Source organism: Pteronotus mesoamericanus, unplaced genomic scaffold, assembly GCF_021234165.1.
Source record: "Pteronotus mesoamericanus isolate MK-2021 breed Mesoamerican mustached bat unplaced genomic scaffold, CSHL_Meso_final contig_947, whole genome shotgun sequence".
NCBI lineage: Eukaryota > Metazoa > Chordata > Mammalia > Chiroptera > Mormoopidae > Pteronotus > Pteronotus mesoamericanus.
In genome coordinates this window covers 61,188-182,146 of record NW_026555287.1, presented here as the reverse complement: position 1 = coordinate 182,146, position 120,959 = coordinate 61,188, and the positions used below count along the sequence as shown (strand labels likewise).

At 55.9% G+C, this 120,959-nt stretch overlaps 12 protein-coding genes and 1 non-coding gene across 21 annotated transcripts; 8 read left to right on the top strand and 5 right to left on the bottom strand.

Moving 5' to 3' along the window:
- The first annotated feature begins 4,491 nt into the window (after window positions 1–4,491).
- RAB40C (RAB40C, member RAS oncogene family) lies at window positions 4,492–40,457 on the top strand. Of its 2 annotated transcripts, XM_054586725.1 has the most exons (7): window positions 5,235–5,295; window positions 5,429–5,654; window positions 30,011–30,071; window positions 30,606–30,666; window positions 37,180–37,257; window positions 37,552–37,774; window positions 38,609–40,457. In XM_054586725.1, the coding sequence occupies exons 2-7, from the start codon at window positions 5,513–5,515 to the stop codon at window positions 38,887–38,889; spliced, it is 846 nt and encodes a 281-aa protein (XP_054442700.1). In that variant the 5' UTR covers window positions 5,235–5,295; window positions 5,429–5,512; the 3' UTR covers window positions 38,890–40,457. The 2 variants fall into 2 exon arrangements, with proteins under 2 accessions (XP_054442701.1, XP_054442700.1); XM_054586726.1 differs by lacking the exons at window positions 5,235–5,295; window positions 5,429–5,654 and adding an exon at window positions 4,492–4,680.
- A 1,112-nt stretch (window positions 40,458–41,569) lies between these two features.
- Window positions 41,570–44,067, top strand: WFIKKN1 (WAP, follistatin/kazal, immunoglobulin, kunitz and netrin domain containing 1). The gene is made up of 2 exons (XM_054586785.1): window positions 41,570–41,896; window positions 42,595–44,067. Exons 1-2 carry the CDS (start codon window positions 41,726–41,728, stop codon window positions 44,065–44,067), a joined length of 1,644 nt encoding a protein of 547 aa, XP_054442760.1. The 5' UTR covers window positions 41,570–41,725.
- A 488-nt stretch (window positions 44,068–44,555) lies between these two features.
- Window positions 44,556–46,394, bottom strand: METTL26 (methyltransferase like 26). 3 transcript variants are annotated; one of them, XM_054586782.1, is made up of 6 exons: window positions 46,150–46,394; window positions 45,834–45,996; window positions 45,559–45,618; window positions 45,010–45,077; window positions 44,845–44,923; window positions 44,556–44,775 (listed from the first exon to the last, which is right to left on the bottom strand). In XM_054586782.1, the coding sequence occupies exons 1-6, from the start codon at window positions 46,344–46,346 to the stop codon at window positions 44,728–44,730; spliced, it is 615 nt and encodes a 204-aa protein (XP_054442757.1). In that variant the 5' UTR covers window positions 46,347–46,394; the 3' UTR covers window positions 44,556–44,727. The 3 variants fall into 3 exon arrangements, with proteins under 3 accessions (XP_054442757.1, XP_054442758.1, XP_054442759.1); XM_054586783.1 differs by lacking the exon at window positions 45,010–45,077; XM_054586784.1 differs by lacking the exons at window positions 45,010–45,077; window positions 45,834–45,996.
- A 366-nt stretch (window positions 46,395–46,760) lies between these two features.
- On the bottom strand, window positions 46,761–46,831 carry TRNAG-CCC (transfer RNA glycine (anticodon CCC)). The gene has a single exon. It is a non-coding gene; the product is annotated as a tRNA-Gly (tRNA).
- A 6,945-nt stretch (window positions 46,832–53,776) lies between these two features.
- On the top strand, window positions 53,777–59,019 carry MCRIP2 (MAPK regulated corepressor interacting protein 2). Of its 2 annotated transcripts, XM_054586780.1 has the most exons (5): window positions 53,777–53,961; window positions 54,067–54,184; window positions 57,956–58,083; window positions 58,307–58,408; window positions 58,634–59,019. In XM_054586780.1, the coding sequence occupies exons 1-5, from the start codon at window positions 53,910–53,912 to the stop codon at window positions 58,702–58,704; spliced, it is 471 nt and encodes a 156-aa protein (XP_054442755.1). In that variant the 5' UTR covers window positions 53,777–53,909; the 3' UTR covers window positions 58,705–59,019. The 2 variants fall into 2 exon arrangements, with proteins under 2 accessions (XP_054442755.1, XP_054442756.1); XM_054586781.1 differs by lacking the exon at window positions 58,307–58,408.
- Window positions 59,020–59,872: 853 nt separating this feature from the next.
- WDR90 (WD repeat domain 90) lies at window positions 59,873–76,904 on the top strand. The gene is made up of 41 exons (XM_054586799.1): window positions 59,873–59,954; window positions 60,209–60,300; window positions 60,410–60,586; window positions 60,677–60,785; window positions 61,002–61,172; window positions 61,446–61,560; window positions 61,644–61,711; window positions 61,986–62,092; window positions 62,168–62,371; window positions 62,858–62,926; window positions 63,544–63,654; window positions 63,729–63,874; window positions 63,946–64,003; window positions 64,434–64,552; window positions 64,728–64,871; window positions 64,953–65,083; window positions 65,150–65,266; window positions 65,578–65,813; window positions 66,043–66,182; window positions 66,372–66,502; window positions 66,966–67,096; window positions 67,473–67,634; window positions 67,822–67,950; window positions 68,145–68,279; window positions 68,571–68,718; window positions 68,867–69,052; window positions 69,356–69,453; window positions 70,098–70,200; window positions 70,489–70,610; window positions 70,767–70,926; window positions 71,030–71,220; window positions 71,307–71,475; window positions 71,608–71,719; window positions 71,915–72,080; window positions 74,857–74,979; window positions 75,153–75,327; window positions 75,435–75,565; window positions 75,678–75,821; window positions 75,897–76,016; window positions 76,104–76,188; window positions 76,604–76,904. The coding sequence occupies exons 1-41, from the start codon at window positions 59,945–59,947 to the stop codon at window positions 76,759–76,761; spliced, it is 5,403 nt and encodes a 1,800-aa protein (XP_054442774.1). The 5' UTR covers window positions 59,873–59,944; the 3' UTR covers window positions 76,762–76,904.
- Window positions 76,905–77,363: 459 nt separating this feature from the next.
- Window positions 77,364–83,299, top strand: RHOT2 (ras homolog family member T2). Of its 2 annotated transcripts, none has more exons than XM_054586724.1 (19): window positions 77,364–77,481; window positions 77,595–77,653; window positions 77,745–77,826; window positions 77,943–77,983; window positions 78,960–79,013; window positions 79,537–79,589; window positions 79,667–79,775; window positions 79,979–80,080; window positions 80,156–80,254; window positions 80,383–80,491; window positions 80,581–80,701; window positions 80,980–81,064; window positions 81,153–81,295; window positions 81,376–81,476; window positions 81,561–81,691; window positions 81,807–81,893; window positions 82,015–82,137; window positions 82,254–82,456; window positions 82,784–83,299. In XM_054586724.1, exons 1-19 carry the CDS (start codon window positions 77,445–77,447, stop codon window positions 82,908–82,910), a joined length of 1,866 nt encoding a protein of 621 aa, XP_054442699.1. In that variant the 5' UTR covers window positions 77,364–77,444; the 3' UTR covers window positions 82,911–83,299. The 2 variants fall into 2 exon arrangements, with proteins under 2 accessions (XP_054442699.1, XP_054442698.1); XM_054586723.1 differs by having other exon boundaries at window positions 77,940–77,983.
- A 1,579-nt stretch (window positions 83,300–84,878) lies between these two features.
- On the top strand, window positions 84,879–87,157 carry RHBDL1 (rhomboid like 1). Its single transcript, XM_054586778.1, has 8 exons — window positions 84,879–84,993; window positions 85,455–85,616; window positions 85,816–86,040; window positions 86,110–86,258; window positions 86,362–86,474; window positions 86,550–86,650; window positions 86,725–86,785; window positions 86,886–87,157. Exons 1-8 carry the CDS (start codon window positions 84,955–84,957, stop codon window positions 87,155–87,157), a joined length of 1,122 nt encoding a protein of 373 aa, XP_054442753.1. The 5' UTR covers window positions 84,879–84,954.
- A 1,847-nt stretch (window positions 87,158–89,004) lies between these two features.
- On the top strand, window positions 89,005–91,147 carry STUB1 (STIP1 homology and U-box containing protein 1). The gene is made up of 7 exons (XM_054586720.1): window positions 89,005–89,312; window positions 89,794–89,992; window positions 90,082–90,247; window positions 90,451–90,538; window positions 90,679–90,735; window positions 90,825–90,941; window positions 91,013–91,147. Exons 1-7 carry the CDS (start codon window positions 89,154–89,156, stop codon window positions 91,136–91,138), a joined length of 912 nt encoding a protein of 303 aa, XP_054442695.1. The 5' UTR covers window positions 89,005–89,153; the 3' UTR covers window positions 91,139–91,147.
- A 260-nt stretch (window positions 91,148–91,407) lies between these two features.
- On the bottom strand, window positions 91,408–93,090 carry JMJD8 (jumonji domain containing 8). Of its 2 annotated transcripts, none has more exons than XM_054586722.1 (9): window positions 92,947–93,090; window positions 92,774–92,872; window positions 92,535–92,583; window positions 92,356–92,452; window positions 92,201–92,269; window positions 92,017–92,103; window positions 91,831–91,898; window positions 91,618–91,752; window positions 91,408–91,540 (listed from the first exon to the last, which is right to left on the bottom strand). In XM_054586722.1, exons 1-9 carry the CDS (start codon window positions 93,039–93,041, stop codon window positions 91,460–91,462), a joined length of 780 nt encoding a protein of 259 aa, XP_054442697.1. In that variant the 5' UTR covers window positions 93,042–93,090; the 3' UTR covers window positions 91,408–91,459. The 2 variants fall into 2 exon arrangements, with proteins under 2 accessions (XP_054442697.1, XP_054442696.1); XM_054586721.1 differs by having other exon boundaries at window positions 91,984–92,103; window positions 92,947–93,089.
- Window positions 93,091–93,237: 147 nt separating this feature from the next.
- On the bottom strand, window positions 93,238–98,813 carry WDR24 (WD repeat domain 24). Its single transcript, XM_054586718.1, has 9 exons — window positions 98,524–98,813; window positions 97,699–98,181; window positions 96,114–96,291; window positions 95,289–95,961; window positions 94,669–94,787; window positions 94,472–94,593; window positions 94,275–94,379; window positions 93,854–94,194; window positions 93,238–93,719 (listed from the first exon to the last, which is right to left on the bottom strand). Exons 2-9 carry the CDS (start codon window positions 98,177–98,179, stop codon window positions 93,366–93,368), a joined length of 2,373 nt encoding a protein of 790 aa, XP_054442693.1. The 5' UTR covers window positions 98,180–98,181; window positions 98,524–98,813; the 3' UTR covers window positions 93,238–93,365.
- A 2,753-nt stretch (window positions 98,814–101,566) lies between these two features.
- On the bottom strand, window positions 101,567–111,999 carry FBXL16 (F-box and leucine rich repeat protein 16). Of its 3 annotated transcripts, none has more exons than XM_054586776.1 (7): window positions 111,687–111,999; window positions 110,301–110,436; window positions 104,279–104,937; window positions 103,061–103,569; window positions 102,654–102,738; window positions 102,241–102,304; window positions 101,567–101,964 (listed from the first exon to the last, which is right to left on the bottom strand). In XM_054586776.1, exons 3-7 carry the CDS (start codon window positions 104,921–104,923, stop codon window positions 101,816–101,818), a joined length of 1,452 nt encoding a protein of 483 aa, XP_054442751.1. In that variant the 5' UTR covers window positions 104,924–104,937; window positions 110,301–110,436; window positions 111,687–111,999; the 3' UTR covers window positions 101,567–101,815. The 3 variants fall into 3 exon arrangements, with proteins under 3 accessions (XP_054442751.1, XP_054442750.1, XP_054442752.1); XM_054586775.1 differs by having other exon boundaries at window positions 111,692–111,999; XM_054586777.1 differs by lacking the exon at window positions 110,301–110,436 and having other exon boundaries at window positions 111,692–111,999.
- A 6,204-nt stretch (window positions 112,000–118,203) lies between these two features.
- METRN (meteorin, glial cell differentiation regulator) lies at window positions 118,204–119,604 on the top strand. Its single transcript, XM_054586798.1, is given in 5 exon segments — window positions 118,204–118,301; window positions 118,574–118,653; window positions 118,656–118,747; window positions 118,749–118,975; window positions 119,547–119,604. Coding segments are annotated over 5 exon segments (555 nt in total).
- Window positions 119,605–120,959: the final 1,355 nt, after the last annotated feature.

The following is a 120,959-nucleotide window of genomic DNA, read 5'->3' as shown; positions in this document are numbered from 1 at the left end:
CAGGCTCCCAACCTACAAAGCAGGGATGGTTGCGCCTGCTCCACAGGCCATGCTGGGAAAAGCCCAGTCAGAAAACGTGCATGCTGCCCTGGCCGGTGTGGCTCCATTGGTTGGAGCTTCCTCCCAAGGACCAAAGGGTCACGGGTTTGATTCCCAGTCATGCCACATGACTGGGGTTGGACGTGTGAAAGGGGCAGTCAATGGATGTTTCTCACATTGATGTTTCTTGCATCAATGTTTCTCTCCCTTTCTCCCTTCCCCTCTAAGAGCAATGGGAGAAAAAGAAGTCCTTGTGTGAGAATAAAAAGAAAAAAAAAGTTAACCCCACAGTGCTTCCCCTGGAGAGGGGACTGGGTGACTTTAGAACAGGGAGTGAGCAGGACCATGACAGAGGCAGGCTCGAGACTGGGCATAGAGACCCCTGACCTCATGACCCCAAAGAACCTCCCTGACCTGCCAGGTGGAGATTCAAGGGTGAGCAAGCACAAGCTGCTGGCTCCCCTGTGCTGCACCAGTCACCACTCAGTCAGCCTCTCTGGGGACTCAGTCCCCCACCCCTGACTAGCTGAGGGCCAGCAAGACTGCCTGCTGGCTGTTTCTGTAAACATTGTGTGTTGTGGGTGGGCGGGTGTACCTCTTCTGTAAACATGTCTGCTGTAATCCAGCCTCCAGGGAACAGCCATTCCTGGGGGAGGGGACATGGCCTGAGGAAATGCACAAGCAGGACCACTGAGATTCCTAGTGGAATCCCTGGCTAGCCCTCGTGTCCCAGCGTGCTGCTTCCCCAGAGCGCCTGTAGGACAACTGGATCGGCTCTCTCCGAAGGCAGGTGAGGAAGGCCCAGGAACTCATCAGGTTCTGTCCATCTAACAAAGGGATTTACTCCTTAAGAAGTCTCCCCAGGCATGCCAAAATGAAAAGGTAGTATCCGTGTGGCTCGCTGTCCCGTAAACGCGGTCTTCAGCTTTAGGAGGGGAGGTCACTCTGTGATGCTGCCCATGAAGGGGTTTGCTCTCTGTGAAGACCACCTTCTACTGAAGGCATGGTACGGATGCAGTGACCCCTAGGAAGGAAAGTTCTTACTGCCCATTCCTCATCTGCTGGAAGGACATGCCAGCCAGGCTGCCCTCGATGCAGCACACGGGGGGCCTGGTTGCTGTATTGTTCCTTTTGTACAGATCTGATTTTTAGGAAGCCCTAACTATTATGTGGCTTCTTCCTAGCACACACCTCTCTGTGCCTGGTCTAGTAAGGGCTGCATTTGGCTCCATTTTGACAACTTTTTTTTTTTTTTAAAACAGCTATATTGAGGGCATATTTTACATATCATAAAATTCACCCGTTTTGAGTGCACAATTGAATAATTTGTAGTAACTTTACCAAGTAGTATGACCATCACCAATTTTAGAACATTTTTATCACCCCAGAAAGAAACCCATACTCCTTAAGCGGTCAGTCACCATTTCTCCCTACCCCAGGCCCTGGGAACCATTGATCTACTCTCTGTCTCTGGATTTGCCCATTCTGGAAGTTTCATATAAGTGGAATGTAGCACTTAACAGTATTTCATTCCTTTTTATGGATGAATATAGTCATTGTGTGGATATACCACATTTTGTTTATCCATTGATCTATTTTCTTCTCATGTAGGTGCTGTCTGTACCTTATGTTGCTCACCACTTTAATAGCTCCCTGTCCGTTTCCTGACTTTCACCATCACTACAATGCTGCAATGAAATTCTTTGAGCTCCTTTCCGAGGACTCCTCCATGCTAAATTAGATGTGGGATTATTAGCCAGTCCAACCTACCTCCCTGAGAGCTGTTCCCCACATCCTGGCCCATAAGAGATTGTGCCAATCTGGTGGGTGGAAAGAGTAATATTTTGCTTTAATTTCCATTTCGCAGGGTGAAACTTATCTTCACACATGTTCACAGGCTTTTCATACTTCTTTGTCCATTAAGAAAAGTAACCCTGGCTTCCAGTCAAGATGGAGGCGCAGGTAGACATGCTTTGCCTCTTTGCAAAGTCATAAGAAGGATCACAACTAACCTCAAAACAAAAAAATACTCAGAACTGCCAGAAAATCAAACTGTATGGAAGTCTGACAACCAAGGATTTAAAGAAGCCATATTCATCCAGAAGAGTAGGAGGGAGATGGGTAGCCAGGGTGGAGAGGAAGTGGTGTGGTGGCGGTGGTGAGGTGGCAGCCGGTGGTGGATGAGGTGGTCCCACATTCACATGTGGTCGGTAAAAACTGGAAGGGACACGTTGGGAGTGAGTGATCCCAGCCCAGCTCCAGGCCAGACTGCATAACCCAGGATTCCAGCACTGGAAAACAAAGCCTCATAACTTCTGGCTATAACAACTAGAGACGGTTAGGGCAGTGGAAGGAACTGCCAGTCTCTCAGGAAAGTTCATTTAAAGGGCCCATGTGATCCTAGAATTTACACAAACCCACCCACTCTGGGAACCACCACTGGGATAGCAGCTAGAAGGGTGACAGTCACATACGGAAAGAGGGTGAAGTGACTGGAAACAGAGTGAGTGCCAAGCAAGCCTCCAGCAGCCAGACAATGGCATTGTCCCTTCTCCAACTCCTCCCCCACATAGTGGTGAAGCGGGTTGCCAGGCCCTAGTGAATACCTAAGGCTCTGCCCCATGCAATTTAACAGGTGGACTAAGACAGGAGTCAAAGCAGCTCTACCTAATAACACAGAAACACAGAGGCTGCCAAATTGAGGAGACAAAGAAATATGACCCAAATGAAAGAATAGAACAAAACCCCAGAAAAAGAACTAAGCGAAACGGAGGTAGCCCACATATCAGAAACAGAGTTCAAAACACTGGTGATAAGGATGCTCAGAGAACTCACTGAGTACGGCAAAAACATAAGAGAAGAAATGAAGACTACACTAAGTGCAATAAAGAAAATTCCACAGGGAACCAACAGTGAAGGGAAGGAAGCCAGGATTCAAGTCAATGATTTGGAACATAAGGAAGAAATAAACAAGCAACCAGAAGAACAGAACGAAGAAACAAGAATTCAAAAAAATGAGAGAATAAGCAGCCTCTGGGACATTTCCAAACATACCAACATCTAAATCATAGGGATGCCAGAAGGAGAAGAGGAAGAGCAAGAAATGAAACTTTCTTGAAGAAATAATGGAAAACTTCCCTAACTTGGTGGAGGAAATAGACATACAAGTCCAGGAAGCACAGAGAATCCCAAACAAGCTGAACTCAAAAAAGGACCACATTAAGAGACACCATAATTAAAATGTCAAAGGTTAAAGATAAAGAGAGTATCTTAAAAGCAGCAAGAGAAAAGCAGAGAGTTACCTACAAAGCCCATAAGACTTGTCAGTTGATTTCTCAAAAGAAACTTTTACAGGCAAGAAGGGACTGGAAAGAAGTATTCAAAGTGATGAAAAGCAAGGATCTACAGCTAAGATTATTCTATCCAGCAAAGCTACCACTTAGAATCGAAGGGCAGATAAAGTGCTTCCGAGACAAAGTAAATCTAAAGGAGTTCATCATCAAGCCATTATTACATGAAATGTTAAAGGGACTTATTTAAGAAAGGAAAGATCAAAACTATGGACATTAAAATGACAATAAACTCACAACTATCAACAACTGAATCTAAAAAACTAAGCAAATAACTAGAATAGGAACAGAATCATAGGTATGGAGATCATTTGGAGGGTTATCAGTGCGGGGGGGAAGTGGAAGAATGGGGGAAAAGGTACAGGAAATGAGGCATAATTGATAGGTACAAATAAACGGGGGGAGGTTAAGAACAGTATAGGAAATGGAAAAGCCAAAGAACTTATAAGCACGACCCATGGACATTAACTAATAGGGAGCATTGCTGGAGGAAAGAGGGCTACCAGGCGGAAGGGGGCAAAGGGGGAAAAATTGGGACAATTGTAATAGCATAATTAATAAAATATACCAAAGAAGAAAAGAAAAATAACCCATGCATCCTGTAAACAACCCCAAGTTACTTCCTCCTGGAGGCCTCCGTGGTCAAGCCTCAGAGCCCCACGTCCTGACCCGAGTAGTGGGCCCGTCTGAATCCCCTCACCTAGCCTGACTCAGACTCGGCTGGGCATCTAGACTCTGCCGGGGGCACTTAGGGGCAGAGCCCTATCACTCCGCCGCTGGAAGCCTCTGCTGCCATCATCTCATCACCCGTCCGCGGAACTGCCGTGGTTCTAGAACGTTAGGACTTCACAGCCACGCGCTGTGACCTACGGCCTTCCCCAGGGCGAAGGGCATAAGCCCCGGTCTGCACCCCGCGGGATGCTCGCTTAACTAGCTCGGAGAGACCGCGGCTACAGCCGCGACCCAGCCACAGCCCCCTCAGCCCCGCCTCCTTCTGCAAGCGAAAGTCCCGTCTCTCCCGGAACCCCAGCGCCGATTGGCCGCCTTTGCCCCGCCACTCCCGGGTCACGCCCCCGTCGTGGGAGGGCGGCTTCCGCAAGCGCAGTTCCAGGAGGGCCACCCTGCGCTCTCTGGGATCTCTGCGGAAGCAGCGGGCCGCAGCTTACGAGGGGGTTTAGTCCTCCCGGACCTAGCTGTGTCGCAGCACCACGGGGAGAGCCACCATCCAGCTCCCCTCCACGGGAAGGAAAGGGGCGTATGCAAACAACCTGGAGTTACAAGCTCCTGATTGGTAAGCGTATAGGGAAGGCGGTGGGAAGCCAGAGATGGGCTTAGAGGGCTGTGATCGACGTGCTGATGACCCAATGGCTCTGGGAGGGTCGGCGGCGGTGGCCAATGGCGACGGGGAGGGGTGGGACGGGCTAGGACTCAAGATTTGTGGGGGCAGTGGGCGGGGCTGTGGGTGGCTCCGGGACGTTCCGAGGCTCTAGTGGTGCTGACTGACGTGCAGGCGGACCAATGGTTCTGGGAAAGCGAGGGGCGAGTGGCCAACAGAGACGGCGACAGGGCTAGGCGGCTGGAATCTCCGCAAAGCTGTGTGGAGAACAGTGTGGGGGCGGGCAGTCATGACGGACGTGCGGAGCGGCCAGTGATCTCAAGAAAGGGGCGGTGGGCGACTAATTGCGATCCCAGAGAGGCGGAATGGGGCGGTGATGGGGCGGGGCTATCGGAGGCTTTGCGGCGCTGTGTGGGAAACGGTGGGGGCGGGCCGACGCGAAGGACGTGCTCGCTCGCCAATGGGTGGGGGCAGGTAGGCGGTGGACAGCCAATGGCGGCGAGTGTTCTGGGGGCGAGGCAGGGCTGCGCGGCGCGGTGCGGGAAGCGGCGGGGCGGTGGCAGCGCTTAGGTGAGGCGGGAGGCGGAGCAGGTGCGGGCGGCGGGCGCTTGGCCCCGGGCAGTCGGTGCGGCAGTCGGGGGCAATCGGGCCCTCGCGGAGCGGGCCTCGACGGCCCCCGCTCACTCACGCCTGGTCCCCTCAGGTCGGTCAGAGGCCTCCTCCGCGCCGTGCTCCCGCGGCTGGCGCCGTGGGCATGCGGGTGCGGCCTGCGCGCGCGTGAGCGAGGATGGGGACGCAGGGCAGCCCGGTCAAGAGCTATGACTACCTGCTCAAGTTCCTGCTGGTGGGCGACAGCGATGTGGGCAAGGGCGAGATCCTGGAGAGCCTACAGGACGGCGCGGCCGAATCCCCATACGCCTACAGCAACGGTAAGGAGGCCCCGTCGCTGGCCTGTCCTCGGGGAGCCGCTCCCCGTCCCCTCCCGGGAAGGGCGCAGGGCGCTTGCTGGCAGGGAGAGCCCTGCTGGGCCCAGGGCTACTCGGAAGCGCCTTGAGCACTACGCAGTCCTCACAGTTAGCTGGTCTGGGAGGCGCCTCTCCCGGTGGACCTGAGCTGCCACCTCCTGTCACATCGGGTCTGTAATGAGAGCTGCGCCAACCAGCCATTCGCCCTACCCGGTTAGACTGCAATTAGGAGCCAAGGATCAGCGCCTTGCCTTTCTTCATCTATTCACTGTGGTTAAAGCCTAACACTGCATGGCAGGGAGCAGGCCTGTGGCAATTTGCAATCTGTTTTCTTTCTCACTATTTTCAACTCTAATGCAGGCCTGAGGCTGGGAAAAAGCAGCTGGATTCTGTATAATCAGCTTGGCACTTTGAATTATCAGCTCGAAGGCTACAGGCCTTTTTAGAGGCTAATGGCTTAATGGGAGGTAGAGATTCTGCTGCGAGTTTTCTGGAAACGGGTTTTCATCGCAGAGTAGCTTGGTGGCTGCTGGGTGACCACCAACCTAAGAAGTGTATTAAGAAAATGTTGTTCAGGAGCTGGAGGAAGGATGTACCTGAGAGGGAGCATCCAGTAGTCTCATGGCAGCCATGGTTCTTTGGGGTCCAGGTAGAGAACCTATGACAGGGTGTCCCAGGTATGGCCAGGGTTTTCCCACGACCCTGTGGCAGGTGTGCACAGATGGGGGTGTCGGACTCAGGCAGGCTTTTCCCCTGAAATGTTTACTTAGTGCTTGGGGAATCAACACCTTGTGCCGGAAGAAAACACCTCATTCATGGTGTTATTAAAATTTAAAAAAAAAAATTTCTTGTTGTGCCCTAGCCAGGTGGCTTAGCTGGTTGGAGCATCATCCTGCACACCCAAAAGGTTGAGGGTTCGATTCCCGGTCAGGGCACATACCTAGGTTGTGGGTTTGATCCCTTGTCGGAATCAAACAGGAGACAGCTGATCTGTTTTCTCACATCAGTGTTTCTCTCTCTCTCTCTGGGAAAAAAAATCAATAAAAAACATATCCTTCGGTGAGGATTAAAATTTCTTGTTGCATGGCTAAAAGTACACATCACCAGCACTTGTCTGAGCTACCCTTAATGTACATATTTAATGTGAAAATAATAGTTACGTTGGTCAAGAAGCTATCCCCACTCTGTGATGGGGCACTTTTTGCAGGCCACACAGGATGTTTTCCTCAGGAGACCCAGGGACTCTGCCTATAGTATGTCAGTGTCTAGTATCTCCAAGGATCTTTTGTGCTTCTGGAAGTTCTGTCTTGTCTCACTGATTTTACTTCAAATGCTTGCTCTCCACGCTCTTTGTTGCTTTGTTTCTTGGGCTCTTGTCAGTCCTGTCTGACTGCTCTGAGCATTTGCTCTTTGCTAAATTGCTTGCCTTTGGGCAGCTGAGAGTGTGGACGCAGCTTTTCTGACCCTTTCGATTTAGGACTTGTCAAGGTTGTTGGATTACCTGGACTGGCTGTATGCCCTTCCTGCTGTAACAGCTTCAGTGTTGGGCAACTGTGTCAGATTCATGCTGTGCCACCTCCCAGAGTAAGTGCTTTCAACCCTAGCTGAGAGAAGACGTCTGGAAGGGCAAGAAAGGAGGAACTCTGGGTTTGTTTTTAGGTGAGGGGGGGAAAGTGTGAGGCCAACCAAGGGTGTGAGAGGGAGGGCTTTTCTGGGGGCTTTAGCAGGCCCTTCTACCAGCCACTGCCACCTTAAAGGACACTTGGCAGCTACTGGCCAAAGTGCCCCTCCTGACTCAGACAGTGGGTGGTTGAGTTGCTTTTCCAGTGGTAGTGTTGCTTCCTGGAGTCTTGCTTCTGGGCTGCTGGTGGTGTGTGAGAAGAGTGTGAGAGAGGTTGAGCTCTTCAGGGGCGTATTTTCCTGGGACAAAGATTTGCCCTTCTGAGGGTCAGCTTAGCCTCACCATCAGGTACTCCAGCTGGGGGCATTGAGCATTCAGGGAACACAGAGCCTAGCTGGAGAGATAGGAACCACTTTCTGTCTCCTCTGTCAAATTGCAGTGCATTGCCACACTTCCCATGACATGCTGACTGAGTAAAACATAGAGACCTGCCTGAGATAGTGGAGATGTTTGGTCCTACTGAGGAACATCTGCCAGAAATGGAGAAGAAGCCACTCTTAGAAAGGTTCCATGTACTGTTAGGGCCAGGGCACACTCACAGATTACTGCACGTTCCCCATGGCATTAAGCAGAGAAGGCAGAGTACCTGGCCCCTGTGTCTAGGGCCCTTGATGTTGAGATGTGTGCGATATGAGGAGTGGGTCTTTGTGGTCAGGGCATCAGCTCACTGATCTCAGGGCCAACTGTTTTTTATCAGAGTGGAGTTAGTGGACATCAGTGTACTTTCTGCTCCTCCAAAGGCTTCCTAAGGGAAACTGTTGGGGTTTTCGAAGCTCTGGAGCAGCTGGTTCTCAGGATTCAGCAGTATGGGAATTTTTCCTTTAAAAAAATTGTAATATTCATGCCCTGGCTGATGTGGCTCAGTGGATTTATTGCTAGCATGTAACTGAAGGGCCACTGGTTCGATTCCTAGTCAGGGCACATGTGTGGGTTATGGGCCAAATCCCCAGTTGGAGGTGTGTGAGAGGCAACTGATCGATGTTTCTCTCTCTCTTTCTCTTCCCTTCTCCTCTGTCTAAAAGTAAAAAAATAAAATGCTTTTTTAAAAAGTTGTAATATTCAGGGTTTTTTTGTTACATTTCTGATCCTCTTACAAAGGATATACATGCTATTCCCCCCCCCCCCCAGTGTTGTTAAAATCCCTTAGCATGTTTTTAGTCTTATTATTTTCAGCCTAAAGTTTCATGGTTCTTCTGACTAGGAGCAGCTGACCTAAGGCAAGGAGGTCCCCACTAGTGACAGGTGTGTAACCAAACCCCTTTCCTTGGGCCACTCAGATGACTAACCCACACTGAAGTCTTGTCTAGCTTGTTCCTCAGACATGTACGTGAGTGCATGTTGCTCTCCCTAGCTTCATAAACATGTGAGTCATCAAAACGGCCTTTTCCAGTGCTGGCACCTAAAGTAGTGATGAGCCACATGTGACAAGGTGCTGATCCCTGCGGGAGCCCAGAGTGGCTCTTGAAGTCTGGTGATGCTAATGTGCATTGTGCTTATCAGTTTCCGTAGATTTGGAGACCTTCCTCTCAGGAGGTTTGCTTTCCCTTTTCTTAATACACAGCAGTGATTTTAGAGGAGTGTCTATGCTCTCCTCGACAGAGCAGAACACTTTGTGTAGAGGTTCCACTGGGCCATCTGCTGGGGAAATATGCTCCAGAACATAAGCAATAAGGAGCCTGGGTTGTGGGAGCTGGCAGGAAGAAGGCAGAGCGTTCCATGAGCAGCTTCTGCTCCCAAGTGCACTGCCAGGTGTGACTCTGCTCCAAGGCTGTTCCCTGAGGCAATGAGCTGGGGAAACCCTGGTGCACAGCCCGTCCTGTTTTTCCAAGGGTGGCGAAGGTCCTCATTAAGACTGTTGTGCCCACTACACCTTGGCTCTCACAGATCTTCACAACAAGGGTCAACAGGAAGTTTCGGTGTAGTGGATATGCCCACGCCTTGGAAGACTCGAGAATAGGCTTAACTCCATCTCTCTCCGTCTGCTCCTTTGGGGATCAGTGTTGGTGGGAGCTGCTGTGTGTACAGGACGATCATGTCCTTTGAGCCCAGGACATGCAGACGGAGGAAGGAGGTCCGGTGGACAGGAGGAGTGGGGCAATTGTGGCAGGTGTGGACAAAGCTGGGCAAGTGTTGAGGTCTGCCACAACGTTTGGTCCTAGTGGTTATTTCTGTGTTAGTGCCGTGCCTGTTGGGGGAAGACGCTGTGTGCCTGCACCCCCAGGGTACCAGAGTGTGGGCTGTGGCCCACATCAGCAACCTAGCAGCAAAGCCAGAGCTCATCATGTTCCCCAGCTCCATGGCTTTTTCGCTGGGCAGTTCCAAATGTCTATTCTCACCTGGCCGGAAATGGGTTTCCATCCTCAGTTCAAACCTCAGAGTACACAGTGTCTTCTGACGCTCCTCTGGCCTGTACACCCCGGTGTCTTGTCAGTCACGTTGTCCCCAACACCAGCATGAAACCTGCGCACAGGACACACTAACTAAATGTCTGTTCTAAATGAAGGTGCAGCTTGTGTGCAGCATCCCCATTTGGACAGTCACCACACAACCCTTCCCAGTCCCTCTCTCTTTCTGTACTTGGTTGGGCGCTCATGTCTGGCTTTCGGCTATTTGCTGGGCACTTTACTGGGGTTTGCCTTCTCTTTGTCAGATGCTGGGTTCTGAGGTGGGTCTTGGCCTGAGCATGGTAAGTGCTAGGCCCAGGGCCACGCTTCTTGGCACTGTCCCTCACCCAGTCCTCACTGCCACCCTGTGACAGAGCTATCATCATCATCCCATTTCATGGATGAGGAACAAAGACCCAGACAGGCTGAGAGCCTGCAGCTGTGTCAGGCAGCATGGGGCCTGGCACCCCTGTCTTCCTATGTGTGGACTGTCTGACCCCCTTCGTCAGGAGCCCTGTGCATTTGGCTCTCACGTTTTCAGAGCATCCCAAACCGAACTCTTTCCCTCTCCTGGCACTGCTGTCCCAGGTCGTGGGCTGCCACCGCCCTCTGCTCTGGGGCCTGGGGCCAGTCACTGAGGTTCGTTTGTTCTCCCTTCACTGCACTGCCCCTGCCCTGCTCCCTCCCTCCTGCCTGCACCCAGCAGAGCAGCAGAAGCCTGAGAGCTCCCAGGTCAGCTGCCAATCAAGGCAGCAAACCATGGGTTTCCAGAGAGATTTTGAGAAGACCGTAAAAGGCCATGCATAGATCCATCTCTCTCTGTTTGCGCCTTTGCCAGAGGCAAACTGCTGTGTGTGGTATAAAAATCAACCTGCCCCCTGCCTGAGATGGTGGCAGGCTGGGGGGCGAAGGGGAAGGAGACAGATTTCCTTATCTGCCTAAGATTATGCTGACTGAGCTGATATGTAATTTGGACTGGCGTGGCCTTTCCTAAATTTCCAGAAAACATTTGAGTAGGTAGAATATTTTCATTGTTAAATTGTCCTCCAATCTTTAGCACTTTCTGTAAGCTAAGCAGATAACAGGCAAATGCTTCCACAGCAGTTACAGTGCTGTGCAGAATTGGGTCCCTCTTTCAAGGTTGTGTGGTTGCAGTGGCACTGCTGTGTTGTGTTGTGTACATGTAATGTCATTGTTCCCATTAGAAAGAATGTGGCTTGGATGATGAATTAAATAGAAACATGTTACAGGAAGTGGGGAAGAACGTGAGTGGGCCTTGCAGGCACTTTTGCCACCTGTTCTGTATAAATTGCCATTGGCAGGATGTGACATTGTTGGTTCCTGAGAACCTGGCCACTTAGCTGCTGTGGGCGAGGAGGAGGAGAAGGAATGGGGTTGTAGCCAGGCCAGGGTTGCCAGCAGCACCTACTGTGGGTGGCATGCCTCTCCATGGGGTGTTGCAGGGCCTGGGGCCACATCAGTCAGGGTGTCCTTCTGGAGAAAGGACATTTGGAGAAAGAGGGGAAAGGTTTTGGTGTCTGGCACCTTGGCTTGCAGCAAGCTGCAGAAAGAATGGGAGGAGGGGGAGTTGGTTTGTGGGGCAGGATTTACTGCCCTGGGCCCTCAGGAGCAGGATGTCGGGACTGTGAGGGACTGTGAGCTGTGAGGGACTGTGAGCGCAGTCATCGGAGACCAGGGGAGGGGCTGAGCCAACAGTAGGTGTGTGGGTTCATCGTTAGGATGGTAAGTGAGGGTAAATACAAGTGAATAAAGTGAACTTGAACTTTTAACTGAGGTTTCTGAGGTTTCCTGGCTGTGATAATGATTGTATAGGGCCAGTAGTGATGGGAAAACTCTCATGTCCACAGTGATTGTCTTCTTACAAAATGGGAATGGACATGTGCCCTACAGAGGGTAGAGGGACAGGGGACAGGTAAACTCTGCATTGATGGAGAAGGTGAAACCCAAGGACATGAGCAGGACAGTGGGCATGACCAGACAAGCTTTGCCCCCTCGAGGTTCTGGTGCTAATGTCACAGAGTGGTATGGCGCTTTGGCTAAATTCCCAAGAGGAAAGTGATTCGTGTGAGGTGGGGGTTACTAGGAAAGACAGGCCTTCGGGATTGTAAAGAGGGAGGGAAAGTGAGGAATGGTCTAACCAAGTAGTGCAGAGGCTGTGGTACAGGAGGCCAGCATCCCAAGAGAGGGGATCTTCCAGTCCAGAGAGGACATCCCAGCATCTTTGAGGAAGAGCAGAGAGTGAAGAAGGCCCAAGTGTAGAAAGGCAGGCACTTTACCAATTTTTGAAAAGTGTCAAAGTGGAGACAGCCAGGTGCCAGATCTCTGGGCGAGTGAATTAACATCAACCCTAGACAGAGATCTCATTGGGTGATGAGCATGTGTTTGTGAGCCCAGGAAGCCACCAGGTGGTTTCTAGGTTGGATGGCAACACTATGGCTGAGGTGGGCCTGTGTTCCATCTGGCACTTCTTGGAGTCATAAGCCAGTTCATTGGCGGCAGCTGCCTGTCAACTTGGCCATGGTAGGGTGAGTGCGTGCTGGGAGGGATGGGTGACAGGTAAGTGACATTTTCGGGACTTTGATGCTTTGTACAGCCTTGAGTGACTGAAGGAACATGGTGGCATCTAACCGGGTGCTGAGGTTCTTTGTGTAGGTCCAGAATCACTGCAGAAGAATCAGGAGCTGTGACTCGGTAGCAGTGATGACTGTCCACTCTGCCCATGTACCATTGTTGGTATCTGCCTCAAAGCCGCTGGGCCCTGTGCGGCTATTACAGATGCACCACTTAGCCGTCATGTTCAGCACTCGTAACATAATCATTTTGTATTGATTTCTGTTTCCTGTTGTTTGGTCCTCTCTCTTCTGGGTACAGTGTTGGCAGTCCTCAAACTGCTGAAAGGCTTTAGGAACTGAGTCTGGTTTTCTTAAAGTCACAATTTGGGTTGGGGGAAAGCTTGTCCCTCAGTGCAGATCTCAGGAGCAGAGTGGGTGATTGAGTCCTCTTCAGCTTGTAGAAACTGTTGCACCGGCCCGTGACACAGACCCCCCACAGGAGTCGACGGCCCTGGGTTCATGCACACACTCATGCTTGCATGCACACACGTACAGGCACACAGCTCTCTTGGTCACTGGAGCTGTCAATGACTTAATTGGCTCCAGATCAGAGGTGACCAGGCCTATCAATAGATGGGAACAACTTGGTGGTATTGCCAGTAGGAGTATTTTTCTTATTTTAAGTCACTTGACCACACAAAGAGTCACAGAGAGGAGATTCTAATGAAATAGTGGTTTTCAGCCTCCTTTATCTCATGGCACACATAAACTACTAAAATTCTATAGCACATCAAAAAATATATTCTGTATTTTGCCTATGTGACAAAAAAAAAAAATAGGTATAATTTTGACTCATTCACACGAGGTGGCTATTGTTGTGTTGGCTGTTATCATTTTTTAACTTGAAAATCTAAGGGAAAAGAAGTCAGTGCCCCTGACTCAATAGTTAAGTATTGCATGTTTAAAAAATTCTTGTGGCACACCAGTGTGCCTGCCACAGCACACTGGTTGAAAATCACTGTAATGAAAAATACATGGAAAGATGTTTAACCTTAAAATTAAACAAGATGGAACAATCACCTGTAAGTCCATCACAAAGTCTGATAATATTCAGCACTAAAAGTGTACCAGAGGCATGCAGAACCCTCAGTAAGGGTCTCCACAACGTGTATCCAGAGCCTTAAGAAGTCTTCCCTTTTGACCAGGTAATTAGGATCTCTCCTGGGGAATAATAGGGGACACAGCTAGAGAAAATCAAGGCTTTGAGGTCTGTTTGTTTTTTTAATAAAACGAAAAACCTGAAACAACCTAAGTGTTCAGTAGTGGAAATACGGTATATTCATAGGGTGAGATTATTGTACAGCCTTTTAAAATGCTGATATGGAGGAATATTTAATGAATATTCCATGATATGGGGTAGTTTCTGATCTCTTAAGGGGGAAAGAAGTATGCTTAATTATACAGTGTGTCAGTGAGTGTCAAAGAATTGTCGAGTGAAATACATGAAAACATTAACGGTGGTTATCTGTGTATTTTGCGATTATGATTAACTTTAAGTGTTCTATATTTTGCCTGGTTTTGTGTATGGATGTGCTTGTTTTCTTTTATGGACAACGTAAAGCTTTGGTTTGGATTGGTCTGGTGTGGTTTTTAAGACACTAAGGAAAACTCTTCACTGCCCTAGCGTTTTTCCTGAAACCCAGCATGCCAGTGTCGACACAAAGGCATTATGAAATTTATTAGGTAACTTCCGCTTTCTTTTCGTCCTTCACCAGGCAGCTCCCTTTCTTTTCTCCCGAGTGACAGGCTTGTACATGCTGCGGTGGTAGACCCGGGCCCACAGAAGGGCAGGCACATGTGTTCATTACCTGGCTCTGTTCTGTATTCAGACCTATCTTGTGGGGTAATTCAAGCCCTCGCGGTCAAAAGGCCTACTAATCTAAACTCTGAGCAGGTCAATATCCTGTGGGTTTACTTTTTTAAAAATAAATGTTATTGACATAATTTACATACAATAAAATGTACCTATTCAAAGTGTACATTTAAGTTAGTTGAGTGTGACAAGTATCTATATCTATGTAAGTACTGCTGTAATAGAGACCTAGAACATTTCCACCTGCCCCCCTGCCCCGCCCCACAAGTTCTCTCCTGCTCCTTGAAACTCGGCCCCCTGGCCCCAGCCCCCGCTGGTCTGCTTCCTGTCACTCTAGGGTCCTTTTGCCTCTCCAGAACTTCCTGTAAATTGAATCATACAATACGGTCTTCCTTATCTTTGGTTTGTTTTGCTCAGCATAATGTATGTGAAATTCTTACGTTCCTTTCTTTTTGTTCCTGAATAACATTCCTTTGCATAAATATACCCCAATTGGTTTATCCATTTACCTATCAATACTGATTTTGGCTATTGTGAATAATGCTGCTATGAACATTCTCATACAAATCCTTTAAACACTTTTTTAAATTTATTTTTTTGTGGTAAAATATGCATATTATCACATTGGCCACTTCTAAATGTATGATTCAGTGACTAGAAGCACATTCATCATGTACAAGTCCTTGTACATCTGCTTAACTTATAAGAACTCACCAAACTCTGTCCTAAAGTCACTGTTTCATTTTAAGTTCCCACCAGCAATGTATGAGGGTTCCATGCTCTGTACCTTGGCCAGTGTTTGATGTTGTCAGCCTCTCTTTCTTTTGATAAATTTTATTGAGGTATAATTTATGCACTAAAAACCTGTATCCCTTTAAAGTTTGAAGTTTAATGAATGTTTGACTGGTGTGTACACTCAGTCCTTGTGCTCTTTGCATACCAGCCCCCTCTGCCCCAGACATGACAACCGCTGACCTTTGTGTTATAGACTGGTTGTCATTTCTAGACTTTTTCTGTAAATGGAATCACACCATATGTACTCTTGTGTCTGTGGCTTCTTTGTTTCTCCATTTTTTGTGAGATTCAGCCATGTTACCACGTGTATTTGTAGTTCACTCCTTTGTGCTGTATAGACTACTGTGTACTGCCACGTGTTTATTTTTCTGCAGGTGCATTTTTGGGTTATTCTGAGTAGCACTCCTATGAAAATTCTCACACAGGCCTACCTGAGAAACATTGCAGGTTCATTTCCAGATCACCTTCATGGAGCAAGTTATAATCTTTTTGCTGGTGGAAAGTCTTGCCTATAGTTTGTAAAAAACGTACACTTGTGTAGAGCAATAATACAAAGTCTTCCTGTACATGTTTTTGGTGGATATATGCACACACTTCTGTCAGGGATACTCTGAGGCATGGGATTGCTGGGTTGTAGGGTGTACATATGTTTAGCCTTAGTAGATACCACCAGTTTTCCAAAGCAGTTGAACAGTTTCTGTCCCATCAGGAGGGTATAGAAGTTCTGTTTGCCCCACATCCTGCCTTCATTTCAGCAGATTCCTGTTTCTTTATAACAGCTATATAACCTCCATTCTGTGGATCACCCTCCATTATTTAAACATTTCACAGTAGATGGGCTTTTTAGTGTGTATCCAGTTTATTTATAATTAAAAACTAATGTAAATGGTAAATAACCTTTAGTTACTTTTATACCTAGATATTCCTTTTTTGTTACTGCTGTAACATTATCTTACAGTTCTGTATGTAGGTCCTAAGTCAACCGTCAAGGTATTGACGGGCTATGTTCCTCTCTGCAGGCCCTAGGGGAGGTCTTTTTCCTTGCCCATCGAGTTGTTGGCAGAAGTCAGTTCTTTGCGTTATATGACCAAGGTCCCTGTTCTTTGCTAGCTATAAACTGAGAGCCATGACAGCTCCTGGAGATTGCTCACATTCTTAACTTCTGTTGCCCTTCCTCCATCATCAGAGCTAGATCAGGGTCCCTCCCAGGCTTGGAGTCTCTCCTGCTTCCAGTCTCATCTCTCTGATTCAGTGGAAAAGGATCTCCACATTTAACGACTCGTGATGATATTGGGCCCACTGGGATAAGTCAGGATACTCTTCCCTCTCAAGATCCATGACCCCAGTCACATCTGCAAAGTACCTTGGCCCTGTAGGAAGCATATTCACAGGTCCCAGGGATTAGGACGTGGACATCTGTGGACCATTACTCTATCACCACACCTTTATAAAAAGTTCTTTCGTGGAACTTCCGGCCAAGATGGAGGCATCGGTACATATACTTTGCCTCCTCGCACAACCAAATGAAGGACAACAACAAATTAAAAAAAAAAAAATTGAAGGACAACAACAAATTTAAAAATTGAACTGCCAGAAAATAAAACTGTAAGTCTGACAACCAAGGAGTTAAAAAAGAAACATTCACCCAGGCTGGTAGGAGGGGTGGAGACGACATGCAGCAGGGCAGCAGCTGGAGGACCAGGTGGGCGAGGTGGTGGCTGGCAGACCAGTAATTCCATGTTCGTGTGCAGATAAACGGGGAGGAACAGCTGGGGAGCAAGACAGACCACACAACCCAGGGTTCCAGTGCTGGGGGAAAAAAAGCCTCAAAACCTCTGGCTGTAAAAACGTTTGGGGGTTGCGGCAGCGGGAGAAACTCCCAGCTTCACAGGAGAGTTCGTTGGAAAGACCCACAGGGACCTAGAGCCTACACAAAACTACCCACCTGGGAATCAGCACCAGAAGAGCCCAATTTGCTTCTGGGTTGGGGAAGTGACTGAAAGCTGGGGGAGAGCCAAGCAAGTGGTATTGTTTCCTCTTGGCCCCTCCCCCACATACAGCGTCACAATCCAGTGACCTGGGTTGCCCTGCCTTGGTGAATACCTAAGGCTCTGCCCCTTGCAATGTTGCAGGCGCACTGAGACAAAGAAATGTGGCTCAAGTGAAAGAACAGATCAAAGCTCCAAAAATAGAACTAAACGATGAGAGAGAGCCAACATATCAGATGCAGAATTCAAAACACTAGTAATCAGGATGCTCACAGAAATGGTTGAGTATGGTTGCAAAATGGAGGAAAAAGTGAAGGTTATGCAAAGTAAAATAAAGAAAAATATACTGGGAACCAACAGTAAATGGAAGGAAACCGGGACTCAAATCAACGATTTGGAGCAGAAGGAAGAGATAAACATTCATCTAGAACAGAATGAAGAAACAAGAATTCAAAAAAATGAGGAGAGGCTCAGGAACCTTGGGGACAACTTGAAACGTTCCAACATCCAAATTACAGGGGTACCAGGAGAAGAGGAAGATCAAGAAATTGAAAACTTACTTGAAAAAATAATGAGGGAGAACTTCCCCAATCTGGCCAAGGAAGTAGACTTCCAGTTGATCCAGGAAGCTCAGAGAGTCCCAAAGAATTTGGACCCAATGAAGCATACACCAAGGCACATCATAATTACATAACCCAAGATTAAAGATAAGGAGAGAATCTTAAAAGCAGAAAGAGAAAAGGAGAGTTACCTACAAAGGAGTTCCCATCAGACTCTCAACTGATCTCTCAAAAGAAGCCTTGCAAGCAAGAAGGGGCTGGAAAGAAGTATTCGAAGTCATGAAAGGCAAGGACCTACATCCAAGATTACTCTGTCTAGCAAAGCTATTGTTTAGAATGGAAGGGCAAATAAAGTGCTTCCCAGATAAGGTCAAGGTAAAGGTGTTTATCATCACCAAGCCCTTACTATATGAAATGTTAAAGGGACTTATCTAAGGAAAAGAAGATAAAAAAAAACTATGAACAGTAAAGTGACAGGAAACTCACAATTAACAACTGAACCTAACAAAAACAAACTGAGCAAACACTTAGAAAAGGAACAGAATCATGCCCTGGCTGGTGTGACTCAGTGGATTGAGCGCCAGCCTCCAAACCAAAGGGTTGCCTGTTTGATTCCCAGTCAGGGCACATGCCTGGGTTGCGGGCCAGGTCCCCAGTAGGGGACATACGAGAGGCAACCACACAATGATGTTTCTCTCCTTCTCTTTCTCCCTCCCTTCCCTTCTCTAAATAAATAAATAAAATCTTAAAAAAAAAAAAAAAAGGAACAGGAACAGAATCACAGAAACGGAGATCAGAGTGGAGGGGGCAGGGGAAGAATAAGGGAAAGGTACAGAGAAAAAGGAACATAAATAGTAAGGTACAAAATCGACAGGGAAAGGTTAAGAATAGTATAGGAAATGGAAAAGCCAAAGAACTTACATGTGTGACCTATGGATGTGAACTAAGTGGGGTGGGAGGGATGCTGGTGGGAGCGGGTGTGGAGGGGAATAAAGGGGAGAAAAAAATGGGACAACTAATAGCATAATCAGTAAATATATATATTTTAAAAAGTTATTTTTTTATTATCATAGGTATAGTGGCTGGTCAGAGGAGTGTATGTGTGCAATAAGTGGTATTAGTTTTTGCTGTAGACTATATGTTTGGTTCCTGCCCCCTCCCTCCAAATTCATATGTAGAAACCTAACCCCCAAAGCAATGGTATTAGGAGTTAGGGCCTTGGAGAGGTGACTGGGTCTTGAGGATGGAGAGCCTTATGAATTGGAATAGTGCCTTACAAGAGATCCCGGAGTTCCCTTGCCCCTTCTGCCACATGAAGACATAGCAAGAGGCTGACCGACTATGAACTAGGAAGCGGGATCTCATTAGACACTGACTTTGCTGGTACCTTGGTCTTGGACTTCTAGCCTCCAGAGCTGTGAGAAATAAATTTCTGTTGTTTATAAGCTCCCCTACCTGTAATATTCTGTTACAGCATCATAAGACAACTCAGAAACTACTACAAACTGAATGTCTTAAAACAATACCCAGTTATTAGTGCATAGTTTCTTTGAGTCAGAAATGTGGGCACAGTTTGGCTAGGTCCTCACAGAGCCTCAGGTTTTTTCACAGGCTGTAGTCAGGTATGGGCTGGGGCAGAATCCCTTCTAAACTCACATGGCTGTTGGCAGCACCTGGCCACCCTTTGCTCCTGGCCATGTGGGCGTTTCCATAGGGCCACTTGTTCATAGAGCCAGCAAGTGAAAAAACCTGCCTGTAAGAATCTCATGTAACATGATCTCAGAGGGGGCATCCATTACTTGGCCCTACTCAGGATCAGAAGCAAGTATCAGCTCCTGTACCCTCAAGGGGAGGGATGTACCCAGAGGCATGAGTACCGGGGACAGGATCCTGGGTCCACCTGAGAGTGCCCACCACACTGCTTAGTATTGCCTCCTTAGGGCTGTACCAAGTTGCCTGCCCGCTGGGACTTGTGGAATTCCCTTTTCTGTCTCCAAGCACACCCTGTGGTGTGAGTTGCATTTTCTTGGTATAGACATATGCTGTGGCCTTAACCTTGGGACAGGAAGAGTGAAGGCTGGTCAAGTGTGTCGGGCTGTCTGCAGGTACAGGAGGACTGCCTGGGCCTGCCCAGATGGCTGGTGTGTGGATCCCAGGGCACTTCCCCATGTCTACCTGTGTTATGGAAAGCTTTTTCTGGTTCCGGCTTTGCCTTTGGGAGCTTACTTTCCTTCCCTAAGGAGTAACACTAAGAGCATCTGCCTGTCTTGGTTTTGGGGGTGGTACCCTCACTCTATGCTTTGCATGTCATGTTGAAAACAGAGGAGTGCACTTCATTCAGGCATCCTGGCTGGGCCCATGCTTCCCAGGAGGTGAGATCTGGGAACTATGCAGAAAACTAACAGCCTGGGCTTTATACCCAACAGCATCTCCTGCCAGTCCTGGAGGGTCAGTGTTGCACTGGAGCCTTCCCTGAAATCGCTAGGTGACCTACGTTCAACTGGATCACCTGCCTCACTCTGAGGACACGTGACATTCATGGTTCACATTGCCCAGGGATGCTCCCAGGCCCATGATGGAGCTGCACAATGAGGAGAACCTTCTGGGAGTGGTTTCCTTTCCTTCGGACACTGTCCAGCATTGTAGTTTCTGGTGCTCAATTTAAAATAATGCAAAGGAAGACATTGGCTAGCATTTTCTGTTTCATTCTTAAATCCAGTCTTTTATTACTCATTTTTTTGTTCATTGTTACGAATTTTTAAAAAGTCTTCCTGTGGCTTTTAAGTATTGTGGAAAATAGCTGGTTAATTACACACTGAGGGTCACCATTTCTTCCATGAAAGACTTGAACCTCAGATGGAAAAGAGGTGGTCATGAACGTGCTGTCTGGGCAGGTGACATCCCTCCTTGCCTGCTCCCTCCAGTTGGTCCAAGTGGAATCTGGGCAGGTGTATGGGAAGTGCCTTCACTCAGAGGACTGCCAGGTTGTGATTAGCAGTCCTCATTCTGACTTGCCCCTGCTCCCTCTGAACACTGGAAAATTGAACTTAAAAGCGTCAAACAGTTTTGATTTATGCACCCAAAAGCAAAGCTGAGAGGGTGGATCTAAACAGATAGCTGAGAATTTTTGGTTCTTGTCCATGTCTGTTTGTTCCCTTGCCCTGATCACCTTGTAATTTCTCAGGGCTGCAGTGAGGGTGGGTTTTCTTGGGGGTCTGTTGTCCTGTGTCAGTGCTAATAGATGTGTAAGCATGTGAACCTCTAAAAGAAGGGATGTGGAGGAGGAAATTGTGACTTCCAGGCTGCTCTGCCCTGTGACTCCTGATGGAACACTATCTTGACTTCAGCCAGCAGAGTGGCTGCTGTGCTGTGCTGTGCTGTGCTGGAGAGTGGCTGGCCCAAGAAGAGTGGATTGTGCACCAGATTGTCCTTGACAGTCTGGCCACATGGCCATGGATGCCTCGTGAAGGCGTCCATGTACGGGAGGCCAGGTGAAGAAGGAGCTGATGTCCTGTTTGTCAGTGCCACTCAGCCCTCAGCCTTCCTCCTACGTGTCCCCACAACTCTGTTTATAGCTCCTGATGAAGTGGATCTCAGCAGGCAGGAGGAGGGTACCCAGGTGAACTCCCCAAATTGTCAGGATGTGGCAACTGTCAGAAAATGAAGTGAGATTCCAGAAAGTCGAGACCTTAATGATCATTTTTGTACCATTCCTCCATCCTTCTCTACCCCCTTCCTCTGAATTTGAAATACCTCTTCGAAGGATGGCAGTCAACAGACAAGTAATTACAATGTTCCTGCAACTCCAGCCTCCATCAGCAATTTTCTGGAGTGGGTAGGCTGCTTTGTGCTTCTCCCTGCCTTGGCTGTTGTCAAGGGACAACAGGGTCATGAGGGACGTCACTGGGACACAAGGCCAGTGATGCAGGGGCATGGTGTAGGGAGGCCGCTAGCATGTGCCGTGCTGAGCACAGGCATGTCCTTCTGGACCAGTGCTTTGCAATGTCCCCTTTACCGTGCTGAAAAGGAATGAAGTTCCACCCTGGCCAATGTGGTTTAGTTGGTCAGAGCACTATCCCGGGAACTAAAAGGTTGCAGGTTCAATTCCCAGTCGGGGCACAGGCCTAGGTTATGGGTACTGTCCTGGATGGGGCATGTACACAAGAGGCTATCGATTGGTGTTTCTCTCCAGCATTTGTATTTCTCTCTCTCTCTCTCTCTCCCCCCTCTCTAAAATCAATACTCATGTCCTCACATGGGGATTAAAAAAGAAAAAAAGGAATGAAATTTAATCTACTTACACTCAGAACTAAAACAGACATGTACATATACAAATATCTCTAATATAAAGGAGAGTGAAAGCAGTGCAAGGTGTCAAGAGATGATTTGAATTTCAGTAGGTCAGTGCTTGGGTGCAGTTGTATTAGATGCTGTGAAGGTGACAATAAAAATGTACCTGGTGTAGGTGTCACTGTGGGTGATGAGATTTTTCTTCTAGAATGATGACAACTCTTTTTTAAAAAAAGATTGTAATTTATTTATTTTTAGAGCAGGGGGAAGGAAGAGAGAGGGAGAGAAAGATCAACATGTGAGAGGATTATCGGCTGGTTGCCTCTTGCACGCCCCCACCTGGGGACCTGGCCCACAACCCAGGCATGTGCCCTGATGGGGAATCAAACCGTGACCTTTTAGTTTGTGGGATGATGCCCACCCCACTGAGCCACAACAGTCAGGGCTGATGACCAACTCTCGGTAAAATTCTGAAGAAACAAAATCCAGTCTCCTGTGATTTGCAAGGTGCTAGCAGCCCTGCAAAACATGGTGTAGGGCCTCTGGGCGGCATGAGTCCATTAGCCCCTGAACAATTCCTGGTGTTGAGTTTCCACTTCCTTCAGAACCAATAGAAAATCCTATGAAACAACAGAAAACTTGTGAACCCATCAGGTGAGAGAAATTGACAATTTGGGAAGCAGGCACTGCAGCTGAGTGCAGAGAGCTAAAGCCTGGGCTGTGAGGGGCCAGCAGGGATCCTGCAGCTCTGGACCCTGCACCCCAAATGCCCAGACCCTTCTGAACTCAGTGTAAGGACGATAGGCTGAAATTAGGGCAGGGGCCGAATGGCTGGATGGCCCACAACAGGAACATAGGCAGTTTACCCTCTGAGAGAATCAGGCATGATGGAGGGCCAAGTGTAAGTCCATTCCAAATGGGGAGACCTTGCCTGTCCCTCACCCCTAGTGCTCAGATAGAAACCCTGTGGCAGCAGACAGTCTTCACTGGAACAGTTATCAGCCCAAGAGATGTAACCTCCACACTCCCCAAGGTACCTAACAGGTTCATGGTGAGCCCAGTTCACAAGACAGAGTTGCCCAGAACTTCCACGGGTTTTTAGGATCTCTGAGGGGTGAATGGACAGCCAAGGGCCACCACAAGGTTAGGAAAGTCACCCAAGAACCTTAACAATCTAATAATTAATGTTGCCTGAGATTACTGCATCCAAGAACCAAGAACAAGATGCTGTTAGAAAGGAACAGTCTAGCCCTGGATGGTGTGGCTCAGTGGATTGAGTGCTGGCCTGTAAACCAAAAGGTCACTGGTTCGATTCCCAGTCAGGGCACATGCTTGGGTTGCAGGTGGGTCCCCAGTTGGGGGCATACAAGAGGCAATGGACCGATGTTTCTCTCCCTCTCTTTCTCCTTCCCTCTTCCCTTCCTCTCTCTCTAAAAATAAATAAAAAAGACAGCAATGAGGGAAAAGATGAGAAAACTTTAGCCCACAGGTCACTCCCTGGCTTGGGAGAAAAGAATGTGGGACAGAGGTGAACTGATGACCTAAAGGGCTCCTGGGTTCCCAGCATAGAAAGTGAAAAAAGATCCCCCAGAACACTGGACAGATAAAGCCCTGAAAACTTTCAGAGTAAAAAGGTCATATGAGAAGGGCTAAGAATCAGAACACCCATTTCCTCTGAGAGCCTCTGGTCACCTGCCACTGTGCAAGCCCTTTGCCATCCAGGGAGTGTCTACAGTCCTAGGGTCTGAGACCTGGTCATCCCATGTGACCTCTCCCCATTTGTGAGCTGCTTTAGTCCCCAGGAGGCCTGGTCAGCCTCTGCGCACCAGCAGAGTTCTGGCACCCAATAGCTGACTTCTGTTCTGAGTGATCATGACTATGCTGTACAAGCTATTAAATGTTTTGAATGAAAACTCTGGTCTTCAATTTTAAAAAGAGCTGCTCTGTATTTAAGGACTGATTGGGTGAAGTGAGGGAGTAGGTGATTGAAATTCTTTTGCAACAGATCTTCAGCCAAAATAATTGTCAGGGCTGATTCATAGTAATGTTTGGTTGAAACCTATCTCTTTTACCAGAGGGAGATTGTACCTATCTACAGGCCTCTCTCTTTGGACTTGCTAAGTCTATATTTGCTATGACTTTATGAAGTACACCATAAATTTTTATCCAATTGAAGGATGATTTCCTGTCAAGATGGTGGCATAGGTAAACACAGTGCACCTCCTCAAACCACATCACAATTACAGCTATTACTCAGAACTGTCAGAAATTGAGTTGAATGGGAATCTGACAACTATGGAATTAAAGAAACCACATCCATCCAGACTGATAGGAGGGGCACAGGCGCAGGACGGGCTGGTCTTATACTCACATGTGGTGGATAAAAATGTGGGAGGGATATCTCAGGAGGAGGAGTCCCAGTCCCACACCAAGACCCCCAGCCAAGGATTCCAGTGCCAAGAAGATAAGTCCCCATAATTTCTGGCTGCAAAAACCAGCAGGGATTGAGTCAGTGGAAGAAACTTCTGGAGTCCCAAGCAATTCCCCTTAAAGAACTCACACATAGACTTACTCAGACATATTCCCTCTGACCCCTAGAACCACTGGGGTAACAACTTGAAAGGCCCCGGTGGCATTACTGGGAGGAACTGAAGTGTCTGGCATCAAGGCGGGAGCTCAGAGACAGCTTTCTTTCAGACAGAAAGGCAGGCAGAGGCCATTGTCACTTTTCTTAGCCCTGCCCTGGATATCACCTGAGACTCCATCCCACTCAACTTAGGGCCCACTTAAACTGTTAACCGGACTTTTCCATATGAATGGCTGGTCTTGGCTCGTGCTTCACAACTACCTAAATCTTATCAAACAAGCAACAGCTAAGTGGCCCCAGGCACAGCACTAACAGCAGCCAGCTTAGATTCCAGCTTGGCTTCCCCTGGGAATCTCCAAGCCCTGCACAAGTAGCAGCCCTCTCAGATTGCTTTATAGTGCAGGCAGGGTGGCCCTGGGCAGAACACAGGTGGGGGCTGACCCCGACCTGCACCACCCGGGAAACCACAGAGACTGCGCACCCAGTGGACAGTTACAGACCACGTCAGAGCACTGCCACCCTGCCCCTGCTTAGCTGATCCTCCACAGAAGGTGGAGGTTGGTGGTCAGTGGTCATGGCCAGTCCTTGCAGCTGACTGGCCTGGGTAAATTCCTCCCATTGACCTGCCAACTGGAACCAAAGCTTAGCTACAGGAGGAGAGTGCGTTTAGCCCATATGAAGGGTGCACTTCAAGTACCCAGCTTGGGTGATAGGAGAGGCTGTACCATTAGACCCTAGAGGACACCTACTACCTTAGGCCATGCTACCAAGATGCTGAGTCAAAGCAGCTCTACCTAATACACAGAAACAAACACAGGGAGTCTGCCAAAATGAGGAGAATAATGGCCCAAATGAAAGAACAGATCAAAGCTCCAGAAAAAGAGCTACACGAAATGGAGATAAGCAGTCTGTCAGAAGCAGAGTTCAAAACACTGGTTATTAGGATGCTTGAGGAACATACTGAGGACCTCCACAGCATAAAAAAGACCCAGTCAGAAATGAAGGGTGCACCAATTGAAATAAGAATTTATAGGGAAATAACAGTAGAGCAGATGAAACGGAGAATCAAATTAATGATTTGGAACATAAAGAAGCAAAAAACAACCACACAGAGCAACAAGAAGAAAAAAGAACCCCCAAAAATGAAGATAGTGTAAGCAGCCTCTGGGACAACTTCAAGCATTCCAACATTTGCATCATAGGGGTGCCAGAAGGAGAAGAGAAAGAGCAAAAAATTGGAAATCTATTTGAAAAATAATGAAAAAAAACCTTCCTTAATTTGGTGATGAAAGTAGATATGCAAGTCCAGGAAGCACAGAGAGTCCCACACAAGATGGATGCAGAGAGGACCACTCCAAGACACCTCATAATTAAAATGCCAAAGATAAAAAGAATCTTAAAAGCAGCAAGAGAAAAGCAATTAGTTACCTACAGGGGAGTTCCCATAAGACTGTCAGCTGATTTCTCAAAAGAAACTTTGCAGGCTATCAGGGGTTGGCCAGCAATATTCAAAGTCGTGAAAAGCAAGGACCTACAGCCAAGATTGCTCTATCCAGCAAAGCTATCATTTAGAATCAAAGGGCAGATAAAGAGTTTCCCAGACAAGAAAAAACTAAAGGAGTTCATCATCACCAAACCATTATTATATGAAATGTCAAAGGGACTGACTTAAGAAAAAGAGCAAAATTATGAATAATATAATAAAATGGCAATAAATACATATCTATCAACAATTGAATGTAAAAAACAAACTAAGCAAACAAGAAGAACAGGGACAGAATAATGAATATGGAGAGTCTTTTGATGGTTTTCAGATGCAGGGGGTGGGGGACTGGATAGAGAGGTCCGGGATTAAGAAGTACAAATAGCCCCAGCTGGTGTGGCTCCATATATTGAGTGCAGGTCTGTGAACTGAAGGGTCACTGGTTCAATTCCCAGTCAGGGCACATGCCTGGATTGTGAGCCAAGCCCCCAGCTGGAGGCATGCAAGAGGCAACCAGTCTATGTTTCTCTTCCTCTTTCTCCCTCCCTTCCCCTATCTCGAAAAATAAATAAATGAAATGTTTTAAACAAGTACAAATTGGTAGCTACAGAATAGCCATGGGGATGTAAAGTACAGTATAGGAAATGGAGTAGCCAACGAACTTAAACACATGGCCCGTGGACATGAATAGTGGTGTGAGGATTGCCTAGGGAGTGGGGGTGCTGGGAGGAGAGGGGCAAAAGGAGAAAAATTGGGATAACTGTGATACCATAAGTGATACAATATAATAAAAAAAGAGTTTTTATCCAGGTTTGGGATTTGGCAAGGTGAGGGGCAGAGTAAGCATGAAGAATATCTTTGAAATTGAATTTTTTGATATCAAAGTGAGTGTGTCAGCCAGCGGGTTCTCCACCCACACCATTTCCCCACCATTCCTTCCCCTTTAGACCTCTTGGCTCTGGGGCCATCCTCAGCTCTCAGCTGGCCCCTGCTCCCTCCTTCAGGGACCTACTGCCCACTTTCCTTAGTCCTCTCACCCGGGTGTTCAGCCTTCCTGGGAGTGCTTATGCTGGCGCCAGGCATGGGGGCCACCTCTCCTGGAAGCCAAGGCCAGCAGCAGAGGGCTCCAGAGAGCACAGTCACTGTCTGTAAGTCTAAATCACTTCAGTGGTGACGTTGCTCATCCATCCCACTGAACTCCAGTTTCTCCTGTGCGGTGTTTCTCCTCTGAAAAATCTTGTTCTGCAATGAGCCCTCTGACCAGTGCTAGGGGGGGAGCTGTGCAGCAGGAAGGATGTCAGGAGGACAGCGGCCCCATCTTGTTACCAGTTCCCAGCTCTGAGTCGCTGATCCCCACAGGTCAACGTGTGTGTTTGGCACAGCGTTGAACAGAGCTGCTGGAGAGCATGGACTGGGTTTCCTTTCTGACTCCGACCAAAGTTCACGTCCTGTTGTCCTGGGTGGAACTCAGACAGATGGGTCAGCAAGGTGCCCAGGACACACATTTACGATGTGGGTTATGGGAGGGAGCTCAGAGGTGGGTGGAGGGTGGAGCCATCTCCCAGGACTCTGTTTCCACCTGAGTCCTTCCTGGGTTCCCCTTCTTCCCTGCAGTTCCTCCTGGGCCACTGGGCCACAGTGCCACCTTTGGGCTGCTTGGCTGCAGAGCAGCTCCTTTCAAGGGGGCTGGCCTGGGGGAGTGGAGTAGAGCAGTCAGTGTCCTGTTCCCAAGGCCTGAGCCTCGGGGGCTGTTCTGCCACAGGGAGGCAGATCTGATGTTGCCTAGAGGATGGGCTTCTACACCACAGTCTTCCTGGAAATTACCCTCATAGGGTCCATCTCACAACAGCTGTAAAGACAGGACCAAGAGGAGGCGATTCCTGGGTCAAATCTGTGCTTCCTGTTTGACAGAATTCGGGGAGCTTCCACCCAAAGAAGCTGGTTATCAACAGATGAGAGCTGGGGGAATGGCAAATGCAGAGGAGGTACGGTAGAGAGAGGCCAGAGTTTTGTTTCTTCCTGAAGAATAGTTCTTTCACATGAGACTATGTGCAAGAGAATCTTCTCTCACTTTAAAAAAAAATATTGTGGCAAAATACACATAATGTGAAATTTACCATTTTAATTATTTTTAGGTGTGCAGGTCAGAGGTATAAGTACATTTACACTGTTGTATGACTTGTCACCACCATCCATCTCCAGAATTTTTTATCTTCCCAAACTGAAACACTCTCTTCGTTAAACATTGACTCCCAGCCCTGACTGGTGTGGCTCAGTGGTTGGGCATTGTTCCTCAAAGCCACGGGTCCCCAGTTCGATTCCCGGTCAGGGCACGCGCTTGGGGTGCAGTTTTAGTCCCTGGTCAGGGCACATGTGAGAGGCAACTGATAGAAGTATCTCTTTCACAACAATGTTTCTCTTCCTCTCTTTCTCCTTCCCTTCCCCTCCCTCTAAAAATAAGTAATTAAAATCTTTAAACAAATTAAAATCTTTAAACAAATATACTGACTCCCCTCAGCCCCTGGTAACCTCTGATCTACTTTTCTGTCTCTGTGAAACTGACTACTCTAGGGACCTCATAGAAGTGGAATCACACAGCATTTGCTCTTCTGTGACTGGCTTATATCTCTGAGCATAATATCCTCAGGGTTCAGCCATGTTATGGCTTGTGTCAGAATTGCATCCCTTTTTAAGGCTGAACTGTTATCCATTGTATGAATAGACCGTTTTGTTAATCCATTCATCCCTCAATGGGAACTGGGTTGTTTCCACCTTTGATTATTGTGAATAATACTGCTATGAACCCAGGTGTACAAATACATACATGTTTGATTTCCTGTTCTCATTTCTTTTGGCCATTAACCCAGAAGTGGAATTTCTGGATCGTATGGTAATTCTGTTTTTAATTCTTTGAGGAACTGCCATACTATTTTCCATAGTGACTGCATCATTTTACATTCCCAGCAGTGGTGCACAAGGATTCTAATTTCTCCTCTTCCTTACCAACCTTTGTCATTTTCTGTTCTCCTTAATAAGGACCATCCAGTGAGTATGAGGTGATCTCTCACTGTGGTTTGATTTGCAGTTTTCTGATATTCAGTGGTGTTGAGCATCTTTTCATGTGTTTGTGGTCATTTGTCTATCTTCTTTGGAGAAGTGTCTCTTCTAGCCTGTTGCCCATTTTTAATTGGGTTTTTGTTGTTGAATTGTAGGATTTCTTTATATATTCTGGATAACAATCCCTTGTCAAATATGTGACTTCCAAATACTTTCTCTTATTTCATGGGTTGCATTTTCCTTCTGTTGAGTGTCATTTGGGGCATGGGAGCCAGGTTTTGACTTGTAGTTAGGAGGTGGCCAGGCAGAAGCACAGCGGGGGTAGAGGCACAGATGCCTGAGGCCCTGGGAGCATGCTATGTGCAGAATCTGAGGTCAGCTTGCGCACACACATGCACACGCACTCTGTGAGAGAAACACCTATGTTAAAATGACCATTTCTAAGCCCTTTTGGAGCAAATGTTACAAAAAATCATGAAACTGATGACCTTTTTAAAGCTTAAGAATGGAGGAGGAAACACTGAGCCTTTAGGAAGTTTCTGGACGGTCCCATAAACCAGTTGAAGATCTTACACATTAGGTAACATATCCAGCACTAATCCTACCAACTTCTCTTGGACTGACTTTTTTCCCATAAAAGTGTAAAAAAATAAAAACTAAAGATATGGCATGCATAGGTTCTGCAGGCAGCTCTCTGGAGAAATGACACTTTAGAAATTACCCCTAATAATGCCCCAGGCACACTCCAAGTGTCAGTATCTGAGGGCTGTGGTGAACCCAAGATCTCAGAAATGCCTTGACTTGAGATCTACACAAAGCAGGTCAATTGGAGATGAGCCTGCCGGACTCCACTCCTGTGCCGCCCTCCCTTCAACCGGTGCTGTGGTGCCCAGCAGGCCTGGTTTCCTGGGCTGGAGCCACAGAAAGGCTCCAGCGGGGGATAAAATGCCCCTCCATCGACTCCGCTGTAGAAGCTGAACCCTGGTGATGTGGATCCTGGCAGGCTCGTCTCCAGGTACCACCTCCAGCCACTCTTTGCTTCCTTGCAGGGATCGACTACAAGACGACTACCATCCTGCTGGACGGCCGACGGGTCAAGCTGGAGCTCTGGTGAGCTAGGCTGTGTGGGGTTGCGGTGCCTTGGGGTGGGAGGCTACAGCACTTCAGAGTTATTGCTAGAGCCTTGGAAGCTAAATGAAGCAAGTCAAGAATCCTTAAAGGAACAGGAAGGTAGGAGTCCTGTTTACATTTTACGTGGAATAGCTATTTAAAGAGATCCTGTGTAAGTATGGAGTGGATTCTGCTCCATGGTGCAGAAACCAAAAGGTCCCGGGCTGTTTGTTTTGATACAGCCCAGCTCCCTTTGCCCATAAAGACTCATTTCCTCTGTAGCCAGGGCTCCTCTCCCTTCGCCCTTTACTGGAATACACATTAAGGAGCGTTTTCCAGAACCTTGAAATCTACATGTAGAATCCCATAGGTTTGGAGTTCTCCAGCCTGACAGAGTGGTCTCCCAGGGCGCTCAGGCCCACCAAGGTTGGCCAGTGTAAGCTGTGGAGGAGGAGGGAGAGCACCTTGCAGGGATCATGCTGCGCATGCCGTGGTTCCACAGGCCGCCTCTCACTGACTCTTCCTGTGTTTCAGGGACACGTCGGGACAGGGCAGGTTCTGCACCATCTTCAGGTCCTACTCCAGGGGTGCACAGGTAAGACCAGCGACACTGCCGGTGCTGCTCTCCAGAGGACAGGTCATGTTTCTGTGCCTGCAGACCCCACCAGACTCTGAGAAGTTTTGATGTTGGGACATCAGGCTTCCACTAGGCTGCCTTCTGAGTGAGGGGCCACTGCTGTCAGAGGGCACCAGGTCCCCGTGTCCCCATACTGTGTTTCTGCTCTGTACCCCCACCAGATTTGTGTTCCTGTGGCCAGTGCTGAGACCCTGTACTGTGGGGACACCACTTGGTCAACTGGTTCACCAGGAACCCAAAGTGACTTCCTGGTCACCCAGGACCTCCATGTGTAGAGTGAGGAGCCTGCTGGGGCAGCCAGGTCTGTCTCGGGGACGGGCTGGGCTGGATTTCTGATCAGGACTGTTGGGACTAAGTATTGGAGCCACTGTAGGAGGGGCTGCTCATAGAGGCACGGCGTTAGCAAAGAGCAGAAGATGGGGGCTATCCCAGGGATGCAGTGGAAGTGCACCCAAGTTTGGGTGGGTGTGCAGGGGTGGGAGGGCACCGTGGAAGCTGTACAGGGGCATTCTGGGGGGAACGTGCGGGGGCACACTAGGGGAGACTGTGAGGGCTCACTCGCACCTCTGTGTCCTCTGGGCTCCCTGAGCATGCTTGCCTGCTGAGTGGATCAGTGCGTGACTCCAGGCTCGAAGGAGAGGGGAGAAGTAGTTGCATGAACAGGCCAGCTATGGGCTGTTGCTTCTGTGTCATTGTGAGGGGTCTGATCAGTCCTGTCTGTAATGTAGAGCAGGCCATGGCGCCCTCAGACTTCTGGAATTGCCAGAGACCCCAAGTTCAGACCTGCCCAGCTCTACTCTATACACTGGGCAGAGTTCTCTACCAGGAGCAGCATATACTCATGTTAGACAGGGCACTTGGGCATGGTTTGGGGCTCCTCGCTGTGTGGGGCATGGCTCCAGGTGGGTCTGCACTCAGCAAGAGATGGGGCTTCCTGTCACCCCCTCTCTCTGGTTTGGGCTCATGGGGAGCCCTGTGGGGTAACCTTTTTGTTTTGTCAGTCGGGATTGATGAAGTCTGCAGCTGCCTTGGCACTCTGCGATCCTGCTGATCTTTCTGCTGCATGAGACCTGAGGAGGCCAAGAGGGAGTGAAGTTGGGGCCTCTGACCCGCATCTTCCTCCAGGACCTTCCTTATTAGGGGCCTTTCAGACATGATGGGAGGCAGGGAGAAGCTGAATGTGGCCTTCTTCTCTGCTAAATGGGGTGCCGAGGACCCCCAGCCTGGGCTTAGTAGCTCTTGTCCTGGGAGTTCCTGCAGAGTTGTGCATGGTGGCACCTGGAGCCCTGGCTTGATGGTCCCCCTAGTATGTGGTGGTGTTGGGGGTCCTGCAGGGGTGGTGATTCACCCAACAGTTCCACCTGGAGTAGCTGACCCTAAATGATCCGCATGTGGATCACAGCTTGGAGGCGTTTGTCAGCACCCCGCATCAGCACCAGAGGTGGGGGTAAGTAGCAAGAACTGCAGAGCCCAGTGCCCTTCAGATGAGCATGTCCCATGGGTCCCGTTGGTTTGTTGTTGGGTTTTTTTTTGTTTTTTTCTGTTTTGTTTTTAAGAAGTGACTACAGCCCTGGCAAGGTGGTTCAGTTGGTTGGAGCATCATCCTGTACACCAAAAGGTGGTGGGTTCATTCCCTGGTTGGGGTACATACAGGAGGCAGCCAATCAATGTTTCTCTCTCACATCAGTGTTTCTCTCTTTCTCTTTCTCTTTCCCTGCCTCTCTCTTGCTCTCAAATAAATAAATATATCCTTGGATAAGGACTTAAAAAAAAAAAGATTTTATACATATAGGATGGTAAAGCTGTGTTCCAAATGGCAGCGTTGGTTACCCCAAACAGCATGGTGACTTGAGTTCTGTTGTCCTCCTTTTGCTTTTGAATATCTCCTAATTATTCTACAATAAACATATATGACTTTTGTAATAAGAAAGAAAATGAAGAGATAACGGGATAGTAATGAAAGGCGATTGGGAAACATCAAGAAGACACTGAGATCAACCCAGAGAGAACTCGGCTGTTCTGTGCACACTGGGTTCAAATGTGGAACAGACCACAGACATTTGTTTGTGTTAAGCTAATTAAGGACGCCTAACAAGCTTGGGGGTTTGCCAAAACAGCAGTGTCTAGCCTTTTGGCATCACTGGGCCAGAGTGGAAAAAGAAGAGTTATCTTGGGCCACATGTTAAATACACTGCAACATGTAATCACCAAAAAAAAAAACCCACCTCATAATGTTTTAAGTAAATTTATGATTTTTGTGTTGGGCTGCATCATGGCCATCCTGGGTGGCATGTGGCCCATGGGCCGCAGGTCGGACACACCTGTGTGAGTGTTTTGGGGAAGCAAACACGGTGTCATCACATCCTTGTTCTCTCCAAAGTGTCCATTCCAGTCGGTTGTGTTTGTTGTTGCTCTTGCTTTAGTTCTGGAGGTTTTTGTTGATTCTGGACTGAAGGAGCCAGTTGCACATCTTGGGCCTGAGTGGTGAGTAGTGGGCTCTGCGCTCAAGGCTGCCCCGGGGTGCTCTTATCTCAATGCCATTGCTGCCCTATTTCTCTCCTGCCTGATGGTGGCAGTGCAGATGTGAAGGCAGTATCCAGATGTGAAGGCAGTTTCCAAAACTGCACAGGAGAGTAAGCACTGCCCAGTTTTGCTGCTCTGTATGCCCCCTGATGGTACGCTGAGTAGCAGGACTGGCTTTCCCAGTCGTTTTATATTTCTGGTCACTCTCCTACTGTTGGTTAAGACTAGAGAGATCTTACAGGTCCCTCAGGGCCCAGGTCACAAAATCTACTGCCAACTCCTGATTGCTGTCACCTGTTCAGCAACAGGACTCTCTTGTGGTTATTACCATGAGAAATAACCCTTTTGTCCCCAACCTTTTAGACCCATGGCCCTTGTTTTCTGTTGCTGAGGTCCAAGATGGCCACTCCTGGCCCTGGGAGGCCAGAGCCTCTGCTGCTGAAGAGAACAGGTTCCCTGGGCCCTGTGCTGAGAGAGCTGGAGGCAGGGTGCATAGGGGGTGGCACATCCTGCTTAGTTGAGAGTTTGGGGGGAGCTGGAAGAGCAGGCCAGGCTCTGGTCTCCTTCGGAATAGAGAGGGATCAACTTGTTCACACAAAAAAGGGGTTTCACATGGAAAATGGTCTGGGGTATGCAGTTACCATTCAGCGAGTGCTAATTAGGACACCAGCATGCATCTCGTCACTGACCAGGTAGGTAGGTGTATGGGTCAGGGACCATTTGACAGTTATTCCTCACTTTCAGTGCGTCGTCCTTTGCCTCTGGGCAGAGGCTAGGTGTTTGTGGAGTGGGACAGGGGCTTCCATGCACAGCCTGTATTCCTTGGAAGCTCTATCATACAAGACACATGCCAAAACAATTGAATTTTTAAAAAACGCACCTCTCTTGCTCTGGCTGGTGTGGCTCAGTGGATTGAGCGCCAGCCTGCGAACCAAAAGGTCGCAGGTTCGATTCCTGGTCAGGGCACATGCCTGGGTTGCAGGCCAGTATTTCTCTTTCTCTCTCCCTTCTAAAAATAAATAAATAAAATCTTAAAACAACACCACCACCAAAAAACTGAACCTCTCTACCTTGGTTGGGGTGGTGGCTGCATAGGTGTATATATATTTGTCCAAACTCATCAAACTGTTCATACTTCAGATCTATACATTTCAGGTCTATAAGCTATAGCTTGATAAATAACTTTGACAGGAAGGGTACCCACTGCGAGGCCCAGCAATTCTAATTCTTACAGGTCACGCTCTGTATTCTCAGAGATTTATATTAAAATAAGGTGAAATTACCTGAGAGCCAAAAGCGGCACTGATTGACGAGCTTGGCAGGAGGTTTACCTCTGGGGTGCAGGAGGGGCTGGGCGTTTTGCTCTGTGACCTCTCTGTGCTAGGAATGAGTAGCACTGTGCAGAAATGTCAAGAAACAGTGCTGGCTGTTGTGGCTCAGTGGATTGAGCAGCCTGTGAACCAAAGGATTGCTGGTTCAATTCCATCCCCAGTCAGGGCATATGCCTAAGTTGTGGTACAGGTTCCCAGTAGGGGGCGCGCAAGAGGAAACCACACACTAGTGTTTCTCTCCCTTCTTCCCTTCCACTCTCTCTAAAAATAAATAAATGAAATCTTAAAAAAAAAAAAAAAAAAAAAAAGGAATGTCAAGAAACAATGGCAGGTTATTCCTGGAGGAGTGGTGGGGGGACTGGAGGAGTGAGAGCGCTGTTATTTATACCCTAAGAATACTAATTTTTTAAAATGTGAGCATGTATTCGTTATATTACTTAAAAAATAGAATATAATGAGAATCTCTTTGCCCCCCTCCTTCTGCCTCACTGAGACACACAAGTAACCCCCATGGGGGAGTGCTTCTGGTAACTAAGACCCTCATTTTGATTTCCCTGCTACTAATCCATGATCACTGTGGTCCCTGTTGCATGTGATGAGCTCTGTATCCTTCCTTTCCGTGATTGGTGGGTTGGGGGATGGGGTCTTCCTCTATCATAATCCTGATCTGGTGCAATGGCAGCCCAGAGAGGCAGCCAGGATGCGACTGAAGCCTGAGCCTTTATTTTAAGATTCTATTTATTTATTTTAGAGAGATGGGAAGGGAGGGAGAGAGAAAGAGAAACATCCATGTGCAAGAAATACACAGATTGGTTGCCTCTGGCATGTCCGCAACCGGGAACCTGGGCCTGCAACCTAGACATATGCCCTGACCGGGAATCAAACCAATAACCTGAGCCACACCGCCCAGAGCTAGTTTAAGCTTTTAAATGTTACATAGGTAAGCATAAGCAAGAAAATAAACCCTCATCCAACCTTTCAAAATGTGGTTATGTCCTGGAAACATTTTCTGTATGGTGTGCGGAATGTTTGTCTTTCTGTTTTAAAGCACACACTGTGCTCGCTGTCTGGGGCTGGTGCTTCCCACCATGCAGTCTGAGGTGCACCGGCCCGGGGGGCACAGGTGCTCTGAGGTACACAACTGTCACTTTCATCATCTGTGAGGCATGTCTGCACCTTGACTTACTCAGCAGCCCCCTTACTGCACGTGTAGTTTGTTTCATGCTGTGATGAACATCTGCAAGGGCTGGACACATCCTCAGTGATTTCTTAGGAGGAGATTTGGAGGGTTGGCGGCATGTCCCCACCCACCCCAGACCAGAGGCCTTTGTTTCCTGTGCCCTAGGCAACAGGACTCACTCATGCTACACCATCGTTCCCTTCCAGTTTTACTCTCTATCTTCACCAAGCTGGTTTCTGCTTCTTCACGTGGGATCAAGGGGGTCCTTTTTTTCAAGTGTAAGCCCTTCCTGCTGGGGCGGCAGGTGGCTGTACTTGTTCTGTACAAGCTTCTCCATCCAGAGAGCAGGAGCCACTGGGTGGGTGTTAAAGTAATTGCTACATTCTTCTTAACAAGACCCAGGGGCTATGCTTAAGTCTTCCCAAATTTGAAGGATGTTTTAAAGGGGAAGGTCTTTGAAATCACTCATTTTGATATGGAGACTTCCTGTGCCTTCCATCTCAGCTGCGCCTTTTTCCTGCCTCTGTGTGTGATGGAGACAGGCTGAATGAAGACGGTGGGATGGGGAAGGTGTGAGCCTGCTTCAGAGCAGAGTGCCAGGCCAGAATGGCGGGGTGGGGGTCTGGGGATGCTTGCTGGAGTCCTCTTTCTGAGGCCTGTGACAGGTCATTGCTGAGACATTCAGGGCAGATGGAGACAGCCCAGAGCTGAGTTCTGAGTTATTAGTCTCTAAGGGATGTGACAGAAAAGTCCCATAGCAAACCCTCTGCTGGCGGGTGGGGCTGCACATGCAGCTGCTGGAATGACTGATGTCCCGCACTGCAAGTTTGGGCTGGAACTCTTAATACCTTTCCTCAGCTCCCCTAGTGCCCCAACGCAGAGTACACTGTTGGACAAAGTGTTAGGGACACTGTCCACATCTGCCTGCCAGGATTGTCCACAGGGTCTACCCCTCACCCTAGATCTGCCTGCGCCTGTTTTTAGCTCCAATGACTTCTAAATGGTCACTGGATAATGCTTATGATGTTCCTGGGGGAAAGAAGTTGAAAAAGATGCCAGGTCTGCCCCAGCCAGGTCACCATGGAGAGGGAGGAGGCAGCATTCAGCCTATGACATCCCTGACTGTTGACAACATTGCTGCCATCCCACTTGAGGGCGTCCTGGGCCACATGGGCCTGGCTACAGTGAGGAGACACAGTGCCCAATACCAGAGACCCCCCCCTTAAATGTGACAGGATGCCTCACAGTGAGTGGTCTACACTGCCACGTGTTAAGTAACCCATACGATCTCCTGAAAGCGGTCTGGCTGTGTCAAGTGTCCTTATCCTGCCTCTGCTAGGAGTAAGGGTGTGTGTCCATGCTCGGGATCCATGACAGAGCAAGAGGTCCCCATCTGGTTGGCCTGTTAGCCTGGTAACATCTGGGTCTTCATTGCAGGGGATCCTCCTGGTGTATGACATCACCAACCGCTGGTCCTTTGATGGCATTGACCGGTGGATCAAGGAGATTGATGAGGTAGGTATCCCTGCAGACGCCCCCTTCCATGATCACCCCCTTCCCAGGGCACGTGTGTTCCTATCTCTAACTGGGGCCTCTGTGGCTCCCATTTGCTGCCTGCCCTGTGGCCCCAACTCTGAGCATCCTTCCTTAAACTGATCACCATGGTGCTTGAAGGTTGGGGTCTCATACATCAAGGGACCATGGCTCTTCGGTGTGAGCCCCACCTTGTCATAGAATCAGGGGATGGGGATAGCTAAGAGGGGGGGCATTCTGTGTTCATACCTGTGCTGAGTCCTCTGCCCCCCGAAGCATGCACCTGGGGTCCCCCGGATCCTGGTTGGGAACCGACTGCACCTGGCCTTCAAGCGGCAAGTTCCAACAGAGCAGGCACGTGCCTACGCAGAGAAGAACTGCATGACCTTCTTCGAGGTCAGCCCGTTGTGCAACTTCAATGTCACTGAGTCCTTCACTGAGCTGTCCCGTATCGTGCTCATGCGACATGGCATGGAGAAGATCTGGAGGCCCAACCGAGGTGAGACGCAGCCAATGGGGCTGCTGGGGCCTGAGACCTGAGTGTTGCAGGCCGGAGACAGGTGACCCTTCAGAGGTTATGGTCCCTCCCAGGTGTCTGGGCTCCCCAGATGTAGAACTTCCACAATGCACCGCAGCTGAACCACCTTCCATCCTGCATGTACTTTGATTGAAAGTCCCAGAATTACGGAAGGGAGCTGTGCATCGCATCATGATGATGCCCTCATGCTGGGGGTGGTGCTGTAACCCTAATGTGTCCCAGAGCAAGCACGGGAATGGCTTCTCATCCTTGTGTACTTCCCTGTCCCTCAGGCTCGAGCCACGTCCCCCCAGAGCTGCCAGAGGTAGCTAGTGCCCCTGGGAGCATTTCAGTCTCCTGTGAGGTGCTGAGGGCAGAGCTGGCCTAGCCCTCAGAAGTGAGGTCCCAAAGGACACTTCTTAGTATGCAGCTCTAGGGAGAAAGCATGAGCAGGGTGCCATCCCGGGCCGCTCCCAATGGTGCCTGGCCCCAAGTGGAGTAGTGGAGCATCCAGAATCCTGGTCTGGAAACCTCCAGCCCCCACTGAGCATCATTTGTGCTCATGTGGACAGATGACAATTCGCTCCTCAGTGTTCCCCCACCTTGGGTCCTTAGGCTCCAAGATCTCTTGGCCCCTCATTCCCTTTCCCACCAGTCTGAACCCCCCCCCCGCCATCTTCTGACCGCCCTCCCCATGGTCTGACCCCCACCGTAGTCTAATCCTCCCCTGCCTGACACCTTCCCCACCACTGCCTCCCTGCCCCCCATGGTTTGACCCTTGTCACCTGATTCCCCCTCTCTGACCACCCTCCACAGTGTTCAGCCTGCAGGACCTCTGTTGCCGCGCCATCGTCTCCTGCACTCCTGTGCACCTCATTGACAAGCTCCCGCTGCCTGTCACCATCAAGAGCCACCTCAAGTCCTTCTCGATGGCCAATGGCATGAACGCCGTCATGATGCACGGGCGCTCCTACTCGCTGGCCAGTGGGGCGGGGGGTGGCAGCAGCAAGGGCAACAGCCTCAAGAGGTCTAAGTCCATCCGCCCCCCCCAGAGTCCACCCCAGAACTGCTCCAGGAGCAACTGCAAGATCTCCTAGCAGGGCAGGCAGGCGCTGCCCATCTGGACATGCTCGGGGAGTGAGGTCTCAGGCTTGGGGAAGCTCCTTGCCGGGCGCTGGGACAGCACCATGTGCAGGGAAGACTTTGGCCACACGACCCCTCCTGGGAGCGTGGGCACACCTAGTAGGCAGGTGGTCTCGGCCAGAAAAGCCCCATAGGACAACAGAGGCTGTGCTTTGAAACAAGCCCAAGTCCCCATATGCTCTGCCTGGTCCCAACTCAAGGTTCTGCAGGCCTTGCTCACTTCTCTTATTTATATAGAAGATATTTCACCACTTTTATACCTTTTTAAAGGGCCAACAGGGAAGCCTTAATGCAGCCATGGGGTGAGCTCACGTTTGCTCATGGGGATGAGCTTGGGGACATACGAGATGGAGGGACTGGAGGCAAAGATGGGAAGGAATCCACCGTCACACACACTTCACGTGGGGTGTGGGCTATGCAGGGGCCAGTGGGGACACATGGAGCTTTGGGCAGCCATCTTGGACCCCTGCGACCCGTGCTGGCCTTTCTGAGCGTGGTGGCTAGTGTGCCTGCCACAGTACTGGACAGTGGTGGGGGCGCGGGCTCAGCAGTCTGCACGGTGGGGCTGCAGCTTCCTGGGTGATGTCCCTGTGTGTAGCGGAGCCACGGACTCCAAGCAGAGTGTCAGTGTTTCTGGGAGAAGTGGGGTGCACCCCACATCCCTCCCTGTGTGGAGTCACTTTTACATATGTTGCTACTTGAGACAGACTCAGCTTCTCTGTGTGAAGAGATGCAGAGCTGTCCGTAGGTGATAAATACTCGAGGGGCTGCCAGGCGCTCTGCAGGTTTGGACTGAATCACAGCCCTCTTGCCGTCTGGTTGTCTGGGCCCTAGCCTTGCCAGCTTCTGTTCCCTGACCTTGGGTGTCACCCCATAGCTGCTCCTCACCCAGGACTGCCCCTTTTTGAGGTTACATGTCACCAGAACCATTCTGACCCAGTTCTTAGGCCACCTGGAGCAGTCGCAGCAGTGGACCTCCTGACCCCGGCAGCCAGCCCTGAGCTGGAGGCCTGGCCACCTTCTGCCTGCCTGGCTTGTGACATGGCTGCTGGTCACACTGGTGCTCAACTCTACCTCCTGCTGGACTCTCCCTGGGCCTGTGGCCCCCTCACTCTGGGACTCCTCTGCGGTGGGTGTGCCTTGGGGGAGCCCTACACGTGCTCTTCTGGGAGGAAAGTTGGGCAGGGGGCTGTGGCCCACGTGAACAGGAGTGCCTGGGGTCCCTGACCAAGGCCTGGCCACCAACAGGGTCAGGCAGAGGAGGCTCCGCCTGTCCTGTCCTGCCAACGGAGCCCCTTTCTTTGGACTTTGAACAGATAACCTGGACTTTATTTTGAGGGTGTGGACGTTCCTGCGTTCACCACATAAACACTACCCTTTGCTGCTGACACTGGCACCATTCCTGAGCTCATTTTGGACATTTTTTTTCCTTTGTACAGTAAATGTAATTCAGCTCTGACCTCCAGGCTACATTTTATGTGAATTAAAGTCTCTGGTTTTAACCTGGCTGGTGGGTTGGAGGTGTGATATGGTGGGTGGGTCTGCACTTCACAGGATGGGTCCAGGGCTTTGTTGATCCGTCCATTCCCTGTGACGTATACATCCTGGCCATGAGGACTAAGTGTGGCTGCTTCAGCCTCCCTGGTTACAGGGCGAGCCATGTTTTTCAGTGGGCTAGGCAGGCATCCCTCCCCCAGTCCGTCCCTCCCTGTGCAGTACAAAGCAGATGGCTGGAGGGACCACCTGCTCCCTGCTGTCCCCAAGGGCTGGAGCCTGGGATCTTGGACCTTCACTGAGGGCCTTACCACTGAGTTCACTGCTGCCTGAGAGGGTGGTGAGCATGTCGCCAGAAATGCAGGCAGTAGGCTGCCCTGAGACTCACTTCAGCTGTGAGGAGTGAGGCCCTGGGCTATGGTGGATGTCCTGGGGGTCATTAGGGATAGGGGCACAACTGCACTGAATGTTACCACCACTCCTGGGGACTACACCTCAGGCTACAGCTTTGTGGGAGGGTTCTGGGCCTTGAGCCCCCTCCAAAGTCTGGCCCAGTGCCCCTACCCCCATGTCTGAGGCCCCTCTCAGGGCAGACCAGTGGTGTCCTCTGCACCTGGGGTCTCGGTCTTATTCTGACCAGACCAGGCTCTTATTACACTGCCTCGTGGGTCAGAAGGTCAGACACAGGGTCTCGGGTACGTTTTCCATCCAGACTCAAAGCAGATGCTCCTGGGGCCTCAGACCCCAGGGAAGGGTTTGGAAGGGCAGATTCTGGCGGCCCCTGTGTTTGATCTCCCTTCCCCCTCCTTCCGGGTTCTGAACCCGGGCTGGGAGGGTCTGTGAGGCTGCTTTGATCCCCTGAGCCCAGGGCCTGGAGGGAGGATGGCCTCCGGTTACAGTGTCCCCTCCCCTCCCCTCCCCACTCTGGCCATAGCCGGCCCTTCTCCGCCCCTCAGTAACCCTCGTGGCCAGTGCCTCCTTGCTCCAGGGCCTCAGCCCCTCCCCCCACCAACTCCCGTGCCCTGGGTTGATGAGAGGGGCCAGGCTGGGAAGGGGGTCGAGCCAGAGCTCAGAGAGATTTGGAACCCACCCAGCCCTTCGTACAGGGGTGTTGAGAGCATCTGCTTTGGGCTCAGATCTTGGGGGCCAAAGGGGAGCCCGGAAGATCAGCCAGGGGCCCAAGGTCAGGGGCACTGACCACAGGCCTGGAAGGGTGGATGCCTGAAGGGATCGGGGCAAAGCGGGGCCTAAAGCGCTGGCAGCCACACACCCCTGCCCCCTGGGCCCGTGGTCCCCATGTCAGCCCAGAGGCTGCTCCTGCCGCTTCTCCTCATGGTTGGGCTGACCTCGGGGGCCAGCCTGCTGCAGGGGTCTGGAAGCCACCTAGGCGTGTGCCCCAACCAGCTCAGCCCCAACCTGTGGGTGGATGCCCAGAGTACCTGTGAGCGCCAGTGCGTCGGGGACCAGGTGAGTGTGGGCACCATACCCACCCACCCGGGTGGGGGTTCCAGGGAACTAGAGTGACCTGGGGGAAGCCCAGACCCCGCCCTTGCCCCCAGCCCTTGGAGTGCACTTCCTCCTCCTCTCCTGCAGGGGTTTTAGGCCATGCTTCCTATGAGGGTCTCAAGGGACACCCCCAGTCTGCCCTCATCACTCTCCAGACCTGCTGACCCCTACTAGTTAATAAGAAAAATAGTTTCTAAGTGTCTTTTTTTTCCCCCCTCCATGTGTATGCTGTTTTTAATTGAGTTAATCAGATACCACCATCAGCTTATATATGTTCAATCTCAGGACTAGCCAGGTAGAAAGGCAGTCCTGATGTTCCACCTTTATAGCCTGGCCATGCATCCCCTGAAGTGGCCTCGAGCATGCTGGGCCTCAGTTTTCTCATCTGAACTGAGAACAGTAATTAAATAATTAAACCTGCTTTTTTGGGGGGGGGGGGCTGGTTGGAGGACTCAGTGAGGTGACACAGGATCGGTCAGTGAGGCGGCTGTAGCTTATTGCACTGGACGTAAAGCAAATTTGTACAAACCTCAGCTTTCCAGAGGGGAAACTGAGGCTCAAGGAGACACAGTAGGGGCACACCCTACCTGGCAAAGCCAGAGCCCTGGGTGGGGCTGGGGGGCATTTGGGCACCTGCTGAGCTGCCCCCCACCCCCCAGGACTGCTTGGCCACCGAGAAGTGCTGCACCAACGTGTGCGGACTGCAGAGCTGTGTGGCTGCCCGATTCCCGGAGGGTGGCCTGGCCACACCTGCACTGGTGGCCTCGTGCGAGGGCTTCTCGTGCCCACAGCAGGGCTCTGACTGCGACATCTGGGACGGGCAGCCTGTGTGCCGCTGCCGTGACCGCTGTGAGAAGGAGCCCAGCTTCACCTGTGCCTCAGATGGCCTCACCTACTACAATCGCTGCTACATGGATGCGGAGGCCTGCCTGCGTGGCCTCCGCCTGCACGTCGTGCCCTGCAAACACATCCTCAGTTGGCCACCGAGCAGCCCAGGGCCACCTGAGACCACTGCCCGCCCGACACCTGGGGACACCCCGGTGCCACCTGCCCTCTATAGCAGCCCTTCCCCACAGGTGGTGTACGTGGGGGGCACTGCCAGCCTTCACTGCGATGTCAGTGGCCGTCCGCCACCTGCCGTGACCTGGGAGAAGCAGAGTGACCAGCGGGAGAACCTGATCATGCGGCCAGACCAAATGTATGGCAACGTGGTGGTCACCAGCATTGGGCAGCTGGTGCTTTACAATGCCCGGCCTGAGGATGCCGGCCTCTACACCTGCACTGCACGCAACGCTGCTGGCCTGCTGCGGGCTGACTTCCCACTCTCCGTGGTCCAGCGGGATCCAGCCAGGGACAGGGCCCCCAGCACGCCTGCTGAGTGCCTGCCCAACACACAGGCCTGTACTGGCCCCCTCTCCAGCCGTGTCCTCTGGCACTTTGACCCACAGCGGGGTGGCTGCATGACCTTCCCAGTTGGCAGCTGTGATGGGGACGCTCAGGGCTTTGAGACCTATGAAGAATGCCAGCAAGCCTGTGCCCGTGGACCCGGGGATAACTGCGTGCTACCGGTTGTGCAGGGCCCCTGCCAGGGCTGGGAGCCACGCTGGGCCTATAGCCCAGTTTTGCAACAGTGCCACCCTTTCATGTATGGTGGCTGTGAAGGCAACAGCAACAACTTCGAGAGCCAAGAGAGCTGCGAGGATGCCTGCCCTGTGCCGCGCATGCCGCCCTGCCGAGCCTGCCGACTCAGGAGCAAGCTGGCGTTGAGCCTGTGCCGCAGTGACTTTGCCATTGTAGGGAGGCTCACAGAGGTGCTAGAGGAGTCTGAGGTGGGTGGCAGTAGCATTGCCCGCGTGGCTCTAGATGATGTGCTCAAGGATGACAAGATGGGCCTCAGGTTCTTAGGCACCAAGTATCTGGAGGTGACACTGAGTGGCATGGACTGGGCCTGCCCCTGCCCCAATGTGACAGCAGGCGATGGCCCGCTGGTCATTATGGGTGAAGTGCGAGATGGTGTGGCCGTCCTGGACGCTGGCAGCTATGTCCGCATCGCCAGCGAGAAGCGCATCAAGAAGATCTCAGAGCTGCTAGAGAAGAGGGCCTGCGAGTTGCTCAACCGCTTCCAGGACTAGCCCCCCTGCCTGGAGTTCTGCCTGCCCCTGCTGTCCAGTCCTCCCAGTCCCCTCAAATAAAAGCGTTTCCAAGGAGGGAACTTGTGGCCTGCTGGTGCTGAGCCTCCCAGGGTTACCCTTCTTTCCCCATCCAGTCTGTAATCCAGCTGGGGTCCTGCCACCACATTGGGGCTTTGGATGCAGTCCAAGATCACCAGGGGTTCCCTCCTGGGGAGCCTCCTGTCTCCCTGCAGGAGCACAAACCAGGACCAGGCCTGGAGGTGGGTGCCACTCCGGTGGTAGAAGGGCCATGCAGCCAGTTCAGTCCTGCTTCAGCAGTCCCTGGGTCCTCTCTCTTCCTTCTGTTGCCCAAGTGGAGCCGCATGGTCCAGGATGTCCCTAAGCCCTCACCCTACAGGCCAGACCCCTCCTGCCCCCAGTAATGGAGGCCCACCTAGCACCACCAGGGGTGCTCCCAGGAGGCATAGTAGACTCCGGCAATAGGACAGCAGGAAGTGCTTTATTCCCAGGCCCTTAGCAGCCCTGTGGACAGTGGTCAACAGCCCCCCAAATGGGCAGGGCCATTCCCCATGGCCTGGGCCACGGAGGCAGGGGTTGGCCCCCTGGCCTTGTCCCAGAAGAGACTTCACTGGGGACATAGGCAGGTGAGAGAAGGACGGGTTACTCTTTCCGAAAAATCAGGCACTTGTTGTTGGCTGGCATATCCACCTGGGAGAGATGTTTTGGCTGGAGAAGCTGCCCAGGGTGGCCACCCAGGACCCCCGCCCTCCCACCTACCATTCTCTCCAGGAGCAGGCCGCTGGCATGTCCCAGCTTCTCCAGGAAGGCTGTGTCCCGAAGCCCCCACTCTGGGTTCCTACAGGAGAGAAAGAGGTAGAGTTAAGAGGGGTCACCCTGCTCACCTGCTGTCCCAGCCAGGCCCCCCACCCACCCAGCTCTAACCTGCTCCTGAGGGTCAGGTCAAAGTCCACATTACTCTGTGGAGAGATCGTCCCATTGACAGCGTAGGGCTGTGGAGACAGGGCACAGCTCTGTCCACAGCCCCAGGGTCAGCCATTCTTTAGTCAGCCCCTGGGCAGACTTACAGGCTGGCACCCAGAGGATGAAAAGGACACACTGCTCCCCGTTCCCATGAGCCTAGGGGGTACAGGGAGACTTTTTTTTTTTAATTCCAGAGAGACAGGAAGGTCGGGGGGGGGGGGGGGGAGCATTGATTGGCTGCCTCCTGACATGTGCCCTGACCAGGAACTGATGCTGCGTGGGTCTAGACTGGTCTACGGGACAATACTCAACCAACTGAGCCACACCAGCCAGGACCAAGGAGGTTGCTGGAGAGGGGAAGGTCTGGACCTGTTTCAGTGGTGACAGGTAGTGGGGAAGAAGGCAACTGAAAATACTGACAAGAGGGAGGGAGTCCAGAAAGGCAAAGACAGCTGAGGCTGGCTAGCATCATCCGGCCAGGGGAGTTCCATCTGAGGCAGGCACACTCACCCCATAGGTGATGAGCAGTGCCTTGGGTTTGAGCAAGTGTCCTGCTGCTCTGAAGAGCCCCTAGGGAGAGGAGAGGCAGATGGCGGTGAGAAACTTTCCACAGAGCTCCAAAAGAGCCCTGGTCTGGGGCTGGAGTCTCAACTTGATCTCTCCAGGCTTCAGTGCCTTATGAAATGGGGCAAGCCTGGCACCTGGCCCCCTTCAAAAACTGGGAGAAGGGTGCCGCATGGCGCAGGTAGCTGGCCCTTGGGTAGTTCGCCCACGCTCCCACAGACCTTGGTGCAGTTCAGGGGGCTGATGTGGATCATGTTAATGCAGAGCAGCAGGTCCAGCGACTGCGGCAGGATCCCGCCCCACTGCTTCCAATCCCAGGTCACATCCAGGTACAGCGGAGTCTTCACGTTGGACAGCCCCTGGGCTTGAGTGGTGGCCGAGATGCTGTCGGAGGGGAGCCCGTGTGTGGGAGTGGCCTGTGTACCCCGTTCCTAACGCCGCCTGCAGCCCTGCTCACAGCAGTCACAGTGGCGTGGGGACCCGGGGTAGCGGGACTGGGCCCCCTTTCACCACCCGGGGTCCCGCCCTCCCCTGCACCTGTCCAGACATTGCTGGTCCACGTCGGACGGCTGCCACTCAGCATAGGGGAAGGCCCGCGCGAAGTGGGCCGCGTGCTGGCCGGAGCCAGAGGCCACTTCAAGCACTCGGATGCCGTGTTGGGCCGGGTCCACGTACTGCCGCAGCACTCGCAAGATAGGTTCCTTGTTCCGCTCGGCGGCCGCTGCTACCATCATGATCCCGCAGCTAGCTAGTCTAGCAGGAGCGATAGCCCGGTCGCTGCGAGGCCCGCTGGGAGTTGTAGTCCGACCGTCGCAAAGCTTTCCTCCACGGACTACAGTTCCCAGGAGGACGCATGCAGCGGCTTAAACGGCGCGCAATGCTCTGGAGGGGCGCCGGGAGTTGCCTCTTCAACAGGGAACCGGGCGGAGAGCTTGGGTCGGTGGTGTGTAGATGTTCCTCAGCTCAGCACCCTGTCACCATGGCTGTCCTAACATTTTCATGCTCTAGTGATCCTGAAAGTGTTTCATTAGTGCTGCTCCGGCAAGAATGGTTCCCCCATGTTTCCGGTGTTCTCATCCCGAAATTTCTGCTGTCTCCCACAGTTCTTTTTTGAGATTGGAGGGGGGAAAAAAGCTAAAACTGACAACTGCGCCGCCCGGGAATCGAACCCGGGTCGCAAGAATGGGAATCTTGCATGATACCACTACACCAGCGGCGCCTGTTGTCGAAGTTGTGGCTCGCGAGACTTAGGAGTTTATGATGCAACCTCCTCGCGTTCAGAAACATCCTAACGCGTGCGCCTCGCCACCGGCTCGGTGGCTGCAGGGCTCCGAATGCCGCAGCCGTCAATTAGGATAGGAATGCTGGCTGAACGGGGTCCTCAGTAGCAGGAGTTCTCGCAGTGGCAGTGTCGCCTGGGTGCCCAGAGCTCGAGTGAAAGGCGAGGGGATGAGAGAAGCGGTTTGTGGACCTGCTAGATTCGGACCTACGCTGTGGAAACCATGGCAACCGAGGGCTTTTCAGGGGCATAGGGTCCGGGCGGGACTCCTGTTGGGGCGGAGCTTCAGGTGGGCGGGGTTGCAGTTGGGCGGGGCGGTCCCAGCCTGCAGGAACTGGTCTGGCCTGACCGAAGAGGGATCTGTGATTCTCGGGGTTTGTCTGTGACACTGAGATGACCAGCGCTAGCCCGGGGTTCGCGGATGTTGTGAGGGGGTCAGCGACCCCCTAAGTCAGATCGGAGGCCGATTTGTGTCTAGTGTCCTTCTTCAGTTTAAGCTTGGGGCCCGTGTCTCAGAGAGGCCCTTTTTCGGAGGCTGAGGGCCGTGCCCTGAAGTCAAGACTAGCTTATCTCTGATGGGCAATTTTCACGAGTGAGACCCCGTAACCGACGGCGCTGAGACTCTGACCCAGCCTTTCGTCTGGGATTTCCCGCCACGGGGCGTGCAGGGTGGGACCAGGGACCTTGGTGTTGATCTGGTCAGACGTGGAAGGAACTGAGTGGTAAGAGGTTTGCCGGTCCAGACAGCACCCCTGGGAAAGTCACCCTTAGGGAACGGGTCTCCCGCCCTCCAGGAAGACCCGTTGGCATTCTGCGTTGTGACCACTAGACTTCCTTCAGTGTTCTTTCCCATTTCACAATCTTGACTTGCTTTTTACCTCACTTTCTCTTGGTTTGTGGGCTGTCCATTTTCCGTGCCTCAGGGTGGAAGAGGTGTCTCTCAATGCACATCCCTGCCCCTGATCCTCACCTGTAACCAGTGACGGTCATCTGAGGTCTCACTGCCTACGACTCTCACCACCCAGACCCCTCAACACTCTTAGTCCACTTAGAGGCACCAGCTTCCTGCTGGCTTCACCAGGCATTCCCTGGGCACAGGCCACCTTGTGATATCATCAAATAATAAATATGTATTCTGTCTTTGTTCTAGTTCCTGGCATAGAGCTCCTAAAACCCTGGGATTTCCTGAGTGGTGAAGTGAGAGGGGCACTTGTTTTTAAGCCCCTTTCAGCCCTACCCTGGGTTTATAACACTGAGGTGACTCTTGGAGGATGAGGACTGGTTGCCATGGGGACCCACCTTGTGATTAGAGGGTTGGAACTTTCAGCTCCACTCCTGACCTTGTTGGAGGGTGAGGGGCTGGAGTCTGAACTGATCACCAATGACCAATGACTTAATCAATCATCCTGCGTAATGGAACTTCCATAAAAACCCTAAATGAAGCAGCTGGGAGACCTGGGTTAGTAAACACGTGGAGGTGCTGGGAGAATGTGCTCCTGGAGAGGACACAGAAGCTCCACATTCATCCCACACCTTCCCTGTGCATATCTTCTGTCTGCTGTTCCCAAGTTGTATCCTTTGTAATAATTAGTAAACATAAGTAAAGCATTTCCCTGAGTTCTGTGAGCCCTTCTAATTATGGAACCCAAGGAGGTCAGTTGTGGGAACCCCAGTTTATGGCTGGCCTGTCAAAAGCACAGAGAACTGGAAAATTGCTTGGTGATGACACATTTGATGTCAGAAACATAAATATAGAAAAAGAAGTTTTCCTTTATACCCCATGTGCATTCAGAGGGGAAGAGCCTGAGGCTGCCGATCTGCCTGCTTCCCCCATGTCATATGGGCTGCTTTAAGGAACTGCCCAAATGCCCAGCAACAATTTTGGTTTAATAGTACTCGATCTCAGGTTGATAACTATCTGTCACATCTATTAACTCTAGGCTGGATGCTATTATGTGAACTAACATCTGCCCTCAGTACTCACCAAGCTCAGCCTGAGACAGATGCAGCTGGATAAGGCTAAGTGGCAGTCTTTGCTGCAGGGTATAAATGTGTGCATGCATGAACTTGTGTGAACACATGTGAGCACACATGCTTTCTGGAACATCTTGGATGTGTGTCAGACTCTGGGAGTGCCCACACTGCTGCACTTTCCTCTGGTGGCTTCAGGCCTCAGTCCAAGACCCAGATTCACTTCCCCCTTCAAGGGAGGCACATCCTGCACTGCACTTCTACCTCCCGGCCTGTACTGGGGCCTGTGCACAGGAGGTGCTCAGGAAGTGCCTGGTGACAGCGAGGTTCCTGGGCTAGGTTCCCTACCTCCTCCCAGTCACACTCACCCACAAAGGGGGCTGTGGAGCAAGCAACTCTGAGTGCTGGCCCCAGGATAACCAGAGCCCACAGCAGAGCCCAGGCCTAATGCCCACCATTCACTGAACCCCCTTCTGCACACGTCCTCACTTCCTCCGAGGCCCTCCATATACCCTGGGTGCTTCCCGTCCTGTTTGCTAACCCACTACCATTCCTCTTGGTATGTCTGCTGTAACAAATTACCCTAAAACTCAGTGGCTTAAAATAACAGAAATTTATTTTCTCAGTTCTGGATGCCAGAAATACAAAATGAAGGTGTTAGCCCTGGTTGGTGTGGCTCAGTTGGTGGAGGCATCATCCTGTAGACCAAAAGGTCGTGAGTTCAATGAGACACTCATAAGAAGACAATCAATACATGTACCTCTCTCACATTGGTGTGTTTCTCTTTCTCTCCCCCCTTCCTCTCTCTCTAAAAGCAATGAAAAAATGTCCTCAGGTGAGGATAAAAAAATAATAATTATAATAAAATAAAGGTGTCAACTCCCTCAAAGCCCATAGGAGGCTCCCTCATCATTGCTTCCTGGGGGTTCCAGGCATTCCCGGGCTTGTGGCCACCTCACTCCAGATTGCCTCCATCTTCACCTGGCTGTCTCCTCTGTGTGTCTCTGTGACCAAATATCCCTCTCCATTCTCTTACAAGGACACTCACTGGATTTAGGGCCCACCCTAATCCAGGATGACCTTATCTCAAAATCTTTACCTTACTTATTTCAAATAAGTTCACATTCTGAGGTTTTGGGTACACTTATCTTTTGGGAGCCACCATCCAACCCACTGCACTTGGGTTTGGGAATGGACTGGGTAATCTCTAGAAGCTGGGCAGTGGATGAGGGAGCATCCAGCCAGAGCCTTTACCCGGGGGGCTATTGGCCACTCCTCCACTGACAGAAGTCCATTCTCCGGTCTGGGTTGTTGAGGGCATGGATTTCAGATCTGGAAAGTGATTGAGGATGACTGAAAATGTAAACTTCTTTCTTCTCTTATGTAATTTTACTATTGTATCTGGAAACTTTTTTTTTTTTTTTTTATGGTAGAAGAAGCAACAGGAGCACGCCTAGGGGGGCTCTGCTCTGGCTCCCTAGAAATGATATAGGAAAGGAGTGAGTCAAGGCGGGGCTGCTGTCAGCTCACTGGAAAGTCAGAGAAAAGGGGGTCTTGGGGACAGGTTCAGGGGGTTAACGTGTAACGAGCTGCTGCTGCCCGTTTGTTCTCCTGGTTGCAAGCCTCGTGGAGACCCTTTGAGTTTAGGAGAGAAAAGGAAAGATGCAAGCCTGAGAGGGAAAGGTGTGGGTGTGCTCCAGAGAGAACCCCCAGCATCTTTTCACAGAGAAAAGCAGTACCTAGTTTTGTTCTCATGATTGGGGCCTGTGAGGTAAAGGCCTTTTCTTACCCTGACAACCATTTTTTCTGCATGCTGGCTGAGGCCCCTTCCTCTCCAACTCCAGGATGGGTTTCTAACCTCTCTAATGGGAAAGTTGCTGGCTGCGAAGTGCTGCCTCTGCAGGACCCAGCGTTATGGACAGTATGATCCAGAGTGTTACATAAAATTTCCCAGGGCTGAGGCCAAAGAGAGAGGTTAACAATTCTTAATTTGGCAGGCACTAAGGGGTTATATAGGAGAGTGTAAGGTGGACGGGGGTACTGGGGTGTGATCTGCCCCAGCTAAGGGAAAAATCACATGCTCACCTGGGGAAGGGCAATGGCCTATTCCAGGAACCAGCACAACCCAGCAGTGCCTGGAGCACAGGAGAAGGGTCTGGTATATACTCTCCGAGGGGATTTAGGGGAAGCAATTTCTGTTCTGGCTGGACCGAGTCAAAGGGTCCCACAGTAGTGAGGTCACTAAAGTCTCTCCACACGGGGGAAGGCCAGGGAGGTGGTGGTGGGGCCGGGGAAGGCAGAACCTTGTGCTGACTGGGATTCCTATTGGTTCAGGAGAACCAAGAGTTCTTGGGGGCTCTGGCTAGGCTCATCCCATGTCCCTTGGATACCAGGCTTTGTCCCCAGGCCAGGGTGTGTCTTATGCTCACAATTGGGTTCTGGGAGCAGTAAGGCTGGTAAGGCCCCTCTGGGAAGGCCTGGCCCCGCCAGCAGGTGCCCCCCACCACCTGGCCTTCCCTCTTCTTCAGTTCTCCCTGTTCTCTTGGCTCAGGGTCTCTTGACGACCCCGGGGCTCTCTCGGACCCCTCCAGCCCCCTGCTTGACCTGCACCCCCTCCCCTCCCATTTGTCAGGACCATTTCAATTGGGCTGGTTTCCCCAGTGCCCTTCCCAGGGCTCTGGACCCAAACTTTGACCTCAGACAAGACCTGTGGGCATGGCCAGGACATTATAGCCTTGGGGCCTTGGCCACCTGAGGGCTTCAGCAAAGGCTGGGACTGCTTGCCCATTAATGGGCCCTGTGCTTCTCCTCATCCAGGCCAGGCCGGAGCAGGTGCCTGGGGAGGACGAGCTCTCTGTCCGCGTGGGGGATGGGGGTGGGGATGTGCCCCAGGGGCTTTCTCCCTCTGCCAGCAACACACACCTTCAGGATACAGAACCCCTCAGATCCCTCACCCTGCGGTGTCTCCCCAGATTGTGAGTGAGCAGAGTGTTCGAGACCACCACAAAGGCCAGGCCAGCCAGCACAAATGGGGTAGGAACACCCTGGCCTTGATGCAGTTGGGGGTAGGGATGGGCACTGCAGGGGTGGAAAGGGAATTCTGGACTCCCTGGACAGTCTCATCTGAAAGGCCTGGGCCCTATCTTGTCCCTCAGGGTCACAGGCATTGTTCAGCCTGAGGAGGCAGCTGGGAGGGGGCGCATTTGTCCTTGAGCCTTGCTTAGGACAAGATGTAGAGTTAAAAGGCTGTGGGGGTGGGGGCGGGGGGGGGTGGGGTAAGCGGGGAGCGGGCACATGATAGGAAAGACAGCCCAGCCAGCCCTGGGATGCAAGCAAACTTCCTTGAGGGTCTCTAAGCAGGCCTGGTCACCCTACACTGGCACATGGGCTAGCCTGGGAGGGACTCAGCACAGAGAATGTGGGGTGAGGTGTTCCTCTTGCTGGCGTGTCCCTCTCTACACTCCTCTCCTCTTCCTGTTGTGGCCTCTGCCTATTGTCTGTCCTGGCCCCTGAGCCCTGCCTGGCTGGAAGGCTTCAGACCATTCTGCTCTGAAGGCAGATTGTGGCAGGGAGAGGGCTGGATTTGCTCCAGGAACCCACTGGTTAATCATGCTGAGGGCAAGCTCCCCTTTCCCAGGAGGCAGCAACTGCTAGGTTGCAACAGGCCCCATTGGACAACCCAGGCCCTGGTACGAGCTGGCCAGAGCCTCCTCAAATATTTGTAGGAGCCATGCAGGAGACCCAAGGGCCAGAGGTGGTTGCACAAGCCTGGGGACAGATTTCTGTGACCCTGGACAAGTCTGTGCAGAATTTGTTTACTTGGGTGAGAGGACTCTAAGGATTGAATTCCACCAGTGCAGAACGACTGGGCCCTCAGGCTCTCAAACCCGGAACCCAGAGTGCTCTGGTCCTCCCTTCCCCCACTAGGTCCCAAACTTACAGGCTGGGACAGCCTTGAGCAGCCTGTGAGCTGGGAGGAAGGTCACCTTCATCTGATTCTCAGATACGAATCCTGCGGGGTAGAACTCACCCCGTGGTTAGAATGCAGTGCTATCCTCTTTCCCACCAAGCCTGGTTCCTGGGCCTTGAGGCAATGTCAGTGCAGTGGGTCTACACCACTGCCTTCGGGAGGGTGGGTGGAGTAGCTGCTCTCTCCCATGCAGAATGATAGGCAAGCTGGGGGGCCGCACCCACCTTCCCTCTCCCCACATGCCTTCTCCCACTTGGCTCCTGGATTGGTAAATGGCCTCCCCAACCCTGGAGCACCTGTGCGTGGAGGCTTAGACTTGGAGCAGAATGCACCCACTGCTCCAGTCTCGTGGGGTGGAAAGAAGATTCCCAGGGCGTCTGTCAACTGCCCAAACCCAGGGGGCCGGCCCCCTTCTCTCATCTCCAACCCCTTCGGTCCTAACACCCATGCCAAGAGGGACTCCTCACACTGGCCCGGTGCACCCAGGCACATTGGCTGAGGTCACCGACAAGAGTGGGAGCACCCTCCCTTCTAGGGTGCACACAGAGCACCCCAGCGCCTGTCAAAGGCAGGGACGCTGGCTTCTTGGACATCGCTGCTGACCCAGGAAGGGCCTTAGGCGAGAGGCTCGCCCACTGTGTGAGGTTCGCCCACTGTGTGAGGTTCGCCCCTTGGCTCACCTGCCCTCCGGGCAGGGCAGCACTGTGGACGTGCGTCTTAGGTCCCATGACACCTGTGCCTTGGCCTTGGGCCGTGTGGGGCGGGACGCTTGTTCTGGCCTGTTCCGGTCTCTTCTGCCCAGGCTTCCTCCGCGCCAGGCGTGGTCAACTCCCGCAGAGAGCTGGAGCCCCGCCTCCGCCTCCTGCCCCAGGCCGGGCTAAGTCGAGCGGGCCCTTTAAGAGCCGGGGGGCGTGTAGCGGACCCGCCCCCTCCCCGCCGTGCCTGGACGTCAGTTAAAGGGGCAGCGCCCACGGCGCCCGCCTAGCGTGAGCTCGGGTGGAGGGCGCGGGACCTGCCCGCGGGCCAGGAAGGCGCGGGCGTGCGTCCGAGCATCGCGCGGGCGCGGCCCTCCGCACCATGTATACCATTACCAAGGGTCCCAGCAAGTTGGTTGCGCAGCGCCGCACAGGTGCCCAGGGGCAGGCGGCGGGTAGGGCCGGATAGGGGACCATGCGCCTGGACAGCCCAAGGTCCTGGCGCAGCGGCGGCTGACTTGCCCTCCCTGTACCCACAGGGCCCACGCAGCAGCAAGTGGAAAGCAGGCTCGGGGAGCTTTTGAAATGCCGGCAGCCCACGCCGCCCACTCCGCCGCCCCCGCGGGCGCAGCCACCAGGACCCTGGCCTCTGTCAAGGTAAGACTCGCGCGGCTCCGGCCAGAGTCCAGCTCTCCCTTCCCCCTACGGCCGCCTTGGGGCCGGGACGGTGACCTTGGTGAAAGGTTAGTGGAGACCCGACCACGTGCTGAGGGTGGGCGGGCGCAGAGGGGCGGGGCGGAATGACCCCGCCCGCCGCGCCCTCGCGAGGTGCTCTGGCCCCCACGCTTAAGCGTTTCTGCCTCACCTGGCACCTAGACGTGTCCAAGGGGACTGGGCCCGATGTGCTAGACACCCCCACTGCGGGCCCTGTGGGACCCCGGAAGAAAGCCAACTAGCTCCAAGGTCGACTCCAGGCGTCTGAGTCAGATGTCCGGGCGACCTTGGGCTTCAGAGGCCAAGGTTTAAGGGGAACTGTCCGGGACTCCGCCAGTGCAGCATGGCCCAGGGCGCTGGCTCTCAAGGATGCTGTCTCTGGCTACCAATTTCCTGCTTGCAGAGCTCGCTGGGTGAGGGGTGCACGTGGTTCTCTCTGGCCCTGCCAAACCACTGCCCTTCACCCCTAACACACTGGGCTGCCCTGCAGATGATCAGGGCTCGCTGGAGAATGCAGTTTTTGCTCTTTCTGACCAGCAGTTTTGCTGGTGCCAAAAGCCTGAGGCCAGGCACACAGGCTCAGTACTGGACACTTTGGCCTCCACACTACTGTGACCTGGAAGTCAGATTCCCTCCCTCCACCCCCAACTGAACTTGTTACTTGGCTCAAGCCCTGGCCTTGGTTTCAAGTAATCTATGCACTTCTTGGGCTTTTGGCTTTGGTCTAGGCCTACACGGACTGAGGGCACCTGCCCTAGGCTGTGGGTGGGGGCAGCACACTCAGGGTCCCCAGAGGCAGAGGTGAAGAGGGCCCGAGAAGGCGGGTGCTGGCTAGGAGTCTTCCCAAGTTGAGGATAAACAGCCTCCAAGGTTGGCCAGGAGGTCAGGGGTATGCACGCACACATGCAGGAAGAATGAGGGTTGGGTTGTCCTTCAGCGTGCTCTTCTCCCTCAGTTACAGGCCTCAAATGCCACAGGCGGGGGCACCCTGTGGTGACCCTTCTGGGCTGAGTTCCTTCCCAGGGGTCTTCTGCTGGGGGCATGTTGATAATTTGGTGTGTGATCCTAATGAGGAAAGTGTTCTGGGCCAGCCACAAGTACCTCCTGGGGAAGGAAGGGAGCAGGCCGTCAGGCCTGTTCCCTGGGACCCAGGCTGTGCTATCACACTGTCCTATCACCTGAACCTCAGTCTTCACGGCCACCCTACCTCCCAGAGGAGGGAATTAGGCATGGGTGTGTAGCTACCACTGGTTACCCAGTGAAGGAGGTTGAGGCTGGAACAGCCCAGAGTGCTCCCTACATTCTTACCTGGAGAAACTCAATGCCTTCCTCTCCATGGCCCGCCTGCTGGGGAAGGCCGTGTGGCAGGGTTGGGGAATGCTGGGGAAGGATGTGGGAAAGATAGTAGGGGTCTTAAAACTTCCAAAAGGCCTGACCTCTGTTTTTCAGCATGCCCTGAGCCAGCCAGGCAGGTATAGCCTGCCAGGTCCCAGTCAGTAGGGTTCTGACAAGCTGGGCCTGAGGGGGCTGGGCCGCCTCCCCGCCTCCCCGCCTCCCCTGGGAAACTCTGTGTCCTGCTGGGTGCAGAGAGGTGGTGAGCAGGAACGCAGCGTGCTGGCTGTACTGGTTGCCCTTCCCTCCTAGGTCACTCCCCCTTCCCTGAACTGCTCCCTCCCAGTCCCTGTGGCCTTAAAGAGCCCCCACTGGGAGGCCAGAATAGCCAGGCATCCTCCACTCCTGCACCCTCTCAGGGGGCCACTCTCTAAAATGGCTCCACCCTGGCTTCCTGCCCACCTTCCCTGCTTTTTCTCTGCACAGCCTTTTCACTAAACCCCATCCCTCACCCCGATTTGCCTAAGAGGAAGGGGGTGTCTGGGCCACTGCTACATCCATCCTGCAGGCCTGGTGCTTCGCAGATGTTCACAGTGTCTGACTTGCTAAATGGATGGGCTTGGGTTCTATCTGGTCATGGGGTCTGCGTGCTGCCCCTGGTGGTGAACAGGCCACAGGGGTCTGTACCTCTGATAAGCTCTCCCTCCCAGCCAGAGACAGACAGGGGAGCGAGTCAGATCAACGGTAAACTCGAGAGAAGATAAAACAGGGCCACGTGACCACCAGAGGTCCAGAGGCAGACAGTCAGGCGGAGAGGAAAGGGGGCTTGGGACCTGTACTGAGCAGTGGGTTTTGAGGTCAGACAGATGTCAGTTAAGTCCCCATGCTGCCACCCACTCACAGCACGTGACCTTGGACAGGCTACTTCCCTCATGAGCCCAGATTCTTGGGTTGAAAGCCAGCAGGTGGTCTACCTTGGGGGTCATGGAGGGGATTAGGTGAGAGGATGCCCCTGTTGGTGCTGAGTAAAGACTTGAGGACTGTGGGCTGGAGCTCGCCTGTCTCTAGGAGCAGGCACAGGGTGGCCTTCGTCCACAGGAGCATGTGGGAGCCCATGCCCTTTCCCCCAGAGGGCCTGTGTATTGGCTTTATGTAACCATAGTAACTGCATGCAGGGGGCAGGGGGCAGGGGGCGGCCAGGCTGGTGGCAGGGGGGTGCTAGCCACCACCTTGGTCCTTGTGATTTGAAGCCCAGGGCTGCAATTCCCTTCTGTTTTTCCTTCTTTGATGACCAGCTGGCAAACTTACCTGAAGTTTACAGCCTTGCGGGCAGGGTGGGGGGCAGCCAAGAGGCTGTCCAAGTCACGCCCTCTGGTTTGTGCAGCTCAGACTGGGAGGAGCTCTGCCCCTCTAGATTCCCTGCAGCCCAGAGCTGGCAGGACTGGTGCCCCCTCAAGACGCTCCTCTTTATTTTAGTGCCCCTCTCGGCCGAGGAGGAAGTCCGAGCGGCGGTGGGGCACCTGAGCCCAGGATGGCGAGCAGGCGAGTGCCTGGCGGAGTGGCACGTGCAGCCCAGGACTCCTGGCTCCCACCTCCTGCTGTAGGTGCGGCCCCGCTCCCTCCACGGCCCATCATTGCCCTGGGTCCAGCTGACGAGGATGGGACCAGTGGCCCACTGCACATAGCACGCCCACCGGGCCGAGCTCCAGCACCTGGGGGCATTCTCCTCACTCAGCATTCCCGCCCTGTGGGCGAGAGCCTTGCCCTTGTCGGGGGCCTGCAGGGATGGGCCAGGGCTGCAGTCACACCCTCCCCGTGCAGGATGGCCTGCCCCAAACTGGGTGCCATCCCTTGGGGCTCATCCCTTTGGAGCCTGGCGCAGAGACCACTGGGCTCTTGTTTCAGTTCCTCTTCCCATGCTGGGGCATTGGCAAGATGGAGAAGCTTCTGTGGGGAGAAGGTGGCCAAGAACCGCGCCTGGTGGGTGGGGTTGGGACAGAGTGACCTGGTCACAGCTCCAGTCAGAACCTGGGCTGTTGGAGGCCTGGCTGGTCCAGGAGAGGTGGGAGGCAGAAGGCAGGGGGGTGCCTGAGAGACCTTTGGAGGGGTGCCTGTGTGCCTTGAGCATGGAGCCCTGCTGGGGAACTGGGACACAGGTGTGTCTCACGGCCATGGGCTGCAGGTGTGAGCTGAGCTGCTGCGTGCTCAGTCCTGCCAGAGAGAGGCCTTGGCCACCAGCTGTAGGAAGGCTGCAGTTCAAGGAAGGGCTGAGGCTGGGCCTGGCCTGAGGGTGGTAGGTGAGGCCTGAGGCTTCTCCTGGGACTCTGCCAGGCACTACCTGGGCTTGGACAGTCACCAACCATCTCCTCTCTCTTTCCACAGTCCAGGGCCAAGGCTCGTGTTCAACCGAGTGAATGGCCGGCGGCCCCCCGCCACATCCCCATCCATCGAGGCAACCCAGGAGACCTACACGCTGGCCCACGAGGAGAACGTCCGTTTTGTGTCCGAAGGTAGTTTTGAGGCCCAAGGTTATGGCCCGGGCCACTGGTCCTCTTCCCCACTGTAACCTGACTTGGCAGCTGCCAGAGGGCTGGATTCTTCCTGTTTGTCCTGTGAATGTCCAGCAGGCTACCCACTTCCACTTCTGCGCTGTGGCCCAGAGCGGCCACCAGGCTCTTGAGGGGAGATAGGGTCCCAGGGGCCTGGTACTGCCTGACTGCCCTCTCCCTACAGCCTGGCAGGAAGTGGAGCAGCAGCTGGGTGGTGGCCCAGCCGGTGACAGCAGTCCGAGGCCTGTTCAGTATGTGGAGAGGACCCCCAACCCAAGGCTGCAGAGTGAGCTCTCCCCTACCCTCAGGGAGTCCCCCTGCCCCCCGACCCTGACCTGGTCCCTGCCAGATTCTAGCCCCAGGGAAAAGCAGTGGGGACTTGAACCTGACCCACATCTTTAGTTACCTGCCACATTTGGAGTCTGGGTGAGGGGCTTGTGGTCAGCATGAGGGGAGAGATGCTGACAGGTGAGAGGCGACATCACTGCTCAGCCTTCTGCTCTGCCCGCAGACTTTGTGCCTATCGACCTGGATGAGTGGTGGGCACAGCAGTTCCTGGCAAGAATCACTAACTGCTCCTAGCTGCTGCCTTGGAAGGAACATTGCCTGTGCACGCCTGGCTCTGCTCCGTGGCAGACCCTCTGCAAGGAGAGGACCGTGGCACCCTGTATACCCGCTGCTGCAGGTCGTGTTTCCCCTGGGCCAGGCTGGATGGCAGCCACACCTGAAGTGCCAGCTTTGGACTTTTGTACTTTCTGACCCCTTGGCCCAGCTGTCCCAGGCTGCCAGGGGCCAGGGGCTGAAACTGTCTGACCTCAATCCTGCTCACTGTGCCTGGGGACCAGCCCCCGAGGCTGGCTTGGTGGAGCTCCAGACTAATAAAGTCAAGAAACTGTCTTTTCAGAGTGGCTTTTATTTGGTGTGTGTGTGTCAGGGGGGCCAGGGGGTAGAGTGTCCTCTCAGCTTTGCCTAGGTGCCCTCCTGTGCCCTGACAGAGATACTGGGGCCAGCTCATCTTCCTTGCAAGTCTGTGAACCCCACCCTACCCCACCTGACCCCCAATCCTGCTTCCTCTCCTTGTTGGTGTTGGGGCAGGTGTCTAAGCCCAGCTTGGAGACCCAGATGTTTTATTGTACGTAACTGGCTCTGCGATGGGGTCCCAGAGTCCCAGGATTGGGGCTAGGTCTCAGGACCCATGGTCCTGTCTCCCAGACCCGACATGGGATAGTGGACGAAGGTGCACCACAGATTCGGGGGAGCCCTGGGCATGAGTGTGGGAGCTGGGCTTGCTTGTCCCTAGGGGCTTGTGGGACATTGTTTAGCCTGCTGGGCAGCTGACCTCATGGCTGAGGGGATGAAGTGGAGTACCCAGGGTGTGCACTCCCCTTTCAGAGGGTTGGGCTGTCAGTGGGTGTGGACCACCCCTAGGGTTGTGTTTCATGTCAGATATAGAGATGGATCCCAAAACGAGTTAGGAACCCCCTGGAGCCCATAGCTAGTTGTGCCAGAACCCCCCCATATGGCCCTGACTTGGGAGTGGCCGCAGGAACCGGGGGGCGGGGGGAGGCGAAGCCTTCTGCTCCAGGGTGCGACAGCGCAGGGGTGGCCGCACCACGCAGTGCAGGGTTTTAGGGAGCCCCAGAAGACCGCAGAAGCTGGATCCCGCAGCCCTGAGGTGAGGGGGTTACAGCCCGCGGTCACGTGGTGTTCCTCATCCGGAAGGCGGAAGTGACGCCGTTGCCAGGCGGTCGTTGCTAGGCGCGCGCTGCGTGCCCTGCGTGGGGGCGCGGCAACCGAGGCGGGAAGTGCGAGTGGCAGCATCATGGCGCGAGGTAGACTCACGAGCAGCGGACCCGGGGGTCTGGGGGGCGGGCGTGGTCCTGTGGCAGGTGTGCACTGAGCCTGGGGCCTGGCTCCGTGAGCGCCTGAGTCGCAGGCCCTTGGGTTGGTTGGTGCTGAGCATGGGAGGGAGCCTAATACGCACGCTTTGATTGCTGTCACTACTGGGGAGCGTGCAGACCCAGTCCACGGCCCCTCCCTGGGTCTGGCACCTGAGGAAGGTCCCCACTCCCCCTTGTCCCCCCAGTGTGGCAGCACCCATTCCTCAACATCTTCAGACACTTCAAAGTGGACGAGTGGAAACGGTCCACTAAGGAGGGCGATGTGGCCACAGTGATGGTAAGTGGGCCAGGGGACCTGGCAGCAGGATGGGTGGGGGCCCTTTTCTATGCCCGGGACACTTAGCCCACCCATTCTGTGGGGGACACTGACTCATCTCTTTCTCCAGGACAAGACCCTAAAGTGCACTGTGTATCGTATTCGGGGCTCTGTCTGTGCCAGCAGTTACATTCAGCTCCCCAAAACCAGCACCCAGTCCCTGGGGCTGACTGGACGATACCTCTACTTGCTTTTCCGACCCCTGTCCACCAAGCATTTCGTCATCCACTTGGACTTGTCCACCGAGGTGCTGGGCTCGGGAGCAGAGACTGTGGTAGGGGCAATGCACCCCTGGTGCCCCCTCTCGTTTCCTTATGGGCACCCATTGTCACCACAGGACAGCCAGGTCATCCGGGTGTCCCTTTCTAACCTCTTCAAGGAGTTCAAGTCCACAGCCACATGGCTTCAATTCCCCTTCATCTGTGAGGCTGGGACTCCCAGGAAAGGTGACACGGAGATGGGGCATGAATGGGATAGGGGTGGTCCAGGACAGGCAGGCCCAGGGGCAGGTGGGGCAGGCCCAGAAAGGCTGGAGTAGGGGCAGCCTCAGTGGGGGGCACATGGTTTTGGCCATGGGAATGGGGGCAGGCCAAGGACAAGAAGCCATTGTGGGCTGCCTGGTGTGAGGATGGGCACTGCTGACCTTGGCTTGCCTCCTGCAGACCGGGCCGGTGTGGCTCCCCCTGCTGCCCGCTGGACTTGCCTGCAGCTGGACCTGCATAACATCCTCCTTGTCTACCTGAACCGGCATTACAGCCACCTCAAGAGTGTTCGGCTGTGTGCCAACCTGCTGGTCCGAAGCCTCTACACCAGTGACCTGTGCTTCGACCCAGGTGAGGGCTGCACCCCATGCCCTGCACTCAGCTTATTTGTGGGCTGCTCCAACCCCATCACTTCTCCCAGATGCTCTGCTAGGAGAGGCCTTGGCACTTGATAAAGATGCCTGTGCCATGCTGTCTTCGAGCCCCTCGCTCCCCACCCAAGGAGGTGGTGGCTGGGCAGGTGGTCGGATGAACCCTGCAGGCCCCTGGTGCTGAATCTCGCCTGAGCCAGGAGAGGTTGCTGGACGGGCTTCCCTGGACCTGGAGTAACTCTGCTCTTTGTAGCTGTCACTGTTGCTGAGGCCCGGCGGGCAAAGCTGCCTGTTACTCCCATGCCTAGAGAAATGTCATTCCCAGTGCCAAAGGGGGAGAGCTGGCACGACCACTACATCCACATCTGGTAAGCAGCTGTGCCTGTTCCAGGGAGGCTGGCGGGGGAGGGCAGGGTGGTCCCTACACTGACTCTCCCTCCACCCAACTGAGGTTCCCAAGTGGCAGCTCAGCAGCGCCCCCTAAGCTGGTTCAGAGGAGCTGTTCCCCTCCTGAGGCAGGTTGGTTTGCGGGGCGTGCAGAGTTCAGTGGGTGAGGGGGTCCTGGCCATGGGTCTGGGGTGGTGAGCCCAGAGGCGAGGTGCCTGCAGGGGCCGGGGCTAGCCTGGAGGTCACCCTGAGGCTATGTGTAAGGTGCTCGGGGCCTCAAGCTCTCCAGCTGGGAGGGGTTCTGGGGCCTGGGTGCAGTGCTGCCCTGCCCGGTGCCTTTCATCACACCCTCCTCAGACCTCTGAACTCTGCTCAGTGGGTTCTGTGGCCCTGTGCTTTGTTGCAGTCTTCCCAAAGCACATGCCACAGCTTCATCCCCCTCACCTGGTGGCCTTCAGCAAGTCCGGACAGGACAGCATGTCCTCTGTGGTTCAGATTCCTGGCCCCACAGCTGTGAGTGCCTGCGTTCTCAGAGAAGGGGATAGAGGAGATGGGCCCAGGGTCTGACGGACACTGTCTTCTCCACAGCCCTTGGGGCCCCTTCCAGAGGAAGGCCTGTCCTGTGAGTGCTCAGAAGTCTCCATTGTGGGTGACACCAGTGGCAATAGCCAAGTGCCTGTGGCCTGCGCGAAGGCCTGCACTGACAAGCATGCTGCTGGCAATGGCCTTCAGGGATCTGTTTCTAGGTTGGCTGTGGTGCCCGCAGCCCCAGAGGAAGTGGCCAAGCACGAGGTGAGTGCGTGACTTCAGGAAGGAAGGGGTGGACCAAGCTAAGGAGGTGGGTGGGGCCTTGATGAGGTGTGAGTAGGGGGCTCGTGGGCCTGTGCTCACCACGAACTGTGTGTGGGGCAGATGGGCCTCTGAGGGTCCCTTCTCATCCAGCCCCCTGGTAGAAAGCAGAGCAGGCAGGGGGGCAGCACTGGGCAAAAGTCCCTTTCAACAAAGAATAAGGAGGGGCTAGTGGTGTCTTGCCCCCAACTCCCAGCCCCTGGGGTTCTGTGGGGCCTCAAGGGCAGCACCGGGTCCCTGGCAGGGCTGGCAGTGTGGCCAGAATCTTGGCCTTCTGCCACAGAGCAGCCAACAGAAGCCACCTAGGATTAAGCAGCTTCTTGGGAGGCAGGAACCAGCCCAGTGGGGTAGCCCCGGCTGGACGGGGTCTTCTGGGGTCTCACTGTGAATTTGCCTTCTGGGGTCTCACTGTGAATTTGCCTGTTACAGAGCTTCCTACCAGATCCTGTCCTGAGGCTCAAGAGAGTTATTGGCCTTGGGGGCCATAGCACCAAATGGGTGAGGGATCCCGTGTCCTTGTTGGGTTGGACAAGTACCACATACACGGAGAGAGACAGTGGAAAGGCCCTGTATCCCCTAAGCTTGCTGCATGGATACCCAACCCTGCTCACATCTGCACTGTGGCTCAGTGCTTCCTCAGTGACCTTCACTCACCTTTGTTCCCTTTGTTCTCACTAGTGCTGGTTGGGTCAGTGTTGGTCTAAGTGTTTGAGCCTCCAGGGACCCTCAAGCGCTCACCCTTTAAAGCTTTGATGCAGTCGTGTGGGGCAGTGTGGGCATGGCTTGCAGATCCCTGTGGGGTGGGGTGGGAGACAGTGTGGGAGGAGGCCCTGGGATTGTTAGGCTTTCCCAGACACAGGCTCCAAGTCTTTGTGGGCTCTCTGGTTTATCATTGCCTGAATCCCAGCATTCCTTGTGTTGCAGACAGGGCTCAAAGGAAACTGCGTGTGTGTGAGTGTGCATGCCCATATATTCACTTGTCTGTTGTGTCTGGGAGTTTTCTCTCTTCTTTTGGTGTGTGCATCCCATTGACTCCTGTGTACATTACATGGGAATGGGTGTGCCGGGATGAGGGCAGCCAGCCTGTGTCTGTAGCCTCCGGCTCCTGTGCACAGGCCCTGTGGACCAAGGATGGAGCTGCTGTCGTGTACCCCTGCCACGCAGTCATTGTGGTCCTGCGTATTGACACCCGGGAACAGCGCTTCTTCCTCGGCCACACAGATAAGGTGGGCGCTGCCTGGCCCAGGGGTGTCTTGCACGTATAGGCCACACAACATCCCTTAACCTGCCGCCTCCCCAGGTCTCTGCCCTGGCGTTGGATGGGAGCAGCTCTGTGCTGGCCTCAGCTCAGGCACGACCCCCAAGCATGCTGCGCCTCTGGGACTTCCAGACCAGGGGCTGCCTGTCCCTGTTCCAGAGCCCTGTCCACACTGTCTGCTCCCTCAGGTGGGTGAGGGATCTCTGAGGTGGGTAGGGACCAGCCCTGGTAACACTGACTGTCACCTCCGCATCCACAGCTTCTCTGACAGTGGGGCGCTGCTCTGCTGTGTTGGCAAGGACCACCACGGGAAAACGGTAACAGGGCGGGCTGAGGAGGCGAGGCAAAGTCCCCACCACTTAGGAAGCAACCTTACCCTAGCCCCACTGGGAGGCCCCTGCCCCCAGCGCACTGCAGGCTCCCTTGTGTTTTACACGCCTTGTGAATGGAGCCAATGTTTAAGTAACTCACCTTGTTCTCTTCGGTGGTGTGTTCTGGAGTCATAGGGCAGCCGGGTTTTTTGTCTGAGTGGTGGTTCACCACTGAACCTCCTTCCTACTTGTGGGTTGGAGTTTTCTGTTTGTTTCTGCGAACAAGTCAGCTTCACGTGTCTGCAGAAGCTGGGTTGGGCAAGTGTAGGCCCCTCTGGGCAGTGGGGTCACCCTCCCCACACCCTTACTAGCCGAGTGCTCAGGCTGCCTCCCAGAGGAGGCAGGTGCGGCAGGGGTCAGCGGGGTCTTGTTGCAGATGGTGGTGGCCTGGAGCACTGACCAGGTGGGACGAGGCGGCGAGGCCGTCATTCTTGCGAAAGTGAGCACCGACGTTGACATCCATGCTTTTGAGATTTCCTTTTTTAATGAAACCAGGTAATGGGCCCTCCTAGCCGCCTACAGTGCTGGGATGAGTGTCTGACAGCACCTGGGCTGGATGGGGGCCAAACCACTGAGCCTGTTGCCCGTCCCTGGCTCAGGGTCCCTGTCCACAGCAGCCCCAGTCTCCTTACAGGGATCGGACGTCACTCACCCTCATACCCCTTTGCAGGATGGCATCGTGCGGGCGAGGCAGTGTGCGGCTGTGGCGACTTCGAGGTGGGGCGCTGCGCTCCTGCCCTGTGGACCTGGGGGAGCATCATGCCCTAGAGTTCACTGGCCTGGCCTTTGGGCAGGCCCAGGATGGCTGCACGCTGTGAGTACTGCTCTCCTCCCCTATCTGGTCAAGTCCCGCCTGTCTGCCCCTTCAGCCCTCACCTGTTGCCTTCCCGGGCAGGTACGTTTGCAGCCGTAGTGGCCACATCCTGGAGATCGACCACCAGCGCATGGTTGTGCGGCACGCTCGCCGTCTCCTGTCCACACAGACCCCCAGGAGCCCCCTTCCACAAAAGCAGACCTTCAGCTTGGGTAGGTGGCCTCTGCTCTGTGGGAGGAGCAGTTCTGATGCTTGCTCTGACACTGCCCGCCCCCCAGGCCCCGGCATTGCTATCAGCAGCCTCAGTGTCTCCCAAGCTGAGTGTGCCGTGGGCTCGGAGGATGGCTACCTGCGCCTCTGGCCCCTGGACTTCTCCTCTGTGCTCCTGGAGGCAGGTAGGAACGAGACAGCACCTCACCATTGTGATCACCGTGGGAGGCCATGTCTCTGGGCCAGATGGCAGCCACCGGGCTCTGAGGGGCTGCACCCTGACCTTGGGAGTCCACATTGCCAAGCCCGGGAGCGGGTAGCCATGGGGGAGTTGCATGTCCCTGTCCACAGGAAGATGGGCCCCTGGACAACGAGGAAACGGGTTTGTGTCTGGGGGTGCTGGGAGGGAGGCGTAGCCTGGGTGTGGCCAGCCTGCCCTGGTTCCCAGCCCACCCTGCTTCAGGCCTGTGAGGTCACCCACCCACCTTGCCTGCAGAGCATGAGGGCCCTATTAGTTCAGTCTGCCTCAGCCCTGATGGCCTGCGTGTGCTGTCCACTACCTCCTCGGGCCACCTGGGCTTCCTGGACATACCATCTCGGGAGTATAGTGTGCTGATGCGTTCCCACACTGCCCTGGTGCTGGCCCTCGCCACCGAGTACAACCGGGGGCAGCTGGCCACTGTGTCCCAGGACCACACCGTCCGAGTCTGGGATCTGGCAACCCTGCAACAGGTAGAGCATGGCCAGGAGGGAAGGACTGGAGGGCCACAGGCCACTTGGAGGCCCAGGGGACAGGGCCCAGTCAGGCGGAGGGCTGGGGAGGCTCTTTGGCACGCTTTGTCTTGTGGCCTGTGTTGGGGACCTTCAGGTTTAGGTCACCTGAAGAGAGGCCGGCTCTCAGGTTTTCCTGGCCAGCTGGCAGCCACCGCCCTGCCTGCCCTCACACGGCCCCACCCTCCAGCTCTATGACTTCACATCACCTGAGGAAGCCCCGTGTGCAGTCGCCTTCCATCCCACGCAGCCAGTCCTCTTCTGTGGCTTCAGCAGTGGGGCCATCCGTTCCTTCAGCCTGGAGGCTGCCACGACCCTGGTGGAACACAAGTGGGTGCCCAGTTGGCCTCTGGCCACATGGATGCCAATGGGAGAAACTTGCGGGGTCCCCTGGGGTGTGTGGGTGGCAGGGTGGAGTAGAGGAGGGGTGTCTACAGGAAGCTTCAGCCAGGCCCAGCCGTGGGAGGTCAGGGTCGGTGCAGCTCAGGGTCAAGGCGGCGGGCATCCCTGTGTGGGCAGGTGTCACCGAGGAACCATCACCGGCCTGGTCACCAGCCCTGACGGCAGCCTCCTGTTCAGTGCCTGCTCTCAGGGCACCCTGGCTCAGTACCACTGTGCTGCCACCTGCTGCCGTGTCCTGCGTGTTGCAGGTCAGGCCCCTGTGCCCGGCCCCACCCCAGCTTCCCAACCTTCCCAGCATCAGGTTCCTGTGCGGGGAGGGCTTGCCACAGCAATGAACTGCCTTCTGTGGCCTCACTACCTAGATCCCCAGGGCAAGCATGGTGTTAGGACACACCAGGCTCTCAAAACTGAAGGTCAGTGAGGGTCTGTGTCTGCTCCACCCAAGGAGATGAACAGCCTGAGCACCAGGCTGGCCGAGGGCCGGCCCACCCAAGAGCATCTGCTCCTCCCATAGCCAGTCAGGTGGTCACTTGGAGGTCACTCCTGGCCCAGGGGAACCCGAGCCGTCGTGGCAGTCCCTGGGGCCCAGGTGTCTTGGCTCTCTGACGCCCAGGCTCCTGGGCTGCTTCCTGCAGTTATGGGCAGGTTTTGTGTCTGCTCTGGGAACCCCCTCCCCGCCTAGCTGACCATCGGCTCCTGTGATGCCGGCAGCTAATGTGGTGTGCCGGGGTACCCGCCCTGGTGCCAACGCCCTGGCAGTCAGTGGGGACAGCCGTCTGCTGGCCTTCATGGGTCCCTTCAAGTACACGGTGACCATCATGGATGCAGCCTCACTGGATGATGTGAGTTAGCCGGAACCCTGTGTGTCAGCGTGGGTGGGGCTGCACCAGCCCTGCTGGCAGACCCCATGGCTGTCCCAGTTGGCTGCCACACGGCTCCCCGGGCTCTGCCGAGACGGGGTCCAGGGGGAGGCAGGGCCTCTTGGCCCTTCGTGGAGCGCAGGGGCATCAAGGGGCAGATGGGGGGGCCACGCCCACTTCATAGAGGACCCAGACATGCCCCCCTCACTCACAGGCGCAGGGGACACATGCACCCAGTGCAGGCTGGCCAGGGAAGAGTGGGTGTTTGCCTTAGGCTGCCTGCCTCCCGTGCCCTGGGTCTGGGGGTGTGAGTTCTGCCCAGAGGTTGCGGCCGGTGACTATTTGCTCTCTCATCTAGCTGCTGCGGGTTGATATCAGTGCCCTGGACCTGGCCAGCAGCCACCTGGCCTTGGCTGTGGCTGTCTGCTTTGGTCCTGCACCCCCTAGCCACCTGCTGGTGTCTACATCATCCAACAAGATTGTGGTGCTAGATGCCACATCAGGCCGCGTGGTCCGAGAGGTGAGTCCAGGGCCGTGGCTGGCGGTTTGGCCTCCCCTCGGCTCCCATCTTGGTGTCCCCAGTGCCTTGAGGAGGGGAGGTGCTGGGCCACCTTCCACTCCTGAGAGGTACATTTTCAGAAGGGAGGCTTTCCCGGTTCAGGGGACTCACGTGCCCTGCTCTCCCCCATGAGAATGCTCTCTTGCAGCTGTGTGGCATCCACCCTGGGGCCTGCCCCTCCCTAGCTCTCAGTGAAGATGCCCGCTTCCTGCTGACAGCTGCCGACCGAGCCATCAAGGTGTGGGATTACTTAACGCAGTCCGGCCCCGGCTGCCAGGTGTGTGCTGCAGCTGGGTGCAGGTGGGCGCAGGCAGGCGGGTCCGAGGGAGGGTGGAATATGGCCTGTAGGGCCTGACACCACATGAGGACCTCTTGCCCGGTCACCAGCCTGGCTGGGCCCGGGTGTGGGAGGATAGTGGGGTCTCCAACCAGGCCTCACAGGTTTCTGTATGTGATATGCGCTGCCCCCAGGTGTACATCGGCCACTCAGAGCCTGTGCAGGCTGTGGCCTTCACCCCTGACCAGCAGCATCTTCTCAGCGTGGGCGATGCCATCTTCCTCTGGGACATCCTGGCCTCCCCTGAGAGCTCGCCCCCGGGAAGGCAGGTGCCCTTGATATGTGTCTGCCAGGCTTCCTGCTGCACCTTCCCCACCTGACATCCTCTCTAATTGCCTCTGCAGTGTCCGAGGCTCACCCAGGGTCCCCCCAACCTATGAGGCTGGTGAGTGGTCCCCCCACGATGGAATGTCTGTGGTGACATCTGGTGCTTGCGCTGCAGATACTGGGAGTGGTATGGTGTCACGTCCTGACCTGGGGGGGGTCCCAGTGCATGGGGTGGGGGCTGGGCACCCCCCCGCCCCACCCTTTGCCTTCCTCAGGCTCTGAGCACAGACCAGCCTCTTCTGTCCCCAGGGCCAAATGCAAGACAGCTGGAGGATGCGGCGTCCAGGATGAATGGGCTCCCTCGGCAGCAGGTGCCCGTGCCATCCCAGGCAACCCCACCCCAGCTGAGCATCTGTGCTGGGCCCTCAGAGGGCGGTGATGGTAAGGGCAGGGGTCGTGGAGTCCTGGGCAGGCTTGTTGGGACTGCTTCCCTCTGGCATGCTTGGGTGCTGCTCCAGGCCTGTGGGGGTGGGGCAGGGGTGCAGGGGGCTCTGTGCCGTCTTCTCACTGCCCCCCCCCACCTCCCCAGGCACTTTCTCTCTGTCAGATGAAGAAGGACCCTCTGAGGAGAGCTGCAGCCACAAGGGGCTCTGCCAGGCCTCAGGCCCACCCATGCTGGTGCAGAAGAAGACCTGTGGGGACAGAGACGGGGCCTGGGGGGCTGCAGGGGGCCCTTGGGGCCTCAGCATGCTGCCCCACCCGCACGGCCAGCCCAGTAAGCAGGGTAGGGTGAGGACACTCGTGACCCGGCCTGGCCCAGATGCAGGTACTCATGGGCCCCAGATCCGGGTTCACCCCATGAGATGAGGCCTGATCACCTAAAGAACAAGTGGATGAGCCTGTGGCCCCTGGTAGGCTGGGCGGAGGGGTGTGGCTCACCTGTACCCTCTGATTCTGAGTGTGTCCTGGGTCAGGAACTTTTCTTGTCCAGCCAGGGCCAGGTGACCGTGCCAGGGAAGGATCTCTGAATGGTTGTGGTTGGTTTGACTTCCTGTGGCCTCTTCCTCCTCTCTGCCAGGTGCCTGGGGCACAAGGAGAGCCAAGACCCAGTCCGCTGCCCGCCCAGACTCCTATATGCACTTCACAGCACGCTACAAGGCCTCCCTGATGGCCAAGGTTGGCCGGGGGTGGGAGTCTCACAGTCCGTGCCACAGGTGGACTCCCCAGAGGCTCAGGGGTGAGGGTGGCACAACCCTGTGGTTTCAGGGAGCATTTTTTCTCCCTAATACCTGGGTCCCCCAGGGTCTCCCTGGGGCTGCTCCCAAAGCTGATAGCAGTCCAAGCCTGGACGGTGATCACCTCGCAGGTTCCCGTCTGCCCTGCACACTGTGCTTTCCCTGTCATGCTGACACTCAGACCGGACCTGGGCAGCGTCCTGCTAAGCCCACTATGGACTGGACGGTCCTGGCTTCCTCCCACCTCCTTGAGTGCTCTCTCCCTGGGAGCCCCCTGGATCTTGCCGCCCCTGCCTGGCCTCCCCGGACTCTAGGCGCCTCCCACGTCCCCCACCCCCATCTCCCTGTCAGCACCCCCAGCTGCCATCCTCCTTTCCCCAGATGGCCTCCCATGTGCAAGCTTTGAGACCCGTGCTCTTGCCATTTGTCCCATTCCGGGAGAGTGCACCTCCTGAGGCTCCTGCCATTTGTCCCATCCTGGGCACATGTCCCTCCCAAAGCTCATTCCCAGGCTACAGCCTGAGGCGGTGGTGGGGCAGCTGGGTGCTGGGCCATACCCAGCGTCCTGGGACCACTTCCTCACAGAATGTCTCCTTCCCCCCTGCCGGGGGTGAGTGGCTGCACCTGAAGGCTGTCGTGGGCTACAACGGGAATGGGCGAGCCAACGTGATCTGGAGGCCGGACACAGGTAGGGGCCCCCGCACACCCTGGCTTCCGGCCCAGAAGCAGGGCAGAGCCCAGCTCTGGTTCCACGCCCAGGCCAGGCCCCAGGAGGGCAAGTGAGCACTGGCATGGAGGGTGGTTTGGGCTAGGTTGGCATTTCCCTGTCACACTTCCTATTACTCCAGCCATGTTCTCTGTACCTTCTGTGAGCATTATCCCGGAAGGGGTCAGCGTGACCCTCTTGGCTATTGAAACTGGCAGGGAGGATGAAAGGCCCATAGCTGACCCGCTCTGGGGCGCCCCCTCCCTACAGGCTTCTTTGCCTACACGTACGGCTGTCTGGTGGTGGTGGAGGACCTGCACTCCGGTGCCCAGCAGCACTGGCTCGGCCACTCCGAGGAGATCTCGACACTGGCTCTCAGCCATGATGCCCAGGTGCCCGTCCTGCGCATTACAATGCAGCTTCTAGGGGGGCCTCCGGAGCAGCACAGGGAAGGAACACTGTTTTGGCTTCCCATCCACCCAGAGCCAGAATGGGCCCCTAGGCTGCCCCCATCCCACTGACATCCCTCCCCCTCCCCCGGCTGGCAGGTCCTGGCCTCTGCCTCGGGAAGTGGTGGCGCCGCTTCCTGCTGCCAGATCCGCATCTGGGATGTGCCTGGGGGTTCCTGCCAGCAGCTCCTTTCTCACCACTGTACCGCTGTGCAAGCCCTGGCTTTCTCGCTGGATGATAGGCTCCTTGTCACATTAGGTCAGCTTGGCGAGGGGGCGGTGCAAAGGGCAGTGGCCTCTGGACTCCCATGCCTGTTCTGGGACCCCTGTGCAGCTGGTGTGACCGTCACGCATCTCCCCAGGGGACTGTGGCGACCGAACCCTGGCCCTGTGGAACATGGCCACCTACGAGCTCATTTCCTCCACCCACTTCCCAGAGCCAGTGCATGGCATGGCCTTCAACCCCTGGGACACTGGCGAGCTTGCCTGTGTGGGCCAGGGCACCCTCACCTTGTGGCTTTTACAACAACGTGGAGATGACGTCAGCTTCCAGGTATCAAGGTGCAGAGGCAGTTTTGCAGTATGGGATCTGGCTGGGCCCTGAGACGCCACTGACCCCCATTGCCCTTGTCCCTCTAGGTGCACAGGGAGCCCATCCCCGAGGCTGTGGAGGCAGGCGAGCTGACGTCGCTGTGCTATGGGGCTGCGCCCCTACTGTACTGTGGCTCCAATGCAGGCCAAATCTGTGTCTGGGACACGAGTGCCAGCCGTTGCTTCCTGGCTTGGGAGGCAGACGACGGTGAGATCGGTAGGTGTCTGAGGAGTCCCTGTGGCCCCCTCAACTAGGGGCTCGGCCTCTGCCTGAGAGCCCTGGTGCTGGGGCAGTAGGACCCTGTCTGGGGTCCTGGGGAAGCAACTCATGCCACCTCTTGCCTCCTAGGAGTACTGCTGTGTTCAGGATCGCGGCTGGTCAGTGGCAGCAACACCAGGCGACTGCGCCTGTGGGCCGTGGGAGCTGTGCCAGAGCTGAGGCGCAAGGGCTCAGCAGCCAGGTGAGCCTCTGTGCCAAGCTGGTGCCCCTGACCAGGGCTGTAAGCCCGCACTCCGTCGCCAGCTGGGCCTACCCTCTGTGGGGACATGCTTCATGAGGCTAGGGCCCAAGAACGTGGATGCGCCCCAGAAGCGCGGGGCTCCCCGGGCTCTCATTGCCGCCATTCTTGGGAACCACTGCTCCCCACTAGGTCTAGCTCCGTGTTCATGGAGCGCGAGTTGACCCTGGACGGGGCCATCGTGAGTGCAGTCTTCCACGACAGCATGGACATGGGTGTGGTGGGCACCACAGCAGGCACGCTCTGGTATGTCAACTGGGCTGAGGGCACCAGTACCCGCCTCATCAGCGGCCACAGAAGCAAGGTGAGGCCATGGGCCACTGGCTCGTTGTCAAAGATGTCTGAGGGGGTTTCCACCGTGGACAGAGGCAGGGCTGTGAGCCCCACATTCACTCCCCTCTGTCTGCGTTGAATTCCCCTGCCCCCATTTGTTGTTGTTCTAAATCAAGCCCAGCTGTTGAATTGGAACCATTTCAGGTTCTCAAGATAAGGGTTTCACACACTTTAGAGCCGCACGTTCATCTCGTGTTGACGTAGGCCACAGTGGCCACCCGTGTCGGCCCCACAGGCCTGGCCCTCTTGGTCCTTCCTCTTTCTCCTGTTGCTTTTTTCCCCGTGTTATTTACTTGGTGAAGAAACCAGGTCATCCATCCCAGAGCCTCCAACAGACCAGGGCTGGACCTGCTTTTCTACTCCCATGTTCCCTGGGGTCTGAGAATCTGGAGGTTAGGCCAGGATGTGGCCAGGGCCGGTCAGTCCCACAGCTCCTTGGGTGAGCTGTGTCTCCCATCAGGAAGCAAATGGCGGCTGCCTGCCTTTCAGTGCTGCTCTTGTCCAGAGTCACGTGTCACCTTGGTGGAGTTGCAGGTGGCAATAGTCAGGAGACAGAACTGGCTTCAAGAAGAGTATTGGGTTTCCTGAGGTAGAAACAGAGCTGGGACAGGAGCGGTGGGGTAGGTGGTTCTCTCCCTTGTGGACAGGTTTCCGAGAATTGGGTTGGTTCTGCCAATAAGTGGCCAGTGCGTTTACTTTTCAAGTCTTTAAGAGTTGGTGGGTAGGCCCTTCCCCTGGTGACTGCTCACAGAGCTCTGGCTTCAGCCTCTGATAGGTCCTTTGAGTTGGCTACTGAATCCTTATTTATTTTTTATATTTGTTTGGAGATAATGGTAGCCATCAAAGAAATTAATTTTGAGAGGAGTAAGGGTTATACAATATACCTTTTCTGTTTTTTTGGTAACAGTTTTATACTGAGGTATAATTTACACACCATGTGCTTCAGCCATTTAAAGTCAGTCGTTTTCAGCCCTGGCTAGTGTGATTCAGTGGATTGAGCACTGGCCTGTGAACCAAAAGGTTGCTGGTTTGATTCCTGGTCAGGGCACATGCGTGGGTTGTGGACCAGATCCCGAGATGGAGGTGTGCGAGAGGCAACCAACAGATGTTTCTCTCACACATGGATGTTTCCCTCTATTTCTCCCTCCCTTACCCTCTTTCAAAAAATAAATAAAATCTTAAAAAAAAAAAATGCCCTGGCTGGTGTGGCTCAGTGGATTGAGTGCCGGCCCGTGAACCAATGGGTCACTGGTTCGATTCCCAGTCAGGGCACATGTGTGACTTGCAGGCCAGGTTCTCAGTAGGGGGCATGCGAGAGATAACGACACGCTGATGTTTCTCTCCCTCTCTTTCTCCCTCCCTTCCCCTCTCTCTAAAAATAAATAAATAAAATGTAGAGGAAAATAGTCACTGGTTTTCGGTATATTCACACAATTGTACAACTATCCACACAGTCAATTTTGTTATTTATTTATTTTTAAAGAGAGGTGTTTTTTTTTTTTTAAATCATTACCTGAGGATATACTTACTGATTTCAGAGAAAGAAATAGAGAAATAGAGAGAGAGAGGGAGAGAGAGAGAAACATTGATGTGAGAGAGACATTGATTGGTTGCCTTGTGCCCCAACTGGGGACCAAACCCACAACCTACATATGTGCCCTGACTGGGAGTTGAACCCACAGCCTCTTGGTTTATGGGATGATGATGCTCCAACCAACTGAGCCACCCTGGCCAGGGCACCACAATCAACTTTAGAGCGTTTTCATCACCCCAAAAGGAAAACCCATACCCATTAAGCACTCGCCTCCCATTCCCTGATAACCACTATGAATTTGCCTGGTCTGGACTTTCCATATAAACAGAATCATACCCTGTGCAGTCCTTTCTGTCTGGTTTCTCTCACCGAACATGTTCTCAAGGTTCATCTGTGTTGTAGCATGTGTCAGTGCCTCACTCCTTTTTATTGCCAGATACCATTCCATGGTGCAGACAGAACACATGGTGTTCGCCCATCCATCAGGGTAGGAGCGTCTCGGTCCTGAGTCATGACCTCAGCTCATGGTCACTGGTGATTTCCCTCTCATGTGGAATGACAAGATGTTCAAGCTCTCCCTCTGCAGCTTCCTCCAGGACTGGACTTGGCTGTTTCTTCCCAGAAGGGCCCATTGCTTCTCAGCCAGACAGAGCTAGATTATTATTTTTAAAGATAAAATACACCTCAAGTTCATACTAACATTTGAAATCTAAATGCAGGACTAGGCCACTTCATTGGTGAATAGTGTCTGTATTCCCTTTCCCCCCGACACCAAATATACCCATTCACACGCCTACTTTCTTCGTCAGTGCACACATGACCAATCTCGGGAAAACCACTCCAGCACCAGCGGTGAGGGCGAGGCCCCTGGAATGTTGGAATGGCCTGGAGCGTGTTTTGTGCTTCCCCCTCAGAATGCGTTGTCCCATCACCGCGTCTTAGGTTCTTTCAGAACAATTCTCTGGTGTCCCAGCAACAGGACAGCTGGGTTCAATGGCCCATGGGCTCCTTGGGATTCAAATTCTACCCAGGTCCTGTGCTGGGAGCACAAGGCGGAAGGTCAGGACAGTCTCTTTACTCCGTGCGGAGGCTGCTGTGGCCAGGTGGGCCTGGGAAGGAGACACGCGCTCTCATAGGAATGACCCGGCCTCACTGTGTCCTCTCTCTGCCTGAGGGCCCCGTGGCTGCAGGTAAGGCTGCTGGCTTCCTGCAGGTGAACGAGGTGGTCTTCAGCCCCAGTGAGTCCCACTGTGCCACATGTGGAGACGATGGGAGTGTGAGGGTGTGGTCCTTGGCCAGCATGGAGCTGGTGATCCAGTTCCAGGTGCTGAACCAGGTACTTAGGGCAGCAGGGGCTGGGGGTGTGTGCTTGGGGTGGGGCCCTTACCGCCCACTGAAGGGCTCTGGGAGCTTCATCCTTCAGCCTCAATGTCTGTCCTCGGCTTTGGGGTTGGGCCATCGTCGCGCTCCCCAGGGGAGTGCTGATGGCTCCTCACCGGGGGTCCCCAGAGCTGCCTCTGCTTGGCTTGGAGCCCACCATCCTGCAGGCGCCCAGAGCAGCAGCACTTGGCGGCAGGTTACAGCGATGGCACCCTGCGTGTCTTCAGCATCTCCCAGATCTCGATGGAGCTCAAGATGCATCCGCACCTGACCGCACTGACAGCCATTGCCTTCTGTGCTGACGGTGAGGGGCTAGGGTCTCACAGGGTGATGGCATGGCCCCACCTGGCCCAGGTCACACCTTTGGGCTGGGGGCTCGCAGGGTAACAGAGTGGCCCCTGCTTGGCTCAGGTCAGACCATCCTCTCTGGAGACAAGGATGGACTTGTGGCTGTGAGCCGCCCCTGCACGGGGATGACCTTTCAAGTACTGAGAGAACACTGGGGCGCCCCTATCTCTACCATCCAGAGCACGAGAAAGGAGGTGAAGTGACGTTGTGAGCCAGCAGGGCCCCGTCTGGGGGTGCTGGCTGGGAAGGGGCTCGGGCAAAATGGGTCAAGAGATAACCCACCTGCCCTTACCCCTCCCCCCCAAGTATGGAGACTTCGGGGTGGAGGGCACAGACCTGTGGTTGGCTGCCAGCGGGGACCAGCGGGTCAGCATCTGGGCCTCTGACTGGCTGCGGGACCACTGTGAGCTTGTGGACTGGCTGAGCTTCCCAGCACCCACCCTCATGAAGGTGAGGGTCCTGGGGGCACCTCAGGTGGGGACGGTGCCTGTCCACCCCACCACAGCATGCTGTGCCTTTCCTCAGGCTCCAGACTGCTCTCCACCCTCCCTTGCTGCTTTCTGCCCCTGGGATAGGACACTGCTGGTGTGTGCAGGCCTCGGCCCACATCCAGAAGTGGTCTTCTACAGCCTCTGCCAGAAGAAGGCATGTGCACGCCCCTGTGACCCTGGGAGAGGAGGGTCCTGGGCCCATGGGAATCCCTGCCTGGTTACTAACACTCACTGCCCATAGGTGGTAAAGAAGATTCCACTGCCTTTTTTTGCTGTGTCCCTGAGCCTGTCCCCCAGGGCCTGCTTCATGGCCATCGGCTTTGATGGTGAGTGCTCATGTTGACTCAGCCTATCTTGAGTGGGGCTGAGTAGATTCACTTGTGCCCCCACACTGAGACATGCCCCTCACGTCTGCACCCTGGTTCCTCATCTCTGAAGTGGGGTACTGAGTACAGTACCCAGCACTCAACAGAGGGACTCAGCATTCAGGTTGGGGCCTTAGAAACTGCATATTGTTAGACACCCTGACAGTGATGGGCTCTTCCTTGGCTCTGCTGCCCTAGTCCGAGTGACAGGTGGTGGTGGGTGTGGAAAACATAGGCCATTCAACACAGATCCTCTTATGCTGCACCAGCATCCAGCTGGAGACTGAGCCAGGGTGGGCTGGGGAACACCTGGGCCCTGGAGCTGCAGACAGGCAGAGGGCCCACGCCACGCCCACCCTGTACCTTTTGCCTGCAGAGCGTGTGCTGAGGCTGGTGGACTGTGTGTCGGGAGCTGCACAGGATTTTACAGGTCACAATGACTGGGTACAGCTCTGCAGGTTTGCCCCGTCTGCCAGCCTGCTCTTCACAGTGGCCCACAATGAGATCTTGGTGTGGGAAGTCGCAGACCGCTGAGCTGCAGTGGGGACCTTGGGGTCAGGTGTGCTGAGCTGGTTATGCTGGATACCTGGCCTGGCAGAGGGCTCTGCTGAGAAGCCCAGTTAGTAGAGGACCTCGGGCTAGACCAGGATGGCTGGGTCGATTCGGCTCCTTCACACTGGATGGGCTCGGAACTCTGTAAATCATCAAGACCCTGAACATGTGTAAAGTGCTTTTTGGCATCTCAGTGTTCTTCTGTGTTTTTACCTGTACAGTTGAAATAAAGGTGGGCATGCATTGCAGCATTGTCTGCTGGTCACTTCAAGCTCTTACTGTCTTGGACCTGGCTCTCCCGCCTGGCCTGAGCTCAACCTCTGCCCAAACCCCAGACCTCCTGCTCCCTGCCTGCTCCCTGTCCATCCACCTGCAAGGGCTATTGTGTCTGTGGCCTGGCACAGCGGGAAGTTGGCTGGAGCAGCCTGGCACCCCATACCTTGGCTCCGCCCCTCTGCCCGGCGCGGCTCCAGCAGTGCCCGGCATGCCCACCCGGTGGCGCCGCCGCGTAGTCCGGCCGCTCTGGCCCTGTAGTCTCACTAGTGCGGCGTGGGGATGGGGCCGGAAGTGCGGGCTCCGGGAGAGCGTGGGCGAAGGACCGGTAGCGGGCTCCGGCGGGAGTCGGGGCTGGGGCAGGGATCGGACTGCAGCTTTCGTCCGCTGCCATGAAGCGGGACGTCCGTATCCTGCTGTTGGGCGAGGGTAGGCACCAAGGGTGGGGCTGCGCGAGGGTAGGCGCCGGAGGGCAGGGCCGGGCCGATCTTACAGGGGTTCCTCGACCTTGGCTGCTGCGCTGACCGCGTTACCCCACACAGCCCAGGTGGGGAAGACCTCTCTGATCCTGTCGCTGGTGAGCGAGGAGTTCCCCGAAGAGGTGAGGATGGCGGAGCTCAGCGCCGCTCTCGTGGTTGCCCAGAGGAAGGGGCAGACCTCCCCGGGCCACCCTCACTGCCGGTATGCTTCAGGTCCCACCCCGAGCAGAAGAGATCACCATTCCCGCGGACGTCACCCCAGAGAAGGTGCCCACTCACATCGTGGATTCCTCAGGTAGAGCCGCACCCCGCCCCCGCCCCGCCCCACCTCATCCATCCCCATCCCAGGGTTTTGCCCAGTAGCCGCATTTCAGGCAGGAGGTCTGCAGTGTCATCTCTTCCGTCCAGAAGCTGAGCAGACGGTGGAGGAACTCCAAGACGAGATTCATAAGGTACAGTGTGTTTTGAGGGCTCAGGAAGAGGGTGCCAGGAAAAGGGAGAGAGGTGGGTTTGGTGCTTATACCCTGGGGGTGGGCTGCCGCCTAGGTCTGATCTTGCTTCTCTCTCTGTGGGATTGGGTTAAATTGCTCAGGGCCTCCATGGCCTCACTTAATTCTTCTATGACCTCTCAGTACTGAGTCGCTGGGGTTCCTGTGATGCACCTTGCTGGAAGTTGAAGAGAAAAGGGACCATCCCTTCCTCCTACTCACATAGTTGGCCAACCCCATGGCTCTCTCCACCTAGCATTCATTCTTTCAGTGGACACTGGGGGACAGATCTCATCCTTCAAAGTGACTCCTTAAAGAGTTGGGTGCCCTGGCCGCCGACCTCCTACCTTGTAGTGCAATCCACTATCATGGGCTTTTGGGCTACAGTGAGTGCTGTGTCCAGGACTGCAGGCTTCACAGTCCTCTGTTCACCTGCTATCAGGAGGACATGTAACCTGAGCCAAGATCATGGAAGGAAGCTGGCCCTGCAGCCTTGCCGTGTTCCTCTGCAGCTTCTGCTGTGTCCTAAGGGTGCCACTGGGCAAGGGTTCAGGCCACAGCTACTGAGGAGCAGCCTTCTTGCCATCATTGCCTGTTGTGCTGTTGTCCTTTTCATCTTCTCTGGCCATAGTGATATAGAAATAGAGAACCAAGGCCAGAAGCCAGAGTGCCAAGTTTTGGGGGTGGCTGTGTCTATCCTGAGCCCTTCAGGGGACCCACTGACCTGAGTTGCAGTGTTGGGACCTGGAAGTGAGCAGGGAAGGGCTTGCCGGAGGTTTGCACAGCAGACCCAGTGACATGGCTAAAGAGCACTGGCCGAGCAGTGCCAGTGATGGATGGCTTCCTGGGCTCTGAGCCCTGCCCTGTCCTGCCTGTGAGTGCTGGGGTATTGTGGACAGGAAGCCTCCTGTAATGCTGTGCCATGCTCCCTCCCCTACAGGCAAATGTGGTGTGTGTTGTATACGATGTGTCTAAGGAGGTCACCATTGAGAAGGTGAGCAAGAGTGCCTGTTTGTCTTGGGTCCCTGCCGTTGGTGCCCAGCTTGGTCATCAGCTTGTTCTCTGCACAGACCCCAGATAAATGCCCAGCTGATGGCAGGTTCTGGAGTGACTCACCCATGGCCAGCCCCATCTCCAACTAGTGCTTCAAGGAGCCTCCTGAAGCCACTGTGGGTGCTGGGGGCTTGTGACCAGGAACCCATAGCTCCCCGTGGGAGCCACCTCTGACCCCATTTTCCTGTCAAAAACGTAGACAGCCACAAGTCTGAACCACTTAGGTTTGCAGAAGGGGCTATCCTGAGCTGCTGACCACAGGTCCCTTGGGGATATTCGGGAATTGCTAGATGAGGTCACACCTGTGAGCTGCACTCTTCACTTGTTCCCAGTGGCCCAGTGGCTGGGACTTTGGCCCTCAGTGGGCCTTGAATCCCCCCCATCTCCCGTGGGTAGGCTCAGGTTCCATCAGGAAGCTGTGGGCTGGGCACCCCCTTCATCTCATGCCAGCCCTTGCTTTTCAGATCCGAACCAAATGGATCCCACTGGTGAATGGAGGGACTGAGAAGGGTCCCAGGTAATGAATGAGTAGGGGCCAGGGGAACTGGTCTCCTCCAGGTCCCTCATCCTTGATGACCATGAGCCTCTCCGCAGGGTTCCCATCATCCTGGTGGGCAACAAGTCGGACCTGCGGCCAGGGAGCTCCATGGAGGCTGTGCTGCCCATCATGAGCCAGTTCCCTGAGATTGAGACCTGCGTGGAGGTGAGCAGGCATACGCGGCAGGGCCGGGCCCTCCAGTCGGCACTTGTGTGTTTGTGGCCTGGGACATCGAGACAGACAAGCTGTCTCTTTGAGGGCTTTCTTGGGGCGGGGGCTGGTTACCACCTGTGCCTGTACCTGTGTCGAGGCTCTTTTGAGTCTCCTGGCATTGTGCTCTTCTCTGAGTCTGTCCTGGTGGCTCCCAGTGCTCAGCCAAGAATCTGAGGAACATCTCAGAGCTGTTCTACTATGCACAGAAGGCCGTGCTGCACCCCACAGCGCCGCTCTATGACCCTGAGACCAAGCAGGTGAGCAGCTGACAAGGATGGGGGTGGCTAACAGGTGGAAGTGAGGGGAATGTGCTGAGCTGTCTGTCCCCACAGTTGAGGCCTGCGTGCACCCAGGCCCTCACACGCATCTTCAGGCTCTCAGACCAGGATCTGGACCAGGCGCTCAGCGATGAGGAGCTCAACGCTTTTCAGGTGGGGCCCCCATCCACCTCTTTGTGGTGCTGGCTCTTCTTGGGCTGCAGCCAGGCTCCATGCCGTTAACAGCCAGGCCAAACAGTCGATGGGGTCACTGGCTAACAGCGACTTTGTCTCGGAGGCAGAAATCCTGTTTTGGGCATCCCCTGGCCCCGCAGGCCCTGGAGGATGTAAAGACGGTGGTGCGCAAGAATGTGGCAGGAGGTGTACGGGATGACCGGCTGACCCTGGACGGTGAGGCCTGGCACCCAGCCTGTCCCCCCGAGTCTGGGGAGGGGCTCGGGTAATACCCAGTGCCACCTTCTCTGCCCCTTTCTGAGCAGGCTTTCTCTTCCTGAATACACTCTTCATCCAGCGTGGCCGCCACGAGACTACATGGACCATCCTACGGCGCTTTGGTTATGGCGACACACTTGAGCTGTCTGCTGACTACCTCTTACCTCCGTGAGTGATGGATGTGGCGCTTATTGTCCAATGGTGCCAGGGTGGGGTTGGAGCCCTTGCTCAGGCAGAAGATGGCCTGTGGGCAGTCAAACTAGGGCTCATGCTGAGCAGGTGGCCCCTGGCCCCAACCACATTCCTGCCTGCTTTTCTGCTGTGGTGCTCAGCGAAAGGAGACGGGTGCAGAAACCTTCGGGGTTCAGTTCAATTTGTAGGGAGGGTTCAACTGCACAGATGGGAGGTGTGCTGAGCATGGTGGGAAACCGACGGCAACCCCACAGGCTCCACGTGCCTCCTGGCTGCAGCACAGAGCTCAACCACTTTGGCTACCAGTTTGTGCAGAGGGTGTTTGAGAAACATGACCAGGTGAGGGCGCTGTCACCCTGCTGTGCTACCTGTCCTGGCTTCCTCTCCTGGCCTCCAGCCATTGTCACTGCAGCCCCTCTGCCTGCAGGACCATGATGGTGCCCTCTCGCCGGTGGAGCTGGAGGGCCTGTTCAGTGTGTTCCCAGCAGCCCCCTGGGGCCCTCAGCTCCTGCAAGAGGTCCAAACCGAAGCAGGCCGGCTGCCCCTGCATGGGTACCTCTGCAAGTGGACGTAAGCGCAGCCCCCACCTTCCCCCACTCGCCAAACAATGTCGCCCTCTCGTGATGCTGCTCACCTCCCCAACGCCCCAGCCTGGTGACTTATCTGGATGTCCGGTGCTGTCTGGAGCATCTTGGCTACCTGGGCTACCCCACCCTCTGCAAGCAGGACTCACAGGCCCATGCCATCACAGGTGGGTGCCCACCCTCACAATGTCCTGGCCCAGCTCCTCCCTGGCAGCCCTTCACTCTCATTTAACCTTTCCGTCCTCCCACAGTCACCCGTGAGAAGAGGCTGGACCAGGAGAAGGGACAGACACAGAGGAATGTGCTCCTGTGCAAAGTGGTGGGGGCCCGCGGAGTGGGCAAGTCTGCCTTCCTACAGGCCTTCCTTGGCCGTGGCCTAGGGGTGAGCTTCACTGTGTGCTGGGTGAGGGGACCCGGCTGCCATCTGGGGCCTTTTGGGGAGGGTAGGGGTTTGGGGAGCATCAGGGCCAGTGAGCCTCCGGTAACTCCCTCCTCAGCATCAGGACACCAGTGAACTCCACAAGATGCCTGTCGTCTATGCCATCAACACAGTGCAGGTCAACGGGCAGGAGAAGTACCTGATAGTGAGTGTGGGGTTGGCGGGGGTCTCTGTGATAGACCCCAGGCACACACTGGGCAGTTCTGTCCCAGTGCAGCCTGGGGCACTGAGCCCATGGCCTGTCACTGAGGCCACCCTTTGTCCAGCTATGTGAGGTAGATGCAGACAGCCTGCTGTCCACCACGACTGATGCCACCTGTGATGTCGCCTGCTTGATGTTTGATGGCAGCGACCTCCAATCCTTTGCACTCTGCACCAGCGTCTACAAGGCAAGCCCCTGCCTACCCCAGGGTCCTGTGGACAGCATGGCTGTGGGTGGGGGTCCCCCAGCATCCTCACATTGCCTGCCCCAGGACTGTGCCTCATGTAGCCTTTCCCCACACAGCGCCATTACATGGATGGGCAGACCCCCTGCCTCTTCGTCTCCTCCAAGGCTGACCTGCCTGAAGGTGTCTCGCTGCCTGGCCTGTCTCCAGCAGAGTTCTGCCGCAGGCACCGGCTGCCTGCCCCCGCCCCGTTCTCCTGCGCCAGCCCAGGGAAGCCCAGCACAGCCATCTTCACCCGGCTTGCCACCATGGCCACTTTCCCGTGGGTACCAGCACCACAGGCCCTGTGGTGGGAGGTCTACCCCAGGGTACCGACGCCTCTAGCACCAGGAGAGTGGGACAGCTGGGGTGCCAGGACTGGAGTCAGTCGGGGTTGCGGGGCGGGCTTGGTCAGATGCTGATGCCATGGCAGAGCCCTCCGGGGCCTGGTCTCACCAGCTGCCCCGTGGTTCTTCGGTGGTGGCCACTGACAGGTAGCAGCTCCGTGGAGCTCTGTGACTTTCCAGTAGATGCGGGGTGAGGGGGGTATAGCAGGAAGCATCTAGGCAGCACCCTGAGTGTGTCTCCAGCCAGCCCTTCTCTCCTGCAGGTACCTGGTCCATGGGGAGCTGCACCCCACCTCCTTCTGGCTCCGACTGACACTGGGGGCGGTTGGGGCTGCTGTTGCTGCCGTCCTCAGCTTTTCACTCTACAGGGTCCTGGTGAAGAGCCGATGAGGCTCTGGTACCCTGCAGTCTGATCTCAGGGCCCCAGGGTGCTGATATCTGGCCACTTCGTGGAGTTTCCTTCTGTTTAAGCTTGGCTTCTGAGGGCAGCCTGTCCACTGCCCAGCCCCAGGGGTGAACCCCCAGGTGCCTTTGTGGGCGTAGTGTTGGAGAGACTGTGGGGTATGGGTGAGGAAGCCAGTGATGCCGACCTGAATTCTCAGGGCTCCACCCCTTCCTGGTCCCAGGCAGCCAGTGGGTGCGAAAGGGGTCAGAAGGCAGAGCTCTGAGCCAAAGGCAAGGAGTGTAGGCAGGAAGTGGCTGGACCATTGTGCTGGCACCCCCGCCTCCCCATCACCCCTGGAAGACATCCAGGGCTGCACCCCTCATGGAAGATGTGAGGTTGGATTTCCTGATTAAACTTCAGTCTTTTCCATCTTGGATCATGCTTTCTGAAGGCGGCTTTTCTTCAGTCACGTCCTTTGTCTCAGTGTGGACAGGAAACTTCACTCCTGACTCCCCCACACCTCCCCTCCAGGTCCCTTGTGAGATCCAGCGGTGGCCCAGCTGCAGCCTGGGAGCCTTTACCATTGAGGTTCATGCTTCCCTGAAAGGGTCTGGTTCTCGAGGGCCTCCTGGTGCCTGCCCCTTCCCCAAACCTCAGCATCTGTCCTGGCAGCCTGCCTGGGCTGCAGGGAGGATCTGGGATTCTGAGGCGGGACTGAGATGTGCCAAAATGCCTTGCTTCCTGTGCGCAGGGCATCTGCTGGCGTGGAGGTGCTGCCCTGTTTTCCTCACACCCTCCCCAGAGGCCTTTATCACTCACCAGACAGGGCACAGCATAAGAGGAGGGGCACATAACCCTTCTTGGTGAGGAGAGGGCCCTATTGGGGGTTATTTTTCGGTCTCTCATGTCCCAGGTGCTTGCTTGACCAGTGTTCTGGGTCCTGGAGTGAAGACAGCCCATGGTGGAGCTGGGTGGAAAACCCTGGCTACCCAGACAGGTGCCCCTCCTGCCATTAGCCATTCCGTGCAAGGCAGCTCCCTCCATATTAGGGTCTTTCCTGGAGCCTCTGAAGTGCTATTTCTAGGTGGGGGGAGCACCTACCCTGTAGGGATGAGAGGTCTGGGTTCAGACTCTTGAAGTTATACCTCCAACATCCTGCCATCCTCCCAGCTTCTGAGGTGTAGTTCTTGCTTGTTGGGTCTCCATCCTCCTGAGGCCCAGCTGCCAGGATTAATGAATGGCTCCATGGTATCGGGCTTCCGAGTGGCCCTTGAAAGGGTTGCTGTGGTAACACCCCTAGTCTGTAATCTCTGTTGTTGAAGGAATCTACCCGCCCACCTCAGGAAATGGGGCCCCTTCCTATCAGCTGCAGCCTTGTCCCTTGGGGGCTTTGCCGCAATATCCACGGATCTGGCTGGGCCCCCCAGTGCCTTCCTGGGGCTGGAGGCTCCACTGCCACGGTCCAGCATTGTGGCTGCAGGAGCCATCAGAGGACCTCCAGCCCAAGGTGTGTGCTGGGGGTTGGTCTGGAAGGAGCATGCAGGAACCTTCTCCACCCTTGATTAATTGCTCTGTTGGCCTTGGCACCCATAGGTGGGGCACTGGCGCTTTTTTAGGCGCCCAACTGCGGATGGACCAGCATGCCTGGCAGGCAGGGGCATCCCCAAAGAGATGGCGTGGGCGCTGAGGCCTCAACTCCAGAAGGGGCGTGCGCAGGAGGGGCTTGGATGCCGCCTGTGGCTGTTTCCCAGCTGCTGCCCCTTTAGGAGGAGCAGCTATGCCAGCGAGGGAGTCAGGGTTGGGAGAACCGGAGCGCGGTGAGTGGGCGAGGGGGACAGGGAGCTGGCTGGTCTGTCCCCATTCGGGAGCGCGTCTGTCCGCGTGCAGGGCACGCCTGTGTTTCGGCCACGCGTGCGGCGGGGGCGGGCAGCTCCGTGACGCGGCACCAGGCGGAGCGGGCGGAGCGCACGGGCCGGGGCGGAGCGGAGTCATCCGCAGAGCAGCCCCTCCCGGCCACGGCCGTCGACCCCGGCCCCCGGCCCCGGCTCTATGGACAGGAGCTCGCTGCTGCAGCTTATCCAGGAGCAGGTGCGTTGGGGAAGAGGGGCGCCGGCACCGCCCCTGCCGCGCCCCTCCGCGGTTGGGTTCGGCTGAGCAAATGGATCTCGCAGAGCCCCAGCCCAGCCCCCGCTCATGTCCACTCCTCAAACCCCTTCCTGCACGACCTTGGCCCGCAGCCTGAGACCCGCAGGAGAATGCGAGCCAGACCAGGCCTCCTGGGGAGGAGCAGGAGGGAGGGTGACTGTCCTCAGACCTTAGCCCTACCCTTTCAGGATGGGTAGGGCCAAAATGAGGAGGGGGGAGACCCCTGGAGGCTTGGGACCCAGGCACTGGTTCCTTGGCAGCACCTAGGACCATGTGGGCATAGGGATCTAGCCCAAAGGTGTTAGGAGACTGCTTCTTCCAGCTGGCCTGGTGCAGCTCTTTGGTCTGTGGGCTCCGTCCACCCTCAGGCCTTGGCCAGCGCCACCTCCCACCCCCCACCCCAGCAGCTGGACCCTGAGAACACAGGCTTCATCGGTGCGGACACCTTCACTGGCTTGGTGCACAGCCATGAGCTACCCCTGGATCCAGCCAAGCTGGACATGCTGGTGGCCCTGGCCCAGAGCAACGAGCGGGGCCAGGTCTGCTACCAGGAGCTGGTGGACCTGGTCAGTGCTACAGTGGGTAGGCAGCAGGGGTGGGGGCCCAGGCCTTGGCCAGCATAGTGCCCTGGCTGGAGTTGGGTGGGCAGGTGGCTCCTCTTCCCTTCCCTTCCCACTGGGGCAGAGCCTCAGACCCTGTGAGGAGCTGGGCAGAGCAGGTGGGCAAAGAGGTCATGAGGATGGTACAATGTCCCCCGCCCCCCAGATCAGCAGCAAGCGCTCAAGCAGTTTCAAACGGGCCATTGCAAATGGACAGCGGGCACTGCCCCAGGATGGGATGCTAGATGAGCCAGGCCTGGGTGTCTATAAGCGGTTTGTGCGCTACGTGGCCTACGAGATCTTGCCCCGAGAGGTGGATCGCCATTGGTACTTCTACCGGCACCGAAGCTGCCCACCCCCTGTGTTTATGGCCTCTGTCACCCTGGCCCAGGTGAGCCTGCCCACCTGTCCACCACCCACATCCCTGGCTTGGCCCCATCCTAATGTCCTTTTCTCTTAGATCATCGTATTCCTGTGCTATGGAGCCCGCTTCAACAAGTGGGTGCTGCAGACCTACCACCCCGAGTACATGAAGAGCCCCCTTGTATACCACCCTGGCCACCGAGCCCGGGCCTGGCGCTTCCTCACCTACATGTTCATGCACGTCGGGTGAGTGAGGGCCCACTGCTGGCACCCTGACTTAAACGTGGCTGTGGCTGGGGGCCTGATGGCTGTTCCCACCCCTCATACCCATTTGCCCCCACATGGCCAGGCTGGAGCAGCTGGGGTTCAACGCGCTCCTACAGCTAATGATTGGGGTGCCCCTGGAGATGGTGCACGGCCTGCTCCGCATCAGCCTGCTCTACCTGGCTGGCGTGCTGGCAGGTGAGGCAGGCACATAGCCCCTGGCCACCTCACTGACAGGCCTCACCCTCATAGTTGTCCCCTTGCTTCACACAGGTTCCTTGACTGTCTCCATTACCGACATGCGGGCCCCTGTGGTGGGGGGCTCTGGTGGAGTCTACGCCCTGTGCTCTGCACACCTGGCCAATGTTGTCATGGTAATGGAACAGCCTGGGTGGGTGTGGGAGGGGCCCACAAGGCTTGCCTCATGGCCTGTCTCATGCTCCATTAGAACTGGGCTGGGATGAGGTGTCCCTACAAGCTGCTGAGAATGGTGCTGGCCCTAGTGTGCAGTAAGTAGGGGCAAAGGGTGCCGGGGTAGCGGGAGGGAGGGAGGGAGGGAGGGATGAGCCCAGGCCTAGGGCACCTCCCATGTGCCAACTCCCTCTGCAGTGAGCTCCGAGGTGGGCCGGGCTGTGTGGCTGCGCTTCTCCCCTCCACTGCCTGCCTCGGGCCCACAGCCCAGCTTCATGGCGCACCTGGCTGGTGCAGTGGTGGGGGTCAGCATGGGCCTGACCATCCTGCGCAGCTATGAGGAGCGCCTCCGGGACCAGTGCGGCTGGTGGGTGGTGCTGCTTGCCTATGGCACCTTCCTGCTCTTCGCCATCTTCTGGAATATCTTCGCCTACGACCTGCTGGGTGCCCACATCCCTCCACCACCCTGAGGGGCTCCTGGGGGCCACATGGGCTAGGGCATGGCCTGCATGTCCATCTTCTGTGAATGTACGTCTCAAGACTGCTTCTCCATGTGGGCAGGTGGCCCCTGTGGCCTGCTGAGTCCAGGCCAAGCCTTACACCAGCTCTGGCCCGCCTGCCAGGCCTGGGTGGCGGTTTGGACTGCTGGGCCAGGCTGGGCAGTGGACGTCCCAAGGGTGGCCTCAGAGGTGACCCCATCCTGGCCTTCCCCCCAGGACTTGCAGTCTGAGCCTTTTTGGAGAGTAAATAAATATTTTACACAGCACCAAGTGGCTGTACTGGGGGTCTGGAGGCTGGTCTGGCCTACCCCCTAACTCACTCAGCAGACTATGACGGCTCTTCTCTCCATGTGGGCAGCCTGGATTCCTCCTTGCTCCTCTGTACCTGTATGAGGTGTGTCTGTGTGGGAGATGGGAGAGCCTGGGGGTGGGCAGTGGACCTTATAGGTGAGTGAGTCCAGCAAGCGTTTATTGAGCTCCTACAGTCACATGGCAGGTGAGCAGGCCACAGCCAAGTTCAGTCAGTCTGGGTCCTGCACTTCTTGGCTGGCCTGGTATTCTCAGGGATGGCTGGGCTAGAGCTGAGGTCAGGGAGCAGGATGGGGTGCAGCCTCTGCCCCACAGCCCAGGTCCATAGTGCTGTCTCCATATGGTGAGGGGTCCACAACCCTAAGGCGCTGCCTAGGGAAGTGCTCAGGGAATCTGGGGCCCAGGGCACTGGCCACCTTCCCCTGTGGGACAGCTCTGCACGTCCCATCCTGATTGGATTCCTGGAGGCCTTCCTAGCCCACCAGCAGTCCCCTCACCTCAGCTCAGGGCTATGGCATGCTCCTGCGCCTGGTCCGGGTACAGCAGGTAGTACAGGAGAGTATACTGCAGGGCTGGCATGCTCAGCACGGCTGGCATGCTTAGCACTGCCTCATCAGACATGAAAGCTGCCACTTCAGAAGCTCCAACAGCCAGGACTGCTAGAAGGAGTGAAGGGCCAGCACTTACACCCCACCAGTATCAGAACAACCTCGGTGTGAGCTGCCGTTCCCAGTGACCCTCTGTGTCACAGACGTGATCATTGGTTCATATCACAGACACTAATGTCCCGTCCGCCACACCCATGTGATCAGCTCTCCCCACTGCAGCCCGTCTGCAGCAGAGTTGGGTTAGTTGGGGTGGTCACTGGTGGTGTACCTCGACAGGGGGGCCTGCCCCACAACGGGAGGAACCACCCCCCGGGGGAAAAGTCCCGCCCTATGGAGCAAGGGGCCGCCCCCAACACTGTGGGGCGGGCCAGCCTGCAGAGGTTCCACCCCCTTCGTGGAAGCCCCTCACCACCGGCTTCCGAGCTAGCAGTCAGTCGTTCCAGCTCATCTCGTGTTCACCTGCTTCCCTGCTCAGCCCTCGATGGCTTCCTGCAAATCCTCTCGATACCTGGGGAAGGGCAGGATACCTGGGGAAGGGCAGGATACCTGGGGAAGGGCGGTGATGGCAGGCTAAGCAACGGGGGTTGCCCACCCTAAGGATAAACCCACCGCCCGGGTTTCCAGTCGCCCCTGGGGGCCCACACCAGCCCCGCCAGCCCACAGCACTTGCCCGGGGGGCGCCAGGGTGGCGGCCCCACGGCCCAGTCCTCTCCGGAGGGGCCTGCTTCTGAAAGGACGCCTCCCTAACGCGAGGGGCGGAGCTGGTCAGCCCTGGATGCTTCTCCAGACTTCCGACTTTCGTTCGTGTTGCCCCAGCCCACGAGTCTGTCAGCCCCGCCCCGAAGAGCATCGGACGCAGGCGCGGTCTCGCCCACCTGCTCGTGTCGGTCCGTCTGGCTTACTCCGCCTCACGCGGCCGGAAGTTCCGGAGGCGGTCGCCGGACGGGCCCGAGCGGATCGCGGGCTCGGGCTGCGAGCTTGTGCTGCGGGCACAGGACGGGCCGGGAGCGGAGTCTGGGAGCGGAGCCCAGGCTGTGCCGCGCGGCGCCATGAAGGGCAAAGAGGAGAAGGAGGGCGGCGCGCGGCTGGGCGCCGCTGGCGGAAGCCCGGAGAAGAGCCCGAGTGCGCAGGAGCTCAAGGAGCAGGGCAACCGGCTCTTCGTGGGCCGCAAGTATCCGGAGGCGGCGGCCTGCTACGGCCGCGCCATCGTGAGTGTACCTGCTCCCGGGGAGGGAACCGATGTCAGGGCCAGGAGAGGGGTGGGGCCTGCCCCGACGCGCTCATCGGACCTTCGGAGGGTTTTGGCTTCAACGGGGGAGGGGCGCTTCGGCTCGAAGGACTCAATGATGGTCTCGCTCCAAGGGTGCTGGTTGCTGGACAACTATGACGGGTGGGAGCTTAAGGGCTCTTGAGGGTGGCAGGGCCAGGGACCCCAATACCAAACTTGGAGATCTCCACAGGTCTGGGAAACTTACATTTACAAAACTTAATGGAGTGGAGAGGGCTCCGGTAGGTATCAGGGCCAGGACACCACCCTCCACCCATCCTTAGGGCTCAGAGACTTTGAAGCTGTAAAGACTCCAGTGTCTTTGATTCCAACCATGGACCCCAAGCCAAGACCAGGGCCTGGGAGAGAGGTGGCAGGCTGAGTTCATTCCCTCATGCTGACTGGCCTGCCTTGGTGCCCAGACCCGGAATCCCCTGGTGGCAGTGTATTACACCAACCGGGCACTGTGCTACCTGAAGATGCAGCAGCATGAGCAGGCCCTGGCTGACTGCAGGCGTGCCCTGGAGCTGGATGGACAGTCTGTGAAGGCACACTTCTTCCTTGGGCAATGCCAGTTGGAGATGGAGAGCTACGACGAGGCGATTGCCAACCTGCAGCGAGGTAGGCCTACAAGCTGGTGGGTTATGGGGGTGCCTGGTACCAGATGGGTAGACTGGCCAGAAGGTGACCTGAAGCCTTTTTCCTCACAGCCTACAATCTAGCTAAAGAGCAGCGGCTCAACTTTGGGGATGACATCCCCAGTGCTCTGCGCATTGCCAAAAAGAAGCGCTGGAACAGCATTGAGGAGCGGCGTATCCACCAGGAGAACGAGCTGCACTCCTACCTCACGCGACTCATTGTGGCTGAGCGTGAGAGGTGGGTTGTGGTGACAGCCTCTAGGAACAAACCCTGCCCCCCCACCAAGTCACCACTTTAAGTCATGAACACTATTGTTTATTGAAGGCCAACCCCAGTGAACAGGAGACAGGGGAACAAGGCTTGAACAAGCTTGAGGTTGGGGTGGAGTCTGACCTTTCCTGGCCAGACCTGTCTCTGACCAGCTCCTTGTCAACCCACAGGGAACTGGAAGAGTGTCAGCGGAACCATGAGGGTGATGAAGACGATGGCCACATCCGGGCCCAGCAGGCCTGCATCGAGGCCAAGCACGTGAGGGTGCCCCAGCCCATGTGTGGGTCTGTGTGTGTGCGTGCACTAGATGTGAGGGTGTCCCTGGCTTCTCTCTGGTCTGTGTCTGGGGAAGGGAGACAGGATGTCTGGCCCATGCATGGCTGCTCGGTTCTTTGCAGGACAAGTACTTAGCAGACATGGATGAGCTCTTCTCCCAGGTGGATGAGAAGAGAAAGGTGAGTTGCCTGTCCTCTGGGGCCTGTAGGTAGAAGGCACTGGAGTGGTGCCTCCTTCCTGGTCTCTGACCTCACCCTGTATGATGCAGAAGCGAGATATCCCTGACTATCTGTGTGGCAAAATCAGCTTTGAGTTGATGCGGGAGCCGTGCATCACACCTAGTGGCATCACCTATGACCGAAAGGACATTGAGGAGCACCTGCAGGTGAGGGCCCATGGGCACTGGGGGCAGGGCCCTGGCCCACCAAGCACCTTCTGACCCTGTTGTCACTGCAGCGTGTGGGCCACTTTGACCCTGTGACCCGGAGCCCTCTGACCCAGGAACAGCTCATCCCCAACCTGGCCATGAAAGAGGTCATCGATGCGTTCATCTCTGAAAATGGCTGGGTGGAGGACTACTGAGGGCAAGTGGGAGGGCCAATCATCCCACATTGCCTGGCATCCTGGCCCCGGAGGGCCTTGGGACAGCAGCCCCCAGCCCCTGTACACAGTTTGTGTACTTGGATCCCTGCTCTGGTGTCCCCATCCCATCTTCCATCAGTTCTGCTGGTAGGCTATGAGCACCCCCACCCCCACTCTCCCTATCCCTCTTCTGGGCCAGAAATAGGCTAGGGTGGTTTGGGCTGAGGCTGCTGCTGCCATCACTGTCCCAGTAATAAAACCTGTGAGCAGTTTAGGGGTGTGTGCTGGTGTGCAATTGGGCTCGCCAGCTGCCCGCTCTGGCTAGCTGAGGAAGGTAGAGATGAAAACACTGGTGTCGAGGTTGAGTGTGGCATGCCACCATCGGTCAGGGAAATAGAGAACCTGGATGGGGTGGGGCACAGGGATTAGTGGGGGTCCTCAGTCCAACTCAGGCTGACTCCCTCTTACCAGCCACTGACCTCACCAGCCTGGATAGTGCACTCCAAGGGCCGTGTAGACAGTGTCAGGGCAGGGTAGGTATCCTGAAGCCAGGCCAGAGTTGTCTTGTTCGGGTGGAACTCAGGTGTCTTCTCAGGGGGATACAGGAACCAGCGCTAGGGGCAGGAGAGGCAAGGTTACTCTTTGGGTTGTGGTTAGTGAGCCCCAAGTCTCAGCCACCACTCTGTGCTGACCTTGCGTCCATAGATCACTTCTGAGAAGCCAGGCCCGTGCCAGTGGAAGGGCACCCCAGAGCCAGTTCCTATGGGGTCAGTTTTGAGCAGCTGGTAACCAAATCTAATGTGCAGTTCCCATCCCCCAAGTCCCTTTGACCTAAAAGCACCCACCTGCGATCCCAAAGCTGTAAGCAGGAGTGGTACCTGGCAGACCAAATGGGGGTGGGATATAGTGCTGAAAGAGTGATGCCCATTCAGTAAAGTTGTTGTCCCCGAAGAAGTACAGGGTGTCTGCCAGAAGAGACCACAGGAGGGTGAAGGGATGCTGGCACCCAAGCACTCTCAAGTGCCCCCTCTCCACCACACTGCCACCAACCCAAGTGCTCACCATTGCCCAGGGAAGTGGGATCCTGTGGGTACAGCAGCTGCTCCACGTACTCCTGGAAGAGTACGTCCACTGTAGGGAAAGGGCCAGTCAGGATTGATTGACGCTGCCTTCAGGACGCTGGCCAGCAGGATGGGCTGGGAGGTGGGGCAGCTCACCTTTCTGGTAGGAGTAGGTATTGGCAGTGCTCAGGCGTACCACGCTGTTCCCAAATGAGGCCAGCAGCCTTTCGCGGGAGCACAGAGTCCGGAACCTCTGCCAGGAAGCGGGGGGGAATGAGGCTTAAGGGCCTGGCCGCGCAGGGACAAAATTTGGCCAGTGGGGAACAAGCACTCACTGAGTTGTCTGTGAGTCCCAGCAGAATGACAGGTCTGGAGAAGGCGTAGCTGGAAGGGAGGGCAGAGTCACGGTTGGGTCGCACCCCGCACCCGCCCTCACCCATTCACTGGAGATCACGGGGAGGTGGTCCCCGGTGACCGGCATGCAAACAAAGGTGTGATAGCATCGATTCAGGGTGACGGAGCTCCTGAACGGGTTTTCGGGCATAGGAGGTGTGGTATGGGAGGTCTCACGTACTGCTGGATGAACTCGGCGTAGCTGAGGTCGGCACGGCGCTCTACTGTGCAATACTCTTCTTCCGCCACGGCCGCCGGCGCCCTGGATTCGCGCCACTGCCTGTAGGGACAGCCAGTCAACGACCCGGGCCGCCCGGCAGTGCTCCCCCTCCCTGGTTGCCCGGTTCCGCTCACCACCCTCCGTCATTCTCTTTTCCGGGGCCGGGCCAGGCCGGAGCAGTCAGAGTCCACAACACGAGCAGCAGGAGAGGATGCACCCTCCGCGCCATGAGCCCGTCGCCGCGGGGCACGACGGGAGCTCAGTGGTAGCAACAGCCCGGGCACTGGTACGGCTCCCGGAAGCGGGCTCTTTGGCCCGCCTACAAAGAGGCGGGGCTTCCGGAAAGCAGAGCGAGGAAAACAGACGTAATGGTGACTTCTGCCAGTTCCCATGGGTATACTTCCTTCCCGCCCCAACCGGCGTCGTCCAATGGTGAGAACCGGGCAACCTGCGGCGCTACCAACGAGGCGACAGGCAGCCTCATACTGCGGCTCCGCTTCCTTTATTTGGTTCACAAGCTCCAGCCTTTTCCCTCCCCCACGGGGCAAGTGGATCAGGAATACTCGCACAGGTGGCCACAGCCAGCAGGGCAGTGGGAGCTGCCCTCCAGCCACTTCATGATGTGCTGCAGGTGTCCCCCATGACTGCAGCCCTGGCACCACACGAACAAACCCTTAACCACGTGGTGGCAGACTGCACACATGCTGGCACAACGGTGGCACCTGTCACAGACCCAGCCACGGCTGCTCATGGGCCGTTTGCAGTGGCTGCAGTTGACGTGCAGGGTGGTGGAGGCCTGGTTAAGGCAGCTGATAGCGCGGCTGGTACTGAGCTTGACCACCTGGTTGGACACGTTCCAGAGGCAGAAGCGCTGCAGCAGGTCGATGTAGGACGTGTACCAGTGCTCCTGGTGGTATACAGGGAAGGGAGGAGGAAGACGGAGGCCAGGGTTGTGGGCACACTGAGAAGTTTCACGCCAGCGTGCTGGGTGCTAACACAGATGGGTGCACAGGGAGACCCTCCCCCTGCCTGCTCACCAACCTGGGTCTGCTCATCGATGTCCTTCCGTACACGTTCACCCAGCACGATGAGTACAGATACGGCCATCTGCACATCACCCTGCTCAGCATAGAAGCGTAGCATGTCACACACGAGCGCACTGAAGAAGTCAGGTGGCAGGCGGCTGTCGTAGAGTGCGTGTGAGACAGAGATGAGTGAGAAAGAGGAGTCCACAGGTGCCAGCGAGGCCACATCTGCCTCACTACCACTCACGTGGGGCGAGTCAGCCTTGTCCTGTAGATGTTCAGGGCCTGGTGGCGTGTCCACAATCTCATGGCGCAGCGGGAAGGCCTCCTGGGGCAGCACATACTCGGGCTCCTCGGCTGGGAGGCAGGGGCCAGGAAGGCAAGGTCTGAGCCTCTGGTCCTGCCTCCCAACTGTGCCCCTCCCAGCCCCCACTCACTGTGAGCATGTTCTGGATCCAACAGATACAACTCGTCTTCCTCGCCCTCCACATCACCCAGCAGGTAGTCAGCAGGCACATCACTGCCCTCAGTCTCCTCATTATCTGCCAGGGGAGGGAGGGATTTCTACTGCTGGCTTTCTTTGGGATGCCCCAGCCCCATTCCCAACAATGTCCTGTGCTGTCCTCCAGCCTACCCTCGTTGGTGATGAGTGTGGCTGAGGAATCGAGCAGTACTGTGTCGCTCCGTGTGTCACCCTTGCTGCGGTCCAGCCGGGTCTCACTACCCAGTCCTTGGGCCATATCCTTCAGGTTGAAGCTGGGGGCAGGGAGGGCTGATAGGTGGGTAGGCTCCAGCAGTCCCACCCTCAGAGAGCCGCCACCAGGGATCTACCTGTTCATGAGTGGCAGGCCACAGGAGCTGCCCTTGCCCACACTGTGGTTGAGATTGGTAGTGGACACCAGGCCAGGGCTACAGTAGATAATCCGTAGCATGGTCCATGTCTGCGCCACCTGGGGGGGGGCACCAGTCACTCACAGGGTCCTTGGTCCCTGGTGTCCCATGCCGACCCCCACCCTGGATAGAACCAAAACTCTCAGCATTCAGCTGCTCCAGGGACCCAACCCCAGGTAGGGAAACCGAGGCCCATGGGAAAGACAAAAAATCTCAGCCCCCATCCTGCAGGGCACAGAAAGAAGCAGATGTGGGAGCTGGCCTATGTGGAAATGAGCCTGGGATCCCAGGAAGATGATGAGAGGCAGTGTGGACCTTACAAAGTCCAAAGCAAGAATAGGGGGCTTAAGCCCTCTGATGCTCCACACCTGTACCCTGAGTATGGCATTGATGTCTGCCCTACTCCCGGGCTTTAAGCACCCTCAGTAATCAGTTATTGGGGTGGGCGAGGGTCAGTGGACTGAACTCAGGACAGGGTCTAGGTGCAGCAGTTGGAAGGACCCCTTGACCTTGCCCCAAGGTCATGGCCCCTGGGCCCGCCTCAGCCCAGCCTCACCTACCTGATTTCGGCCCAGCTCCCGAGCCACTTTTGAATTGTGGTCACAGAGCTCGGCCAGTGGCCGGCCAGCCAGGGCATAACGCTCAGCAGTGTCCACAAACCAGCTCATGCTGCCACTGCCAGGCTCCGTCTCAAAAACGCTGAGGGCACTGGAGGCGAGCCCTGCGAAGGGCTCAGCAGGGTCCAGTTTGCGCTTGAAGAAAATGGGGTGGCGCCGATCACCAGCATAGGGCTTGCGCCCTGACTCAGTGGCCACTAGGCTCTCCTTGGCAGCAAAGGCCAGGTCTCCAAAGAGACCATAGCAGAGGCCCTCAGGGTTGGCACGCTCAACGGGCTGGCTGGCATCACGGAATAGGTGCTGGCACAGTGTGCTGTCCTTGGAGCCAGAGAGCAGGAAGGAGGGGTCATGTGGATGGCGCCAGGCTATGCCTGTTGTGACGTCACGGTGCTCCTCAAACATGGCTGCTGGCACAAAGGGCCTGCGCACGTCCCACACGTAGATGTTGTGGTCTACCATCATGGAGCAGGTGGCCAAGTGGTGGCGGCACTCAGGCCGCCATTTGACTCTGGCCACTGAGGCAATGGTTTGTACACAGTGCACCTCCTTGGCGCGTTGCGTGGTCATGTCCCATACCTTCACCATCTTGTCACGCCCACCTGTGGCCAGCCAGCCCCTATGAAAGGCCCATGAAACCCTCAGTTTCCTCTCCTAGGATGGGAGGGTTCCCTAGCTCTCTGACTCATAGGACTTGAGGGCAGTGAGAGAGCCCCTCCGTGAGCACTGCCCATCCCGCCCTGCTGCCCGTGCCCTTAGCCCACCCCATACCTGTCCTCAGGGTGCCAGTCGCAGCAGAAGACAGGCCCATTGTGGGCTGTGAACATCCTCTCACAACGGTCAGGCCGCCGAATGTCCCAGAGCTGCACGTTGCCATTCTCAAAGGTGGAGGCAAAGGTGAAGTAGTCCCGAATGCTGAACTGGACATCCCGCACACTCTCAGATTGGCCTGTGGACAGGATGTCAAAGAAGGGAGAAGATCAGGACAGCTCACAGGGGACTCCAGGAGGGTGAGTGGCTGAGAAGGGAGCCCTTGGAGTGGCTGTGGACCCTTCAAGCCCTGCCTAGGTTAGATGGAGAGAGAAGAGGCCTCACAGACACAACAGCCTGGGCTGGGGAGCAGGACACCAGGCATAGGGTAGTTTTTTCTTTTTTAAAAAATATTTTTATTATTTATTTTTTATTACTTTATTTTATATTATTTTAGAGCGAGGGGAAAGGTGGGGGAGAGAAGCACAGAAATATCGATGTGACTGGCTGCCTTCTACAAGCACCCCAACCAGGGCCAGGGGATGGAGCATGGAGCCTGCAACCCAGGCATGTGTGCCCTGACCAGGAATCAAATCGGCAACTTCTCAGTTTGCAGGGCCACACTCAACCAACTGAGCTGCACCAGCCAGGGCCAGACATCTGGTAGTTTCTGACACAAACTCCCGGACCTTGTTTTTCCTTGGATCCTTCCTCTGATGTCAGTCCTTGCACATAGCTGTGGCCCAGCTTCAGGACTGGGTTATCAGAACACTGGGTGAACAGGAGCCTCACTGGGCGACCTGTCCACACTCCACAAGGAGTTTTGAGGACCCCAAAGGAGGCAGATGAGGGTACCCCAGCTTCGGCCCAGTCCCTCTACCTTGAGCTGGTGCTCTGGGTCATCTCTAAAGGACTGAAGGCTTTGAGACTCCATCTTCACCCCTATAAACTACCACACCAAGAGCCTCTGAGAGCAGTGTCCAGCTTTAACCCACCACAGGGTCTGTCTTAAGAGACCCCACCCTCAATTCTCCAAGGCCTCTTCCCTGTGCTTCACTTGCTTCCATCAAGGTGGACAAGGTAGAACTGGCTCAAGGCTACTGTCAGGGAGCTGGGCCTGCTAGGAAAAGAACCATGGCAGGGATCAGGCAGTGTACCCCACCTCCTCTGCATCCCTGGGCTGAGGACCTTGGAAATCCCAGTGGGCTTCCTGCAATGAGGCAGCCTGGAGCTCTGAGGTAAGGTAAGAGAAAGCAGTGAAACAACCATCTTCTCAACAACCCAGATCGGCTGCCCAGAGGGCTTGCTCCGACTCTGCCCTCCTCCTCATCCCATCCCCCTCCTCAACTCCTGTTGGCCCTTCGGGTGCATCAGAGCTGCAGCCACACTTCAGCTACTCTTCACACTTAAATCAGGTCAGACCCTGTCCCTCCCCTGCTGACCCCTGACCCATTCTTTCAGTCTCAGCTCAGCTGGTTCCTTCTCCAGAAGCCTCCTGGGAGCATGCCTAAGTGCCTTTGATGCTTGCAGCACTTCTTAACCTGCTTGCACAGGCCAGCCACCTTCAAAGACTCACACCTGCCCAAACTGCCTCTGAGGGCCTCACCTGAGAAGGTGCTGACAGAGTCCTTCCTGCGGAGGTCGAAGCACTTCATGAAACCATCCTGGGAGCCACTAAGCAGCACGTGGGCCTCAGAGGGGTGGAAGCAGACTTTGTTCACAGTGCGCTTATGTTCCGTGAACAGTTGGTCCTGCTTGTTGCGGGACGGCCGGCCCAGGTTCCACGTGACTACCACACCATTGGTGGCCGCTGTGGCCAGCAGGTTCTCGTCCATCTGGTGCCAGACAACATCAGCGCAGCTCAGATTGAGCGAAGGCTTGCGGCCCACACGCAGGTTCAACTTCTCTACAAATTGTTCCTCCTCAATGGCATAGATCTTGAAGATGCTGCGGCCTGCCACGACCACCTGAGCCGCATCGCGGCACACACTGATGGCATTGGCTGGTGCGTCCAGGTGGCAGTGCATAGTATGGCCTGTCAATGCACTGCTACCCAGGGCTGTAGTCACTCGGGACATCTTCTCCATGGCTGCACAGGTAGTGGAGACAGGGGGTCAGTGGAGTTGGCTGGCCTGGTCACCATAAGGACAGGGGGGCTGTCAGTTCAAACCCTTCACCCTGACTGGATACACCAAAACTGTTTAGATCTGGGCTAGTCAGTCAGTCTGGTAGGCAAGTTTCATCACCCTGGCTAGGCGGTCAGAAGGTGCCATAGCTGCCCTGAAGCTGGTCAGTCCCATGTCTGACTTGTAGGGAAGAACCTACCTGGTCAGTTCCAGCCCTGGCCACCTTTCCATCCCCCCAACAGTCAGATCTAGGCGGTCACTGGACTTTCAGTCAGTCAATCCCGACAGAGAAGTAAGGTAGTTACCACCATCCAAGCAGGCGGCTCTGGGGCCTTCGGGGACGAAGCTGAAGGATTAGGGAGGCCCGAAGGCCAGAGGCGCAGGGGACCCAGAGGGACTTCAAGACCGAGCTGTGTAAGGAGCCTGAGGGGTCTGGAGGTACGGGAGACAGGAGACGCCGGTGGCTCGAGGTTGCAGTGGCGTGTGGGAGCGGTGGCAGCGGTAACAGAGCCAGAGGAACAGAAGAACCCTCTTCCTCCGCGAGCACCCAAACCATTTAGTAAAATTGCCCGGCCGAGCCGGAATCGACGCACCGGAAATAGCCTGTCCCTTTCCCGCCCCTCATCGGAAGTGGTCCTCTTCTTGCCAGCTCCTCGCCGGAAGCGGGCTCCCACATAGCAAAAGTTCCGGATCTGGGACCAGGCCAAGTGAAAGCGGAGGTTTGGTGCGGGGCTGAGGTAGAGGGGCTTCCCCGGTTCCGCCTCAGTGGTTGGTTTTTTTAATCGCAGTATTTATAACCAGTGCTCATTCCCCCCTCCCCCCACCCCGATGGCTCTTCCGCAAGTCCATGCATCACTAAACGAGTCCTGAATCCCTCTAATAGTGTCTACCCGCTTCCTCAACTCCCCTGAACCCCAGGAGCAGGTTTTCCTAAAGGCTTTCCCGGGCCCCTGATCCCCGTGAACTGGACTCGGAGAGCAGCCAGATACTACTCTTTGACTGAGGTGCTTCACCGCTCCCCACCACGTCATGAATAAATCCCAAACCCCTGGCCTCTTCCTCTGCCCGCGTTCCCCCAGCCACAGCGCTTTCTATTACTTCTTCCAGCCAGCCAAGCTCTTTCTTGCCTCGTGGCCACCTGTGCTAGGCTGTCTCCTCTTCAGAACGCATCTTCCCACCCTGAGGGTTCAGCTTAAGTGTTCCATTCTCAAAGGCCTGCTCTGGCCACCTCGTCTAACGTGGCTTCTCCAATCACTGCCACCTCTACTTGTCACAACCCATTCCTTTGTTTACTGGTTATTGTCTGTTGCATAAGAATATGAGCTCCACCAGGAAGAGATCACATCTATCTTGGTCTCCACAAACTCCAGTGCCAGACTGTTCATGCAACCCTGCTTGAGACCACCCTTCTCTGTGAGCCTCTCTTTCTCTCCTGCGTGTGAGTTTTGGTCCGTCCCTGATGCACTGTGTGGTCTTTTAAGACATCCCTACTCTTCTCTTAACATTTATCTTGTCCATGAAACAGGACTCATTTTGCCTTTTGGAAAGGATGGGTTAGATCCTAGGTATTTTGGAGGGAATAGTTAAGTGTAATGACTTTAGTGTCTGTCTCTCTCCCCTTAAGCAGGGAGCTTAGGGACCTGTTGGTCACTGCTGGGTTTCCAGTCTGGCACTGTATCCCCCAGCCCCTACATGTTTGTTTAAAGAACCAAAAAATTTGATGAGTGAAGAGGTGCACTAGAATCCAGAGACTCAGACCCATCAGGGCAGATATACCTTCCCCACCATGGCCTGATGACCTGAAAACAACTCAGACACATGTTTTTACAACTTTTTTAATATATATTTTTATAAACAGGTCACATGATAAAATAGCACAAGAAACACTTACCAAATATAAGGTTATATCTTCCGCATATACAGGAGAATGAGGTCGTTATGTACAATAAGAAAATGATTTTAGGGGTTGGTTGGTTTTGATTTCCTCTTTCCCCTTATTTTTTTCTTCCTACAGTCGTTGGAAATATCACAGCTTCAGTTGCATTAATACTTTGGACAAATGGACAGCTGCCACCTCCCCACTACGGAGCTGTGGGAAGGGCTGAAGAAACTGGCTCCTGACCACTTCAGCCCAGGAGTCTCCTGTGGGCACTCCAGGGCAGAGAGATCTTTGGGCTGTTGAACTGTTTCTCTGCTTCAATAGCATCTCTCTCTCTCTCTCTCTCCCCCTCTCTCTCACGCTTGCTCTCGCACGCGCGCGCGCTTTCTCTCGCTCTCTCTCTCTCTCTAGAAACTGGTTACTTTCTTCCAACCAGATGGGGGCGTGGGTGTCCCAAGATTAGATGTGGGCACTGCATCTCCTGGGGTTCAAGGTTGGGATGGAAAGGGGTCCCAGCCCCCTCCTCAGCAATTGCCAAGATGTGCCAGCATCCCCTAGGACATCCAAGTCTTGGGATGGGGCAGAACATGGTCAGAGCCCATTTGGGCAAGCAGAAGTTTGGGAAGCTGGAGAGGGGGTGGGGAGTGGCTAGAGAGGAGCCCTCCCTCTTCTGAGTGCTAAGGATGTGCTGGCCACTGGAAGATTAACTCGCTGGCTGCTGCTGACCCTGAGCCTTGGTTGGGGCCCACTTCACACTACCTTCTGCCTGACAACTAACTGCCTAGGATGAAATACAGTATTGAGGGGCCTGGGCCCAGTTGGCTACAGCAGCTGCAATGTAGGATCCACCCAGGATTGCTCCCAAGGCCTGTGGGCCCTGAGTGTTGCTCTAGCTTGGGGTCTCTCAAGGTAGCCATATCACCTCTGCATTGAGACGCACTGGATCCGATGATTACGCCAAAGTTACTGTCACGCACTCTGCCCCTCTCCCAACCTGATTCAGCCCCAGTGTAGCCAGGGCCCAAGGAATGTAGGCCTGCGGATGGGGGTGGGGCGAGCAGGGGACTCTCACACAGTGGCAAGGAAGAGGGGAAATTGCTTGGGTCAGGCTGGCATGAGGTGGAAGGGCGGGTGGGACTTGGGCTCCTTGGTGGGCCATGGCTTTGGCGGAGGCCTGTTTCCCCTTGTACCCTCTGGAGGGCTCCAGGCGTCGTGCGGTGGAAGATAAGGGCAGCCCATGGGGCTCTCCCGGGCCCCTGTGTCCTGGGGGACCCAGCCCCCCTCAATCCCCCTGGGCCCTGCCCGAGACGGGGGAACAGCCAGAAGACAACGGGGTGCGGCAGGGAAGGCGGTTAAGGACGGCTGTCTGACGAGCTTGAAGCGCCCCCCCACGACCAAGCCCGGCCCCCCACCCCCTAGCGGGCGGGCGAATCATGGGAGGTGGCTGCGGCGGGGCGGGCGGGCGGGCGTGCAGGGCGGGCACGAGGGGCATGCACAAATCCCCCAGTGTGCGTGCGTGCGTGGGGCGGACACCGCCCGTCGCCCCTCCCTGCCTGGGCGCGGCCAGGAGAGGAGCGGGCGCAGAGCAGGGCTTTCCCTCGGTTCGCTCCGCCTCCCGCGCTGCACTGGGAGGTGCGGAGAAAAGGGGCTCAGTGGCGCCCTCGCGTCCCCGCCCAGAGCCTGGCAGGTTCCTGCGACGGGGGCGAGAAGACCCTGTGCTACTCGATGACGAGGCAGCGGGGCAGGTGCTGTGAGAAGTACTTGAAGAGTTCGGGGGTGGCCCCGGGGCAGTTAGTCAGCTCCAGTTCCTCCAGCTCCTGCAGCTGCACCAGGCCGGACAGGCCGGTTGTGGTCAGCAGTGGGCATCCTGGGGGACACGGAGTCGGCTGAATCGACGGGGACCCGGAAAGGGTGGGGCAGGGGCGGGGCCAGCCTGATGTAGGCGGGGCTAGAGCGTGGCCGCGTCTTGCTTTTTCTGACCGGGACCTGGGCCAAAGGGAGTCAGCCCCAGGTACGAAGCCGCACCAGGGACCTTGCAGGTTTGGCTGAGTCGGACTAAGTGTGCGCGTATGTCGGGGAGGGGTCGGGGGTGGGGATGGGGGGGATGTCACTGCCCAGCGGAGCGGCCAGCGGGGAGTCTCACCTGCCAGAGACAGGAGACGCAAACTCCTCATGGCCAGGAGGTGCTTCAGCCCGAAGTCCTGCACCTGGGCGGAAGGGCGGAGCGAGTTAACTATTTCCGCTCGCGCCCTGCAGGAGCCCCGCTCCTGGGGTCAGGCCGCTCGCTGGCCTGATCCTACTGGAAGGGCAGGGAGCGGGGTTCAAAACGGGGGCGGGTCCTCAGCTCCCAGGGAGCCAGGAGGCCGCTGGGGAGTGCCGTTGAGGGCCCTGGGGACTCCGCATGCTCCGCGTACGTCGGCCGCTGGGTGTGCAGGAATCCCAGACTTCCTTACCGGATCTGAGTGAGATCAGAGGACTGTCCGGGCGGGGGCATTCCCTGCGCCCCCCACCTCCCCTGCCTACTCCCCAATCTCGGGAGGCGTGAAGGGACGGTACCTGGCAGCACCATCGCAGGTAGAGGCTGCGGAGGGACGACATGGTGGATAAATAGCTGAGGCCAGTGTCCGTGATGCGTACACACCTGTGGTTGCAACAGAACAGGAATTGCCCACCTTCAAAACACCTCCTCGCTCCTCAGCTCCAACCCCTTACTCCTTTTCTTGGAGTGCCCCTGGTGTGAACTCACCCCCTGCTCCACTCATAATAGCTCCTTCCTCTCCATAGGCCCGCCTCACACACTAGGCCAGAGTTTTGAGGGCCTGCCCTTCAACCCACTCCCCACCCTCACTGCAGCCCCACTCTACTTACAGATCTATTCACTAACCTAGGCTGCCTACTTAAACCGTTCTGCTGGCCTCCTCCAACCCCTCTCTCCATGACCTAGGGGTGGGGGATGCACACACCTGTCCAGCACCAGCTCTTCCAGGCGGTGCAGGTCGCAGGCCACGTACTCCAGTGCCATGTCAGTGATGCGGGGGCACCATGAGAGGTCAAGGCTGCGAAGCTTGCGCAGGTTCTCAGCCACAAGCTCCACACCATCATCTGTGACCTTAGAGCAGCCAGAGAGGCTGAGCGCCGTAAGGTTGGGCAGGCTGTGTACCACGTTGACCACACCATGGTTGGTAATCTCCCAGCAGGAGAGCAGGCGCAGGGTGTGCGTGCTGTGGCCCTGGCGCGCAGTGAAGTAGGCCAGCGCCGTGTCCGTCACATGGTAGGCTTGCAAGCTCAGCTCAGCCAGGTTGGGAAGAAGCTGCGAGATGGCTGCAATGGCATCATCGGCCACATTGATGCAGTCACTCACACTCAGTGAGGTGATGCGCGCACTCAGGCTGGACCACAGCCCTGCCTCAGTGAAGTCGTTGCAGCCGGACAGCTCGAGGCGCACTACACCCTGCATCTGCTCCAGCATCACCTGTGGGCAGGTAGGTTCAGGGTCAGGAGACCTGACTTTCACACCCACCTAAATTCCTGGGTGTGCCCCTCTACAGGGTTTGGTGTGGAGAGTAGAAAGTAGGGTAGAAGGAACCCAGTGTGTAAACATACATGGAACCGTATTCTTGGGCAAGTGCACTTTATATAGTGTGTCTGTTATACCTCAACTATGCTCTACAAAGGAGGGAGGACACAGGGGGACTGGGGACCCTGGGCATGGCCAGAGCAGGTGCCAGAACAGTTGGTGTTAATGATTTAATGATTACAGTCCAGGTCCCGAGGAAGGGGCTGCCTGCACCTCTGCCTTTTGCCCCTGCTCCCCCCATTACCTGCATTATGCCCCCCATCGGCATGCAGGACCTGTGCTCAGAAGGGCCTCCCACTTAATGAACTTCTTTCCTGTCGCTGTATTAGAATTCTTAATCATTTTTGAACAAGGGACCTGCATTTTCATTTTGGGCTGCGTTTCTCAAATTATAAAACTAGTCCTGCTTCCCCCCTTCCCAGAGCCATGATCCCTCTCAGGGCATCAACTCAGCACTCAGTTATATTGCTTCCTGGGTGCCTGAGCTTCCCCTCAGCCCATCCCCCTACCTCCTCTTACCCTCATGCCTACTCCGTTGCTGCTTCCTAGTCCTGCCCCCCAATCCCTGTCCCTTCTGAGCCAGTGAGCCAGCAGCAGGACACACCTCCAGGCCAGCATCAGTGATGGTGGAGCGCTTGAGGCTCATGGCCTTCACACCCTTCTTGGACAGGGCATAGTTGTCAATGAACTCACAGATATCCAGGTCAGAGACTCCAACTAGACAGAAGCCTTCAAAGCCACGAGCAGCAAAACCCTGCAGGTTCACGAACTCCTTCTCACCACCAGGCAGCACGTTGTAGAGCTCCTTGGCATGCAGCACAGGCGTGAGGCCTGCCCAGAACTTCGGCTGGTAGAGCACGCGTCGCCAGGCCTTGCATACCTGGGCCAGCACACACTTCTCGCAGGCCGAGAAGTACCAGAAGAGGCCATTGAGGATCTTTTCATCTGTGGCCAGCGGCGGCCGCTCCACTGGGGGCCCAGGTGCTGGGGCTGAGGGTGGGCCACCAAGGGGGATCCCTGCTGTGGGGCACAGGCCCCCAGCCAGGGCCGCCCGGGGCAGTGGGGCAGCCAGGCTGGGTGGTGGGAGAGTGGGTGGGGGCAGTGGCTGGCAAGGGCGGTTCCTGGCAGCCGGCGTACCCTTGGTGATACTGGCTGCACCCAGGCCATTGGGCTGGCCCGGCAACTTCACCAGGCCATTTCGAGGCAAGCATGGGGGCTTGGGGTCGCCGTCGACTCCGGGACTGGACATCTTCCTCCGTCACTCTGCAGATAGGGGCCCGGAGTGAGGAGTGAGTTCCATACTCTCTTTGGGAGGGCAGAGCGGGGCCCCTTCCTGTCCCTGGATGTCCTCTCCCATGGCACTCCCAGAAGCACTCAACAAAAGAGATCTAAGTGTAAATTTCCCTCCCTGATGGAGCAGCAACAGGACAGGTCTGGTCACTGAGTGCCTAGTGTGTGTGCTGAGCTCAACCTGCACCCACTCACAGAGCTTTTGACACCTAGGTACAATGGTTCCCATTTTACAGATGAGAGAACAGAGGTGGAGAGAGGCAAGACTCATCTGTGTCTGCTCCCTTTGCTATCCTAATGCCCACCATCAGTGGCTGCCAGGCCTGCCTCCACTACATGGGGGCTACATAATTGAAGGAGAGGATTTGGGGCAGTCTCTGGCCCTTCCATTGTGGAGTGCCAGCATAGCTCTGGAGAAGTTCCAGTACTCTGAGATTCACATACCAGCCCCTGCGAATACCAGTGGCAACAGGAGGTTCTATGGCTAAGAATCTACCCAAGGAAAGGGCAGGTGATGCCAGCACAGTGAGCCCTAGAAACCTGTCTCTTTAATCCTCCACCTAGTTCTTTGAGGAGGATGCTGTGGTGACTGTAGCCATTAACCAGATGAGGAAACCAAGGCTGAGACAGTGTGAACTGCTTGCCCAAGGTCATAGTCAGTGGTGGAGCAGATGTCTGGACCAGAGCTGGCTATGGAAGGCTATGTGAAGGGAGGTCCCCCCCGAGGTGGGGCTGAGACCACCTTGGCTCCTCTTAGGCCTCCAAGGCTGTAAATGGGTGGCAGAGGGCACAGGCCACAGATGGCCCTTGAGAGAAGGGGCAGTGGGACCGTCACAGTGCTACCCTCTGCTCTACATTCCAGATATCCTGCCCAACCCCCACCAGACACCCAGTGAAGAGGCTGTCCACTGTGTGCACCCACATGGTCACATACCCTGGCTGTGTGGCCTTCCCTCATCCAAGCCTCACTTTCCTCACTTTGATGCCTCACAGTTGACATTATCCCTGTCACTGGACCACATGTGCAAAGGGTATAGTGCATGGCCTACAGTGAGCACTTTAGAAGTGACATGGACATTACTTCTGAGCCCCATGGCCTGCCAGCGTTGAAGGGGACATGAACCACCAGGAACAAGGGAGGTAAGTGGGCAGACCTACCCTGCTCTTTCCAGCACCACACCCTCCATTTTTTCCAAGCCCTGGACAGGACAACCTCTGCCAGCATTCCACATCTGGAGAGGGGGCACAGACCGGGGACATGTGGCTGTCATGACTGCCAACCCAACTTTGGGCCCCAGAGCCTTCCTGACCTGCCAGCCATGGGCCCCCAGACTAGTGGTCCACCCTGGGACCTCCCTCCCCAGAAGAGGCTCCCACACCTTGATTGGCCCCTCACTGTGGTTCACGACCTCACGGAAGCTGACACATGACATCCATAACATCTGCCGACTGCCCACTGGGATAATCATGGATCTCAACCTCACAGCAGCTTGGGGGTGGGGGCGGGGGTGGTCAGATTAGGAACCTGAGGCTCCAAGGAGTTACGGATTGCCCACGGTGGCAGGGGTGGTCTGAGAACTGCCCTTAATGACAGTACAGGAGGAGGGGACCATCGTGGCCAGCAGTACTTCATGGATTGACAGGAAGAAGCCCCCAACTGGCCCCTACTCCTATGTCCGGGGGAAGGGATGTCGCTGTAACTCCTTCTTTGGGGCTGCTGAGTGCAGAGAGGTATCCCCAGCCTGAGTACCTCCTGTGTTCACGGAACAGGGCTCCATGATTTCACGGCTGAGGTCGCCCTGCCCACCCGGTCTCTGCTGCTTCCCACAGACGAGGCGCGGCCGGCTCAGCCCTCAGTACGCAGCACCATGGACAGCGCCCCTGCAGTCGCTGTGCGTCTGCTCTGAGGTGAGGCCCGGCAGCTTCCACCGTGGACAGCGGCTGGCAGTGTGGTGTGTGGGGGATGGATCCGGCAAACCCTCCTTAGCAGGGAGGGGCCCTGGAGGTGGAAGGGTGGGGGAAAAGGAGAGGAAAGAGGCCGCCCCGCTCGTCTAAGATCCTAAGGAGGCAGCGGAGGCGGCACCAGAGGAGAAATAACTCAAGAGCAGATTTAGGTTGAAAACGCTCCTAGCCATGGGTGTTCACGTGGAGCGCCTGAGTTGGGGGGATGCACGTGGATGCCCTGGCAACCGTGAGGCAGCCTTCCTGTCCCCAACTGGAGCTCACATTTGTACACTCCCATCCACAGTCCATCTCCACCCTCCAGGGCTCAAGGCTGAGCTGGTGAAAATAAACTTGCTCTTGGGTGAAAGCCCATGGGAAGGAGTGGCCAGGCCCAGATGACCCTCAGCAGCCTGGGGGGAGTGTCTGAGGTGAGGCTGCTCCTCACCCCACACCCCCACCCCTGGCCAGAAGGTACGGCCCTGCCGGGCAGTCGGCCCTCTCAAACCCCTCTTCCCATGCCCTGGATTGGAGCTGCCTTCCTACAAAGGCAGCTTTGCTGCTCCTCAGCCTTGTCCATGGTCCTTCCTGCTGGGTTCTAACTGCTCCTCACAATCCAGCCTCACTGACCCAGCCTGAGACTCCCCTGCTCTGTAGCTCAAAATCGATAACAGCCACCCTTTGGCCCAGGGGTCAGAGTTTTGGGAGAAAGGTGAGCTCATGGTCAGAGGTGGGTCTTCCTGCCAGTTAGGCAAGAGCTTCCTGGGGGACTAGGATAAAGGCCCCTCTGCCTGGCCCAAGCCCCATCCACCTAGCCAGATGGGTTGCAGAGCACCTACCTTCCTGGTACCTGTGACTATACCCAGAGGGGCTTGGAGGATCTGCTTGGAGTTTCCTACCAGGAAGGGGTAGGGGCAGCTGCCAGTCTGCTGGCACCTGCCTCCCCCTTTAGGGATAAATACCAGGAGCTAATGCTGTGAAAAGAGGCTTTTTGAAAAGATGGCCACACTTGCACTATTCTTAGCCTCAGCCCTGGTGGGTTTTCCTCTCAGTTTGTAGTAGGATTCTCGGGGAGGTCCCAGGGGCTTAGGGCTCCTGGGCCCACCCGAGGGCAAGGAGGGAGATGGTGGCCACTACTTCAGTTGACTTGTCCCCGACAGCCTGAGCCAGAGCTGGATCAGGGTGCCACATGGGAGAGCCTCTGTGATCTCCCAGACAGACTTACGGTGAAGAATGGGGGCCAGTGGACTCAGGGAGCATGGTGGGGTCCTGGGGGCTCCTGGGAGGACTCCAGAACTTTGTGACTTCCAGGCTGACAGTCTTCAGATAGCCATGCTGGGGCCTCCTAAGGAGCTGCCTCTTTTGCAGGTCCTCAGACCCAGCAAGTCTACCTTATAGCCTCACCGAACACCTCTCCAGCCCTGCCTCCTGTCCTGCATTCCTCCTCCCCCTGCCCCATCTCTGCCTGGGCACATGCTAGTCCCCCTGCTTGCTCAGTAGGCCTCTGTGCCCCTTCACCCTGCAAGCTCCTTCTCCTCCATTCTTTGGTATAAGCACCACCCCTGCTTCCCGCCTTGGGACCCCCAGCACTGAGAAAGATCTCCAGGGTCTCAGTCATCAGCTGTGTTACCACCACTGTATACCTGTTGGCTTCTCCCCTTGGCTGGGGGCTCCTTGTGGACTGATGGCACCATGACTTTGGGACCTCTCAGTGCTTCATGAGTGAATTAATGAATGAATGAATGAATGAGGAATGGCAGACCAGTTAGTAGGGTCAGGCAGAAAGGTGTGTGGCTGCCTGAGGCCCATGAGGCGTGACGGAGGACAGGTTAGATTAAGAGGAGGGCAGTTAGTGGGGAAGCTGCAGCTCACTTCATTAACACTGGTTGCAACAGAGGCCAATGTCCACAGGGGAGGGAGGCCTCTGGGGTTGGGTTGGTGTCAGAGTCTTTGAGAAGGCCCCCAGGACCCTGGGGCTTAGGGTGGGCCTTGCAGTTATTCAGGCCCTTGAGGAGAGGACAACTCATGTCTCCTTTTTGGCCGAGACTCCCCTTGAGAGCTGCAGTGTTAAGGAAGCTGGCTGCCTGTCCCCCGTAATCTGGCCAGACCCAAGGAGAAGGGGACCGGTACCACCAGCAGGGAGGGAGGCTAGTGAGCCTTCTCTTCTCAGCACCACTCCCCTCACTGCTGGTCTGAGCCCTTCACACACTGCCTGACCACAGTGGGAAAAACAGGGCTCAGAGTAAATTTTTAGAAATTTCACAAAGCTTGGATTTGACCCCAAGATCTTCACCTGTCTGACTCCCAAAATGCAAGCCAGGCACATGGGTCCACAGGACAACCAGGGGTCCCTGGCTGGCCTGTCACAGGCCAGGTACACCCCCTGTGGCCTCCCTTCTCTGCCCTGTTCTGCTTCCACCCCTGTGCCTTCCCCGTTTGGGATCCTGGGGCTGGTGTTCTCTCCCCGCATTGTCCCTGTCACACCTCTGCTCTCCTTCCAGAGGCTGCAGGCTGCATGTCTACCACTGGGATACTCTTCTTGTGGACTGTTCATTCCAAACAAACAAACTCTTCATACCTCATGACCCCACCTCAAAGGACTCTTCCTCCATCCCTGATGCCCCCATCTGACGCAGCTGCCCTGGACACTATGTGACCTGGCCCCAGTAAAACCTGCACTGACTAGTTCCCCCTGCCTGCTGAGGGCCAAGAAGCCAGAAAAACTCACATACAGTGATCTGTGGTGGTAACCTCAGGTGCTGGGGTGACAACCAGAGCAGCTTGGGATTGGGAGCGTGGTGAAGGCTGACACACTCCATGACAAGCCCCGTGACTCAGGCATATTCACATCCCTGCCACTTTGCACATGTCCTGGCAGCAGCACTCCCCTCCCACCCCCAGCTTGGAGAGGCTTCTGGGGTGCAGGCTGCCCTACCCATGCACCGGGGACTCTGGGAAGGGAGAACATGGCCTCAAGAGAGACTGGAGTTCATGCCCCGATAGTCTTTCAGCCCAACTGAGGGTGGCTTGGCCATGTGAGACTGGGTGCTTTGGGGAGTGGACGTTAGGTTCCAGGCCTCATCTCAGCCCCCCTGTTCTGAAGGACCTAATCCCCTCAGGGCCCAGGCCTGGCATCCCGATGCTTGGGCATCTGCCTGAATCTCTCCCCTTCTTTCCTGCCAAGTAGGGGAAGGTGGTCCAAGCCCACCCTCTGGGCCTGGCCTGATTGAAGCTCTTAAAGTCCACTGGTGGGGAAGGTTCTGGGCCACCCTCTGACCCCACAGACCTTCCTTGACTGCCACCTCCACTCCTCCCCCATGCCAGCCTCTGAGACACATGTCACAAAACGGGCTGCGGGCAGTAGAGCAGGCAAGCCAAGAAGCTCCTTCCCCTACCTCGGGGTAAGATGTCTCCCTGGCTTTCAGCAGCGCAGTCCTTCCTGGGCCCAGCTCTTTTGAGGGCGCCAGGTGCCCCAACTCAGGTCCACTTGTTTTCTTTTCATCAGTGGGAGATAGGACTTGCTCAAGGGCCCTGGAAGTGGGTGTGAGCTGGAGGGTGGTGCCTGTCCCACGAACCTCCCCAGTGTTAGAGGTGCTCCTAGGCCTGGCCCAAGGTGAGGGGTGGTTGAGGAGGGGAGAGCAGGCACAGGGGCAGCGGAGTCCTTGCGTCCCCTGTGGCCTGAATAGCCTGCCCTGCACTGCCCGTGTTTACAGCCGGGGCATGACTCTTTCTCCTCTCCAGACAGCTCTGGTCCAGCCCTGTGGCCACCTCCTGTTGAGGCAGTGGGTCTCCATCAGGCTTCTGCCCTGGCCTGTGCGACCCCAGACCTCTCAGGGGCCCAACCCAGACCAGGCCTTCTGTGCCCAGACTGCTGTCCAGCAGCTTCCAAAAAAGTCTGGTGGAAGAAGGGGTCCTGTGCCCACCTGGCACCGGAGAGGCCTAAGCCGACTCTGGTCACTGGACCCTAGGAGGTGGCTGGTGTGGAGAGGGACCTGATGGAGGGGGCAGGTGAGGTGGCATCCACCATCTGCTCTCTCCCTGGAGGGAAGGCTTCCTATGCAGAGGAGGGGAGGGGCTGTAGGAGTGGCCACTGGTCCGTGGGCTCCCTAAGGCTCCAATAGCCAGGACTTCTCTCCTTCTAGGGTGTTTGATGTGCCATTTTCCCCACCCACTCAAACTCCAGGAATACAGGACCCCTCCCCAGCAAGTCTCAGGATACCCATTTTCCCTCGTGAGGCCCTCCAGCTTTGGCCATGGCTTGACCCCTCCTCCTGAACCAGGCATGTGCCCAGCCCCCTCCTCCCACCGTGGCAGCTCCATACAGGGCCAGGTGTGCAGGGGACAGACAGGTTCTCAGGTTAGGGCTCACCTGAGGTAATTGTGTCTAATACCTCTTTCATGAGTCCAGGGGCTCATGGTGCTGAGGCAGGGAGCGCAGGGCTCAGCGGTGGTTCAGGACCTCACCCAGCCAGGCCATCTGGGGGCCTGCAATTCCACTGCCACGGGACATGGTCAGATGGCACTGACCCATAGTCTAGGTTCAGTTGTCATGCGGAGTGGGCCTCGACCAGGCCTTCCATTGGGGTACGGGGGCTGCGGGAAGGCCTGGCAGGGCCTGACGCCCAGCCGTCATGGCCAGGGAAGGGGCTGCGGTTACGTAAGCCCTCGGGGGTGGCAGGAGCGCTGCCTCAACCCCCCTCCCCATCCTTTCATTGTGGTCACCTCCGTGGCATGGATGGCCTGGCCCCTCCCCACCCCGCAGCCTGTCCGGGAGCACACACCTTACCTCGGCCCGGGCTCCTGGCTCATGCCACGCTGTTTGCCGGGCGTCCTCCCGTCATGGGGAGCCCGGCATGGGCGCTGGCGAAGCGGGAAGGCGGCGGAGGTGCTGGCCTGGCCAGCAGGGCCCGGCGTGCCCCGCGCCCGGTGTCCCGGCCTAGGCGGCCACCTCGGCCGCACCCCGAGAGGAGCTCCCCGGTGGGAGAGGATCAGCCGCCCCAAGCCTCCCACCGGGGAGGCTGAGGCTATGCCCAGATAAATAAGGCCGCTTTGCAGGGAGCCAGGCGGGCGCCTTCTCCCTCCCCTCGCCCTCCTCCCCGCGCTCCTCCTTCACCCTCCTCCCTACGCTCCTCCGCGGTCGCGGGCGGCGCCTCGCGCGCCCCCCGCCTGGCCCTGCACGCCGCGCCCTCGCGCGCTCCCAGTGCCGAGAGCCAATCCGGGTTGGGGAGCCCGGGAGGAGCGCCGAAGATGCGGAGCCCCGCCCCGCCCTGCCGTGCGCACAGCGCGCTCCCGCCGCGGCGCCCACGGGCACGCGCCAGTTACAGCACGCACCCAGCCCCCACCTTCGCCGCGGGCGCCCTCACAATAACAAATCCGGGCACGCGGCTGCGCGGGGACTGGAGGGAAGGGCAAGAGGAGGGCAAGAGAGGAAGGGAGGCGAGGGGAGGGCAGGGCGCGCCGCCGGAGAGTGGACCTGGAGCTAGCCCTGCCTGCGCGGAGCGGTGGGGACCCCTAATCCTGAGGTGAAAAGAAGACTCGAGCCTTTCGGCACTGGCGGTTGGCTCGGTCCTTCGCGGCCCGTCCTATGGCGTTTGGGCCGGCCTGTGCGTCCTAACCCTTGGTTGCCACCTGCGGGGACAAGAAGGGTCCGACCCTTCCCCTTCCCGCACCTCCTGTAGAGTGGGCAGCCAGTCCTCTTTCAAGGCCCTCACAGCTGCGCACCTGCTGGGCATCAGGCCCAGGAACACCCTTTAGTAGGAGACACACCCGCAGAGCTCAGAAACCACTGATCAGCAGATCATTTCAGAGTGGCATTTTGAGTGCAACAAAAGTTGAAAGTTGAAGAGGGCCACGTGATGGTAGGGCTCCTAAGGACATGACCCTTGAGCTGAGACCCCAAGGGTGAAATAATGAAGTGGTCCAGGAACGGATGTGCACAGGTTATGAGGCCTGAAAGAACCTGGCAAGCTCCCCCCGGAGTAGACTGGAGGCTGAGGTGGCAGCTGCTTTGTAAGGACCAGGCTGGGAGAGAAGGCAGAGGAGGTGGGATGTGGCAGGTAGGTGTGAAGGGCTGTCTGGGCCATCTTGCCAGGCCTCCCGACAGACTGGGGGAGAACAGAAGCTAATAGCACCTATCCTGAGGTCTATTGGGAGCAGAGAGAGCTAAGGGACCAGATGTGGGGGGGGGGGGGGCAGAACAGGGTCTTTGCATCAGGGAAAGAGCCTCAGGGCTGGGAAAGAGGCTCCCTCAGAGAGCCTCTCCACAGAAACGAAGGCAGCTGGTGTTTGGTGTTTGCAGTGTCATAACCGGAATCAGGGCCCAGGGAAGATGGGGGGCGGCAGGAGGGGGAGCCAGGCTGGCTGGACCTTGGCTGGCTTGGGGACTGTGTGGAACACTGGCTTTGGTGAAGGCAACTCTGGTGTGGCAGGGACACGGAAGAGTCAGTCTTGTCCTCTGCTGACACGAATCAAAGAAGGAAGCTTAGTGTGGGCAGGCAGGATGGGCTGCGTGAAGGTATTTGGGGTGACTAAGAAAGTGTTGTCCAACCCATCTAGTCACTTCCAGCATGCAAGTCTGGCAGCTGGCCTTCCAGCTCAGCCTCTACCCCACGTGCATAGGCGCAGGCTGGCATGGACCCCGATGTGGATGTTGTCCTGACTGGCAGGCAGCGTTTCCTCTAATATTTAGGGAGGGGTGGCTCTTGCCCATCAGCAGGTGTCAGGGTCTTGGGCAGAGAGCAAGCTGTGCCCTCAAAGGGGCCTGAGAAGTTCTCCTTCTTGGAAGAATCTGAGCGAAGAGCAGCTACTTAGAGGGATATGAAATATGCTGCGGAAGGCCTGCCTCCTGAACACCTGTGGACGGCTTGCCTCTCTACCTCTGTCACCGCTCCCTGTGCCAGTTGTCTCTCTTCTCCATGGCCGATGGCAGCTACCTCATCGATGGTCTAACCCTGCTTCCCCTACCTGTTCTCCCCATGGTACAGATGGACCCCTTCCTCCCAGGGCTCTGCCCTGCAGCCTACCAAGCCCTGAGTCTCCAGAGCTGCCAGCCCCAGCCTTGCCCCTTATTCTTGGAGCTTCTGCCACACTGGCCCTCCTCCAGAGCCAGGAGGGTACTAAGTTCCGCACCTACAGCATTAACTCACCTGGAGCACCCTTCCCTTGTCCTGATGCCCGGGCATGAAGGAGTCTCCCCAGTATAGACTGCTGAGGGGTTCTACCTCTGGAATCATGGGAAATGAGGACTGAAGACTCTTTGGCCCATCCTGCCGTTAGACATTGGGACTAAGAGAGGGAGCCACTGTCGCACCAGGGAATGGGGATGCCCTTAATGGGGTTGTTTTTCATGGCTCTTGAGGCCTGGGGCAGTGGCTCTGAGACACCCTGAGGCTCCTCACAGGAAGTTACCAGGTCTTTCCTGTTGGTAGGGGGCGGGCTCTCGGGTGGTATGTGTGCCCTGGGGTCACCTGCCCAGGCCCACATATTCTTCCTGAATGGGGTCTCAGGAAAGTATTTTCCCCCCTGGGAAATGGGTCGGGGTCTCAGGGGTGCCCTGGCGATCCCAGCACAGCGCAGGTGGCGAGAGCGTCATGCCCGATGGTAATTAGGATGGCTCTGAAGCCTCCTACTATGGAGCCACAAGAATGAGAACCTCTCAGCCTGGGAGAGCCCTGGGGGCCCTGGCTGGACAACTGCAGGTGGTGGGTCTCTGCAGCTTTCTAGCTTCTGTTCCCTGCCTTCCTTCCCCCTCCTCCTGGGACCCAGGTCCCACCTACCCGGGAAGGGGGCGGAGTAGCCAGGGTTGAGGATGACTCAGGGCCTAGCTGTCACTAAGGCAACCCTGTCGCCTAGCAATGGCAGTCTCCTGGTAACAGATGTCTCCTAGCAATGGGATATTTTCCCAGTCCTGGCTGGAGTCTAACAGTTATTTTTAGCTCAGCTGCAAATCAATGGCAACTGCATTTTTGGCTCCGGGAGAAGATGCAAGGTGTGTGCGTGTGTGTATTTCTTGTCAGAGGGAGGAGAATATCCCAGCTACAGAAACTTGTCCCGTGTCCTGAGGTGCAGGCTCATAGGCTGCGAGGCCAGATTCTGCCTGGAGTGATGTGGAAGAGTAGGGTGCAGGTGAAGCGGAGCCAGCCAGAGGTTGCACAGGATGGCCAGAAGAGTTGGCAGATATGACCATCTCCCTGATGGGGTCTCTGGGACGGCTGATCATTTCAGCACCCTGGGGCTCCCTAGGCCAGGCTGGGCAGAGGTAATCCAAGCCTGTGCTCATGGCACCATCAGAGCACATCAGTGGGCAGCCCAGGTTCTGGTGGGCTCCTGGCACGCCCTGGCCCTCAGTTGTGGAAACTACCTGTTGTCTCTAGCTCCCAACCCCACCCAGGGGTGCAGGTGGTCCTGGTTGCATGGGTCTGGGTGGGCACAGGCTCAGCTGGTGACTTGGGTGGGGCTGGTCCCTGCTTGGCCCACATCTCTTCCTCTCTCCTGCTTTTGCTGCAGTGGGTGTCCAAGGGGGAGGTCTTGAACAAGTGGGAGGCTTGATCCTTCTGGGCTCTCTGTTTCCACAGGGGCTCTGTTTGCTCTCCTCTTAGGGCCAAGTCTAAACTCTCCCCTGGGTGATGGGCTTGGAGCTGGTCCAGCCTACGGCCACCTTTCTGGCTCCTGGTTTGCTCTGAGTTCTGCCCCGGCCTTGGGGCCCTTGCCATCTGCTCTCCGGACTTGGGGCACTCTGGCTTTTGCTTTGTTCCTCTCGGGCCCTGGCCAGACCAGACCCTGCCTTCCTCCTTGCCTGTGCCCCCAGCACTGCAGGCTTCCTGCCAGGTGCCCTTCAACCTGTGGGGTTGCCTCCCCTGCTGGAGGTCGGTGCCACCTGCCCCAGGCACTGCGCAGGGCAGAGCTCGCCTCAGACAGTGCTCCTTGTCCCAGTATCAGCTCCAGCCCCTTACCAGGACCTAGGTTTTGCATGGGAATGGAGAGAGGCCTTTTTTTTTTTTTTTTTTTGGAGGATCAGGGCACTGGTCTGGAGCTGGGATACATGAAGGAGCCCCCAGTCTGAGCATAGACATCAGCAGATTTACCTATGGCCTGGAATATCATTCATCCATTCACTCATTCACTCATTGGCATATCCACTCATTCTTCAGGTATTTACTGGGCACCTGCAGTGTGTCTGGTTCTGCACCCACAGCAATCGAGGGCAGACATGGCCTTCAGAGCTCCCTGTGTCATAGGCAGCAGACTTCCGATGGCTAATAACACCAAAGTGCTTTCCTGAGTGGGGCCAGGAGCTATGAGGACAGGTGGCCCCTGTTAGGTCGGGACTTCTGTAGGTTACAACATTATTGCTGGGCCCCTCGAAGAAGAGTCTGGGGCATAGGAAAGGAAGCCTCGTGAAGAGACAGCTCAGGGCCAGGTGAGTGTCCCTTCTGAACCAGATCACTGCCAGGAGCCTCTCCTTTACACCCACAGACAGTTACCCATTATCTGGGGGTAGGTTTGGGGTGGGGAGCCAGGGGCCCTTGGCTGGCTGGGGATGGGTCTGAGGCTGTTTCTTGACGCTGCCACTAGAGGGAGCATGGAGCCCACTCTTTGCCTCAGAGGCCTGGACAGGGGCTGCCAAGGCCTTAGTGATCAGCCATAAGTGGACTAGCTGCCTTGGCAAGGGCAGGCATAATAGCTGACCCATTGCTCTCTTCCTTCCTCCCAGTGCCTCTTTTGCTTCATAGTGCCCAGCCCCAGGTCCTGACTACTCCTCTTTATTTTTAATGGGCAAAATACACATAATGTACAACAACCATCTTAACCGTTTTTAGCTGTACAGTTTGGTAGTTTAAGTACATTTACATTGTTTGTAACATCACCACCATCCATCTCTGGAATGTTTCATCTTTCCAAATTAAAACTCTGCCCTATTAAGCACTGACTCCTCATGCCTCCTTCTCCCAGCCCCAGCACCTACAATTCTATGTCTCTATGAATTAGGAACCTCACAGAAGTAGAATTATACAGTATTTGTTATTTTGTGACTGGCTTATTTCTCGAGTGTAATGTTCTCAAGGTTTCTTCCATATTGTAGCATGTGTCAAATTTTCCCTCTTTTTAAGGCTAAATTACATATATTCTACTGTATTGATAGACCACGTTTTATTTATCTGTCCATCTCTTGATGAACACTGGGGTTGCGTCCACCTTTGGGCTGTTGTGACAGTGATAGCTGGTGGTTCTTACCCCGCCAGCGGAGCCATGTAGGTGTCTCGCCCTTCTTTAGCCTGGGACCCGGGGAGAGGGCAATGGTAGTTTCAGTCTGGCAGCTGCTCCAACCTCCCCTTCCCCTTGGGCCATTTGCTCTCATCTGTCAGCGTGCACTCAGGCCCAGGGGTAGCAAGAGGGCTGCGGTTTGGGGATAGTGGGGTGGAGAGCTCACACCCACAGAGGGCAGCGAGTCTATGCTGGTTCTTAGTGACCCCTAAGTGATTGGGCATGAGGTTGGACTTCTGGCTTTGTGGCTAAGGCCTCTGTGAGCTGACCCTGGGAGTTTCCTGGGCTGTTGAGGCCCCTGTCCACTTGGCCTCACCTCAGGCCTTTTGCACAGGTCTGGAATTTCTCCAGTCCTCACCGGCCAGCCACTACTTAGTCCCTACCCTCAGGGAAAATCCTGGCTGTGAGAAATCTCTGTGCTACCCCCCCCCCCCCCCCCCCCAACTCCTCTGGATTCATTTTGAAGAGTTGGCCCCATTTCAGGGTCCCATATCAGGACCTCCTTGGGCCTGATTCTGGGACACAGGACTGCCCCTTGGCTTGGCTGCCCCAGCACCTGGCCACTCCTCCCTCGGGTACCTGCAGCTTCCTGGGATTGGTTGGGCCCAGGTTGGGGCAGGATGGGGGCTGAGAGGCCCAGGTCCCCAAATCTTGGAAAGGGCCACCAGTGAGGAGCTTTCTCCCCTACCCCAAACTCCTCGCCCCCAGGTTCCCGTGGGAACCAAACTCACTGCCACCCTAGCTGAGGGCTCAGAGAACAGCAGGTCCATGGGGATGGCGTGCACAAGGCCCAGGCGACTCAGAGCACGCAGAGCTAGAAGCCCCCTAGCTGGCACCTCCTAAGTCGCGAGATTGTCTTCCCCGCCCCGAGAGCGCCGCTTCGATTGGCGGAAAGTTCCGGGGCCGCGCCGCGATTGGCCGGACCTCCTCAGGCAGCTTGAGCGCCCAGGGAGGGCCGCGGGCGGCCGAGGCGCGGGAAGTTGGCTGCGCTTGCCTGGGGTCCCTGACCGCGGCACTTCCCTCCGTCTCCGCATCATGCCGCTCCCTGCACTGTTCTGTGCGTTCTGCTGCTGCCTCCTCCCCACGGCTGCCTGCGCTGGCTTCTCGGAAGACCGCTGCAGCTGGAGGGGCAGGTACGACCCCCGTGGTCAGCCACTGGGGCCGCGCTCTCCTCTAGGATGAGCCTGCAGGATGGTATAGACCGCCCTTTGGGTTGGGGGTGAAGGAGGGCTCCTCAATGACAGTGAATTCCTGCCCTTCCTCTGGAGTGCAGAGGACTGTACTCCTGAGTTTCCTTCGCCACAGAGTGGACGCCGCTGTGTGGCTGAGGGGAGAGGCTGCCGGGGAGGGGCTGCTCCGGGCGGGGACGAGGGACGCCCGCCTCAACCCGCGCGTCTGCCCCAAGCAGCCTGACCCAGAAGGCCGGCAGCGTGGAGCAGATGGTCCTGGCCTGGGCGGAGGGCGGGCTCGAGTGGCTAAACAAGGCCGTGCGCTGCGCTTGACCCTTGGCAGCTCTGACTCCGGCACGCGGCTCGGCGTCGCCTGCTTGTGGCCAGCGAGGCGCTCTGCTGGAGTGCAAAGGCTTCGCTGAGAGGGCGGGCAGCGTTCTTGAGCTGCTGCTGGCCGAGAGCCCGGGCCCCGCTGGCAGCCGATGCGTGCGCTGGGGTCCCCGCGAGCTCCGGGTCCTTTTCCTGCAGGCCACCCCGCACCGCGACATAAGCCTCCGTGTGATTTCCTTCTGCTTCGAGCTGCGCGAGGACGGGTGTCCAGGGCTGCCTCCGCAGGCTCACGGTCTGGGCGCGGTTTGGTGAGTGAGGGTCTGGGTGGGGAGGAATGGGAGTCACTGAACTCCCACCCTACCCAGGAGGGATGGGAAATGCCTGTCGTCCGCACCACACAGGGAGGAAGGGGCGCTTTTCAGAGGCCACACGGCTAGTGAGTAGCAGCAGCCCCAGGACAAGTCAGAGGGAGGGTGGGCAATTCCCGGTGACTCATTTTACGGACAGAGCTGGCAGGGGGCAGAATGGGAGGAAGGAGAGGCCAGACTGAGCAACCCCGGGCTCTGGTCCTTAAGGGGCTGGATATGGAGAAGGAGATCAAAACCTCCGGCCAATGCTGTCCAGGACTCCCTGGCCCAGCCCCAGCGGCGACCGCCCACCCCTCCCCTAGCCCAATATAATACAAGTCCAGTGTGCGCCTGTCACCATGGAGACGCCCCTGCCTGCCTGCCTGCGGGCAGCATGCCCAATTCTTTGCTCTCCTAGAGCTTAGAGCCTGATCCCATAGAGGGTGAGGGGTCTGTCTCTCTGTTTTGCCTCTGGCTCCAGGCCAGAGGCTCCAGAGCCCACTATCCCCTCCTGCTGCTCCCCACCCCTCAGGCTGGTGTCTCTACGGAAGTTACCCGTCTGCGAGCCAGAGCATGCACAAGGACACTGAGCTTCAGGTGGGTGAGTCCTTGTGTGCTGGGCACAATCCTCAGGCCCATGTCTATTTCAAGTGTGTGTGGTGCGTACACGAGCCTACATGCATCACCCCAAATGCCACACCAGGATACTCCAAGCCAGGTGGAACTGACTCTCCTCACTGGGGCTCAGGTCTTGGGAGCAGGGCACCTCAGTTTCCTGCCACTCAGGAACACATGTCTTTCAGGACTGGTGGCACCTGGGACACAGTACAGGCAAGCACATGAAGTGCTCTTCCCTTGGGAGGTAGGGGCAAGGGTCTCGGGCATGGCCAGTGTCTGGAGGAGCCTGTGTCCCTACTGGGGTTCCTGACCGGGACTGTGGATGGCTGAGGAGCCAGGCCAGGTCCTGTGTGCAGACAAGCTCCTGACATTCATGGCCATTTGACCTCATGGTGGGCTGAAGAGGAGATTCTGGCTCTGCCATTTGATCTAGGGCTCTATCTGCCCCCTCCCCACTTGTCTCTCCCACTGCTAGGCTTTGTCAGGTCACCTCTGGGAACTTATTTTTTTGGTGTTGATGTTGTCTGGAGAAGTAACGTGATCTCCCCAACTCCTGGGGCTCTTTCTCCAGCCACGGCTAGCCCAGCCACCAAAAGCCCTGGCCCCTCACCCCCACTCTCCTCCCACCACGCTCACAGGGCCACCATCTGTCTTCTTGTGTCTGCTCAACCTTCTTCACATCAGCCCCCTCTTCCTTGCCCCAGAGCTGAGCTCCAGCTTCCCCCCCTCCCCCAGACACCAGCACATTCTCTGTTTCCTGCTCACTTGGGTTAATGGCCTTCAGTTGTGGGAGGGAGCCCAAAGGGTGTTTGTTGTCCCTTCAACTGCTCCTAGGCTTGGCTGGATATTGGGGTTTCCTGATGGGCAGAGCACCCACTAGTCTCCCAGAGATAGCTGTATAGGGCCTGGCTGTGGCTCAGGGTGGCCAGGCCTAGATGTCACCCACCCCCAGTGAGCCCATTTCCCACTGTCAACCTTAAAAATAAACTAGCCATTTTACCAGCAAAAAATGAGTTTATTTGGGAATGGCAGAGGAATTGCGATTTTGGGCTTGCACACTATGGTGAACCATAGGCAAGTCTAGAGAACAAAGGGGAATGCTGTTTTATAGAGAAAAAGAAGGAAGCTGGGAGAGGTAATTATAAGCAATAGAGCATTGGAGGAGAGCAAGGGTTCAGGGTGGTGGTGGCTTCTCATCGGTGGGGCCGTTTCAGGGTGAGGAGGAAATCTTCCTCCTGCTGGAGCAGTTAAGTAGGCTTCTTGTTGCCGTTGGCAGGGTGCAGTGTCTGCGGGGCAGCTTCCCATTCAAAGCTTCCTGGCTCGGTTT

Excerpts from the sequence above, each read along its gene's own strand:
- WDR24 (XM_054586718.1), bottom strand. The coding sequence starts at position 98,179 with ATGGAGAAGATGTCCCGAGTGACTACAGCCCTGGGTAGCAGTGCATTG. Across the intron at positions 96,292-97,698 it reads CTCTGTCAGCACCTTCTCAG|GCCAATCTGAGAGTGTGCGG; the intron begins GTGAGGCCCTCA and ends TCCTGTCCACAG. Across the intron at positions 93,720-93,853 it reads ACATCGATGAGCAGACCCAG|GAGCACTGGTACACGTCCTA; the intron begins GTTGGTGAGCAG and ends GTATACCACCAG.
- RHOT2 (XM_054586723.1), top strand. The coding sequence starts at position 77,445 with ATGAAGCGGGACGTCCGTATCCTGCTGTTGGGCGAGG. Across the intron at positions 79,014-79,536 it reads AGGAGGTCACCATTGAGAAG|ATCCGAACCAAATGGATCCC; the intron begins GTGAGCAAGAGT and ends CTTGCTTTTCAG. Across the intron at positions 79,776-79,978 it reads AGATTGAGACCTGCGTGGAG|TGCTCAGCCAAGAATCTGAG; the intron begins GTGAGCAGGCAT and ends GGTGGCTCCCAG.
- WFIKKN1 (XM_054586785.1), top strand. The coding sequence starts at position 41,726 with ATGTCAGCCCAGAGGCTGCTCCTGCCGCTTCTCCTCATGGTTGGGCTG. Across the intron at positions 41,897-42,594 it reads GCCAGTGCGTCGGGGACCAG|GACTGCTTGGCCACCGAGAA; the intron begins GTGAGTGTGGGC and ends CCCACCCCCCAG.
- MCRIP2 (XM_054586780.1), top strand. The coding sequence starts at position 53,910 with ATGTATACCATTACCAAGGGTCCCAGCAAGTTGGTTGCGCAGCGCCGC. Across the intron at positions 58,084-58,306 it reads CGTCCGTTTTGTGTCCGAAG|CCTGGCAGGAAGTGGAGCAG; the intron begins GTAGTTTTGAGG and ends CTCTCCCTACAG. Across the intron at positions 58,409-58,633 it reads CCCCAACCCAAGGCTGCAGA|ACTTTGTGCCTATCGACCTG; the intron begins GTGAGCTCTCCC and ends CTCTGCCCGCAG.
- RAB40C (XM_054586725.1), top strand. The coding sequence starts at position 5,513 with ATGGGGACGCAGGGCAGCCCGGTCAAGAGCTATGACTACCTGCTCAAG. Across the intron at positions 5,655-30,010 it reads CCCATACGCCTACAGCAACG|GGATCGACTACAAGACGACT; the intron begins GTAAGGAGGCCC and ends GCTTCCTTGCAG. Across the intron at positions 30,072-30,605 it reads CGGGTCAAGCTGGAGCTCTG|GGACACGTCGGGACAGGGCA; the intron begins GTGAGCTAGGCT and ends CCTGTGTTTCAG.
- METTL26 (XM_054586782.1), bottom strand. The coding sequence starts at position 46,346 with ATGATGGTAGCAGCGGCCGCCGAGCGGAACAAGGAACCTATCTTGCGA. Across the intron at positions 45,997-46,149 it reads GACCAGCAATGTCTGGACAG|CATCTCGGCCACCACTCAAG; the intron begins GTGCAGGGGAGG and ends CCCCTCCGACAG. Across the intron at positions 45,078-45,558 it reads CACTGCTCATCACCTATGGG|CCCTACGCTGTCAATGGGAC; the intron begins GTGAGTGTGCCT and ends CTGTCTCCACAG.
- RHBDL1 (XM_054586778.1), top strand. The coding sequence starts at position 84,955 with ATGGACAGGAGCTCGCTGCTGCAGCTTATCCAGGAGCAG. Across the intron at positions 86,475-86,549 it reads CCTGGCTGGCGTGCTGGCAG|GTTCCTTGACTGTCTCCATT; the intron begins GTGAGGCAGGCA and ends TGCTTCACACAG. Across the intron at positions 86,651-86,724 it reads ACCTGGCCAATGTTGTCATG|AACTGGGCTGGGATGAGGTG; the intron begins GTAATGGAACAG and ends ATGCTCCATTAG.
- WDR90 (XM_054586799.1), top strand. Across the intron at positions 61,561-61,643 it reads GACCACTACATCCACATCTG|GTTCCCAAGTGGCAGCTCAG; the intron begins GTAAGCAGCTGT and ends CACCCAACTGAG. Across the intron at positions 75,566-75,677 it reads TCCAGAGCACGAGAAAGGAG|TATGGAGACTTCGGGGTGGA; the intron begins GTGAAGTGACGT and ends CTCCCCCCCAAG.
- FBXL16 (XM_054586776.1), bottom strand. The coding sequence starts at position 104,923 with ATGTCCAGTCCCGGAGTCGACGGCGACCCCAAGCCCCCATGCTTGCCT. Across the intron at positions 103,570-104,278 it reads TCACTGATGCTGGCCTGGAG|GTGATGCTGGAGCAGATGCA; the intron begins GTGTGTCCTGCT and ends ACCTGCCCACAG. Across the intron at positions 102,739-103,060 it reads GAAGAGCTGGTGCTGGACAG|GTGTGTACGCATCACGGACA; the intron begins GTGTGTGCATCC and ends TTGCAACCACAG.
- STUB1 (XM_054586720.1), top strand. The coding sequence starts at position 89,154 with ATGAAGGGCAAAGAGGAGAAGGAGGGCGGCGCGCGGCTGGGCGCCGCT. Across the intron at positions 90,539-90,678 it reads CCTGCATCGAGGCCAAGCAC|GACAAGTACTTAGCAGACAT; the intron begins GTGAGGGTGCCC and ends GGTTCTTTGCAG. Across the intron at positions 90,736-90,824 it reads AGGTGGATGAGAAGAGAAAG|AAGCGAGATATCCCTGACTA; the intron begins GTGAGTTGCCTG and ends TGTATGATGCAG.
- JMJD8 (XM_054586721.1), bottom strand. The coding sequence starts at position 93,041 with ATGGCGCGGAGGGTGCATCCTCTCCTGCTGCTCGTGTTGTGGACTCTG. Across the intron at positions 92,584-92,773 it reads TACGCCGAGTTCATCCAGCA|CTACGCCTTCTCCAGACCTG; the intron begins GTACGTGAGACC and ends CCTCCCTTCCAG. Across the intron at positions 91,899-91,983 it reads TTACAGCTTTGGGATCGCAG|GAACTGGCTCTGGGGTGCCC; the intron begins GTGGGTGCTTTT and ends CTGACCCCATAG.